Source organism: Cololabis saira, chromosome 4 (genome assembly GCF_033807715.1).
Source record: "Cololabis saira isolate AMF1-May2022 chromosome 4, fColSai1.1, whole genome shotgun sequence".
Lineage (NCBI taxonomy): Eukaryota > Metazoa > Chordata > Actinopteri > Beloniformes > Belonidae > Cololabis > Cololabis saira.
This window is the reverse complement of record NC_084590.1, coordinates 48,842,758-48,971,816: the sequence shown is the minus strand read 5'-3', so window position 1 is coordinate 48,971,816 and position 129,059 is coordinate 48,842,758. Positions and strand designations below refer to the sequence as shown.

At 41.7% G+C, this 129,059-nt stretch overlaps 8 protein-coding genes and 2 non-coding genes across 13 annotated transcripts in view; 3 read left to right on the top strand and 7 right to left on the bottom strand.

Annotated features, from left to right (window-relative positions):
* Positions 1-10,671: 10,671 nt before the first annotated feature.
* rpl35a (ribosomal protein L35a) lies at positions 10,672-20,924 on the bottom strand. The gene is made up of 5 exons (XM_061720003.1): positions 20,853-20,924; positions 17,968-18,003; positions 14,921-15,073; positions 13,546-13,690; positions 10,672-10,757 (listed from the first exon to the last, which is right to left on the bottom strand). The coding sequence occupies exons 2-5, from the start codon at positions 17,976-17,978 to the stop codon at positions 10,734-10,736; spliced, it is 333 nt and encodes a 110-aa protein (XP_061575987.1). The 5' UTR covers positions 17,979-18,003; positions 20,853-20,924; the 3' UTR covers positions 10,672-10,733.
* Positions 20,925-30,136: 9,212 nt separating this feature from the next.
* Positions 30,137-57,080, bottom strand: lrch3 (leucine-rich repeats and calponin homology (CH) domain containing 3). 3 transcript variants are annotated; one of them, XM_061719940.1, is made up of 19 exons: positions 56,817-57,080; positions 50,072-50,216; positions 49,330-49,456; positions 48,461-48,566; positions 47,704-47,840; positions 47,518-47,615; positions 47,315-47,408; positions 46,340-46,436; positions 44,841-44,998; positions 41,462-41,511; positions 41,326-41,371; positions 41,110-41,250; positions 39,578-39,622; positions 39,372-39,425; positions 36,713-36,746; positions 36,415-36,620; positions 35,555-35,692; positions 34,442-34,519; positions 30,137-31,008 (listed from the first exon to the last, which is right to left on the bottom strand). In XM_061719940.1, the coding sequence occupies exons 1-19, from the start codon at positions 57,058-57,060 to the stop codon at positions 30,859-30,861; spliced, it is 2,148 nt and encodes a 715-aa protein (XP_061575924.1). In that variant the 5' UTR covers positions 57,061-57,080; the 3' UTR covers positions 30,137-30,858. The 3 variants fall into 3 exon arrangements, with proteins under 3 accessions (XP_061575924.1, XP_061575922.1, XP_061575925.1); XM_061719938.1 differs by lacking the exon at positions 30,137-31,008 and adding an exon at positions 33,231-34,171; XM_061719941.1 differs by lacking the exons at positions 30,137-31,008; positions 39,372-39,425 and adding an exon at positions 33,231-34,171.
* A 2,884-nt stretch (positions 57,081-59,964) lies between these two features.
* Positions 59,965-78,854, top strand: abcf3 (ATP-binding cassette, sub-family F (GCN20), member 3). The gene is made up of 21 exons (XM_061719950.1): positions 59,965-60,065; positions 63,736-63,883; positions 65,384-65,460; positions 67,794-67,849; positions 68,013-68,110; positions 68,354-68,476; positions 69,297-69,563; positions 71,655-71,735; positions 71,854-71,913; positions 72,007-72,063; positions 72,206-72,228; positions 72,818-72,873; positions 72,970-73,170; positions 73,605-73,681; positions 73,782-73,826; positions 74,707-74,839; positions 74,917-75,005; positions 77,304-77,395; positions 77,568-77,700; positions 78,230-78,317; positions 78,403-78,854. The coding sequence occupies exons 1-21, from the start codon at positions 59,993-59,995 to the stop codon at positions 78,559-78,561; spliced, it is 2,136 nt and encodes a 711-aa protein (XP_061575934.1). The 5' UTR covers positions 59,965-59,992; the 3' UTR covers positions 78,562-78,854.
* Positions 78,855-89,882: 11,028 nt separating this feature from the next.
* LOC133442473 (uncharacterized) lies at positions 89,883-92,781 on the bottom strand. The gene is made up of 3 exons (XM_061720475.1): positions 92,633-92,781; positions 90,164-90,823; positions 89,883-89,991 (listed from the first exon to the last, which is right to left on the bottom strand). Exons 2-3 carry the CDS (start codon positions 90,786-90,788, stop codon positions 89,894-89,896), a joined length of 723 nt encoding a protein of 240 aa, XP_061576459.1. The 5' UTR covers positions 90,789-90,823; positions 92,633-92,781; the 3' UTR covers positions 89,883-89,893.
* LOC133442474 (dual specificity protein phosphatase 14) lies at positions 92,119-105,285 on the top strand. Its single transcript, XM_061720476.1, has 3 exons — positions 92,119-92,148; positions 97,647-97,970; positions 104,935-105,285. Exons 2-3 carry the CDS (start codon positions 97,651-97,653, stop codon positions 105,155-105,157), a joined length of 543 nt encoding a protein of 180 aa, XP_061576460.1. The 5' UTR covers positions 92,119-92,148; positions 97,647-97,650; the 3' UTR covers positions 105,158-105,285.
* Positions 105,286-109,671: 4,386 nt separating this feature from the next.
* On the bottom strand, positions 109,672-116,753 carry polr2d (RNA polymerase II subunit D). The gene is made up of 4 exons (XM_061720474.1): positions 116,533-116,753; positions 112,164-112,344; positions 111,719-111,814; positions 109,672-109,887 (listed from the first exon to the last, which is right to left on the bottom strand). The coding sequence occupies exons 1-4, from the start codon at positions 116,609-116,611 to the stop codon at positions 109,809-109,811; spliced, it is 435 nt and encodes a 144-aa protein (XP_061576458.1). The 5' UTR covers positions 116,612-116,753; the 3' UTR covers positions 109,672-109,808.
* Positions 116,754-118,478: 1,725 nt separating this feature from the next.
* trnag-ucc (transfer RNA glycine (anticodon UCC)) lies at positions 118,479-118,550 on the bottom strand. Its single transcript has one exon. It is a non-coding gene; the product is annotated as a tRNA-Gly (tRNA).
* A 1,034-nt stretch (positions 118,551-119,584) lies between these two features.
* trnag-ucc (transfer RNA glycine (anticodon UCC)) lies at positions 119,585-119,656 on the bottom strand. Its single transcript has one exon. It is a non-coding gene; the product is annotated as a tRNA-Gly (tRNA).
* A 2,851-nt stretch (positions 119,657-122,507) lies between these two features.
* LOC133442470 (tripartite motif-containing protein 16-like) lies at positions 122,508-124,589 on the bottom strand. Its single transcript, XM_061720473.1, has one exon. It carries the CDS (start codon positions 124,522-124,524, stop codon positions 122,851-122,853), a length of 1,674 nt encoding a protein of 557 aa, XP_061576457.1. The 5' UTR covers positions 124,525-124,589; the 3' UTR covers positions 122,508-122,850.
* Positions 124,590-126,948: 2,359 nt separating this feature from the next.
* LOC133442056 (segment polarity protein dishevelled homolog DVL-3-like) overlaps positions 126,949-129,059 on the top strand; it is a 21,283-nt gene continuing 19,172 nt past the window's right edge. For both annotated transcript variants that reach the window (XM_061719954.1, XM_061719953.1), the window contains exon 1: positions 126,949-127,284. In XM_061719954.1, coding sequence (XP_061575938.1) covers positions 127,091-127,284 — 194 coding nt within the window. In that variant the 5' untranslated portion in view covers positions 126,949-127,090. The remainder of the gene's footprint in view (positions 127,285-129,059) is intronic.

Sequence of the window (129,059 nt, the reverse complement as noted above, 5' to 3'; positions counted from 1 at the left end):
GCTTTAGTGTTTCTATCACTCTCTGTTTTAGGATGATATCAGTATACAAAAGCACAATGAAATAGCATTGACATTACTTGCAGCAAACAGAAAAAAAAATGACAAGAAGAAGATCGGAGGGATCCTCTCACGATCCGCGCACGAGCTCCACTGGATTCTCTTCGAAAGGGCATGCCATTTTCCAAGAGAGCTGATTGGTCAGTGGGCGGTGCTTTTATACCCGGCGATCTGTATCTGGAACATAACCTGCTCCGGAGCAGGTTAGCTGTTCAGCATAAGTTACCATGGCGATGTGCCCCGGTAAGAAGTGAACCACCGTCGTAGTCCTGAAAACCCAGGGTTAAACCTGAAGTTACCTCGCTAACCCCAAATCCCGCTTCGTAGTACAGGCCCCTGGTCTATTTGTGGGCTTAAATTTATTTACAAAAAAACAATAAAACCCACTATCGGGTAAGGAAAAGGAAAACAAAAAAAAGGAAACAACAACAACAAACAACCCTAACCCATACATCTAAACCTGATAGTGGGTTTTAAGGGCTTGAAAAATGTCATTTAAAAAAATATCATTTCCCAGAGTGGAAAAATGAACTCCATCGCGCACAAATAGACCAGGAGTTTTGAATTTAATTAGAGGGTGGCCGACAGAAAACCCACCCAACCCATGAACAAAAGCCCCGACCGCACTGTTCACCCACTTCCTGGCCTTGTTGACCCTGGCCGGCCGGGCGCACCTCCACCTGGTCCACCTCCACCTGGTCCACCTCCACCTGGTCCACCTCCAGCTGGTCCACCTTCACCTGGTCCACCTCCACCTCCACCTGGTCCACCTGGTCCACCTGGTCCACCTCCACCTGGTCCACCTCCACCTCCACCTGGTCCACCTCCACCTGGTCCACCTCCACCTGCACCTCTCCATGATGTCCGACCAGACCAGGGTCCGCGGGGATTCCCGGTGGAGGTCCTGCAGGTCCGTTTTAATCTCGGCCACCAGCTGGACCGTCTTTTTCTGGCCGAGGTGGTTGGACCCGCAGAACCACCACCAGCACGTCCGGGGCCACCCTGCCCTTCAGGCACTCATCAAAGAAGGGGCGCAGGCCATGCCACCTGAGGCCTGTTTCTTTGTTTTTTCGAACAATTTGATAATATGCTATAGGCTACTGACATTGACTAAAAACACACTGACGAGATGAGGAGGAGGACGTGGTCCAGGTTCTTCTCCTCCGGCCGGGATGGGATTTTCTGTTGCAGTACCGCGGCTGGCCACTGGGAGAAACCGGCGTGCCTTCTGAGTGCGAGATTCAGGGGCCTTGGTCAATTAATATTAAACCTAAAATACATTAATATTAAACTTAAAATACATTAATATTAAACTTAAATACATTAATATTAAACTTAAAATACATTAATATCCACTTAAAATACATTAATATTTAACTTAAAATACATTAATATTAAACTTAAATACATTAATATTAAACTTAAATACATTAATATTTAACTTACAATACATTAATATTAAACCTAAAATACATTCATATTAAACTTAAAATACATTCATATTAAACTTAAAATACATTCATATTAAACTTAAAATACATTAATATTAAACTTAAATACATTAATATTAAACTTAAAATACATTAATATTAAACTTAAAATACATTAATATTAAACTTAAATACATTAATATTAAACTTAAAATACATTAATATTAAACTTAAAATACATTCAGATTAAACTTAAATATATTAATATTAAACTTAAATACATTAATATTAAACTTAAAATACATTAATATTAAACTTAAAATACATTAATATTTAACTTAAATTAAATTAATATTAAACTTAAATACATTAATATTAAACTTAAATATATTAATATTAAACTTAAATACATTAATATTAAACTTAAATACATTAATATTAAACCTAAAATACATTCAGATTAAACTTAAAATACATTAATATTAAACTTAAAATACATTAATATTAAACTTAAATACATTAATATTAAACTTAAATACATTAAAATTAATCTTAAAATAAAATAATATTAAACTTAAAATAAAATTAATATTAAACTTGAAATACATTAATATTAAACTTAAAATACATTAATATTAATCTTAAAATAAAATATTAAACTTAAAATACATTAATATTAAACTTAAAATACATTAATATTAAACTTGAAATACATTAATATTAAACTTAAAATACATTAATATTAAACTTAATATACATTAATATCCACTTAAAATACATTAATATTTAACTTAAAATACATTAATATTAAACTTAAAATACATTAATATTAAACTTAAAATACAATTAATATTAAACTTAAAATACATTACTATTAAATTTAAATACATTAATATTAAACTTGAAATACATTAATATTAAACTTAAAATACATTAATATTAAACCTAAAATACATTAATATTAAACTTAAAATACATTAATATTAAACTTAAAATACATTAATATTAAACTTAAATACATTAATATTAAACTTAAAATACAATTAATATTAAACTTAAAATACATTAATATTAAACTTGAAATACATTAATATTAAACTTAAAATACATTAATATTAAACTTAAAATACATTACTATTAAACTTAAAATACATTAATATTAAACTTGAAATACATTAATATTAAACTTAAAATACATTAATATTAAACTTAATATACATTAATATCCACTTAAAATACATTAATATTTAACTTAAAATACATTAATATTAAACTTAAATACATTAAAATTAATCTTAAAATAAAATAATATTAAACTTAAAATAAAATTAATATTAAACTTGAAATACATTAATATTAAACTTAAAATACATTAATATTAATCTTAAAATAAAATATTAAACTTAAAATACATTACTATTAAACTTAAAATACATTAATATTAAACTTAAATACATTAATATTAATCTTAAAATAAAATAATATTAAACTTAAAATACAACTAATATTAAACTTAAAATACATTAATATTAAACTTGAAATACATTAATATTAAACTTAACATACATTAATATTAAACATCACAACTCAAAGATTAATAAGGAATTAATTAATAATATTATTACATATACAATTTATTATATTATTAGTAGGACAGTAAGACATGAGGAAAAAAGTCAAAATTTTGAGAAAAAAGTGGAAATGTCGAAAACGCACGAAAAAACGCACGAAAAAATAACAGTAGGACAGTAGGACAGTAGGACAGTAGGACAGTAGGACAGTAGGACAGTATGACAGTATGACAGTAGGACAGTAGGACAGTATGACAGTATGACAGTAGGACAGTAGGACAGTAGGACAGTAGGACAGTATGACAGTAGGACAGTAGGACAGTAGGACAGTAGGACAGTAGGACAGTAGGACAGTAGGACAGTAGGACAGTATGACAGTATGACAGTAGGACAGTATGACAGTATGACAGTAGGACAGTATGACAGTAGGACAGTAGGACAGTAGGACAGTAGGACAGTATGACAGTATGACAGTAGGACAGTAGGACAGTAGGACAGTAGGACAGTAGGACAGTAGGACAGTAGGACAGTATGACAGTATGACAGTAGGACAGTAGGACAGTAGGACAGTAGGACAGTAGGACAGTATGACAGTATGACAGTAGGACAGTAGGACAGTAGGACAGTAGGACAGTATGACAGTATGACAGTAGGACAGTAGGACAGTAGGACAGTATGACAGTAGGACAGTAGGACAGTAGGACAGTAGGACAGTATGACAGTAGGACAGTATGACAGTAGGACAGTAGGACAGTAGGACAGTAGGACAGTAGGACAGTATGACAGTAGGACAGACAGTAGGACAGTATGACAGTATGACAGTAGGACAGTAGGACAGTAGGACAGTATGACAGTAGGACAGTAGGACAGTAGGACAGTAGGACAGTATGACAGTAGGACAGTAGGACAGTAGGACAGTATGACAGTAGGACAGTAGGACAGTAGGACAGTAGGACAGTAGGACAGTATGACAGTATGACAGTAGGACAGTAGGACAGTAGGACAGTAGGACAGTAGGACAGTAGGACAGTATGACAGTAGGACAGTAGGACAGTAGGACAGTAGGACAGTAGGACAGTAGGACAGTAGGACAGTAGGACAGTATGACAGTAGGACAGTAGGACAGTAGGACAGTAGGACAGTAGGACAGTAGGACAGTAGGACAGTAGGACAGTAGGACAGTATGACAGTAGGACAGTAGGACAGTAGGACAGTAGGACAGTAGGACAGTAGGACAGTAGGACAGTAGGACAGTAGGACAGTAGGACAGTAGGACAGTAGGACAGTAGGACAGTAGGACAGACAGTAGGACAGTATGACAGTAGGACAGTATGACAGTATGACAGTAGGACAGTAGGACAGTATGACAGTAGGACAGTAGGACAGTAGGACAGTAGGACAGTAGGACAGTATGACAGTAGGACAGTAGGACAGTAGGACAGTATGACAGTAGGACAGTAGGACAGTAGGACAGTAGGACAGTATGACAGTAGGACAGTAGGACAGTAGGACAGTAGGACAGTAGGACAGTAGGACAGTAGGACAGTATGACAGTAGGACAGTATGACAGTAGGACAGTATGACAGACAGTAGGACAGTAGGACAGTAGGACAGTATGACAGTAGGACAGTAGGACAGTAGGACAGTAGGACAGTAGGACAGTAGGACAGTATGACAGTAGGACAGTAGGACAGTAGGACAGTAGGACAGTAGGACAGTATGACAGTAGGACAGTAGGACAGTATGACAGTAGGACAGTAGGACAGTAGGACAGTAGGACAGTAGGACAGTATGACAGACAGTATGACAGTAGGACAGTAGGACAGTAGGACAGTAGGACAGTATGACAGTAGGACAGTAGGACAGTAGGACAGTATGACAGTAGGACAGTAGGACAGTATGACAGTAGGACAGTAGGACAGTAGGACAGTATGACAGTAGGACAGTAGGACAGTAGGACAGTAGGACAGTAGGACAGTAGGACAGTAGGACAGTATGACAGTAGGACAGTATGACAGTAGGACAGTATGACAGTAGGACAGTATGACAGTAGGACAGTAGGACAGTATGACAGTAGGACAGTATGACAGTATGACAGTAGGACAGTAGGACAGTAGGACAGTAGGACAGTAGGACAGTAGGACAGTAGGACAGTAGGACAGTAGGACAGTAGGACAGTAGGACAGTATGACAGTAGGACAGTAGGACAGTATGACAGTATGACAGTATGACAGTAGGACAGTAGGACAGTAGGACAGTAGGACAGTATGACAGTATGACAGTATGACAGTAGGACAGTATGACAGTAGGACAGTAGGACAGTAGGACAGTAGGACAGTAGGACAGTAGGACAGTATGACAGTAGGACAGTAGGACAGTAGGACAGTATGACAGTAGGACAGTAGGACAGTAGGACAGTAGGACAGTATGACAGTAGGACAGTAGGACAGTAGGACAGTAGGACAGTAGGACAGTAGGACAGTATGACAGTAGGACAGTATGACAGTAGGACAGTAGGACAGTATGACAGTAGGACAGTAGGACAGTAGGACAGTATGACAGTAGGACAGACAGTAGGACAGTATGACAGTATGACAGTAGGACAGTAGGACAGTATGACAGTATGACAGTAGGACAGTAGGACAGTATGACAGTATGACAGTAGGACAGTATGACAGTAGGACAGTATGACAGTAGGACAGTAGGACAGACAGTATGACAGTAGGACAGTAGGACAGTATGACAGTAGGACAGTAGGACAGTAGGACAGTATGACAGTAGGACAGTAGGACAGTAGGACAGTATGACAGTAGGACAGTAGGACAGTATGACAGTATGACAGTAGGACAGTAGGACAGTAGGACAGTATGACAGTAGGACAGTAGGACAGTATGACAGTAGGACAGTAGGACAGTAGGACAGTAGGACAGTAGGACAGTAGGACAGTAGGACAGTAGGACAGTATGACAGTAGGACAGTATGACAGTAGGACAGTAGGACAGTAGGACAGTAGGACAGTAGGACAGTATGACAGTATGACAGTATGACAGTATGACAGTAGGACAGTAGGACAGTATGACAGTAGGACAGTAGGACAGTAGGACAGTAGGACAGTAGGACAGTAGGACAGTAGGACAGTATGACAGTAGGACAGTAGGACAGTAGGACAGTAGGACAGTAGGACAGTAGGACAGTATGAATTCAATTCAATTCAATTCAATTTTATTTATATAGCGTCTAATACAACAGAGTTGTCTCTAGACGCTTTACAGAGACCCATACCCAGAACATGACCCCCGAGCAGTTATTACATAAACAATGGCAGGTAAAAACTCCCCTAGTGGGAGAAAAACCTTAAGCCAAACAGTGGCAAGGAAAAACTCCCCTTTAGGAGGGAAGAAACCTTGAGCAGGACCAGGCTCATCAGGGGGGACCCTCCTGCCGAGGGCCAGACTGGTGGGTCAGGGACGGCAACAGCACAGCAGGCAGGTGGAAGCAGCAACGGGATGACCGGGGGTGGGGACCGCAGGCCAGCACGCAGCTCCCGAAGCTCCGGCCCAATCAGCAAGTCCCAGGTTGGTCTGAGAGGTCTGAGAGGTCTGAGAGGTCTGAGAGGGACCTCTCAGACCTCTCAGACCTCTCAGACCTCTCAGAGCTGCTCTGAGAGGTCTGAGAGGTCCCTCTCAGACCTCGTTTCTTCGTGCGTTTTTTCGTACGTTTCTTCATGCGTTTTTGCGTGCGTTCGTGCGTTTTTTCGTGCGTTTTTGCGTGCGTTTTTGCATGCTTTTTTGCGTGCGTTTTTTCGTGCGTTTGTGTGTTTTTTTCCTCTTTTTTCCTCTTTTTTCCTCTTTTTTCCTTCTTTCCCTCAGACCAGACCAGACCAGACCAGACCAGAGACCAGACCAGAGACCAGACCAGACCAGCCCAGACCAGAGACCAGACCAGACCAGACCAGAGACCAGACCAGACCAGACCAGACCAGACCAGACCAGACCAGACCAGACCAGACCAGACCAGACCAGACCAGACCAGACCAGACCAGACCAGACCAGACCAGAGACCAGAGACCAGACCAGACCAGAGACCAGACCAGACCAGAGACCAGACCAGACCAGACCAGACCAGACCAGACCAGAGACCAGACCAGACCAGACCAGACCAGACCAGACCAGACCAGACCAGACCAGACCAGACCAGACCAGACCAGACCAGACCAGACCAGACCAGACCAGACCAGACCAGAGACCAGACCAGACCAGACCAGACCAGACCAGACCAGACCAGAGACCAGAGACCAGACCAGACCAGAGACCAGACCAGACCAGAGACCAGACCAGACCAGACCAGACCAGACCAGACCAGACCAGACCAGACCAGACCAGACCAGACCAGACCAGACCAGACCAGACCAGAGACCAGACCAGACCAGAGACCAGACCAGACCAGACCAGACCAGACCAGACCAGACCAGACCAGACCAGACCAGAGACCAGACCAGACCAGACCAGAGACCAGACCAGACCAGAGACCAGACCAGACCAGACCAGAGACCAGACCAGACCAGACCAGAGACCAGACCAGACCAGACCAGAGACCAGACCAGACCAGACCAGACCAGACCAGACCAGACCAGACCAGAGACCAGACCAGACCAGAGACCAGACCAGAGACCAGACCAGACCAGAGACCAGACCAGACCAGACCAGACCAGACCAGACCAGACCAGACCAGACCAGACCAGACCAGACCAGACCAGACCAGACCAGACCAGACCAGACCAGAGACCAGACCAGACCAGACCAGACCAGACCAGACCAGACCAGACCAGACCAGACCAGACCAGACCAGACCAGAGACCAGACCAGACCAGAGACCAGACCAGACCAGACCAGACCAGACCAGACCAGACCAGACCAGACCAGACCAGAGACCAGACCAGACCAGACCAGACCAGACCAGAGACCAGACCAGAGACCAGACCAGACCAGAGACCAGACCAGACCAGACCAGACCAGACCAGACCAGACCAGACCAGACCAGACCAGACCAGACCAGACCAGACCAGACCAGAGACCAGACCAGAGACCAGACCAGACCAGACCAGACCAGACCAGACCAGACCAGACCAGAGACCAGACCAGACCAGACCAGACCAGACCAGACCAGAGACCAGACCAGACCAGACCAGACCAGACCAGAGACCAGACCAGACCAGACCAGACCAGACCAGAGACCAGACCAGAGACCAGACCAGACCAGACCAGACCAGAGACCAGACCAGACCAGACCAGACCAGACCAGAGACCAGACCAGACCAGAGACCAGACCAGACCAGACCAGACCAGACCAGACCAGAGACCAGACCAGACCAGACCAGACCAGACCAGACCAGAGACCAGACCAGACCAAGACCAGACCAGACCAGACCAGACCAGACCAGACCAGACCAGACCAGACCAGAGACCAGACCAGACCAGACCAGACCAGACCAGACCAGACCAGACCAGACCAGAGACCAGACCAGACCAGAGACCAGACCAGACCAGACCAGACCAGACCAGACCAGACCAGACCAGACCAGACCAGAGACCAGACCAGACCAGACCAGACCAGACCAGAGACCAGACCAGAGACCAGACCAGACCAGAGACCAGACCAGACCAGACCAGACCAGACCAGACCAGACCAGACCAGACCAGACCAGACCAGACCAGACCAGACCAGACCAGAGACCAGACCAGAGACCAGACCAGACCAGACCAGACCAGACCAGACCAGAGACCAGACCAGACCAGACCAGACCAGACCAGACCAGACCAGACCAGACCAGACCAGACCAGACCAGAGACCAGACCAGACCAGAGACCAGACCAGACCAGACCAGACCAGACCAGACCAGACCAGAGACCAGACCAGACCAGACCAGACCAGACCAGAGACCAGACCAGAGACCAGACCAGACCAGACCAGAGACCAGACCAGAGACCAGACCAGACCAGACCAGACCAGACCAGACCAGAGACCAGACCAGACCAGACCAGACCAGACCAGACCAGACCAGAGACCAGACCAGACCAGACCAGACCAGACCAGACCAGACCAGACCAGACCAGACCAGACCAGACCAGACCAGACCACTAGTTTAAGATTAAGATTCCCAGAATATTCTAATTTTTTGAGATAGGATATTTGAGTTTTCTTAAGCTGTAAACCATGATCAGCAATATTAAAATAATAAAAGGCTTGTAATATTTCAGTTGATTTGTAATGAATCCAGAATGTATGACTTTTTTTTTTTTTTTTTTTTTCTTTAAATTGCATTACAGAAAAATCACAATATTCTAACTTTCTGAGGCAGTCCTGTATACATACACACATATACATATACATATATATATGCATATACAGTGTGACTTATAGTCCAGTTTGGAGCAGCAGGTTTTGCTGGTGAAAGTTTGAAAAACATCAACTTTAATTTTTCCTTCTGAAAACAATGAATGAGTTGCCGTGTTGCTGCCAGATTTACATCTATGTCACTTATTTAAATAAACATGTTCTAATGTCAGCAGATTTTGAATAGTTTTTTTTACCCTTACAGAGTTTAACATAAATGAGTTAATACCACATTTATTTTCTAGTGAACCTGCAGTAGTTCTAAGTTTAACCAGGGAACAGCTTCTGTTCTTGTTTCAGTAAAACTAGAGCTGGTTCTGGGGTTTCTGGTCCAAACCTCCGTCCCAGAACCATCACGGTCTCCAGCAGAGCTGGGAGTAACCACTTACATTTACCCGAGTAAGTTTGGGGAAATGTTGTACTTTTAGGAGTAGTTTTGAATCACTATACTTTTTACTTTTACTTGAGTAGATTTGTGAAGAAGAAACTGTTCCTCTTCCTCCGCTACATTAGGCTACGTTGAGCTGTTACTTTTCTTTTATCCCTTTTATCCACGTACGCGTCAATCTCATGACATCACTGGGTGATTCTTTGGGAAAAATGTTTGTTTTTGCATGTTTTGTCACATTTACACAGACTCAAACACACACAGAGTTTCTATGAGTTCATGTTTGTTCTAGTTCTGCTGGTTAAAAAAGAAAAGTACAAAGGATGGAAATTTGTGCTACTTGTGCTTCATTTATTTTTTTATTCTGTGATTTTATTATTCATTAAAGTACTTGAACTTTTAATTATTTTAATTTTAGCTTTTTTATTTTTTTATTAATTTTTATTTTTATTATTTTATTGATTTAATTTGCCTGAAGATGATTATTTTGTACTTTTGTCTGTTTGAATGGTTGTGTTAAAAAAATAAATCAGACGTTACTCAACAGTTACTCAGTACTTGAGTAGTTTTTTCACCAAGTACTTTTTTACTTTTACTCAAGTAATTATTTGGATTAATACTTTTTACTTCTACTTGAGTCATATTATTCTGAAGTAACAGTACTTTTACTTGAGTACAATTTTTGACTACTCTACCAGTTCTACCAGAGTTCAGACGTGGCTCTGATCCACAGGTTAATAAAGAATAAACTTCCTCTGCTGCTCTGAGAATAAATACATCTGAGAATAAAGATTTAATATTTCCTGAATCTTTAACAAAGACACAGAAACAGTTTATATTCCAACATTTTACTGTTTATTTCTGTACAAACAAACATCCACAGACGATCCACGGTTACACTCTGGAGGGATACAGCATCTGGAACACAGGAAGGACACCGTCAGAATAAAAGCTGGGGGAGACCGTCAGAATAAAAGCACAGGGGGGAAAGATCGTCAGAATAAAAGCACAGGGGGGAGACCGTCAGAATAAAAGCATGAAAAATTATTAGGGAAAAAAAAAATGTAAGTTCAGTCTTAAGAAGAAAAAAGAGAAGAAGTCATATTCCCCAAAAAAGTTCTTAAGTATTTTCTCAACTTTCTTCTTAAGAAAAAACTTAAGAATAAATGGTATTCTTGAAATAAAAGTTTTCAAATTTGTTCTTGACTTTTTTCTTAACTTTAAGACAACCTTGACCCGTCTTAAAATTTATTCTGTGAAAAGGTGGTAATAATAATAATAATAATAATAATAATAATAAGCCTCTAATATCACCTTTTTCACACATTAATTTCATCCACCAGAACCTTGAAAAGTTCCTGCATCTTTTTCTCCTTCTCCATGTTTAGTGAGTGACGGTTAAGACCAAACTACCTGTTTATATAATATATATATATATATGCAGGGCTGCACATAATTATTTTGGTCTGGTGCTCAGAGGAGCCCCTGGATATGTGACTTGGGGCTCCAAAAACGCGGTGACTCGTCTCGCAGGATCGATAAAAGAGGGATGCAGGAATAAGTTATAGGCAAAACGATATTTATTCACTTATAAAGATGAATTAACAAATTATGGTGCGTGTTAGTCTGTAGAGTCAGTATAAAAGTTACAGTTTTTATCGGTCAGATTGGGATGCTCACGGCATATTTTGCACATAGAAATAAAGGACGCCCCGATTTCAGCAGCGCAGGAGCCAAAAAAAAGCCCCAAAACTTCTAAACTGCATAAAAATGTGTTTATTTTATATGAAAAAACGTGTTCTTTAATAGCATTGAACTTGCATGACTGTACAGACAGCCAACCATATAGCAGCTGAAATATCCTCCTATGCTCTGTATGTCCACATCAGCCCAGGTGTAGAATATTCCTACAGGTGAAGAATATGGTGTAAAAGTTAATTTATTTCAATAATTCAACTAGAATATGGTGTAAAAGTTAATTTATTTCAATAATTCAACTAGAATATGGTGTAAAAGTTAATTTATTTCAATAATTCAACTAGAATATGGTGTAAAAGTTAATTTATTTCAATAATTCAACTAGAATATGGTGTAAAAGTTAACTTATTTCAATAATTCAACTAGAATTTGGTGTAAAAGTTAACTTATTTCAATAATTCAACTAGAATATGGTGTAAAAGTTAATTTATTTCAATAATTCAACTAGAATATGGTGTAAAAGTAAATTTATTTCAATAATTCAACTAGAATATGGTGTAAAAGTTAATTTATTTCAATAATTCAACTAGAATATAGTGTAAAAGTTAATTTATTTCAATAATTCAACTAGAATATGGTGTAAAAGTTAATTTATTTCAATAATTCAACTAGAATATGGTGTAAAAGTTAATTTATTTCAATAATTCAACTAGAATATGGTGTAAAAGTTAATTTATTTCAATAATTCAACTAGAATATGGTGTAAAAGTTAATTTATTTCAATAATTCAACTAGAATATGGTGTAAAAGTTAATTTATTTCAATAATTCAACTAGAAAATGGTGTAAAAGTTAATTTATTTCAATAATTCAACTAGAATATGGTGTAAAAGTTAATTTATTTCAATAATCCAACTAGAATATGATGTAAAAGTTAATCTATTTCAATAATTCAACTTAAAAGGTGAAACTAATATATTACCTCTTATTACATGCAAAGCAAGATATATTGAACCTTTATTTGTTATAATTTTGATGATGGAATTGTTTATTGATTTCATAAAATATTCTCTAATTTATTTTTTATTTGGGGTTTTCATAAACTGTGAGCCATAATGAGAGCAGCGTCTCGCTGGTGCAGGCACGCTGCTGCTGCACGCAGCGACGGACACTGGCTGATTTATGGTTCCGCGTTGCACCAACGCAGAGCTTACGGGGTAGGATACGCGACGTACGGTACACGTCGCCGCGTAACATCATGCAGCCACTTCTCGGCGAACACACGTTTTCTGTTTCTATCCACGGGTAGTGGTTTAGTTTGGCGTCTCTTTGTAGTTGGTGGTGGTGGAACGCCAAAATAATTACTTAATGGCGCTTGCTTCTTGGACATTTTGATGAGACGTGTCGGGGTTTGTTCAGTAAAGCTGATCCTTACCTCTCTTCCTGCCCAACGAGCATGGAGGGGGAGTAAGGACGCGCTGTGATTGGCCAGTACCAACTTTGAGTGGGAGTTCTGGGGAAAAGCTCTCGCAATAGATGTTTTAATATTAGTATTCTGGTCTGGCCACAACCAATAATATGAGCCCCAGCTGTTGGTACGCAAAAGCGCTTCGCAGCACAAGATTGACAGCGCACTGTGGATTTTGACGGCGCATGCGCTCTGGCGGCCCACTTATGTGCAGCCCTGTATATATGTATATATATATATATATATATATATATATATATATATGTATATATATATAAAATGTTGTTTGTTGGCGCGTGCAATGACATATTTTAAGTAGTTCTTAAGTAGGAAAAATAAGAAATTCTTAAGAAATGACAGTTCTTAAGACGGTTCTTAAGAAAATATTGAGGAATTTCACTTAAGAACTTTCTTCTTAATTTTAGATCTTAAGACATTTCTTAAGATGGTTCTTAAGAACATATTGGTGAATCCGGCCCCTGGTCCAGACCCAGGACCCCCCCCCCTCCCCCTCAGAACCAGGACCAGAACCAGGACTCACCACTCTGACCCGGTGTCCGATGGCCTTGGCCGGCAGGTTGTGGCTGAACTTGGCCCGGACCATCCCACTGTTCCCGTGGGCGCGGGTCACTTTACCCCAGATCACCCGGGTCTTGTTGGGCTTCCCCCCGGGGGTCACCGTGTTCCTGTAGGGGGGGGGGTTAAAGGTCAGAGGTCAGTGATAAACACAAACCTTCCTAAACTCTGAATGAGGGAGCAGAAAGAAGAATCTTAGTTAAAGGGACCTATTATGGCATCTAATCCCTATTTTAAACTGGCCTTGAATGTCTTAAAAACAAGCTTTTGATTGTTTTTGCTAAATAAATTAGAAATTCAGCCTCTGAGCCATGTCTTTATCTTCCCATTCTCTAACCTCATTATCTATGCAGGATTCTGAGTGGGCGGGGCTATGATAATGAGGCTCTGTGCTGATTGGCTGCCTGAATGACGCGATACACCGCTACGGAAAAATGGAGGAAGCTCCGGCCGGTGGAGTTAGCGACAAAATCAATTCCATGTCTTTATTTTCTATTGGACTGTCCTAACTGGCCGTTTTGAGCTGAACATTTGTCGGACGACCTGCTTCTATTTTCCTCCTGTCACTCGCGTTGAAAGCCGGTTGAAAGCGCTGTAGGAAACAGTCACGATGAGGAACGGCTGATCCAGTTAGTTGAAATGAGAAGTTATCTCTATGATTCCTCCTCATTTCACTACAAAAACCTCAATAAAGTTCAGCTGCTGGAGGGAGACGGACAGAGAGACGATGTCCCAGAGCTTCAGTTATTGTAAGGCGACTATCTTTCAAACAATTAGCCGCTGAGAGAGTACTGGCTGAGATCTGTCCGACACGCTGAATCCAAAAACCGACATGAAACAGTAGTGGTTATTTATTTGTTGGCCCGCAGTTAAAGTATTTCACTTTCAAATGACAGATGGATACTTATATTATTATATTGCATATAATGCTTATATTTTGTATATTGTGGTCAACAGAAATTATCAGCTCCTCTTTCTCTGACAAACAAAACCACATGACAAGCAGGTGTGGGTGATAATGATTGCTTCACCCCGCCCAGTGACAGACACACACACACACACACACACACACACACACACACACACACTGACAGATGTGTAAACAAAAAACACTCCTTGCTCCCACAGTTACAGTAACATTAATCAGCTCTGATTCTGCCTGAGCCTTTTTCAGTCAAATGTGTCTCTTCCTTGTTGCCCTGAAAGGTAAATATGACTGAAACTAAAAGCTGCCCCCCCCCTGCACCACCTACTTCTTGGCCTTGTAGACGTATATCCCCCCCCTCTCTTACTTCTTGGCCTTGTAGACGTATAAATACCCCCCCCCCAGCGGTACGTACTTCTTGGCCTTGTAGACGTAGGCGCAGCGCTTGCCCAGGTAGAAGTCCACCTGGTCCCGGCTGTAACAGCCCTCCAGCTTCAGCAGGGCCGTGTGTTCACGCTGGTTCCTCAGGCCGCGCTTGTAGCCGGAGAACACCGCCTTGCTCCACAGTCTGGGGGGAGAGGTGAGACACAGGTGAGACACAGGTGAGACCAGGACAGGTGAGGGGACAGGTAAGAACACCAGAGGTGAGAGCTGCTGAGGTCAGAGATGCACCGATCAGGATTTTAGGGGCCGATCACTGAGTGAAATCCATAAATCCTTCACTATCGTCGTCTCATGTTCAACACTGACATCGTATTATTTAGGCCTGTGTTGAAAAAAATCGATTTTCTGATTCTAAATCAATTCTCATTAATTCCTAAAAATCGATTTGTATGTCTAAAGATCGATTTTTTTTTTTTTTATTGAAAAAATAAATAAATAAAATGTCTCCCATCATTACATTTTTGCTTGGTGAACTTTAATCTCAGTAGTTTTGAAAACTCTTTTAGAGAAAATGCTGGACATTTCAGCTTAAATTTCTAAATGTTATATTAGTTCAATGAAGTTCATATTATCTATATTTACTAGAGCTTGTTTGGTTTCTCTGTTATCGGACACAGTTTGTCATGAAATACCTGAAAAATGCCGGCGCTTCATGTCCAGCTGTGTCTGGTGACAGAATAAATCAGACAAGCTAAAATAATCTGTTTACTGCTTGAGCTGTTGCAATTTCTTTCTTTTTTTGCACTTTAAATGGATATTGAAATGCCTATTTGAGTTATTTATTTCTTAGTTATTTCACAATAATTATTGTGAAATTATTATTTCAATAGTTATTTTACAGTCATATAATCCAGGCAACACTAACCCAAATCAATATCGGATCGGATCGAATGATGATAATCGATTCTGAATCGAATTTTGACATTTGAATCGATACCCAGCCCTAGTATTATTAGGTATAAACCTTAGGAGATGGGACAGTATCATGAAGTGTCTGTTTTATTGCAGACTGATGTGCAATATTTCACTCCCTAGAGATTCTTAGAGACGATTTAGACGCAGTTACAAAGTCAGTGTAGCTACTGCTCTGCAAAAACAAAATCTTAAGAATATTTTTCTTATTTATAGTTAAAATGTCTCACTTTTAGTAAAAAATAAAATCTCATTACACTTAAAACAAGACTCATCACTGGAAAAAACAATTTTCACCTGTTTCAAGTAGATTTTCACTTGAAATAAGTAGAAAAATCTGCCAGTGGAACAAGATATTTTTGCTTGTAATGAGAAGATAAATCTTGTCCCATTGGCAGATTTTTCTACTTATTTCAAGTGAAAATTTACTTGAAACAGGTGAAAATTGTCAAACAACAAGTTATTTTTCTGGTAATGACTCTTGTTTTAAGTTTAATGAGATTTTTTGACTAAAAATGAGACATTTTAACTAGAAATAAGACAAATATTCCTGGTAAGATTTGGAGTTTTTGCAGTGTATCTTCATCTTCCTGTGGTAATAATGATGTACGACATGAACCAACACAGACATGCAGGGATTAAAGCAAACAAAGTATTTTTGACTGAAAATCGTTTTCATACTAGTTCCTTTTCCCGAGGTTCCAACTTTGTGCTGCATCAACTTTAAGAACGGCCCCTCCCAAAGGTTTCAAGTGAAAAAGTTAAATGCTGTATTAACCCTTCTGTTTTCTTTTTTTTCCCCTCTACAGTAGGACAAAAAACACAATTTCAAGACCTCACAAAAACTCTGAAATAACTTGCATGTGAAGTGTAAAGTTGTGGCTCAGGTCACTATCAAACGCCAGTCATAGGAAGGAAGTCCTCATGGTGTTAGCGAAACCCCGGCCTCTTACTCTCGCACACTTAGACACCAGAACACTCACATAAGTGCCGGCTTTAACCGTGTGCTCAGCTCAGGATCCTGCCGGGACAGGATTTTGGCCTCCCCGTGTTCCCCGACTTATTTGGGCAGATCCGGCTTTTATTTAGTGTATAAAAAATAGGGGTGTAACAATATATCGTGCCACGAAATTTCGCAATACAAAAACGTCACAATACGTGTCGTGGAGGTGACAAAGTGTATCTGATATTGGATTATTAATATTAATATTTGTGTTGACTAGAAACGAGCATCCGACCGCGCGGACCAAAATCTTACTCCGCTCAGAAGAAACTAGTCCCGTTTTGAGCTCTGAACTTTTACTGGAGTTCCAGTGTACTTTGTACTGAGGAGAGAGGAATTAAATCTTAAAATAAAAACTAATGATGAATGATTAAGGTTTGCTAAAGCGTTAGTGATGTGAGGAAACTCCACACGTCACCGGGGAAGCGACTGACGACGTCGTCCTGAGACTTTGGACCGTAATAATCTGTTTAACTCCAGACGTCACTGGTCAGTGAAGCATTAACGACGCAGCAGCTCGTACCGGGATCTGGAGTTTTAAATCCAACGTCTTCTACAACGACCAGCGGCTGAAGAGCAGAGGTTCTGAATCCATCACCTACGGTGTAGTTCTTTATGTTTCCTGCTGTCGTTTATACGTCTGTTACAGGTGAGTTAGCGCCGTTAGCTCCTGTTTCTCTACGTTAGCGGCAGAAAACTTTCAAAACTCAATATTCTCCATCGTGTGAGAAACTTTCAAATGTTTTACCAGCTTTGTTGTGTTGAAATACTTTTGAAAAATGTAAATACGTCGTCCTGTTCGGACGTTGTAAGTCATTGTGAAACTGAAACTGGTGACGCCATTTTCAGTGTTGATGTTTGGTATAGAGGCCACGCCCCCTCCAGACAGGCCACGCCCCCTCGGGTCACCTGGTCTCAGGTGAGGGAACAGACGCAGCGCTGGGGAGGGTTGGTGTTGGAAACGTCATCAGATCGGCTGATTTTAACTATTACTTTCAGATCAAAACCGATCGATCGGTGCATCTCTGGCTGAGGTGAACATGGGACAGGTGAGACACGGACAGACGAGAAACAGACAGACGAGAAACAGACAGTCTCCTCACCTTCCAGGCATCGTTGTCCTCTTCAGGTGGCGTCACCTGCAAACACAGACACAACTTTTTTGTTAATTTCTCCTAAATATTTAGTAAAAACCAGGAAAAGCAGCCCAGATTTTAATCAACCAGCCCAGTCCCATCTGGGCTGAAACTCGCCCAACCTGGCAACCCTGACCGAGGCGTCTAACAACTGATAAACAGGTTTATTTCTCCTCAAAACGATCATTTCAAATCATAAGCAAATTAATCTTCACAACACCATTAAATAGCCCCAAAAAAGCTCAGGCTCCAAACAAAAACTACGATTAAATTAAGCAGATTAAAGCAAATAAAACATCAGTGAGTTTATTGTGTAAGTTTCTATTTTCTCTGCCATAACGGAAACTTTTTTGTTAATAATGTATCCTAAATATTTAGTAAAAACCAAGAAAAGCAGCCCTGGGGTGTGATGTAAAACCCATCAAAATAATGTAAAACCAACCCGAATCAGACATCCTGTGTTAAAACCGCCAATTATTAAATGCAGAATAAATTTCAAGTCATAAGCAAATGAAGCCAAAAGAAGTTCAAGCTCCAAACAAAGACTACAATTAAACGGAGTAGAATAAAGCAAATAAAACATCTGAGTTTATTGTGTAAGTTTCTACTTTTCTCTGCCGTTGTGGAAACTTTTTAGTTAATAATTTCTGCTAAATATTTAGTAAAAACCAGGAAAAACAGCCAAAGTTTCATCAACCCGCCCAGTCCGATCCGTCTCAGCCCAACTGGGCTTAATTAAACTTTTTACCGATGACGGATAAATTCCCTCTAAAATTAAGATTCAACATTAAAGACAAATTAAGACATTTAAAAAAGGTCTTATTTTAGGAAAATTGACTTTAAGGACCTGTAGCCCAATTCTGTCATCCTCTTCATCAGATACAAGCACGAAGTTTATAAAAGTAAATCCATTTAAATTATTACATAAGAGTATCAGATGTTTGAACAGGAACTCCTGCAGATTCTATTCAATTGTATTTGTACAGCGTCTAATACAACAGAAATGTCTCCAGGATCTTTCCAGAGACCAGAACATGAACATAAATCCCCGAGCAATTACATAAAGATGCTGAAGTGGAGCCATTGATCGCTGATCACTGATCAATAAAAGGGCAGGAATCAGAGCATCAATGACCTGCTGCTGTCAGTGTTTCTGCAGCTGGAGTTAGTGAAGGTTTTAGTTTATCCAGCGCATCTACAGGTTTCACAAAGTTACATTTAAGACTTTTTAAAAACCATTTTCAAACTAAATTTACGACCAAAAAGACAGCAAAAACAGATGGCCGCGAAGTACACAGACCATAATATATATTTTACTATTGTTTCCCATGCGTTTGTATGTATAGTATTGTTTTTATGTTGCCATTGTTAAAATCAGTTTTCACAGAACTATGTCATTGTTTTTATTTGTCAATAATTCTTTTTAGCTTTCTGATCCTTGTATGTTTGTTTCTTGTTTTGATATGTTTTTATTTTTTTTATAAAGTGACTTGTCCTTGTATGTATTTTCTTTTATATGAAACTGAATTTATTTTTCTGCTGCCATCTTGACCAGGACTCCCTGGCAGAAGAGATATTGGATCTCAATGGGACTTTCCTGGATAAATAGAGAATCAATAAAGGATACAACAACCTGGCCAAAATGGCAGCATAAAAACAATACTATACAAACACATGGGAAACAATAGTAAATATATATTATTTGCAGTGGCGTCAATTCAGTCTTACTAAGGTACGGCAAGGTAACGAGTCACAGAACTTAACTAGAGTATCAATAACACGTCCAGCAAATACTCATCACAGAAGTTTATGTATCTGATCCGTGTGGTCAAGAAAACTGGAACTTTTTCAAAGGCAGTCTCGCTCACTGCAAAAACTCAAAATCTTATCAGGAATATTTGTCTTATTTCTAGTTAAAATGTCTCATTTTTAGTCAAAAAATCTCATTACTCTTAAAACAAGAGTAGTCACCAGAAAAATAACTTGTTATTTGACCATTTTCACCTGTTTCAAGTAAATTTTCACTTAAAATAGGTAGAAAATCTGCCAGTGGGACAAGATTTATCTTCTCATTACAAGCAAAACAATCTTGTTCCACTGGCAGATTTTTCTACTTATTTTAAGTGAAGATCTACTTGAAACAGGTGAAAATTGTTGTTTTTTCCAGTGATGAGTCTTGTTTTAAGTGTAATGAGCTTTTTTGGCTAAAAATGAGACATTTGAACTAGAAATAAGACAAATGTTCTTGTTAAGATTTTGAGTTTTTGCAGTGTATAATATCTAGTGAAATCTATATGTATTAAATAATAGAATAATCAATACAAATAGACAGAGTAATTACATAAATGTATTTAAAAAACAAACATTTACATTTTGACGCCCCTGATTATCTGAGAAAACCAGCAGAATCCACACGTGGTTCTGGACGTCAACAGAACAGAACCAGGCTGAACCGGACCGGTTCATTCCAGGTATCGAGCAGAAACAAACGTCCCAACAGTTGGACCGGTTCTGACCCAAACACCTGATATATTCATGATAAAAACAGCAGAATCCTGGACCAGAACCAGGTCCAAACTCTCTCTAACCCGGACCAGGACCAGAACCATCCCCCTGACCCGGTCCGGACTGTTACTCCTGCATCTCTCCCCGCTAGCCCCGCTAGCCCCGTTAGCTCCCCCAGCTCCCCAATCCGCCCCGAATCTCCACCATCCGAACCCCCGGGTCGGAACCAGACCCCGGTTCTGCTGCAGGACTCCGGTACCGAGCCCCCGGGCCGGGTCTGGGCCGGTACCGGGCACTGGTTCCGCCGGTTCGGGGGGTTTTTAGTTCCGACATGCGGGAAACCTCACCTGCTGTTGCAGAGAAATGGAGGGAAAGGAAGGAGGAGCCGCAAAGGATGCTGGGAAGTTACAGGGAGAGGGGGCCGGAGATCTGCCTGATTACAATACAGAAATAATACAATAATACCGAGCTGCCTGATTAAAATAATAAAATATTATTGATCTGCCTGATTAAAATAATACAATACTAAAATAATACCGAGCTGCCTGATTACAATAATAAAATACAGAAATAATAAAATAATACAGGGGATCTGGCCTGAATAAAATACAGAAATACTAAAATTAAGATCATTGTGTATTTTGTAAGACAGAACACGAAACACTTATTCTTTTCTTGTTCGGTCACAAAGCTTTTTTGGCAAGATGTTTGTTTGTTTTTTTAAACTTTATTCAACATTTCAAAATTACAAAATTCCTTTGAGGAAACATTAGTTTGCAACTGAAACATAAGTTCACAACACACAAGCCAATATGTAACTATACATTTTTTCCAAGATAAACTTCTAAAATTAAATAAAAAGAAAATAAATAAAATAAATATAAATAATCACAAAATAAAATAATCACAGGAGTTGACATTTCAACAAAAATGTATAAGCGTAGCAAAATTGTAACTTAAAGAGCAAGAGACTTTAACATGGGTTCACATAAATCATTTATAGACTGATTTTCTTTTGATAGTACCTTTATAGATGTTATATAACTTTTTATTTCATTTTTAAAACATACTATGGAGGGTTTGCTGTTTTTCCATGTATTTTTATGTATATGATATTTACACAAAATGAGAATTATGTTCACCATCTTGGAACCTTCTTTGGTAGACCATCCATATAAATCATGACCTGAAACTTGCTGAACATACAGTTGTTGATCCCAATATTTAACCACTGATAAACATCTTGCCAGAAAAGCATTTTGACCGAACAAGAAAAGAATAAGTGTTCATTTGTTTCGTGTTCTGTTTTACAAAATACAGAAGGCTCTACTTCCAAATTGAACCTTCTCCTTGGGGTTTCAGCAGCAGGATAAATATTGTTTATTATTTTAAACTGAATTTCTTTTGCTTTGGGTGAAATTGGCCATTTAAGATAACTGCTGTATGTCTTTGTTAACGTTACTTCAATTTCTGTTACCTTTATTTTTGTTGATTTTCTGATATCATTGAATAGCTTTTCTTTAAACACATTTCCAAGTATTTTGTTATTACATTTTCTTTCACCAAATTTCAATTCACTGACTTTTAAATCAGGCAGTTTGACAATCACCTTTGAGTATAGGTGAACATAATTCTCATTATGGGAAAATATCATATACATAAAAGTAAATGGAAAAACAGCAAACCCATAGTCTGTTTTAAAAATGAAATAAAAAATTATATAACATCTATAAAGGTACTATCAAAAGAAAATCAGTCTATAAGGGATTTATATGAAACCATGTCAAAGTCTCTTGCTCTTTAAGTTACAATCTTATGTTTTTTATACGCTTTTGTTGAAATGTCAACCCCTATGATTATTTTTATTTTATTTAATCTTAGAAGATAAATGTATAGGTTTATATATTTGCTTGTGTGTTGTGAGATTGTAATGTTTCAGATGCAGCTAATGTTTCCTCAAAGGAATTTTGAAATTGAAATGTTAAATAAAGTTTATTAAAAAAAAGATTAAAATACTGAAATATTATTGATCTCAGAAACTTCTGGTTAGAATTAAGAAAGTGGTTCCTACTAGAATAGACATACCAGTCTTTAATATCTCTCATGTTTATTTCTATATAGATAACTTGAAGTGGAATGTATCTGACATGATAATATAGTTATTCTCATGGGTAAATATCATATTCATTGTAGTAAGTGGAGGAATAGAAAACTCTCCTTTGATTGGTGTTTAAATGATTTAAAATTATTCTTCTTATCCCTCAGAAAAATAGACTCCAACAAAATGGCTAAAAAGATTTGTGATGATAAATCTCGTTTTCTGCTTTTTTGATGCCTCAGTCCTTGCTCCTCTTTTTGACACTATTGTTTGCCTGATTTTAAATACTGTGATACTTTTATAGTTTTCACTTTATAAAAAAACCCTGTTTGTCTTTTATTTCAATATATAGTTAATTGTTTTCCTATATAGCTCTATATTTGACAGCATCTCATATTATGTTATGTGCTGCATATTAAGTATTCTATCATCCTTTCGAGAAGATGTTTAATTACTGTTCTATGTTGTTTTATTGTGCTCAATAAAGAAGAAAAAATTATAATATTGATCTGCCTGATCAAAATCCCAAACTACTACAACGTTCATAAAACAAACTTTTTTTTAACAATATTTTTTATTGAATTTCAATATAAATGTACAAAAAAAAAACAATCCCCAAGTATCACATTAATTACAAAATAAAATGCCTGCAGGTCTTGCTGTTTACACACAAATAAAAACAAAAATAGACAGAACAAATAAACAAACGGAAAAAAATAAAAATAAAATTTAAAAAATAAAAAATAAATGAAATAAAAACATATATAATAAATAGAAACAAAAAAATAAAATAAAACAAAATAATAAAAAAAAAAAAAAATTATTGTCACACTCAATAGCTTCACAAACAAACAAAAATTGTCACACTTAATTGTTTTACAAAAATATATTTTCTATTGTTGCTTGAGAAAATCCATTAAAGGTGTCCAAACTTCCTGGAATTCTTCTGCTTTACCTCTAAATCCATAAATGAGTTTTTCTAATGTAACACACGTCTCTGTAATCCAGGACTAGATTAAACCTCAGTGTCTCCAGGAAGAATCAGTCCTCCTCCTCCTGCTGCAGGAGCCAGAGTTGATCAGAGTCTTAACGTAAAGTTTAAGGAGAAATTGTCTGGATATTTATCCCTAAAATACAAAGTTTTGCTGAACAAGGACCTGGAAACTTGTGATTCTACTTAGAATACAGACAACGGTTTTCCAAAAAGCTACTAACTTTCTCAGTCAAACATTTCACACACGTATCTGGAACGTCAGGGGAGCTTTTATTACGTGTTTCAGGGTTTATGTTCGTCCTCATCAGCAGCATAAAACTAACATTTAATTCCTTACAGGTTCACTAAATTATTCAGATAAAATCAAACTATTATTTTAAATAAATTAGTCTGAATTTCGGTTCTTGTCGGAACCGCGGTTAGCGGTGTTTGGGTCGTCAGCAGAGCTTTATAAAGTACTTGAAAAAAGTAACTAAGTAAAAGTAGAAAAACCACAACTGAAAAAGACTTTGGTAAAAGTTAAAGTCAATAAGAAAATGACGAGTAAAATTCTTAAAGTAGCTCACATTAAATGTACTTAAGTATCAAAAGTATATTGTGAAAAAATATATTCAAGTATTAAAAGTAAAAGTACAAGTATTTTATAGTACGCGTGAAAAGAAGCAACACAACCAAAAATGATCCTTCCCTTGTTTTTTTATTTTACTTTCAGGTGAATGAAATGTATAAAATACAACACCAAAAATAAATAAACTGTCTTTCTTGCTAAATATAATTCTTTGATTATTTTAATTTGTAACGAGTAACGAGGTGGCAAATGTCAAAGTAACGAAGTAAAAGTATATTTTTTAACTTTTAAATGTAGTGAAATAAAGGTAAAAGTCCCGATTAAAAAAAAACGCAAGTAAAGTACAAATCCTCAAAAAAACTACTTAAGTAGTGTAACGAAGATAAATGACGATAAATTATTTATACTTGCAGCTGAATTTATGACTTAATTTCTTTATAGAGACAAAAAACCTTTGAAATCATTTAAAAAACATTGAAAAGAGGCCTCATTTTTCTCCACTTACAACAGTGTAAATGATATTTCACTAGAAGAATTACATTAACCAAGAGAGACACTGATTTGTCAATTGCATGTAAAAAATAATATTAGCGATTTCTAATTTTTCGACGTCGTTCATTTTTAAAGATAGACAATTTCTAATTTCAAGCCCAAAACACAATAAAAACACGTGATCAAGTGATTCTTCAGATTCATTATAGAAAGCTACAGGAGTTAACTTCAAATTTAAATCTTTGTCTCAGAAATTCAGCGGTTGGATACATTATTCATGATTCTATTATTTATTTTAAACACATTAGTCAGAATTTTGGTTCGTAGTCAGAACCGCGGTTAGCATAAAGGCTTTATACAGGACGGTCTCAGAAAATTAGAATATTGTGATAAAGTTCTTTATTTTCTGTAATGCAATTAAAAAAAAATTCATACATTCTGGATTCATTACAAATCAACTGAAATATTGCAAGCCTTTTATTATTTTAATATTGATGATTATGGTTTACAGTTTAAGATTAAGATTAAGATATTCTAATTTTTTCAGATAGGATATTTGAGTTTTCTTAAACTGTAAACCATGATCAGCAATATTAAAATAATAAAAGGCTTGCAATATTTCAGTTGATTTGTAATGAATCCAGAATGTATGACATTTTTGTTTTTTTAAATGCATTACAGAAAATAAAGAACTTTATCACAATATTCTAATTTTCTGAGACAGTCCTGTATGTGGAACTGACTTAATGGATAATAAAGGAATTCTTCTAAATTTTACAGATTACCCCAAAAAATATAATTTCAATTGTTCTCATAGAGAATTCAACAAAATATGTAGCGTTATTCCTCTCCCATTAATTCACCTAATTCAGAACGTTTTGGTGTAAAATACACCTTTAAATATATTACCAAATTGATGAATCCAAGGGCGTAATCTGACTGATAAAAAGTGTGGTAACAAGTTTATTTGTAATGTTTTTAAATCCAGATTGTTCCATGATTTTTGCAGAAGGATAATTTGACAGGATTCTTGCCTGGTAAATATAAACACATTAAACTAAAGTTGAAGAAATACATTTTAAAATGATGAATAAGGTCTATTATCCTGTGGCAGATGTGTTATTATTATTTATTATTATTATTATTATTATTATTATTATTATTATTAATACTAATAATAATGATATAATTTGTAAATGACCGCATAATTCCTGAGACTCTTATTTTGAAATCTCTCAGCCAGCCTAACCATTAAAAACACAAATAGAAACATATCTCATTTATAAATGTTCAGTTTATTGTACAGTAAGTAAAACACTTTGTCACTGTTTTACCTACATTGTATGTGTATATATTTGTTTTTAATGACATTTGAAAAGTATATTTATATGTTTGTGAACTGTTACCCACAATGCATTGCTAGTCTGCACCCTCAGAAATACATTCTATTATTGTAATGTAAACTTTTATTGTAATATTTACAATGTTTCTTATGTTTGAGTTGATTAATGCAGACTAGCAACTTGTGAATTTAATGTAAATGTTTGCTTTATTGTCATATTCTTCATTCATCTTGAGCATGTAATTATATATTATATCTTGAATAATATTCATCTTGTCTTATTTGTATCAAACTTTTAGTTTCACGTTACTGGAAACGGCAAATAAATCTGATTTGAGACGTTTCTCTTCTTTCAGTTCCATCATTTATTATTAACATTTAAGTTAAAAGGCCCAGCTGTTAGTAATTAAACTTTCACCAGCTTTGAGGTTTTATTAATTATTAATAATATAATAATTTATCCAAATCCAGTAAATCACCATTAAAATGTTTTTCCTGTTTTTGTGATGCAGACAAACCTTTAAATATGAACATTTAACATCAAACCTTCACGTTCTTTGATCCACAATAATCTGTATTTGTCAGTAAAAACCTGAGTAGTTGAAACCCATTAATTTAATAACTAGTTATAATAATAATAATAATAAGAATAATAACTAGTAATAATAATAATTAGTAATAATAATAAGTGTTTGATTGGTGAAGGATGCTATTAATACGTTTTTAATAATAATTAATAATAAGAGCACCCCCTATAATAACTTATTTATTATTAATAATAACTAGTTATTAATAATAATAAAAGCAGCCCCCCCTAATTTAATAACTAGTAATAATTATTAATAATAATACAATCAGCCCCTCCTAATAATACGTTTTTATTAATAATAATAATAATAATAATAAAAGCACCCCCATATAAATAAGTTATTTAATAATATTTAATAATAATTATTAATAGTAATAATAACCCCCCCCCCATAATAATAAGTTATTTATTAATAATAGTATTAATAATAGTAATAATAACCCCCTATAATAAGTTATTTATTATTTATTTACCACCCCCCCCCCCCCCCCCCCGGTACCAAACACACCAACAACAGGGTGGAAGCAGCCGTTTATTGTTTTCATAAAACACCGTTTCCATGGTGACAGAAAACTGCATCGTCACGGCAACAGTTTCCTCATATACACACAACATATCTATATATGTATATATTTACAGGATATACGCCGGGGATTCCCAGCATGCAACGGGGGCCGGACCGCCGGAGGACCGGAGTCACATGACCCCAGACCGGGACCTGGTCCTGGTCCAGGACCTGGACCTGGTCCAGGTCCAGGTCCTGGTCCAGGTCCAGGTCCTGGTCCAGGTCCCGGTCCAGGTCCCGGTCCCACGCCGGTCCTGACCCGTGGTAGTGCTCTCAAATCTCCCAGCATGCACCGGGAGGGCAGTGGCCATCAGTAACGGTTCATCTGATAAAAACATTGTAGTGGAACTAACGGTTCCTGGTGCTGGTGGTTAGATCCCCCCCCCAGACCCCAGAACCCCAGACCCCCCCCTGGTCCTGGTGGTCCATCATAGACCCCCCCCCTCGTAGTGAAACCAGCTCCCATCACTTCCTGGTGGGCGTGGCTACAGTAGTGTTTCTATGGAGACCTCAGGGTCACATGACCAACCAGGAGAGCCCTGATGGGGGGGGGGGGCGTGTCCTCCGGGGACCGGGGACCCCCTTTAACCCCGACCCCGGACCGTCCCTGGACCCCGGACCCCCCCAACTCCTCGGACGCTCCGGACTACCAAACTGACTAAGGAAGGCCCAGTTCCAATAATCCCCCCTACTCCTACTTTCCAGCCCTACCCCTAAATTTTGCGCGTTCCCGTGAGGGTGGTGTCCTAATTCGGATGTAGGGATTTCAGATCCTCACTAGTTTGATCTAGGGCCAGAAAAAATTACCCAGAATGCTTTTCGTCGTCATTTGCGGATTGAATAAAAAAAAAACATGGCAGACATTTCTTATTTTTTAGTGAATAAAATCAATATTTTGAGTTAGTTTCTGCATAAAAATGCATTTTGATTACATTTCTAGAGAGAAATATATATTTTACTTTCATAATATTCACTCAGTGAATGTACATAATCACTCGCTTGCCCATTACAGACGTGATCGCCAGGTCAACCTGCGCCGTCGTCCCGGGGAGAAACCTGCAGCTCTGTGGAGAATTACCTGAAATAAATCATTTAGGAAGAAAAATGTTGGTTTAATAGATGAAATCTAACAGTTGTAGCTACGCCTGTCAGGAAATTTGCTCCAAAAATGTTGGGATTTCTGCCTGCCGGCTCGGGAGCTGATTTATGGTTCCGTGTTACACCAATGCAGAGCCTACGGCGTAGGGTACGGCGACGCGCGCCTTATGCCGTACCGTACGCCGTACCGTACGCTCTGCATCGATTTAACGCGGAACCATAGATCAGCTCCAGTGCCGGCAGGCAGAAATCCCGAAATTTTTGGAGCAAATTTCTTGACAGGCGTAGCTACAACTGTTAGATTTCATCTATTAAACCAACATTTATCTTCCTAAATGATTTATTTCAGCCAGAGGTAATTCTCCACAGAGCTGCAGGTTTTTCCCCGGGACGACAGCACAGGTTGACCCGGCGATCACGTCTGTACGTGAGCTGCTGCTGCTGCTCCGAGCCGGCGGCTCTTATCATCTCCGAAAACATCGGGTCAAATTTCTTAACAGCGTTATTTGGATAAACTGAGCCCAGGTTGGGGATCTTAACGGTTACTTTTACGCCTGAAAAAATATTAAAACTTAATAAAGTGGCATATTAACAGCACTACACCGGAAATTAAAACAGCTTTTTGCTCTCAGCTTCCTGATTTTAGGGGTGGTGCTGAAAGTAGGAGTAGGGGGAGTATTGGGACAGAAACCTGGGAAGATTTCAAGTGCCCTAAAATCTGTCCCCTCTTTTTTTAGGGGTAGTGGTAGAAAGTAGGGGGAGTTTTGGGATTGGGACTAAGTAACAGTCGTCCGTCATGCAGCCAGAGGTCATGTGACCATCAGAGCCGCATCAGCCCAGGGTCCTGTTTCCATGACAACCAGAACCCGGAGACGCAGCTCCAGGTCCTGGACTCGGACCCAGGACCTGGACCCGGACTTGGGGATCTCCCTGGTCGGGATAAGGACGCCTCACTCAGACCGGGACCCCCCACGATCCGGATCAGAACCACCAGGAAGTCCGTTTTTAAACCCAGAATACGTGGAGGAATGAAATAAATAGCAGTTAGAACAGAGTCTGTGGTCGCCGAACCTTCAACTCTTTTCTGGAAAAGAATCAGAGAAAACTCCACCTTTCAAACCTTCGTTCAGGAAATAACTGGCAGGGAATTCATGACCATCAAGTGTTTGATATTTGGCATGTTAGTTATGGACATACGGTTTTCAAAAAACACCACAAACAAATACAAATACAAATAATGGTTTCATTGTGACTTAGTTCTGAGGTTCTGTTCATCTTAAGCCTGAATGAATGAATGAATGAATGAATGAATGAATGAATGAATGAATGAAGCCAATGTTCTCACCCAATCAGATTATTGACACTACAGTGATAGTGACCTGTCCAATAAACAGAAAACTGCATTCCTTGGGGGTGAAAATAAACTTTCTATGTGACTTAATTCTAGAGATGCACTTCGAGAAAAAAGTCACAATGTCGAGAAAAAAAGTCGAAATGTTGAGAAAAAAAGTTGAAATGTTGAGAAAAAAGTCAAAATGTCGAGAAAAAAAGGTCAAAATGTCGAGAAAAAAGTAGAAATGTCGAGAAAAAAAGGTCAAAATGTCGAGAAAAAAGTCAAAATGTCGAGAAAAAAAGGTCAAAATGTCGAGAAAAAAGTAGAAATGTCGAGAAAAAAAGGTCAAAATGTCGAGAAAAAAGTAGAAATGTCGAGAAAAAAATCTAAATGTCGAGAAAAAAAGATCAAAATGTCGAGAAAAAAAAGGTCAAAATGTCGAGAAAAAAAAGGTCAAAATGTAGAGAAAAAAAAGGTCAAAATGTCGAGAAAAAAAGGTCAAAATGTTGAGAAAAAAAGGTCAAAATGTCGAGAAAAAAGTCGAAATGTTGAGAAAAAAGTCGAAATGTTGAGAAAAAAGTCGAAATGTTGAGAAAAAAGGTCAAAATGTCGAGAAAAAAGGTCAAAATGTTGAGAAAAAAGTCAAAATGTTGAGAAAAAAGTCAAAATGTTGAGTAAATAGTCAAAATTACATTGCTTGGGGGTGAAAATATTTCTCTAGATCCCTCTATAATCTTTCTATGTGACTTAATCCTAGAGATAGTTTTTTTGTGCAAACAAATGACCTTGTACATTAAATTTGACCTTCAACATGACCTTGAAATAGGAAATCTATCTCAGAATTGAATTCCTAGCACCAAAAAAGTAGAGAAAGTGACAATATCCACTAATCTAGCACTGATAGAAGCTGAGAAATGACCTTTGGTGTTGAATGTTCTGACACCGGCCACCAGGGGGCGTCCATATTAGTTTGGTTTTTTTAGAAACCTTATGTCCATAACTAACACCAAATATCAAAAACTTGTCACCAAGTGCACGATCTTTATGATTTTTTTCTCTCCCAGCTATAAATAAAAGTCCAGGAGCTCCGGGGGTTTGATTCCACCGTCCGCTTGAGTCCGTCAGACGTCCGGTTGCCGCGGCGGCGCCGTAACCACGGCGACGGCTCTGCTGACATCACAGGTCAGTCTCTGTTTGATGACATCACAGGGCCGTCAGAGCTGGGGGGGGGGGGTTCCTGCGCTCCGATTGGCCGGTGGGCGGGTCTAGATGGTCTAGATGGTGACGTGGGGGCCGGCCGTGGCCGTGGTCGTCGTGGCGACGGACTGGCGGGGCGGGGCCAGGCTCAGCAGCGCGGCGACCGTCCCGGCCACCTGGGGGAGCCCTCGCTCCTCCAGGATGTGGAGAGGGAGACACAACGCACTCTGGTGGGGGGGACGGGGACGGGGACGGGGAGGACAACGAAACAATGGATGGCAAATTAAAATTAACGAGAAAAATAACCGTAACCATGGCAACACAAGAGAAAACAACAGGGAAACAGGAAATGAAAAGAAGCTGATGGGGGAGAAGAACAGACGGGAGCAGAAAGGAAGGGAAGTGCCAGCCCCCCAGGACCCACCAGGACCAGGACCAGGACCAGGGTATGGGGGGGGGGTTAGGGGGGTTAAAGACTCACAACGGCAGCTGGACTGATTTCAGTGGATTTTATTCAAAGACCTCAGAGGAAAAACGTTCTCCGACACGAAGACAATGAGAAAGAGAGAGGGTTAGGGTTAGATGTCTTGGTTGGGGGGTCATAGTTGGGGTTGGTTCAGGGTTGGGGTTAGAGGTCATGGTTGGGGTTCAGGGTTCTAAACCACCTTCACATCCAGAACTCTCCAGTTCCAGTTCCAGTGTTCCTCCGTCTCTGGCTTGAACAAGCTTTCTGAGGTCAAAGCTGGAACCAGTCCAGAGTTGGAGGACAACCAGACGTCCTGCTGTGGACCTGGACCTGCAGGACCTGGACGTCCTCCTAAGACCTGCAGGACCTCCTGGGACCTATTAAAGGAACCAACGTAGGAACCAGTCCAGAGTACCAGAGTACCAGGACCACCCCCCCCCCCCAGATTCTGGGTTCATGAGGTCAGGAAGTCTTTTTATTGACATTTCCAACGGGGGTCCGAGTGGTTCTGGACCCGGTGCTGGACCCGGTGCTGGACCCGGTTCTGGACCTGGTGTTGGACCCAGTGCTGGACCTCACAGGCAGCTCCTGCTGAAGGGGCGGAGCCGGGTTGGACATAAGGCACAGGGGCGGAGCTTCAGACGGCAGGTAGCAGGCTGGGATTGTCAAGGTTGGTTGAGAAACCACAACGTCACGTAAACAGGTTTGTGTCCGAGTCCAGAACCACGAGTCCAGATCCCACGAGTCCAGTACCACGAGTCCAGAACCACGAGTCCAGTCCTCCAGGTCCTGGTCTGGAGAGTCCAGTCCTCCAGGTCACATGACTGATGGTCTCCATGGTCCTCTGGTTGGTTGAGAGTCTTCAGGTCCAGGTCCAGGTTCGTCCTGGGAGGGTCTGGCTGCAGGACCCGGATCTGGGACCCGGGTCCAGAACCCAGGACCAGGCTCCGGGACCGATGTGGTCTCTAACCGTGGCAGTATTCAGAAGGTCCAGGTCCAGATTGTTGCCATGGCGACTCGTCCAGCGCTTGGACAAGATCATGAAGTCATTTATGTCAATAAACAGTAAACAGTTTCTCCAGGTCCTCAGACTTCTCTTCCGGCTCTCGACGAAGGCGGACGCTTTTCTGCTCCTCTCCCTTCTCTATCTGCCCTGCTACTGCTTTTGTCCTGTCTCGTCTTCAGAGTCTCTTCTTTTTCAGTCCTCCGAAACTCTACAATCATGGAATTGATTAACTGGTCTCTCAGCACAATCGACCAAATTTTTGCAACGAGAAGTCAGGGGGTAAGGGAGCCCTCCTGCCCCGATGGGACATTTTTTTCTGGATACACAATGGATTCCTGGAAACATTGGAAGCCGTTGTGTTTGGCGATCCTGTCTGTCGAGGACGTTGAAGATGCTTCATAATTGGATTTATGATAGCAGATTTCTTCTAATTGGAGTGGGAGGATTGCTGGTCTATCGACAAACGCGTAAGTTGTTGACAGCTGTTCTGGCCCTTTCAGAGCTGCCGGACGTTGCTGAAGGAATAAGCTCGGCAACCAACACTCAGACTTTAACGCTGGGAAAGCAAAACCGCAAGCTGGATGTGATTCTTGAACAGAATCGCAGGCTAGCGGCGGTCTTTGAGCTCATTGGCAAGATGGAGAAAACCTTGGATAAGTTGGAAGCTCGGCTTGGCCGGAATTGATCACAAATTCGTCTTTTTGGAGTCACCATTGATGAACCAGAGACTGAAGGCAGATGGAAAATTACTGAGTCTGTCTGTTCTTTAATACAATTGTTGATTCTATAATCTGGCCTTGACAGGGCGGTTTTGGCCGACCGCTCCAGTCACAATCTCCCTGGTGGAATGTAAAAAAGTGGCTCTGCCCCCACTAACCCTCCCCTCTCCCAGGAACATCTGTGGACCTGTTTCAGAACTGACCGAGCCGTCTGATAACATCAAGGACATTCACTGAGGAGCAGCTCTGAGCGAAGTTCACGGACTTACCGCTCACACACACTTGCTGATAAACACACCTCCCTCAACTCAACGCCTTCCTGGCTTGATGTTGATGTTAAATTTGTCATGTTGCTTTCTGTGCTGAGGTGTTTTTTTGCACTTTCTCACTGTGTACTTATACACAGTGTGAAGATGCCTTTTTTACCCCCTCCCTCTCTCACCCCCAATGTCATCCATTCTCTGCTTTGTTCCGGTTTCGGATCGCTGTTCGTTGTGGTCGACCGGCCGGCAGCTGAGCGGATTTACTGTCTTGTATTGCTGCTTAGTTGTCCTTGAATTGCCCCTCGGGGATGAATAAAGTTTCTCTGAATCTGAATCAGGTTTTGCTCAGGTCCTGTTCAGGTCCTCAGGTCTTGCAGAGACTGTCTCCAGGTCCTCAGGTCTTGCAGAGACTGTCTCCAGGTCCACAGCGGTTTGGCCGACCGTTCCAGTCACAATCTCCCTGGTGGAATGTAAACAAGGGATAACCACACTGATAACTACACCGTCTTGCTGAGACTGTCTCCAGGTCCTCAGGTCCCCCCAGGTCTCGGCCGTCAGCGGGTCCATGAGTTTGAGAGTCTATGAAGGTTTGGACATGAGAACCAGAGACCAGGGACCAAGGAAAAGTCTCCAGCTCGTCTCCCTGGATTCATCCATCCACATACCAGAGTTCAGTTCAGTAAATGTGCTTCAACATGAGGCCCCCGGACCTCCCTGGGGGGTCCTCAGGTGTCGCGGGGGGTCCCCCATGTCCCCTCAGTCCTGGGGTCCCAGCTGGCTGTACAGGACACACAGCACAGACATGACGGACAGGTAGAAGAGGGCGAAACCGGCCAATCCCAGAGGGGGCGGAGCCAAGGACAAGAGCACGCCCACCGTCCTGTAGACCCCGCCCCCCCGGCCCTGGAGCACCTCCCCGACCGAGCACAGGCTGTCCTGGGGGGGCGGAGTTACAGGTGAGGGGGAGGGGCCACAGGTGGGGGGGAGACAGGTGAGGGGGGAGACACAGGTGAGGGGGCGGAGCCATAAAAGAGGGCGGAGATACAAAAGAGGGCGGAGACACAATGTCCAGAAAGGTGGAAGAAGAAGAAGAAAGTTGTTAGTTTCAGAAGCAGCTGAGAATCTGGTTCTCGGACCGGGACCTGGATCCAGACTGGACCAGAACCAGGACCTGGACCAGAACCAGAACCGGTTCAGGGCTGTTACCTGCGGGACTCCGATGCGTCGACACGCCTCCAGGAAGTTCTCCACGTTGCGGCGGCACTTAGCCATCGTTAGCTTGGGCTGCGGGGAGAGGGCGGAGTCAGGGCCAGGGGCGGAGCCAGGGTCAGGGGGCGGGGCTTGTACAGGACCAATCAATACTGTAGCACCCTATAATGTAACAATTTCCTGAAAATGTAATAACGCCTGAAAATGTAATAGAATTTGCACATAATCAATCGAAAATGTAATCCTCTCTTCCCTTCCTCTCTTCTCCATTTTTATTTATTATAAATATCTCATATCCATCACTTTTGTCCATCGTTCCTGTAGTTTCTTGTGCCGGTGTCGGTGCTTTTTTTTCCCACCTGCTTTTTTTTACCGGCTCCCCGTACATGATGACGTTCCGTCTTGTGATTGGCTTTTGACCGTACGTGATGACGTTCCGCACAGCAGTTACAGCAGCATTTATTTAGTAATTCCTTGTATATGTTTCTTCTCCCTTTTACCTCCACTATGATCTGCTGCTTCTGACTTTACAGAAGTGTATGTCTCTATATGTTCTCATTGTTGAATCTGTAAATGTCTAAGCAAAATAGTCATAATACATTATATAAATATAATTAAAAAAATGTAACGTCAACTAAGCGCTCACTGATTAATCCGCAATTGCCAAAAAAGACTTTTTGAATGTGAAGACATGGTGAAAAACTACCTTCCTAGCTTAACATGGCAAAAAAATACCATCGTGGGGAAAAAATGCACACATCCGGGGAAAATATTTCAGCCCGATACAATCTGGTACTCACACTGGCCCCCCTTATTTCTCTTTTGTGCATGTTTGCAGGCCGGAGCTTCGGGAGCTGCGTTCTGGCCTGCGGTCCCGCCCCCCCCCCCCCCCCCTCTGGTCATCCTGTTGCTGCTTCCCCCTGCCTGCGGTCCCCCCCATTACATTTTCAATTGAGTTAAGTGCAAATTTTAATACATTTTCAGGAAATGATTACCTTATAACGGCGCTACAACTACTCACCACGACGGGGAGGGGCGGAGTCAGGGTCAGGGGGCGGGGCTTGTACTCACCACGGCGGGGGAGGGGTCAGGGGGCGGGGCTTTACTCACCACGGCGGGGGAGGGGACGTGGATACTCGGCACCGAGCGCGGCCTCACGTGATTGGCCAGGTGACACAGCACCACGCCGTCCGTCAGCGCCGCCCCCAGGTCGCTAGGCAACGCCAGCTTGAGGCGGAGCTCGATGTTCTGGGGGAGGAGACAACGTCAGCCAATCAGGAAGCTTGTGTTTGACAGGTGAGTGTACTGTTTATATTTGGTAATTATATAATATTTTACTCTTTCCCTGCATGTGTGTGTTGAGTTTACTGCTGCTGCACAAAGAGAATTTACCCACTGAGGGAGAAATAAAGGACAATCTGATCTAATCTAATCTGTAGACCGGCCCCTGACTGGTTTAGACCGGTTCTTGACTGGTTAAGACCGGTTCCTGACTGGTTTAGACCGGTCTAAACCTGGTCCTGACTGGTTTAAACCAGTTCCTGACTGGTTTAGACTGGTCTAAACCAGTTCCTGACTGGTTTGGACCGGCTCCTGGCTGGTTTGGACCGGCTCCTGACTGGTTTAGACCAGTTCCTGACTGGTTTAGACTGGTCTGAACTGGTTCCTGACTGGTTTAAACCTGGTCCTGACTGGTTTAGACTGGTTAGAACTGGTTCCTGACTGGTCTAAACCTGGTCCTGACTGGTTTAGACCGGTTCCTGACTGGTTAAAACTGGTTCCTGACTGGTTAGAACCGGTTCCTGACTGGTTTAGACTGGTCTAAACCTGGTCCTGACTGGTCTAAACCTGGTCCTGACTGGTTTAAACCTGGTCCTGACTGGTTTAGACCGGTTCCTGACTGGTAAGAACTAGTTCCTGACTGGTTTAGACTGGTCTGAACCGGTTCCTGTAAGGGGGCGGGGCCTCACCTTCCTCAGCTGGTCCACCAGCTCGGCGTCGTGGCCCTGCAGGGGCGGGGCTACCGGAGGGGGCGGGGCCTCCCCGGCAGGTGACCGGTCGCTCCGCCTCTTCTCCTCCCGCTGGCCCAGCCGGTACAGGAAGCTCTCGGGCCGGCAGGAGGCCACGCCCCCCGGGGAGGAGGCCACGCCCCCCGGGTACGAGGGCGACTGATTGGCTGGAGGGAGAGAGACAGGGGTTTGAGTGACAGCTCGGCTGTGGGCGGAGCCACAACGATGGGCGGAGCCACAACGATGGGCGGCGTCTTACCTGTCGGAGACAGAGATGCTCTCTCCTCCCCCTGCTGAGAGAGAAGAGACCGTTAGACCTGGATCTGGACCAGAACCTGGACCAGAACCTGGACCAGGAACTGGACCTGGATTTTTTTTTTCTTTTATTTATTTATGTTTTTTTTTTTTTTTTCATCATTACAACTTTTGGTTATTTTTTTGTTTCTCCCCAAAAAAGGAATGTTTTGTTGGACACGAGAATAACTGGTGCCATGTTTTTGCCTTTAAATATGTTTAAAGGTATGAAAACATTAAAGTGTTAGGTTATAATTGCATAAATTGTCTATATTTCATTACTTTATATACTGTCTTGGAGTTACATTTGCAAAAAATGCTAAAAACCAAATTCTCAAAAATGAAAAACAAAAATAGACCGAAAATGGAACAAATAAAAACGGAATGTGGGAAAAAATAAAACTGATTTCTTTCGTCCTCTGTTTCCTCCCTGGATCTGTTTGGTAATTCTGACACACGATGTTTCTGTTTCAGTTCTATCAGCATTCTGGGAGCTGATTGGTCCTTACAGCATCATTAGCTGCAATACTTGCTGTTGAATCTCAATATAATACTAGTATTCATATGTTGCAGAACTACAGTCATATCATTCATGCAAGAGCTCAAAAAACAGTTTTATTAACACTAACCCAAATCAATATCGGAATCGAATCGAGTTGAATCAAATCTTGATAATCGATTCTGAATCTTAAGAATCGGAATCGAATCGATTCTTGACATTTGAATCGATCCCCAGCCCTAACACTGATCTGATCTAATCTGATCTAATCTCCAATGTCAGTGTTGTACAAGAGACAACAATATTGAAGAATTTATGGATTTCACGTGATCTGTGATCGGTGATCAGCAGATACTGATTTTGGTGATCGGCTCCAAGAATCCTGATCAGTGCATCTAGTTCCAGAACCAGAACCTGGACCAGAAGTCACACCGTAGCAACATGTGTCATTCACCCACAGCTCCATGCAGCTGTAGGGGCGGGGGATGCAACTGTAGGGGCGTATGCAGCTGTAGGGGCGGGGCATGCACCTGTAGGGGCGGGGCATGCAGCTGTAGGGGCGGGGCATGCAGCTGTAGGGGCGGGGCATGCACCTGTAGGGGCGGGACATGCAGCTGGAGGGGCGGGACATGCAGCTGTAGGGGCGGGACATGCACCTGTAGGGGCGGGGCATGCAGCTGTAGGGGCGATGCAGCTGTAGGGGCGGGGCATGCAGCTGTAGGGGCGGGGCATGCAGCTGTAGGGGCGGGGCATGCAGCTGTAGGGGCGATGCAGCTGTAGGGGCGATGCAGCTGTAGGGGCATGCACCTGTAGGGGCGGGGCTTAAAGACAAAACTAGGGCTGCAACAACGAATCGATAAAATCGATAAAAATCGATTATTAAAAGCGTTGGCAACAAATTCCATTATCGATTCGTTGTGTCGCGTGATTATTACGTCACTCACTAAAGCCTGATTTATGGTTCCGCGTTAAACCGACGGCGTAGGCTACGCGGCCACGCACACCGCCACGTACCCTACGCCGTAGGCTCTGTGTTGATGTAACGCGGAACCACAAATCAGCCTTAAGTCGCAGAGCTGAAGTTGAGGTAATTCTCCCGGACTACATTTAATGCAGCACCTATATGTTCCCCCTCTAACCCGGTACACACATAGGTTCCTCTAAACATCTGTTCCTGCTACAGTTTTAACTAAAAGAAAAGGCAGAAAATGTCAGAAAAATAAAAACGTCATAAAGCTAACTGGGTAGTTTTCAATTTTATCTCTGTAGTCATTGATGGATAAAACGAGTAGCACTGGTGGCTAATCTGCTCCAATACAGCAGGGATCAGAAGTTTATTTGGAACACTGCCAAAACTCAAAATCTTATGAAGACTTTAACTTAAAACTTAACTAGAACTTAAAATTTGCTTGACACAAATGAAAGTTCAATTGAAACACGTGGGAAAAACACCTAACCTTTGAAGTGATGTGTGTTATCAGGTGTAATGGCATGTTTAGGTTATAAATAAGAAAACTTCTTGGTAAGATCTTAGTTTTTTGAGTGAAGGCAGTGAGAGAACAAATTGTAATGTTCAAACAAATCCTGTTTCTGATTTGTATTTTTCTTTATTTTTTATAATTTATTTATTGTTCTGACAGCTCAGGTCCCTTTTAAACAAAGTATACCTCTTTTGTGCACTTTATTTTTATATATTTGGCAGATGTAAAGCATACATGTGTATGTTTTCTGTTAGTCCATTTAGTTTGTTTTTTTTAATCAATACTTTAAAAGCTCAGGGATGTTCAAGGAGCAACCTGTTTGTGAACTTTCTGAATATTATCTGCACTGAATTTGCACTGTCAGTTCTGTTTTCGAATGGTTGGAATTTAATGCTTTTTTTTTATCCCATTCATCGATTAGTCGAAAAAATAATTGACAGATTAATCGATTATTAAAATAATCGTTAGTTGCAGCCCTACAGGAAACAGGGCTACAGGTGAAAGAGGAGGGGGGGGATCAGGACCGGTTCTGACGTTAGGACACAGGAAGAGTGGGAGGAGTTACAGGATGTGGGCGGGGCTTGGATGCTGATGAGTGACAGGTGGACAGGTGCATGCTGGGAGGGGGCGGGGCTAATGCTTACCATGAAGAGGGCGGAGTCGTCTGTGTGGGTGGAGCGTCTGGAGGGGTAACAGCTCTGAACACAAACATTACAGACGGGGGGGGTGAGGGGGCGGGGCTAGAGGGAGGGGCGGGGCTAAACCCCGCTGGCCTATCAAACTACTGGGAGCTGAAACAGGAAGTTCCTGACAAACAAACAGCAGAGTAAAGGTCACGTGAAGGTCTCACCTCCGACTCCGGGCTGGACTTGGTTGGACTGGGAGAAGCTTTGGGCTGAAACGAGACACATCGTCATGACAACAGGAAACGAGACACATCGTCATGACAACAGGAAACGAGACACATCGTCATGACAACAGGGAAACGAGACACATCGTCATGACAACAGGGAAACGAGACACATCGTCATGACAACAGGAAACGAGACACATCGTCATGACAACGGGGAAACCAGACACATCGTCATGACAACAGGGAAACGAGACACATCGTCATGACAACGGGGAAACCAGACACATCGTCATGACAACGGGGAAACCAGACACATCGTCATGACAACGGGGAAACCAGACACATCGTCATGACAACGGGGAAAGACAACAGCTGGGAACAGAACTGGTTTCAACTGGTCTAAATCTGCCGGTTACCGGTTTGAACTTTAGACCGGTTCCTTACTGGTTTAGACCGGTTCCTGACCGGTTTAAAATGGGTCCTGACTGGTTTAGACCGGTAACTGACTGGTTTAAACTGGTTTAGACCGGTTCCTGACTGGTTTAGACCGGTTCCTGACTGGTTTAGACCGGTTCCTGACTGGTTTAGACCGGTTCCTGACTGGTTTAGACCGGTTCCTGACTGGTTTAGACCGGTTCCTGACTGGTTTAGACCGGTTCCTGACTGGTTTAGACCGGTTCCTGACTGGTTTAGACCGGTTCCTGACTGGTTTAGACCGGTTCCTGACTGGTTTAGACCGGTTCCTGACTGGTTTAGACCGGTTCCTGACTGGTTTAGACCGGTTCCTGACCGGTTTAGACCGGTTCCTGACCGGTTTAGACCGGTTACTGACCGGTTTAGACCGGTTCCTGACTGGTTTAGACCGGTTACTGACTGGTTTAGACCGGTTCCTGACTGGTTTAGACCGGTTACTGACTGGTTTAAACTGGTTTAGACCGGTTCCTGACTGGTTTAGACTGGTTCCTGACTGGTTTAAACTGGTTTAGACCGGTTCCTGACTGGTTTAAACTGGTTTAGACCGGTTCCTGACTGGTTTAGACCAGTTACTGACTGGTTTAAACTGGTTTAGACCGGTTCCTGACTGGTTTAGACCGGTTCCTGACCGGTTTAGACCGGTTCCTGACTGGTTTAGACCGGTTACTGACTGGTTTAGACCGGTTCCTGACTGGTTTAGACCGGTTACTGACTGGTTTAAACTGGTTTAGACCGGTTCCTGACTGGTTTAGACTGGTTCCTGACTGGTTTAAACTGGTTTAGACCGGTTCCTGACTGGTTTAAACTGGTTTAGACCGGTTCCTGACTGGTTTAGACCAGTCACTGACTGGTTTAAACTGGTTTAGACCGGTTCCTGACTGGTTTAGACCGGTTCCTGACTGGTTTAGACTGGTTCCTGACTGGTTTAAACCGGTTCAGACCGGTCCCTGACCTGTTTGAACCGGTTCAGACCGGTCCCTGACCTGTTTGAACCGGTTCAGACCGGTCCCTGACCTGTTTGAACCGGCTCAGACCGGTTCCTGACCCTGACCTACCTTGCCGTAGCTGCCGCTGCCGTCTCTCTGCCCAGATCGGTTCTTCTGTCTCTCCTCGTCGTACCGCAGCGCCGCCATCTGAGCCTCCCTCCTCATCCTCTCCACCCCCCCTGGACCGGGACCAGAACCAGAACCTGCTCTCTGAGGAGGACAGAGGGAAGTTTATCAGTCCTGCATCAACGGTTCCTGTCGCCTGTGGATCAGGTGGGCAGTTACCTGGCTGTGGGAGCTGGGGGGGGCGGGGACTCCGTCCACCACACTCCTGTAGGAACCAATCAGAGCGTCAGACTGGGGGGGGGGCAGAGGTTCTGGGAACCGTGAGGTTCTGGGAACCGGCAGGTTCTGTTCTTACCTGCTGTGTCTCTGTTCTGACCTGGACAAGCTGTTCTTCACAGGAGAACCCTGAGGAGACAAGAGAGGGTGAGAGGAGAGGCGGTAAAGTCGTTACATTACGAGAACAAAGTAGTAACATTACGAGAATAAAGTCGTAACATTACGAGAATAAAGTCGTAACATTACGAGAATAAAGTCGTAACATTACGAGAATAAAGTCGTAACATTACGAGAACAAAGTCGTAACGTTACGAGAATAAAGTCGTAACATTACGAGAACAAAGTCGTAACATTACGAGAACAAAGTCGTTACATTACGAGAACAAAGTCGTAACATTACGACAACATTACAAGAATAAAGTCGTTACATTACGAGAATAAAGTCGTAACATTACGAGAATAAAGTCGTAACATTACGAGAATAAAGTCGTAACACTACGAGAATAAAGTCGTAACATTAGGAGAATAAAGTCGTAACATTAGGAGAATAAAGTCGTAAGATTAGGAGAATAAAGTCGTAACATTACGAGAATAAAGTCGTAACATTAGGAGAATAAAGTCGTAACATTAGGAGAATAAAGTCGTAAGATTAGGAGAATAAAGTCGTAACATTAGGAGAATAAAGTCATAACATTACGAGAATAAAGTCGTAACATTACGAGAATAAAGTCGTAACATTAGGAGAATAAAGTCGTAACATTACGAGAATAAAGTCGTAACATTACGAGAATAAAGTCGTAACATTACGAGAATAAAGTCGTAACATTACGAGAATAAAGTCGTAACATTACGAGAATAAAGTCGTAACATTAGGAGAATAAAGTCGTAACATTAGGAGAATAAAGTCGTAACATTAGGAGAATAAAGTCGTAACATTACGAGAATAAAGTCGTAACATTAGGAGAATAAAGTCGAAACATTACGAGAATAAAGTCGTAACATTACGAGAATAAAGTCGTAACATTACGAGAATAAAGTCGTAATATTACGAGAATAAAGTCATAATATTACGAGAATAAAGTCGTAACATTACGAGAATAAAGTCTTTACATTACGAGAATAAAGTCGTAACATTAGGAGAATAAAGTCGTAATATTACGAGAATAAAGTCGTTACATTACGAGAATAAAGTCTTTACATTACGAGAATAAAGTCGTAACATTAGGAGAATAAAGTCGTAATATTACGAGAATAAAGTCGTAACATTACGAGAATAAAGTCGTAACATTACGAGAATAAAGTCGTAATAATACGAGAATAAAGTCGTAATATTACGAGAATAAAGTCGTAACATTACGAGAATAAAGTCGTAACATTACCAGAATAAAGTCGTAACATTACGAGAATAAAGTCGTAACATTACGAGAACAAAGTCGTAACATTACGAGAATAAAGTCGTAACATTACGAGAACAAAGTCGTAACATTACGAGAACAAAGTCGTAACATTAGGAGAATAAAGTCGTAACATTACGAGAATAAAGTCGTAACATTACGAGAATAAAGTCGTTACGTTAGGAGAATAAAGTCGTAACGTTACGAGAATAAAGTCGTTACGTTACGAGAATAAAGTCGTAACATTACGAGAATAAAGTCATAATATTACGAGAATAAAGTCGTAACATTACGAGAATAAAGTCTTTACATTACGAGAATAAAGTCGTAACATTAGGAGAATAAAGTCGTAATATTACGAGAATAAAGTCGTTACATTACGAGAATAAAGTCTTTACATTACGAGAATAAAGTCGTAACATTAGGAGAATAAAGTCGTAATATTACGAGAATAAAGTCGTAACATTACGTGAATAAAGTCGTAACATTACGAGAATAAAGTCGTAATAATACGAGAATAAAGTCGTAATATTACGAGAATAAAGTCGTAACATTACGAGAATAAAGTCGTAACATTACGAGAATAAAGTCGTAACATTACGAGAATAAAGTCGTAACATTACGAGAATAAAGTCGTAATATTACGAGAATAAAGTCGTAACATTACGAGAATAAAGTCGTAACATTACGAGAATAAAGTCGTAACATTACGAGAACAAAGTCGTAACATTACGAGAACAAAGTCGTAACATTAGGAGAATAAAGTCGTTACGTTAGGAGAATAAAGTCGTAACGTTACGAGAATAAAGTCGTTACGTTACGAGAATAAAGTCGTAACATTACGAGAATAAAGTCGTTACGTTAGGAGAATAAAGTCGTTACGTTAGGAGAATAAAGTCGTAACATTACGAGAATAAAGTCGTAACATTACGAGAACAAAGTCGTAATATTACGAGAATAAAGTCGTAACATTACGAGAATAAAGTCGTAACATTACGAGAATAAAGTCGTAACATTAGGAGAATAAAGTCGTAACATTAGGAGAATAAAGTCGTAACATTAGGAGAATAAAGTCGTAACATTACGAGAATAAAGTCGTAACATTACGAGAATAAAGTCGTAACATTACGAGAATAAAGTCGTAACATTACGAGAATAAAGTCGTTACGTTAGGAGAATAAAGTCGTAACATTACGAGAATAAAGTCGTTACGTTAGGAGAATAAAGTCGTAACATTACGAGAATAAAGTCGTAACATTACGAGAATAAAGTCGTAACATTACGAGAATAAAGTCGTAACATTAGGAGAATAAAGTCGTAACATTAGGAGAATAAAGTCGTAACATTAGGAGAATAAAGTCGTAACATTAGGAGAATAAAGTCGTAACACTACGAGAATAAAGTCGTAACATTACGAGAATAAAGTCGTAACATTACGAGAATAAAGTCGTAACATTACGAGAATAAAGTCGTAACATTACGAGAATAAAGTCGTTACGTTAGGAGAATAAAGTCGTAACATTACGAGAATAAAGTCGTTACGTTAGGAGAATAAAGTCGTAACATTACGAGAATAAAGTCGTAACATTACGAGAATAAAGTCGTAACATTACGAGAATAAAGTCGTAACATTAGGAGAATAAAGTCGTAACATTAGGAGAATAAAGTCGTAACATTAGGAGAATAAAGTCGTAACATTACGAGAATAAAGTCGTAACATTAGGAGAATAAAGTCGTAACATTACGAGAATAAAGTCGTAAAATTACGAGAACAAAGTCGTAACATTATGAGAATAAAGTCGTAACATTACGAGAACAAAGTCGTAACATTACGAGAATAAAGTCGTAACATTACGAGAATAAAGTCGTAATATTATGACTTTATTCTCGTGATTTTCACTTTTTTTTTTTGTCTTAGCTTGGCCCTAATACTCGTCGTACGGAAGGGAATTAGCACTAGCTATAAACTCTACATGCAACACATCAGCTGCTAGCTTGTATCTGTGTTTGACTGCATCGTCCCTGTCCCCTCCGACCCCTAACGGGGGTGGACGGGGCTCCCACCTCTCTGGTGATGCGTCTCTCGATGTAGGCCATGAACTGGGAGCTGAGGCTGTCAGCCCGTTCTCCTCGTTCCCCTCGTTCTCCTCGTCCCCGGGTCCGGCCGTCGTCCTCCTCGTCCACGCAGCTGTCGATGAAGTCGATCTGCTCCAGCTCCACACCTGGGGGAAAGGTTTAAATTAGAACTTGAGATAGTTGCTTATGGCTTACTCCAGGGGTATTCAACTAGATTAGGCCCGGGGGCCACATCTGCAAAAAGAATGTATGGAGGAGGCCGCAACAAAAAATGTGGGGGTTTTCAAAATGTATTTTGCACTCAATGACGAAGATTTATGTATATATAATACATTTGTGCACAGGGATGAGCAGGAGAATATCTGTCTAGTTTACATATGAATTATGTATTAATTGTCTCCAGATTTAGTCATTGTGAATGTTAAATATAATATTCAGATAAAGAAATATTATTTTAAATGCAAGTTCATTTTGAAACCATGCATTGTGCAAACTTAATGAAGTTGATATTGACCTAATTTTAATAAAACACGCCATAATGACAAAGCACCACTTTCCACCAAGATTTCCTTATTTGAATATTATATTAAGCATTTCAGTCCATAGTAGCCAGTTTGATGTTATAAATAAGGAACCAAAATATTAACCATAAGCTCCTTTATTTATGACACATCTGTGCATTATATCAGCAAAACAAACCATCATGAAATTATAGGAGGCTTAGAAATCCATCTGAAATGCAAAGTCCTCATTTAGAGATTCAAAGGAAAAAAGTTTCAGGCCAATCCTAGAAGCTAATGATGTAAACTAGTCCTCTATAAACGGAGGTTAATAACAAATAATGTGACAAACATTATCACTGTGCAACACTGGCAAAAAATCTGAAGTAGTAAAAAACATCTCTAGCAGAGATTAACATGTACAAACACTGTCCAATGAATCATTAACCAACTGAAAAGGCTACCGAGCATCTTAAACTTTTATTCAACAAAATGCGATATGTAAACCATGTTAGTTTCGCTTGCCGGCCGGAAGTGACGCCGATCAATCGATCGGGACAACACTACTTTCCCCCCTTTTTTTGAAATATGACCAGGGGCCACATAAAAGCTCCTGGCGGGCCGCCAGTGGCCCGCGGGCCGCCAGTTGAACATCCCCAGCTTACTCTGTCCCAGTCAATCGTTAGCAAGAAGTTACGTCCACAAAGCGGTGTTCGTTGCTAGCCTAGCGACACAGATCAAAAAATGTCACTCCAAAAACAAAAATAAGGGTCTCCGTTTTATTTCTCATTCCCAGAGTGTAACATCCACTGGCAAGAAAAGTAAGCTGGCCAAAAAACACCTTTTGTAACTAATTTCAAAAGAAGAGGTAAAAAAAACGTTTGCTTCCTGAACTGAATCTCCTTCCTCCATTACAGGAAATCAATGGCAGGTGTGAAGGTAACTCTTAAACTCTTAAACGTCGGGGGCGGGACGGCGGCGTCTCACCGGTGCCGTTGGCCAGCAGGGCTCCTGGTCCTCCTCCTCCTCGGTGTCTCTGGACCTCCGTCACCCGCAGGTGCAGCTCCGACAGCTCCTCCGAGGCCTGGAACAACGGGAAGGGTTGGCATGACAACGGGCCCTCGGGGGGGGGGGGGGGGGGGGGGCATGTAACCCAGGGTTACCAAAGAGTTTCATAATTTTTTTAATCTTATTTATTTATTTATTTCACTTAGAAAGATTGGCTGGTTACATGAAGATGTTTGATAAACCGGAGATGTTAAATGATAATTTTTAGATAGTTGTGATTTTGATAATTTTGAAAATAAGAAAAAAGACTGATTATCCTCCTGGCTGGCTCGCCAATTTGGATGGATGTTTGATGGATGGATGGATGGATGGATGGATGGATGGATGGATGGATGGATGGATGGATGGATGGATGGATGGATGGATGGATGTATGTATGTATGGATGGATGGATGTATGGATGGATGATGGATGGATAGACAGATGATGGAAGGATGATGGATGGATGGATGATGGATGGATGGACGGATGATGGATGGATGATGGATGGATGATGTATGGATGGATGGATGTATGTATGGATGGATGGATGATGGATGTATGGATGGATGGATGATGGATGTATGGATGGATGGATGATGGATGGATAGACAGATGATGGAAGGATGATGGATGGATGGATGATGGATGGATGGATGGATGATGGATGGATAGACAGATGATGGAAGGATGATGGATGATGGATGGATGGATGATGGATGCACATTTTATCATAGTTTTTATTTTGTAATCTACATTTTAGTCTCGTTCTTTTCCTCTACGATATTGCATTATATATTTAATTGTCGTTATCGTCACATGACCAGCATTTTCGTTGCGTCTCGTTTTCCTCAGGTGATAAATGTTCGTTAACGACAATATTTAGTGGTAATAATTAGTTACAGTGTGTCTGACCTCGTTGCCCAGCCAGCGTTTGTCTCCGCTGTCCACGCTGTTGAATCCGGAGTCCAGCGCTCCGTACGGCCGTCCGGGGAAAAGCTCCTCGGCGCTGCGGGAACACAAGCTCGTCAGAGAGGCTTTTATTGTGAAGGCTCGCTCAGAGAGGCTTTTATTGTGAAGGCCCGGCGGGGGGCGGGGCTACGGAGGCGGGGCCTCACCAGGACGTGTGCGGCCGGTACTCCGGCAGCTCCGTCGGCGTCTTGCTGGCCTCAGAGTTCAGGTACTTGAAGATGTGGACCTTCCCCTTGATGCAGATCTGGGGGAGAATAGGAGGGGGGCGTTAGGACCTGGGGGTCGGGGGGGGTTGGGGGGCGGAGCCTCCGGGGGGGCGGGGCCTCTCTCACCTGCGCCGGCGGCGTCTGCAGAGGGTTGTTGTCCAGGACGATGGTCTGCAGCTGCGACAGACGGCGGTAGCAGACGGGGATGGACGTCACCTTGTTGCAGGAGAAGTCCAGCCGGACGAGGGGGAGCTGGGCCAGTTCTGGGGGGGGACGCGGTAGAGGACACTTCAGACACCATGATCACGTGACCAGCCATCGGTCACCTGACCTCCTGGTGACCAGGTCAGGTGACCCCCCTCCCCACCTACCTGGCGGCAGCTGCACCAAAAGCAACGAACCACCGAACGAACGAACCACCGAACCCACCAACGTACGAACAAACGAACCCACCGACCGAACGAACCCACCAACGAATCAACGAACGAACCACCGAACCCACCAACGTACGAACAAACGAACCCACCAACGAACGAACGAATGAACGAATCCACATACGAACGAACAAACCCAACAACAAACGAACCCACCAACGAACGAACGAACCCATCAACGAACAAACGAACCCACCAACGAACCAACGAACCCACCAACGAACGAACAAACAAACTAACAAACCCACCAACGAACGAACAAACGAACGAACGAACGAACGAACGATCCCACCAACAAACGAACAAACAAACGAACCCACCAACGAACAAACGAACAAATCCACCAACGAACAAATTAACGAACGCACCAACCAACGAGTTACCGAGCTAACTAACCCACCCCCCCGCCCCCCTCTTACCTGCCCCCCCGTTCCCCACCCCCCCCTCACCTGGCGGCAGCTGCACCAGGTGGTTCCTCCGGATGTTCAGGTCCCTCAGGTTCTCCAGCTGCCCAACCTGGGGGGGCAACGACTGGATCTCGTTGCAGCTCACGTCCTGGAGGAGGAGGGGGGAGACGGTTACCATGGAAACAGGGGTAACACCAGTCAGTCACCATGGAAACAGGGGTAACACCAGTCAGTCACCATGGAAACAGGGGTAACACCAGTCAGTCACCATGGAAACGGGGGTAATATCAGTCAGTCACCATGGAAACGGGGGTAACATCAGTCAGTCACCATGGAAACGGGGGTAACACCAGTCAGTTACCATGGAAACGGGGGTAACACCAGTCAGTCACCATGGAAACGGGGGTAACACCAGTCAGTCACCACGGAAACGGGGTACCATGGAAACGGGGATAACACCAGTCAGTTACCATGGAAACGGGGGTAACATCAGTCAGTCACCATGGAAACGGGGTACCATGGAAACGGGGATAACACCAGTCAGTTACCATGGAAACGGGGGTAACATCAGTCAGTCACCATGGAAACGGGGGTAACATCAGTCAGTCACCATGGAAACGGGGATAACACCAGTCAGTCACCATGGAAACAGGGGTAACACCAGTCAGTCACCATGGAAACAGGGATAACACCAGTCAGTCACCATGGAAACAGGGATAACACCAGTCAGTCACCATGGAAACGGGGGCAACACCAGTCAGTTGCCATGGAAACGGGGGTAACACGGGGGGGTTACAATGGAAGGTCCAGAACTGAACCAGGTCCAGGACCAGGTCCAGGTCCAGGACCAGAACTGGACCAGGTCCAGGACCAGGTCCAGGTCCAGGCCCAGGACCTGGACTGGGACTCACCAGCTCCGTCAGGTTCCTCAGCAGGCCCAGCTCCTCCGGCAGAGACACCAGCTTGTTGTTGCAGGCGATCAGAACCTTGAGGGGCAACGAGCAGAGAACCGGGGGCAGCTGGGGCAGCTGGTTCCGGCTGGGGGGGCAGAAGGAACAGGTTAATACCCCCGGGGGGGCAGAAGGAACAGGTTAATACTAATGAGTTACAGGTGCGTTGCAGGTGTGTTAGGGGTGTGTTCCAGGTGAGTTACAAGTGAGTTACAAGTAGTACAAGTACAGCAGGAGCAGCTGGTTCCGGCTGGGGGGCTGAAAGACAGGTTAATACCCCCGTTCCAGGTGACTTCCAGGTGTGTTGCAGGTGTGTTCCAGGTGAGTTACAGGTGTGTTACAGGTGTGTTCCAGGTGAGTTACAAGTGAGTTCCAGGTGAGTTACAGGTGTGTTACAGGTGAGTTAGGGTGTGTGCCAGGTGAGTTCCAGGTGTGTTACAGGTGTGTTCCAGGTGAGTTACAGGTGTGTTACAGGTGAGTTAGGGGTGTGTTCCAGGTGAGTTCCAGGTGTGTTACAGGTGAGTTCCAGGTGAGTTACAGGTGAGTTACAGGTGAGTTAGGGGTGTGTTCCAGGTGAGTTAGGGGTGTGTTCCAGGTGAGTTACAGGTGAGTTTCAGGTGTGTTACAGGTGAGTTCCAGGTGTGTTCCAGGTGAGTTACGGGTGAGTTAGGGGTGAGTTACAGGTGAGTTACGGATGACTCACCTGAGGTTCAGGTAGGTGAGCGTCTGCAGGTTGACCAGGCCGTCCGGCAGAGACCGGAGACAGTTCTGGTAAAGATTCAGGGACTCCAGGGACACGAAGACGCAGACCTCCAGAGGGAGCTCCGCTAGCCGGTTCCTGGACAGGTCTGGAGACACAGGTGGGAGACAGGTGAGACAGGTCTGGAGACAGGTGAGACAGGTCTGGAGACACAGGTGGGAGACAGGTGAGACAGGTCTGGAGACACAGGTGGGAGACAGGTGAGACAGGTGAGACAAGTCTGGAAACAGGTACAGGTGAGACAGGTCTGGAGACACAGGTGGGAGACAGGTGAGACAGGTCTGGAGACACAGGTGGGAGACAGGTGAGACAGGTGAGACAAGTCTGGAAACAGGTACAGGTGAGACAGGTCTGGAGACACAGGTGGGAGACAGGTGAGACAGGTCTGGAGACAGGTGAGACAAGTCTGGAGACAGGTGAGACAGGTCTGGAGACAGGTGTGAGACAGGTGATACAAGTGTGAGACAGGTGTGAGACAGGTTTGGAGACAGGTGATACAGGTGTGAGACAGGTCTGGAGACAGGTGATACAGGTGTGAGACAGGTCTGGAGACAGGTGATACAGGTGTGAGACAGGTCTGGAGACAGGTGATACAGGTGTGAGACAGGTCTGGAGACAGGTGATACAGGTGTGAGACAGGTCTGGAGACAGGTGATACAGGTGTGAGGCAGGTCTGGAGACAGGTGATACAGGTGTGAGACAGGTCTAGAGACAGGTGATACAGGTGTGAGACAGGTGTGAGACAGGTCTGGAGACAGGTGATACAGGAGTGAGACAGGTGATACAGGTGTGAGACAGGTCTGGAGACAGGTGATACAGGTGTGAGACAGGTCTGGAGACAGGTGATACAGGTGTGAGACAGGTGTGAGACAGGTCTGGAGACAGGTGATACAGGTGTGAGACAGGTCTGGAGACAGGTGATACAGGTGTGAGACAGGTCTGGAGACAGGTGATACAGGTGTGAGACAGGTCTAGAGACAGGTGATACAGGTGTGAGACAGGTGTCCAGGTACTTTATGATTCTGTAATTGTCAGCGGCCGTCGTCCCGCCTCAGCAGGTGACGCTACGCCAGCAGGTGGCACTATGCTAGCAGGTGATGCTACGCTAGCAGGTGGTGCTATGCTAGCAGGTGATGCTATGCTAGCAGATGATGCTACGCTAGCAGGTGACACCTGTCTCACACCTGTATCACCTGTCTCCAGTACCAAAATACTAGTAAAATACAACTGATGGTACCAAAATACTACCAAAATACTACTGATGGTACCAAAATACTACCAAAATACTACTGATGGTACCAAAATACTACCAAAATACTACTGATGGTACCAAGATACTACCAAAATACCACTCATGGTACCAAGACACTACCAAAATACTACTGATGGTACCAAAAATACTACTGATGGTACCAAAATACTACCAAAATACCACAGGTGTTACCAAAATACCACTGATGGTACCAAATTACTAGCAAAATACAACTGATGGTACTAAAATACTACCAAAATACTACTGATGGTACCAAAATACTAACAAAATACCACTGAGGGTACCAAGATACTACCAAAATACTACTGAGGGTACCAACATACTACCAAAATACCACAGGTGTTACCAAAATACCACTGATGGTACCAAAATACTACCAAAATACCAGAGGTGGTACCAAAATACCAGCAATATACAACTGATGGTACCAAAATACTACCAAAATACTAATGATGGTACAAAAATACTACCAAAATACCACTGAGGGTACCAAAATACTACCAAAATACCACTGAGGGTACCAAGATACTACCAAAAAACTACTAATGGTACCAAAATACTACTGATGGTACCAAAATACTACCAAAGTACTACTGATGGTATCAAGGTACTACCAAAATACTACTGATGGTATCAAGGTACTACCAAAATACTACTGATGGTACCAAGATACTACCAAAATACTACTAATGGTACCAAAATACTACCAAAATACTACTGATGGTACCAAAATACTACCAAAGTACTACTGATGGTATCAAGGTACTACCAAAATACTATTGATGGTATCAAGGTACTACTAAAATACTACTGATGGTATCAAGGTACTACCAAAAAACTACTGATGGTACCAGAATACCAGTGATGGTACCAGAATACTACCAAAATACTAGGGCTGAAACGATTCCTCGAATAATTCGAGTAATTCGATTACAAAAAATGATCGAGGAATTTTCTCTGCCTTGAGGAATCGTTTAATTTATTTATTTATTATTTTTTTTCGTTTAATTTCACCAGCTCAAAGCTTCGTATTACGCCCGGACCACATTTAATGCGACAACGCGCTGACGCTTCGCCATACATCCATGCGCTGCGCACGTTAAAGGGGGAAGAAAGGGGTTTGGTTTTAGTAACATGCCACGCTCAGGCAGTCTGCAATGGCCCAGACGGGAGACTAATGTAGTTCAGTGCTTAACTTTTATTTTTAATCCACGCTATATTCTTCTGGTCGGTTCTCCTATGTTCCCCCTCTAAAGCCAAAATTATTGTTCCGCGTTAAATCGACGCAGAGCGTATGGTGCTCTCCGGCGAGGGTGGAGAGCGGCGGTCCGGCTGGCGTTGCCACGGCTACGCCGTAGCCTACGGCGTAGGATACGCAGCGACGCGCACCATTCTGCGTTGTTGTAACGCGGAACCATAAATCAGCATTTACCCGGTATATAAACCTCTGTTCCCACTACAGTTTTAACTAAAAGAAAAGGCAGAAAATGTCAGAAAAATAAAAATGTAATAAAGCTAACTGGGTAGTTTTCATTTCATTTTATCTCTGTAGTCAGCACTGGTGCCTAATGTGCTCCAATACAGCAGGTCTCAGAAGTTTATTTTAAACACTGCCAAAACTTAAAATCCTATACTTTAACTTAAAACTTAACTAGAACTTAAAATGTGCTTGACACAAATGAAAGTTCAATTAAAACACGTGGGAAAACACCTAACATTTTAAGTTATGTCTGATATCAGGTGTAATGGCATTTTTAGGTTAGAAATAAGAACATTTCTTGGTAAGATCCTTAGTTTTTTGAGTGAAGGCAGTGAATTTGGTCAACTGATGTAAGTTCAGGGTTTTTAAATGCACAGCCATGAACCTACTGTATTATATAATTTAGTCTTGATGTCAATTAACATCTAACATCTTATGTATATTTATAATTGCTCTTTAACTAAACAAATATATGTTTTATCCGATTACTCGATTAATCGATGGAATTTTCAGTAGAATACTCGATTACTAAAATATTCGATAGCTGCAGCCCTACAAAATACTACCAAAATACCACTGATGGTACCAAAATACTACCAAAATACTACTGATGGTACCAAGGTACTACCAAAATACCACTGATGGTACCAAAATACCACTGATGGTACCAAAATACTACTGATGGTACCAAGATACTACCAAGATACTTCTGATGGTACCAAAATACTACCAAGATACTTCTGATGGTACCAAAATACTACTGATGGTACCAAGATAATACCAAAATACCACTGATGGTACCAAGATACTTCCAAAATAGTATTGATTGTATCAAGATACTACCAAAATACTACTGATGGTACCAAGGTACTACCAAAATACTACTGATGGTACCAAGATACTTCCAAAATACCACTGATGGTACCAAGATACTTCCAAAATAGTATTGATTGTATCAAGATACTACCAAAATACTACTGATGGTACCAAGGTACTACCAAAATACTATTGATGGTACCAAGATACTACCAAAATACTACCAAAATACCACTGATTGTACCAAAATACTACCAAAATACTACTGATGGTACGAAAATACTACCAAAATACTACTGATGGTACAAAAATACTACCAAAATACTACTGATGGTACCAAAATACTACCAAAATACCACTGATTGTACCAAAATACTACCAAAATAGTATTGATGGTACCAAGATACTACCAAAATACCACTGATTGTACCAAAATACTACCAAAATACTACTGATGGTACCAAAATACTACCAAAATACTACTGATGGTACGAAAATACTACCAAAATACTACCAAGATACTACTGATGGTACCAAAATACCACTGATGGTACCAAGACACTACCAAAATACTACTGATGGTACCAAAATACTACCAAAATACTACCAAAATACTACCAAAATACTACTGATGGTACCAAAATACCACTGATGGTACCAAGACACTACCAAAATACTACTGATGGTACCAAAATACTACCAAAATACTACTGATGGTACCAAAATACTACCAAAATACTACTGATGGTACAAAAATACTACCAAAATACTACCAAGATACTACTGATGGTACCAAAATACTACCAAAATACTACTGATGGTACCAAAATACTACTGATGGTACCAAGACACTACCAAAATACTACTGATGGTACCAAAATACTACCAAAATACCACTGAGGGTACCAAAACACTACTGATGGTACCAAAATACTACTGATGGCACCAAAATACCACTGATTGTAACAAGAAGGTACCACCAAAATACTACTGATGGTACCAAAATACTACCAAAATACTACTGATGGTACGAAAATACTACCAAAATACTACCAAGATACTACTGATGATACCAAAATACTACCAAAATACTACTGATGGTACCAAAATACTACTGATGGTACCAAAATACCACTGATGGTACCAAGACACTACCAAAATACTACTGATGGTACCAAAATACTACCAAAATACTACTGATGGTACGAAAATACTACCAAAATACTACCAAGATACTACTGATGGTACCAAAATACTACCAAAATACTACTGATGGTACCAAAATACTACTGATGGTACCAAAATACCACTGATGGTACCAAGACACTACCAAAATACTACTGATGGTACCAAAATACTACCAAAATACTACTGATGGTACGAAAATACTACCAAAATACTACCAAAATACTACTGATGGTACCAAAATACTACCAAAATACCACTGAGGGTACCAAAACACTACTGATGGTACCAAAATACTACTGATGGCACCAAAATACCACTGATTGTACCAAGAAGGTACCACCAAAATACTACTGATGGTACCAAAATACTACCAAAATACTACTGATGGTACGAAAATACTACCAAAATACTACCAAGATACTACTGATGATACCAAAATACTACCAAAATACTACTGATGGTACCAAAATACTACTGATGGTACCAAAATACCACTGATGGTACCAAGACACTACCAAAATACTACTGATGGTACCAAAATACTACCAAAATACTACTGATGGTACGAAAATACTACCAAAATACTACCAAGATACTACTGATGGTACCAAAATACTACCAAAATACTACTGATGGTACCAAAATACTACTGATGGTACCAAAATACCACTGATGGTACCAAGACACTACCAAAATACTACTGATGGTACCAAAATACTACCAAAATACTACTGATGGTACGAAAATACTACCAAAATACTACCAAAATACTACTGATGGTACCAAAATACTACCAAAATACCACTGATTGTACCAAAATACTACCAAAATAGTATTGATGGTACCAAGATACTACCAAAATACCACTGATTGTACCAAAATACTACCAAAATACTACTGATGGTACCAAAATACTACCAAAATACTACTGATGGTACGAAAATACTACCAAAATACTACCAAGATACTACTGATGGTACCAAAATACCACTGATGGTACCAAGACACTACCAAAATACTACTGATGGTACCAAAATACTACCAAAATACTACCAAAATACTACCAAAATACTACTGATGGTACCAAAATACCACTGATGGTACCAAGACACTACCAAAATACTACTGATGGTACCAAAATACTACCAAAATACTACTGATGGTACCAAAATACTACCAAAATACTACTGATGGTACGAAAATACTACCAAAATACTACCAAGATACTACTGATGGTACCAAAATACTACCAAAATACTACTGATGGTACCAAAATACTACTGATGGTACCAAGACACTACCAAAATACTACTGATGGTACCAAAATACTACCAAAATACCACTGAGGGTACCAAAACACTACTGATGGTACCAAAATACTACTGATGGCACCAAAATACCACTGATTGTACCAAGAAGGTACCACCAAAATACTACTGATGGTACCAAAATACTACCAAAATACTACTGATGGTACGAAAATACTACCAAAATACTACCAAGATACTACTGATGATACCAAAATACTACCAAAATACTACTGATGGTACCAAAATACTACTGATGGTACCAAAATACCACTGATGGTACCAAGACACTACCAAAATACTACTGATGGTACCAAAATACTACCAAAATACTACTGATGGTACGAAAATACTACCAAAATACTACCAAGATACTACTGATGGTACCAAAATACTACCAAAATACTACTGATGGTACCAAAATACTACTGATGGTACCAAGACACTACCAAAATACTACCAGTAATTCCAGCTCAGTAAACCCCATGCGCCCCGCGGGATCTTCCAGGGGGATCCCGGCTCAGTAACCTCCCTGAACCGGGTCCTGGTCCCGGTCCCCGGTCCCCTGGCCCCCGGTCCCCGTGTCCCCCGGTCCCCCGGTCCCCGGGTCCCGGCTCCACTCACCGGCCCTGGTCGTGTCCGCCAGGTCGTGGTTGGCAGCGCTGCGGGGAAACTCCTTGAGTTTCCGGCCGCTGAGGTTCAGGACTCCGCTGGCCGCCGCCTCGTCCAGGGCCCGGTCCACGGAGCGGTTCCAGGGCCCGGGGGGGGCCGCGGGGCCCGGCCCGGGGCCGGTGCCGGCGCTAGAGCCTCCTCCCGCGGGGAACGGCAGCCCGGTATCCGCAGAGCCCAGCAAGGCCGAGGCCGCCATCACTGTCCCTGCTAGCTGCTGCTAACGCTACCCCGCCCCGCGCATGCGCGCCGAGGCCGCCATCGCTGTCCCTGCTAGCTGCTGCTAACGCTACCCCGCCCCGCGCATGCGCGCCGAGACCGCCATCGCTGTCCGCAGGCACGCCGGTTTCTCCCAGTGTCCAGCCGCAGTACTGCAACAGAAAATCCCATGGGGCCCAGAAAGCTTTTTTCCCATAGACCGCAATAGTAAAAGAGAAGCCTCTAAAACTGTTCACAGGAACCTCCAGCTGTAATCACCGGCAATTACTAATCTTTGTATTCTATATTTTTAAGTCATGGACTTTATATCCGTCAAAAATGTTTTATAACGGCCAGAAAAGTCAAAGAAAAGTCTCTTTCTTGGCGGCTGTGTCTGTGCACTCGGAGATGTATTATGACAGATGTATTATATTAATATATATTATATAATTATATGATATTAATACATTAATAATATATGTAATAATATACATGTAATAATATACATTAATTAATATATTATATTAATCCATATTATATTAATACTCGCGTCATTGCCCCGGGGCATGATGGGAGGTGACTCAACTGAGCATGCTCTATGGGCCCCTTAACGCGGAAGTAAACCCGGAAGTCCGGAACTTTTTTCGGCTTATGCGCTAGGTGAGCAATTTACATTGAAATGAACGGCGGCCATTTTCCTGTCTGGTATCCAGTTAAATAATACATCCATGATATATGTCTATGGTCCCTGCTAGCTGCTGCTAACGCTACCCCGCCCCGCGCATGCGCGCCGAGGCCCCGCCGGCCCCGGGGGCGCTGCAGGGACAGGATGAAGGGAGTACTACAGGAGTACTACAGGAATACTACAGGAGTACTACAGGAGTACTGGTACTACAGGAGTACTGCAGGATACTACAGGAGTACTACAGGAGTACTACAGGAGTACTACAGGGGTACTGCAGGATACTACAGGAGTACTACAGGAGTACTACAGGAGTACTGCAGGTTACTGCAGGAGTACTACAGGATACTACAGGAGTACTACAGGAGTACTGCAGGAGTACTACAGGAGTACTGCAGGTTACTACAGGAGTACTACAGGAGTACTACAGGAGTACTACAGGAGTACTACAGGAGTACTGCAGGAGTACTGCAGGAGTACTACAGGAGTACTACAGGAGTACTGCAGGAGTACTACAGGAGTACTGCAGGTTACTACAGGAGTACTACAGGAGTACTACAGGAGTACTGCAGGTTACTGCAGGAGTACTACAGGAGTACTGGTACTACAGGAGTACTACAGGATAGTACAGGAGTACTAGTACTACAGGAGTACTACAGGAGTACTGGTACTACAGGAGTACTGCAGGTTACTACAGGAGTACTACAGGATACTACAGGAGTACTGCAGGTTACTGCAGGAGTACTACAGGAGTACTGCAGGTTACTGCAGGAGTACTACAGGAGTACTACAGGAGTACTGGTACTGCAGGAGTACTACAGGAGTACTGGTACTACAGGAGTACTGCAGGTTACTACAGGAGTACTACAGGAGTACTGCAGGTTACTGCAGGAGTACTACAGGAGTACTGCAGGTTACTGCAGGAGTACTACAGGAGTACTACAGGAGTACTGGTACTGCAGGAGTACTACAGGAGTACTGGTACTACAGGAGTACTGCAGGTTACTACAGGAGTACTACAGGATACTACAGGAGTACTGCAGGTTACTGCAGGAGTACTACAGGAGTACTGCAGGTTACTGCAGGAGTACTACAGGAGTACTACAGGAGTACTGGTACTGCAGGAGTACTACAGGAGTACTGGTACTACAGGAGTACTGCAGGTTACTACAGGAGTACTACAGGAGTACTGCAGGTTACTGCAGGAGTACTACAGGAGTACTGGTACTGCAGGAGTACTACAGGAGTACTGGTACTGCAGGAGTACTACAGGAGTACTGGTACTGCAGGAGTACTAGTACTACAGGAGTACTGCAGGAGTACTACAGGAGTACTACAGGAGTACTGCAGGAGTACTACAGGAGTACTGGTACTGCAGGAGTACTAGTACTAAAGAAGTACCAGTACTATAGAAGTACTAGTACTACACAAGTACTGGTACTGCAGGAGTACTGGTACTACAGAAGTACTGCCGGAGTACTACATGAGTACTACAGAAGTACTGGTATTACAGGAGAACTGGTACTGCAGGAGTACTAGTACTACAGGAGGACTGGTACTACGTACTACCAAATAATACTGGCGGTACCAAAATACTACCAAATTACCACTGATGGTACCAAGGTACTACCAACATACTACCAAAATACTACTGGTGGTACCAAAATACTACAGATACTACAAAAGTACTATTGATGGTACCAAGATACTACCAAAATGTCAATAATGGTACCAAAATACTACTGATGGTATCAAGGTACTACCAAAATACTACAGATACTACAAAAGTACTATTGATGTTGTCCAAAATTATTACTGATGGTACCAAAATACTATCTTCAGTAGTACTGTCACTGGTGGAGGCGCACTGGGGCTTTAAGAGCAAAATATAATAATAATAATAATAATAATAATAATAATAATAATAATAATAATAATAATAATAATAATAATAATAATAATAAGATCTAATTATTACCAGATTTAGTTAAACAAGGATGGATCTGACTCCGTTTTCTTCTACAATCAAACGTTCATGGAGGAGTGACGTCACGATCATCAGAGCGGGAGTTTCATCCTTTCATCATGACTCACCGAAATAATTCTCATTCATTTGTTCTGCAGAAACATCTTTATCGCCCGGGTTTTTTTTTTCCTAACATTTCAACCTGGACTTCATCTCCCAGAAGGCCCTGCGCTGCTGCTGCATGTTGGCGCATGCGCGCTGCGGCGGTGTTCTCGGGCCGGCATCATGGCGTCGTACGTGGAGATCCTGCAGAGCGAGTTTCCGCACATCGACGCGGAGCTGTTCGACTACATCACAGGTGAGAGCGGGGATCCGGGGGGGAGTACCGGGGACCGGGGGGTCGGGGCCCCGGGGACCGACCTCCGGGCCCCCTGGGACCGGCGCCGGGAGGCCGGGAGGCCGCCGAGCCGAGCCGGTGCAGCGGCCTCCCGGCGCCGGTTCCTCCCCGGGCTCGGAGCGGAGAACCCGGGGAGGAGCTCCACGTGGGACCCGGTCCTGGTACTGGAGGAGTACTAGTACATACTAATACTACAGGAGTACTACAGGAGTACTAGTACTACAGGAGTAGTACAGGAGTACTACAGGAGTACTAGTACTACAGGAGTACTACAGGTGTAGTACAGGAGTACTACAGGAGTACTACAGGAGTACTACAGGAGTACTACAGGAGTACTACAGGAGTAGTACAGGAGTACTAGTACTACAGGAGTACTACAGGAGTTCTACAGGAGTACTAGTACTACAGGAGTACTAGTACTACAGGAGTACTAGTACTACAGGAGTACTAGTACTACAGGAGTACTACAGGAGTACTACAGGAGTAGTACAGGAGTAGTACAGGAGTAGTACAGGAGTACTACAGGAGTACTACAGGAGTACTAGTACTACAGGATAGTACAGGAGTACTACAGGATAGTACAGGAGTACTACAGGAGTACTAGTACTATAGGATACTACAGGAGTACTAGTACTACAGGAGTACTAGTACTACAGGAGTACTAGTACTACAGGAGTACTAGTACTAGAGGAGTACTGGTACTACAGGAGTACTACAGGAGTACTACAGGAGTACTAGTACTACAGGAGTACTACAGGAGTACTGGCACTACAGCAGTACTAGTACTACTCATGTAGTACTACATGAGTAGTACAGGAGTACTACAGGAGTACTAGTACTACATGAGTACTGGCACTACAGGAGTACTAGTACTACAGGAGTACTACAGGAGTACTAGTACTACAGCAGTACTACAGGAGTACTTCAGGAGTACTAGTACTACAGGAGTACTAGTACTACAGCAGTACTACGGGAGTACTAGTACTACAGGAGTACTAGTACTACAGGAGTACTAGTACTACAGGAGTACTACAGGAGTACTACAGGAGTACTAGTACTACAGGAGTACTGGTAGTACAGGAGTACTAGTACTACAGCAGTACTACAGGAGTACTTCAGGAGTACTACAGGAGTACTAGTACTACAGGAGTACTACAGGAGTACTACAGGAGTACTAGTACTACAGGAGTACTGGTAGTACAGGAGTACTAGTACTACAGGAGTACTACAGGAGTTCTACAGGAGTACTACAGGAGTACTAGTACTACAGGACTACTAGTACTACAGGAGTACTAGTACTACAGGAGTACTACAGCAGTACTACAGGAGTACTGGTACTACAGGAGTACTGGTACTACAGGAGTACTGGTACTACAGGAGTAGTACTTATGGTAGCAAGATACTACAAAAGTACCATTGATGTTGACCAAAATACTACTCATGGTACCAGAATACTACTGATGGAACCAAGGTGCTACCAAAATACTACAAAAGTACTATTGATGTGTTCCAAAATACTACTGATGGTACCAAAATACCACTGAGGGTACCAAAATACTACAAAAGTACTACTGATGGTCCCAAGATACTACAGATACTACAAAAGTACCATTGATGTTGACCAAAATACTACTGACGGTACCAAGATACTACTGATGGTAGTATTTTGGTACCATCAGTAGTATTTTGGTAGTATCTGTTGTATTTTGCTAGTACTTTAGTACCACCTGTGGTATTTTGCTAGTATTTTGGTGATATCATGGTACCATCAGTGGTATTTTTGTAGTATCTTGGTACCCTCAGTGGTATTTTGGTACCATCAGTAGTATTTTGGTAGTACTTTAGTACCACCTGTGGTATTTTTCTAGTATTTTGGTGATATCTTGGTACCATCAGATGTATCTTGGTAGTATCTTGGTACCATTAGTAGTATTTTGGTACCATCAGTAGTATTTTGGTACCATCTGTTGTATTTTGCTAGTACTTTAGTACCACCTGTGGTATTTTTCTAGTATTTTGGTGATATCTTGGTACCATCAGATGTATCTTGGTAGTGTCTTGGTACCATCAGTAGTATCTTGGTACCATCAGTAGTATTTTGGTAGTATTTTGGTACCATCAGTAGTATTTTGGTAGTATTTTGGTACCATCAGTAGTATCTTGGTAGTATTTTGGTACCATGAGTGATATCTTGGTACCATCAGTAGTATTTTGGTACCATGAGTAGTATTTTGGTACCATCAGTAGTATTTTGGTACCATCTGTTGTATTTTGCTACTACTTTAGTACCACCGGTGGTATTTTGCTAGTATTTTGGTGATATCTTGGTACCATCAGTGGTATTTTGGTACCATCAGTAGTATTTTGGTACCATCAGTAGTATTTTGGTACCATCAGTAGTATTTTGGTACCATCAGTAGTATTTTGGTACCATCAGTGGTATTTTTTGTACCATCAGTAGTATCTTGGTAGTATTTTGGTACCATCAGTGGTATTTTTGTACCATCAGTAGTATTTTGGTACCATCAGTAGTATTTTGGTACCATCAGTAGTATTTTGGTACCATCAGTGGTATTTTGGTACCATCAGTAGTATTTTGGTACCATCAGTATTATTTTGGTACCATCAGTAGTATTTTGGTACCATCAGTGATATCTTGGTACCATCAGTAGTATTTTGGTACCATCAGTGATATCTTGGTACCATCAGTAGAATTTTGGTACCATCAGTAGTATTTTGGTAGTATTTTGGTACCATCAGTAGTATTTTGGTACCATCAGTGATATCTTGGTACCATCAGCAGAATTTTGGTACCATCAGTAGTATTTTGGTACCATCAGTAGTATTTTGGTAGTATTTTGGTACCATCGGTAGTATTTTGGTACCATCAGTAGTATTTTGGTACCATCAGTTGTATCTTGGTAGTATTTTGGTACCATCAGTAGCGTCTTGGTAGTATTTTGGTCCACATCAGTGGTACTTTTGTAGTATCTGTAGTATCTACTCCTGGTGTGTTTCAGGGGTGCTGGACATTGATGGTACTTTTGTAGTATCTGTAGTATCTACTGTAGTATTTACTCCCGGTGTGTGTTTTAGGCGTGCTGGACATCGATGGTACTTTTGTAGTATCTGTAGTATCTACTGTAGTATTTACTCCCGGTGTGTGTTTTAGGCGTGCTCGACATCGATGGTACTTTTGTAGTATCTGTAGTATCTACTGTAGTATTTACTCCGGTGTGTTTTAGGCGTGCTGGACATCGATGGTACTTTTGTAGTATCTGTAGTATCCGGTGTGTTTCAGGCGTGCTGGACATCAATGGTACTTTTGTAGTATCTACTGTAGTATTTACTCCGGTGTGTTTCAGGGGTGCTGGAGATTGATGGTACTTCTGTAGTATCTGTAGTATTTACTCCCTGTGGGTGTTTCAGGTGTCCTGGACATCAGTGGTACTTTTGTAGTATCTGTAGTATTTACTCCCGGTGTGTGTTTCAGGCGTGCTGGACATCCATGGTACTTCTGTAGTATCTGTAGTATCTACTGTAGTATTTACTCCCTGTGTGTGTTTCAGGGGTGCTGGAGATTGATGGTACTTCTGTAGTATCTGTAGTATTTACTCCCGGTGTGTTTCAGGTGTCCTGGACTCCGGCGGCCCCGACTTCGAGGATGGCGAGGAAGTGTTTGACGCCGTCGGCGGCGTCTTGCAGGACGTTTCAGCCGACACCAAGAACGAGGACGACGTCAGAGACATCTGTCTCCAGATGTTCAACACGCTCAAGCTGTGAGGAGAACCGCCGTCCGGGGGGTTGGTTGGTTGGTTGGAGGGTGGGTTCGTTGGTTCGTTGGTTCGTTCGTTCGTTCGTTCGTTCGTTGGGGGGGGGGTTGGTTGGTTGGTTGGTTGGTTGGTTGGTTGGTTGGTTGGTTGGTTCGTTGGTTGGTGGGTTCGTTCGTTCGTTCGTTTGTTCGTTGGTTCGTTGGGGGGGGGTTGGTTGGTTGGTTGGTTGGTTGGTTGGTTGGTTGGTTGGTTGATTGGTGGGTTCGTTCGTTCGTTCCTTGGTTGGTGGGTTCGTTCGTTCGTTCCTTGGTGGGTTCGTTCGTTCGTTCGTTCGTTGGTGGGTTTGTTCGTTCGTTCGTTGGTGGGTTCGTTCGTTCGTTCGTTCGTTGGTGGGTTCGTTCGTTCGTTCGTTGGTGGGTTAGTTCGTTGATTCATTCGTTCGTTCGTTGGTGGGTTTGTTCGTTCGTTTGTTGGTTGGTGGGTTCGTTGGTTCGTTCGTTCGTTGGTGGGTTCGTTGGTTCGTTCGTTGGTGGGTTCGTTTGTTGGTGGGTTCGTTGGTTCGTTCGTTGGTGGGTTCGTTTGTTGGTGGGTTCGTTGGTTCGTTCGTTGGTGGGTTCGTTTGTTGGTGGGTTCGTTCGTTCGTTGGTGGGTTCGTTCGTTGGTGGGTTCGTTTGTTCGTTCGTTGGTGGGTTCGTTCGTTCGTTGGTGGGTTCGTTCGTTGGTGGGTTCGTTTGTTCGTTCGTTGGTGGGTTCGTTCGTTCGTTCGTTGGTTGGTGGGTTCGTTCGTTGGTTTGTTGGTTGGTGGGTTCGTTGGTTCGTTCGTTCGTTGGGGGGGTTGGTTGGTTGGTTGGTTGGTTGGAGGGTGGGTTCGTTCGTTCGTTGGTGGGTTCGTTCGTTCCTTCGTTGGTGGGTTTGTTTGTTTGTTCGTTCGTTTGTTCGTTAAGGCTGAATTAAGGTTCTGCGCTACACCAACGCAGAGCCTACGCCGTCACTGTGACACCGTCGTGAACCTTCGGACTTCTCCGTCACTCCATTTCTCCGCGGTGCAGTTCCCCCCGTGAACACTAGTTCGTGATCTTTTCCTGAATGGTTTATCCGACTTTTCCGGTCACAGTGAATCAAAGAGATAAGGACAACTATTGTGCAAAAAACCAAAACAAAAAAAAATCACACATACACGAAGAAAAGAGCGCTGAAAGTTCACGACTGCTTCAAACCGGAAACCGGAAATGCGTTGCTACCAAGCGAACCAATCACAGCCCTCTCGTCTGCGTTTGTTCTGCGTCGCCTCGACGCATAGTTACAATTTTTGGGAGGTGGCGTCAGTGACTGCGTCAGTGACGGCGTGGGCCTTTAGTGGGTTGGTTAGTTGGTTGGTGGGTGGGTTGGTTAGCTCGGTGTTTGGGGATCGGGGGTAAGGGTTTCTGTCTTGGTTGGTGGGTTGGTTAGCTCGTTAGCTTGGTGTTGGTGGGTCGGAGGTAACGGTCTCTCTCCTCGTCTCTGCAGCTCCAACCATCACGGCTCCCAGAAGCAGGTTCTGCTGGACGCTCCGGTCCAGCTGTCCCAGATCTCAGCGGATGCAGGTAAGAACCAGAGACCTGCGGTTCTGGGGGGGTCAGAGGTCACGGTTCCTCCGGGGCCGGAGGTCACGGTTCCTCCGGGGCCGGAGGTCGCGGTTCCTCCGGGGTCGGAGGTCGCGGTTCCTCCGGGGTCGGAGGCAGAGACGTTCCAATAAACTCTACAGCCCACTACGGTTGTGTTTCCTGTATCTGTGTCACATGACTGCCCCCGCCCCTTTAGGAGACTAACAGCAGGTCCTGAGTCTATTGAGTCCTATGGGAAAAGTGAACGTGAGCACAGATTATTACCAATTCCTTCGCCCCATAGTAACCTAAGTAAATATGGGACATATTTTTCAAAAGCCACAAACCTTCTGAACATTCTGACACCAAAATGGCAATTTTCAGACCGACAGATTAGGACAGTGATTCTTAACCATAGGGCCGCGGCCCACACTTGGGCCGCGAGCGCCATCTAGTGGGCCGCCAAAAAAAATTCAGTTTTGTACGTGTGGGCCGCGGGGGCCGCGGGACTGCATAGCAACTCCCAACCAAATGAGGAGAAGAAGACACTCAGCTAGCTCTAGGTGTAATAGTAAGAGAAATGGTGTGTCTTTACAGAGAAAATCCTTCATTTTGCACAGAGTAGGTTTAGATCCACCAGGATTAGGGATCGATTAATTGGGTCTGCGCCCAGAGCGAGCGAGCACGGCGTGTTCATTTATCCCGGCGCGTCCCCGCGGCCGGGGCGGTCGGCTCAGGCTGCCGCTCGGGCGGTGGGCTCCGTCGTTACTGCTGAAGGATGGTAGATGTAGATGCGTGGGCTGTCGTGTCTGCTGGACTGGACTGTTCGGGCTTTCGAAAAAGCATCGGAAAGTAACTGCTGCAGCGCGACCAGAGAGCTGCGGTGCGGGCTGTGCCCGTCGCAGCTGATCAGGCTCCGATGAAACCCGACACACTGAGTCCTGACAATTTATTAATGTAAATAACTTAAAGTAAAATCAAACTAAGTTTTGTCCTCGCTGTATTTTTAAATATGCAACCCGGAATGGACAAATTCATCCTGTTCAGTCTTCCCACTGGGACAAAACCAGTGTCTCATACGTTCAGAGACCGTGGCGTTCAAAGTGCGAAAGTGAAACGCCCATGAAAAAAAACACAAAGTTTTTCATCAAACATATCCACTCAAGCCTGAACTGAAGTCACAGAAAAATAAGCTGAGCATCTTAAAACATCCTGATACAGCTGTGAAGCAGCTTTCTCCACAATGAACATAATTAAAACTAAATATCGTTTCAGGCTCATCAATGAGCACCTCCACATGCATATGAGAACCTGAACCTGAACCTTAAATTGTTAAGATGTGTTTATATTAATTTAGTATAAAAATGTGTTGAGACAATTAACAAAGAAAAGGGGAAATTCAAACTGCTGGTAGAGAAATAAAATAAGATAGCATTTGAAAAATAAAATAAAATCTACTTTATTTTTAAGAGAAAAAAATAAAAAATTGGCAAATATGTACTTTTTTTAATATAACAGTCAGATGCAGATGTTGATACAACTATGAGGCTACTTGAATATATATATATATATATATATATATATATATATATATATATATATATATATATATATATATTATGATGTTCTGGACCTTCGCTTGAGTAAATTTTCTCTAAATGGACCTCTTAAAGTTGAATACCCCTGCTATACAGTGTTTATATTTAATGGGCCCCGGGCCACTCTGTACGGAAAAAATGGGCCCCAAGGTCAGAAAGGTTAAGAACCCCTGGATTAGGAGAAAATGAACTTTGTTTGAGACCTGTCTCTGTCTGAGCAACACACTCTCGCCAGATTTGGCTCTCATCGTTTTCCCATCGGATAAAATGAAGTTTAAAACTAATATAAAACTTGCTTCTTTGCTTAATAATACTGTTATTTTTTTATTATTTAAGTATTTTTGGAAGAAAGTTGTACTGTATCTAGTGTTGTATGTTCCAAAACGATGTGGGGAGAGGGGCGGCCACGCCCACTTAGGAGACAGGAAGTGAGGTCAGAGGGGCGGCCACGCCCACTTAGGAGACAGGAAGTGAGGTCAGAGGGGCGGCCACGCCCACTTAGGAGACAGGAAGTGAGGTCAGAGGGGCGGCCACGCCCACTTAGGAGACAGGAAGTGAGGTCAGAGGGGCGGCCACGCCCACTTAGGAGACAGGAAGTGTTTACCATTTCATACCATTGGCAGTAACGGCAATGCGCTATCTTCTGTATAGAGGATCTTTGTCGGAGGTCGCGGCGGTTCCTCTGGGGTCGGGGCTCACGGGTCCAGGTGTTGACGTGTCCTCTTTTGTCCTCAGTCTCCACCAACACGGACGTGACGGGGATCTGGATGATGAAACGAGCCCAGAACACGGTGAGTCCTGCTAACGGGGTCCTGGTCCTGGTTCCTGGGACCCTGGTCCTGGTCTGGGGGGTCCCCAGAGTCCTGGGGGTTCTGGGGACCCTGGTCCTGGTCTGGGGGGTCCCCAGGGTCCAGGGTTGGACCCCGTCTCACCAGGACGTCTCTGTTTCCTCAGATGGTGGACGCCAAGAAGCTGGAGAAAGCTGAGGCCAAACTGAAGGCCAAACACGAGCGGAGGAACGAGAAGGACTCGCAGAGAAGCACCGGTCCCCTGTAAGTTCCCCGTCCTCCTGTCCTAGTCTGTCCCCCCGTCCTCCTGTCCTAGTCTGTCCCCCCGTCCTCCTGTCCTAGTCTGTCCCCCCGTCCTCCTGTCCTAGTCTGTCCTCTACTGTCCTGACGTAACTGACGTTTGCAGAGACGTAACTGACTGTTTTCATGAACTGATCCCGGGTCTGTCCTCACCTGTCCCCCCGTCCTGTCTGTCCCCCCTGTCTGTTCCCCCCGTCCCCCCCCCAGGGTCCTGGAGGAGGCCTCAGCCAGCCAGGCCAGCAGCAAGAAGGACAGCCGGGTGGACCAGTCGGGGAAAAACCGCAGCTACGACATCCGCATAGAGAACTTTGACGTTTCCTTCGGAGAGAGGTGAGGGGGCGGGGCTAGTGGGGGCGGGGCCAGTGAGGGGCGGGGCCAGTGAGGGGCGGGGCCAGTGGGGGCGGGGCCAGAGGTTTGGGAAAGGGCGGGGCCAGGAGCTGCTTCATGGTTGGTCAGTCTCCCAGGTGTCTGCTGCAGGGGGCGGAGCCAGCAGCACAAGTTTGATATTGATTCTTAAGATTCAGAATCGATGATCACAATTTGATTCAATTCGATCCGATATCAATTCGATTAGATATCGATTCAATTCAATATTGATTCTTAAGATTCACAATCAATTATCACGATTGGGTTTTATTCAATCCGATATCGATTTGATTCGATTCAGATTGGTTATCACAATTTGACTCGATCCGATTTCGATTAGATTTCAATTCAATTCCGATTCGATATTAATCCTTAAGATTCAGAATCAATTATCACAATTTGATTCAATTCGATATCGATTTGATTGAGATTGATTATCACAATTTGATTTGATCTGATATCGATTCTCTTAGATTTCGATTCGATATCGATTCAATTCTTGGTCTGTCCCCCAGGTGTCTGCTGCAGGGGCGGGGCCAGGAGGGGGCGGAGCCAGCAGCTCAAATTTGAACTCGATTCTTAAGATTCAGAATCAATTATCACGATTTGATTTAATTCAGATTAATTATCACAATTTGATCCAATATCAATTTGCTTGGATTTTGATTCAATATCGATTCAATGATTGGGCGGAGCCAGCAGCTGCTGCTGCTTCATGATTGGTCCTTGTCCCCCAGGGGGCGGAGCCAGCAGCTGCTGCTTCATGATTGGTCCTTGTCCCCAGGTGTCTGCTGCAGGGGGCGGAGCTCTCGCTGGCCTACGGCCGGCGCTACGGCCTGATTGGGCGTAACGGGCTGGGGAAGACGACGCTGCTGAAGATGATGGCCAGCAGGAACCTGCGGGTGCCGGGTCACATCTCCATCCTGCACGTGGAGCAGGAGGTGGCGGGCGACGACACGGCGGCGCTGAGCAGCGTGCTGGAGAGCGACGCCCTGCGGGAGGCGCTGCTGAGCGAGGAGAAGCAGCTGAACCAACGCATCGCCAACGGAACGTAAGAATCCCGCGACACGGGGGCGGGGCCTACTGATCCGATTCGATTCCGATATCTATTTGGGTTAGTGTTATTAAAACAGTTTTTTCAGCGGTTGCATGAATGATATGACTAGTTATGCAACTTATTAATACTAGTATTATATTTAGATTAGTGCTGTCAGGCGATTAAAAAAATTATTCTAATTAATTACAGGATTTATAATTAATGAATCTAATTAATTGCATTTTAATCTCATATCTGCTAAAGGTCCCCAAATAAAGAATTTTAATTCTAGGACATTGCGAAATTGCAGTGCATGACTAATCAATTGAATACACTCAGGCCCCGTTTACACGTGGCAAAAAACACGAAAACGAAGCTCAAAGTCTCCAAAAACCATCATTTCTGAAAACTCCGGCCAAAGTGGAGATTTGCAAAACCTCCGTCTTCAGGTTTGCTTTTAAACGGAGAGAAACGGACATTTAGGCTTCAGAACGTCACATTATGAGACAGAAACGTCACCAGCGTCATGAGTGACACCTGTGTTTACAATTAGTTTGTAACCGTCAATATTTTCTTGTTTTTTACCTGTTTTATATTCTAACGTCACACTTAAAAGTAACTCCACTTCTCTGTCACTCCAAACGAAAGATTTTCCTTCATCTTGGAAGTAACTGGAAGTTACTCGTGTCATTTGTTGATGTTTTTTTCCAGGATTCTGATTGGCTAGCATGACTTTATCTTCTCGTTACACTGCCCCCTGTAGGTTTGGCTGCTCATAGCACCTTAACACATATTTATGCAGGTTCCTGGAAATGATGGGATTTTTATAAACGTAGAGGGGGAAATATCCGTTTTTGAGAAATTTTAAGAAAAAAGATGAAATGTTGAGAAGAAAGTCGAAGTTTTGAGAAAAAAGTCGGAATTTTGAGAAAAAAGTCGAGAAAAAGTCGAAATTTTGAGAAAAAAGTCGAAATGTCGAGAAAAAAGTCGAAATTTGTGAAAAAAATGAAATGTCGAGAAAAGGGGGGGATAGGTGGCCGAGAAAAAAGTCGATTTTTTTTTTTTTTTAAAGTCGAATTTTTGTGAAAAAAGTTGAAATTTTGTGAAAAAAGTCGAAATGTCGAGAAAAAGGAGGGATAGGTAGCCATGAAAAAAGTCGAAATTTTTTAGAAAAAAGTCGAAATTTTTTGAAAAAAGTCGAAATTTTTTGAAAAAAGTCAAAATGTCGAAAGTAACTCCACTTCTCTGTCACTCCAAACGAAAGACTCTCGTTCATCTTGGAAGTAACTGGAAGTTACTCGTGTCATTTGTTGATGTTTTTTTCCAGGATTCTGATTGGCTAGCATGACTTTATCTTCTCGTTACACTGCCCCCTGTAGGTTTGGCTGCTCATAGCACCTTAACAGATATTTATGCAGGTTCCTGGAAATGATGGGATTTTTCAAAATGTAGAGGGGGAAATATCCGTTTTTGTAAATACCTGGCTACGTGGAAACGTGGCCTGAGAATAGAAGATTTGAAATCCACATTTTTATTAGTGAAGTGTGTTACATAAATGCAATTCAAAAGAAAAAGCTCAAGCACTTCAGCAAACCAATTAGGCCAGGTGCATTATTCAAAAATGTAATACAAATACAGTTAAATAAATAAAATTCAGAAATGAAATAAGGCTGAGTCTGCAAATAGGCAGTTAAGCAGACTCTCAATTCAAAATTAAAACTAAAGCTGATTCAATACAGCGATTCAAGTACTAGTACCTGTAACGTTTACAGTGGAACTTGTTTAGTGTTTAAATGATAATTCAGGCTGGAGCAGCTCCGGTGAGAGGAAAATTATTTTATACAAAATGTACAAATCACCGCGTTCTTGTTAATAGTCCCGTCGTCTTTCTTTTTTTACATAAACTTGCCGTTCAAAGGCCCTAGCAAAGATTTGCTGAGTCGACTAGGTATATATATATATACATATATATATATATATATATATATATATACATATATATATTTGTATTCCGTTTTTTCACATTTTTGCTTTTTTTTTATCATGCATGTTCGAAATCAAATTATCAAATCAAAAATCTAATCAACCACCGGTGTCTGATTTCAGAGCCGACGGGCTGGAGAGTATCCGGCTGACGGAGGTTTACGCCAAACTGGAGGAGATCGAAGCTGATAAAGCACCTGCCAGGTAACCATGGCAACCAGACTCTGGTTCAGGTCTGGACCTGGACCAGAACCTGGAGTCTTTTATCATTTATTCTATTGCTGGCCTCAGTTTCTGATTGACGTGTCTCTCGTCCAATCAGGGCCTCCGTCATCCTGGCCGGTCTGGGATTCAGTCCCAAGATGCAACAGCAGGCGACCAGGTGAGTCCGGTTTGGTCCGGTTTGGTCCGGTTCCAGAGTCCCCCCTGATTGCTCGTTGGTCCGGAGCAGCTCTGAGTTCTGGTTCTGTTTCAGGGAGTTTTCTGGAGGCTGGAGGATGAGGCTGGCGCTGGCGAGAGCGCTGTTCGCCCGGTGAGTTCCTGGGGGGGGGCAGATACGCCAGAGTGTCGGTAGTAGTAGTACCGGGGGGGTGTATACGTGGTTTTGGGGGGGGGGGGGGGAGGGTCTACAGGGGTCCAGATCCGTGAACTGATCCTCTGTGTTTGTTCTTCAGGCCGGACCTGCTGCTGCTGGACGGTGAGTCTCCTCAACCAATCAGATTAGCAGCAGTAGTAGTAGTAGTAGTAGCTTTAGTAGTAGCAATAACAGCAATAGTTGTAGCATTAGTAGTAGCATTAGTAGTAGCAATAGCAGCAATAGTTGTAGCATTAGCAGCAATAGTTGTAGCAGTAGTTGTAGCATTAGTAGTAGCATTAGCAGCAATAGTTTTAGCATTAGCAGCAACATTAGCAGCAATAGTTGTAGCATTAGTAGCAATAGTTGTAGCATTAGTAGTAGCAGTAGTAGCAATAGTTGTAGCATTAGTAGTAGCATTAGTAGCAATAGTTGTAGCATTAGCAGTAGCATTAGCAGCAATAGTTGTACCAGTAGCATTAGCAGCAATATTTGTAGCATTAGCAGCATTAGTAGTAGCATTAGCAGCAATAGTTGGAGCATTAGCAGTAGCATTAGCAGCAATAGTTGTAGCGGTAGTAGTACCAGTAGCATTAGCAGCATTATCATTAGCAGTAGTAGCATTAGCAGTACCAGTAGCAGTAGTAGCATTAGCAGCATTAGCAGTAGTAGCATTAGCATTAGTCCCCTGACTCCTCCCTCTCTGTTCCAGAACCCACCAACATGTTGGACGTCAGAGCCATCCTGTGGTTGGAGAACTACCTGCAGGTCTGAGCTACGCTAATGCTAATGTTGCTCCCCGGGAGCTAGGCTACCGGCTAACCTCCCCGGGAGCTAGGCTAACGGCTAACCCCTCCCCCCCAGACGTGGCAGTCCACCATCCTGGTCGTGTCCCACGACCGGAACTTCCTGAACGCCGTGGTTACCGACATCGTGCACCTGCACTCGCAGCGGCTGGACAGTTACCGCGGCGACTACGAGAACTTCCTGAAGACCAAGGAGGACCGGCTGAAGAACCAGCACCGGGAGTACGAGGCCCAGCTGCAGTACCGGCAGCACATACAGGTAATAGTACCAGTCCGAGTCTTTTAACGTCGGATCGAAGTCTCTACGATAACGCGTTGCCGAGCAACAAGCGTCCAAAGTTCCGTTAGCATCAAAATTAGCATAGTTGTATATTTCAAAAACCGTAATTTCTGCCATGATGAAACTAAAATATGTTGTACTACAATGCGTCCCGGGTTTGTCAATGTTGAAATGTCGTCTGTACGATAAACCGTTGCCGAACAACAAGCGTCCAAAATAAAATTGAATTTTTTTTAAATTGAAAGTTAAATATCGCAAAAACTGTAATAATTTGCACATTGAGGTTTAATCACCATATAGTCCACAGCAATCCGAGTCTTTTAACGTTGGATCGAAGTCTCTATGTAGCAGAACCGAGCAGTAGAACCGGGTCCTGGTTGTGGTTCTGACGGGTCGGTACCGTGTGTCCGCAGGTCTTCATCGACCGGTTCCGGTACAACGCCAACAGAGCAGCTCAGGTCCAGAGCAAGTTGAAGCTGCTGGAGAAACTGTGAGTGGAACCAGAACCAGTACCAGAACCGGTCCTGGGGGGGGGGCGGGTGTAGTAGAACCGGAACCAGAACCGGGCCCTGACTGTGTGTCTCCTGCAGGCCTGAGCTGAAGCCGCTGGAGAAGGAGACGGAGGTGACGCTGAGGTAAGAGAACCAGAACCGGTCCAGAACCATGCTAGCAGCTAACCGGGTCGGTCCGGTCCAGAACCATGCTAGCAGCTAACCGGGTCGGTCCGGTCCAGAACCGTGCTAGCAGCATGCCAGCGGCAAGGAGGACCGCTTTAACAGGTCTGATTTGATCTTAAATGTGAGAGGGGTATAATTTTCAATAAACAATTTATCCAGATTTGGAGTAATGTGTATACCCAAATACTTAAAGCCCTTTGGTGTAGAGTTAAAAAAGCCCTTTGGTGTAGAGTTAAAACGATTTTGTATCCTGAATAGCTTCCATATTGTTTAATTGTATATTGCAGGAAAAATATAGATTGCTCAGGGTCAGTGATATATAAAAGGATGTCATCGGCATACAAGGAAATCTTATGTTCGTTGTTACCAGTCTTTAAACCTTGAATGTTAGTGCTATCTCTTACACATGCTGCCAGAGGTTCAATCACCATAGCAAAAAGCAATGGAGACAGAGGGCACCCCTGCCTTGTCCCTCTAGTTAAGGAAAATAAATCTGAACAATGGCCATTAGTTATGACTGCAGCTTTAGGCGACTTATAAATTGCTTTAATCCAATCAATAAAATTACCGTCCATCTTACATTTGTGCACAACAGAGAACAAGAAATTCCACTCAACCCTATCAAAAGCCTTTTCTGCGTCTAATGATAGCAAGAGAGAGGGCTTCTGTTGGTTCTAACCAGTTCTAACCGGTTCTCCCCAGGTTCACTGGTAACTTTGAGAAGCTCATTCTTCCCATCAGAACTGGAACTGGTTCTAACCAGGTTCACTGATAACTTTGAGAAGCTCAGTCCTCCCATCAGAACCGGTTCTAACCAGTTCTAACCGGTTCTCCCCAGGTTCACTGATAACTTTGAGAAGCTCAGTCCTCCCATCCTGCAGCTGGACGAGGTGGAGTTCTACTACGCCGCCGCGCAGCCGATCTTCTCTGGACTCAACCTGTCGGCCGACCTGGACTCCCGGATCTGCATCGTAGGAACCGCCGGAACCAGAACCGGTACCAGAACCTGGACCTGGACCCGGTTCTGACCTCCATGTTTCACCAACAGGTCGGGGAAAACGGAGCCGGGAAAACCACCGTCCTGAAGCTGCTGATGGGGGAGCTGACGCCGGTGAACGGAGTCCGGCAGTCCCACAGGTGAGGGGGAGGGGCCAAGGGGCGGGGCTACAGGTGAGGGGGCGGGGCCAATCAGGAGGGGGTGGGGCATTTTTTTTAATTATTATTTTGTTTCACACAGATACAAGGATGAAGAAAAAAATCAAAAAAAACAAGGAAAAATTCACATAAGGAAAATTTAATTTAAAAAAAAAAACGTGTGTGAGGAGGTTAGAAGTCTATATAGGTTTATATGAAAACCATACCCAAACAATATACTAAAGTTAAGATATTAACAAATATAAAAATCACAATTACATATTAAATGCACAAACTGAACATTTCCTGTAAAGGAAAAAGTCCTATTATTCTAAATGAAATGATTTAGAGAGCAGAAACAAAGATAAATCAAGTAAATACATAATTGTCCCACATGAAAACTGCCCAGTATTTAATAGAAAACTGACCACGGGATGTTTTATACGATGAAAGATGAAGTTTCTTAACCTGTCGGGTTGAATAACTATGAACTTGAGACTTATTAACAAAATAGTATCTAAAACCATCTCTTATGATTCACTTTAAGGACAAATGTACAGATTTGAAGAATGCTGATAGTCAATAATTAAAGAAGAGAGGTGAAACCTGAAACATCAGCTTTGGAAAAAGTTGCTAATCTAACAAAACGTTTCTGCAACAGTAATATTTTCTGCAAATAAGATGGAAAGGTACTTACACAATACCCACACAATATTACAGTATGTTAAATATGGATAAATCCAAGTATAATATAATGTAAGGAAACATGAAATGTGGACAAAATCTCAGATTTTTCTCAGGATCCTGAGATTTAGTGACCTTTTTGCAGACGATGCCAACCTGTTCTCTCTAGATTATCATCAATTAATATCCCCAAAAAACATGTAGTTCAAACTTTAATTATTTACTCATTATAAATATGAAGTTTAATTTGTTCACTATCATATTTCTTATTTGCAGCAAATAAGTTATTTTTTTACATTTATTGAAAGCTTGTTTGTTTGAAACCATATTGAGTAATTCACAAGATCATAATTTAAATTTTCTAATAAGAATATTTAGATTTCTATGAGAAACACAAATGCTGGCGTCATCTGCAAAAAGCAGTGGCATTGTGGTGTTAGATCCTGCAGCACGGTCATTAATAGGGGTGTAACAACACATCGTGCCACGAAATTTTGCGATACAAAAACGTCACGAAACGTGTCGTGGAGGTGACAAAGTGTATTGCGATATTGGGTTATTAATATTAATCTATTGTGTTGACTAGTAGCGTGCATCCGACCCCGGCCGCCACCGCGTGGACCAAAATCTTCCTCCGCTCAGAAGAAACTAGTCCCGTTTTGGTCCCGATCACGGGACTCTTGGGGGTTTTGAGCTCTGAACTTTTACTGATGTAAGGCTGGTGTAGAGTTAAGCCTTACCTTATTAAATTAAACCTTTTTGGGGTGGTGAGTAGGATAAACATGGAGAAACTTTTGCTGAGTTCCAGTGTACTTTAATGTCCCTCAACAGTGTAGGATTTTAGAACATCAACACAGCAGCTAGTGCCGTACTGTGGCGTATCACTCCGCCCAATCTAAAACAGACTAATCACTACAGATAAACTGACTAGTGTCATTATAGTCCCTGATTTACAGAATATAAAGAATATATTTATAAAATAATCAACCCTGAATTACCAAAATAACCTTCTTAACAAAAATAAATCTCCTCTTACACTTATAAGGTGAGCATGAATCAATCTTTTTTATGATGTAAAATTGTATGTATTTATTTACTTTTATTTATTTATTTAATTTTAGTTTTTACATTTCTGGAAAATAAAAAAGTCAAATCATACATGAGAGAAACTATTCAGTTTGTGGCAAAATATTTGTACTTGTATGAAATTGAAGATCATAATGCAAACCTGACATTTACTTTTAGTTCAGTTTGTGGAAAATGGTTGGCCTGGCTTTCTCTTTAAAACTTAAACAGTTATAAAGAATTACAAACTGTAACAATAGGGCAAACGCACAGTATTGTTTTGTATTTGTGTCTTTCAAATAAAAGAAAATGTTTTCCAGTCATATGTTCCTCAATCAAGGTTGTTAAAAAAATACTGGTATAATACCGTACCGTATCGTGACATTAGTGTATCGTTACACCCCTATTCATTAATATAAATAAGAAATGATAAAGGTCCTAATATAGAGCCTTGAGGGACACCATAAGGAACAATATTTATTTAATATAAACTATAAAAACTAACATATTGAGTTCTGTTGTAAACGTAATAACCGTCTGTTTCTCCTCCAGGAACCTGAAGATCGGATACTTCAGTCAGCACCACGTGGACCAGCTGGACCTGAACGTCTGCTCGGTGGAGCTGCTGCTCAACAAGTTCCCCGGTAACCACGGCAACCGTTAGCCCGGTGGGGGCCCGGGGGCGTCCTGGGGTCCTGGTCCTGGTCCCGGTCCTGGTCCCGGTCCCGGTCCCGGTCCCGGTCCTGGTCCTGGTCCTGGTCCTGGTCCTGGTCCCGGTCCTGGTCCCGGTCCCTGACCCGGTTCTCTGTGTTTCAGGCCGGACGGAGGAGGAGTACCGGCACCAGCTGGGCGGCTTCGGCATCACGGGGGAACTGGCCACCAGACCGGTCGCCAGTCTGTCGGGGGGGCAGAAGAGCCGGGTGGCCTTCGCCCAGATGACCATGCCCTGGTAGGGGGGGGGTGATAACGGAGGGGGGGATCAGGGGGGACAGGAGACCATGCGGGGGGGGGTGCTAATCTTCATGCTAATTGTGCTAATCTTCATGCTAACCTTCACACTAATCTTCATGCTAACCTTCATGCTAATCTTCATACTAATCGTGCTAACCTTCATGCTAATCTTCATGCTAATCGTGCTAACCTTCATGCTAATCTTCATGCTAATCGTGCTAACCTTCATGCTAACCTTCATGCTAATCGTGCTAACCTTCACTAAAAGGTATAAATGTAGTTTTGTCCCCTCAGCTATTAATGCCCTAAATAGGATTTATTTATTTATTTATCGTTTTGCTTATTCAATCAGGAGCCTTTGTTTTGTTTGTCCGTCAATGTTTAGTTTTGTTATTCTCCTGTTTGTCTCTGTTCTGTTTGGTGTTGGAAGTTTCTACTTTTTACCTGCAAACAAACCGACCTTCAGGTATCAATAAAGTTAGCATAAAGGTTAGCATGAGTGTCATGACGTCATCTCTCTTTTCCAGTCCGAACTTCTACATCCTGGACGAACCGACGAATCACCTGGACATGGAGACGATCGAGGCTCTGGCTAAAGCGCTGAACAAGTTCAGGGTGAGTTCCCGTCTTTAGTTCCCGCCTCCTCCTTCCCGTTGCCGCGGCGACCTGAGCTGTGACCTCACTGTGATGTCACCGGCAGGGCGGGGTCATCCTGGTGTCCCACGACGAGCGGCTGATCCGGTTGGTCTGCAAGGAGCTGTGGGTCTGCGAGGGCGGGAAGGTGCGACGCATCGACGGCGGCTTCGACGAGTACCGGGACATCCTGCACGAACAGTTCCGGAAGGAGGGCTACCTGTGAGGCCCCGCCCCCCCGAGCCGGGCCGCCCCCCGGGCCAGGCCACGCCCACACCGCCCCTCCCTCCCCCCCACGATGACCTCAGCAGCCACCCGGCCGTCAGGAGGACTGTCTCCCTGCTGCCTGGTGATTGGCTGCCGGCGGTCACCTGGTCCTGGGGGGAGGAGCTAACGGCGGCTAACCGGTCCGTCGTTAGCCGCCGCCGCCGCCGGAGCTTTTACCAGAATCTGAAGGACCAGAACTGTCAATCAAACATTCATTTACTTTCAGAGACTCAATAAAAGCATCAGATCACCTGCCTGTCTCTGTCCTTCCTGCTAACCGCTAACGGCTAACCGCTAGCGGCTAACGGCTAACCAACCCCGACCACCTGAGGTGCTAGTTTTTTTCCGTAGACATATTTACGTAGACGCCCCATCGAGTGGTTTTGCTGCTGCTGCGATACGTCAACGTCGCCATATTGGATGTTCAAGACTGTAAACTAATACAAGTAAATGGACTTATTTTCATAAAGCGACTTTCTACAAAGAAATTTACGTTTTACGTCTCATTTATTCATTCACACATGCACTTTTTTCCTATTTTTTCTCTTTTTTCATGTATTTCCTCTTATTTTTTCATCTTTTTTTCCCCCTTTTTTTCTATTTTTTTTCTCTTTTCTCTTTTTTCATGTTTTTCCTCTTATTTTTTCATCTTTTTTCCTCTTATTTCCCTTTTTTTTCTATTTTCTTATTTTTTTCCTTTTTCCCTTTTTTTTCTTTTTTCTCTTTTTTCATGTTTTTCCTCTTATTTTTTCCCTTTTTTTTCTTTTTCCTCTTTTTCCTCTTTTTTTTCCTCTTTTTTTCCATATTTTCATAAAGCGCCTTTCTACAAAGAAATTTACGTTTTACGTCTCATTTATTCATTCACACACGCACTAATATACTTGGGAAACAGTTAGGCACCAAATATAATATATTTAATTTTCTCAGACGGCAAAAATAAGAACTTTATTGATCCCACATAGGAGTAATTCATGTTATATCAGCTATAGAGAACAAGGTAGTGCCGAAAAACAATATATATCCCCCTCACAAAAATAAGAAAAATAGATAAACATATTTTCTCATCAACAAAATATATTTAAAATTTTTCAAATAACAAAATAACATATTTGAACTATTTTTCAGACAATAAAATAACTGAAAAAATCTGAAAAATGGTTCAATGTTATTTTGTTACTTGAACATTTTTTAAATATGTTTATGTAAAATATTTCCGTGTGTGAATGAATAAATGAGACGTAAAACGTAAATTTCTTTGTAGAAAGGCGCTTTATGAAAATAAGTCAATTTACTTGTATTAGTTTACAGCGCAGTCTTGCCACATCCAATATGGCGGAGACGTTGACGTATCGCAGCAGCTCCATGGGAGGAGGAGGAGACATGGATATGATTAAAACATCTATGTTTATGGTTTTTTCCCGCCAGTCGGATCTTTCTCAGCTCCTTCTGCCAACGTGAGTTTATAGATTTATTTATGTTTATCCAACTTCTGAATCTTCAGATGCAGATTTGCAGTTTTCAAAAAGAAATTCTCGTCTTTTATTTTATTTAATTTAAAAATCTGCCAGCGGGACCAGATTTATCTTCTCATTACAAGCAAAAAAATCTTGTTCCACTGGCAGATTTTTCTACTTATTTCTAGTGAAAATCTACTTGAAACAGGTGAAAATTGTTGTTTTTTCCAGTGATGAGTTTTGTTTTAAGTGTAATGAGATTTTTTTTACTAAAAATTAGACATTTTAACTAGAAATAAGAAAAATATTCTTGTTAAGATTTTGAGTTTTTGCAGTGCAACTTTCGGCCCAATTCAGATCCAGTTTTCCTCACAAGGACATTCATTTTTTTATGTTTATTTTTTTAATTGAAAAATATCTTTATATACAAACAAGGCATCAAACTATCAAAATGCTTCAGGGAACAGGTGCATTTGAGAGAAAACAGAAGGAAAAGAAAAGAAATATAATGAAAGGGGCTAAAGGGGCTTATCCAATAAATTATATTCAACAATTATGTTCAAACGTTGTATTATTGCATTTGTTTTTGTCATGAGTTTAAGGGCTTTAGAAAAGTGAAGGAATTTGTTATGGAAAACACAAAATTGAGGTTTCACTTTAATATACTTGGATTTGTGGATGTGGAATTTACCCAGAATTATGATATTAATCAGAAAGTCATCATTGGTTATTGTTGTCCATTGAAAGTCCAAAAATAATATCTTTTGGTGAGAAATCCTGCAGATGAAACACCTTTGGGTGAAGCCAGACATGTTTATCCTGCCAAAGATTATTAGAATATATGCATTCGAACAATAAATGATCAGTGGTTTCACATTCATCACAAAATACACACTTATTGGTTTCAATACCAAATCGCTGGTTGGGTTTACACCAGCGGTCGGCAACCCAAAATGTTAAGAGCCGTATTGGACCAAAAATACAAAAAACAAATATGTCTGGAGCCGCAAAAAATGAAAAGTCTTGTATCAGCCTTAGAATGAAGGAAACACATGCTGCATGTTTCTATATTAGTTAGAACTGGGGAGAGATTTATTAGATTTTTTTTAGAGAAGAATGTCGAAATTCTTGAGAAAAAAGTCAAAATGTCGAGAAAAAAGTCGGAATGTCGAGAAAAATGTTGAAATTTCGAGAGAAAAGTCGAAATGTCGAGAAAAAAGTCAAGATTTCGGGAAAAAAGTCGAAATGTCGAGGAAATAGTCAAAATTTCGCGAGATGTCAAGAAAAAAGTCAAAATTTTGAAGTCGAAATGTCGAGATTAATGTTGAAGTACAATCTAGAGAAAAAAGTTGAAATGTCGACATTAAAAAGGAAAGGAAAAGGGAAGAAAAAAAGAGAAAAAAGGAAAAAGAAGAAAAAAAAAGAGTAAAAAAGATCAAAAAAGAAAAACAAGGGAAAAAATAAGAAAAGAAGGAAAAAAAGAAAAAAAAAGGTCAAACATTTTTGAAAAAGCTCCAGGAGCTACTAGGGCGGCGCTAAAGAGCTGGAGCTCTAGAGCCGCGGGTTGCCGATCCCTGATTTACACCATTTAAGGTTAAAGTTATTTTGCTTTGGGAGTAATTGGAACTGTTAAGTATTTTGTTTGTATGTTTGGGACAAAACTGTATGATTGAATTTCTGTAGGACACCGAGGGGTATGAGATGAAATTAAACGTATTTCTAATTTTAACCTCGTTAAAGTCACAGCCAGCAACCAAAAGTTGTGAAAAATGAGGGTTGATGGGAGTAGGATTAGTTAAAACACCTTTTATCAAATTCTAAACAGATTTCGGGCTTTGGTGATACATTTAAATGTATTAAGGTCATATTTAAGGCCAAAAGTTGATCACAAATCACCACCGCTATCAACTAAATCAGGGGTCGGCAACCCAAAATGTTTTAGAGCCGTATTGGACCAAAAACACAAAAAACAAATATGTCTGGAGCCGCAAAAAATGAAAAGTCTTGTATCAGAATTAGAATGAAGGAAACACATGCTGCATGTTTCTATATTAGTTAGAACTGGGGGAAGATTTTTTTTCCATTATGCACTTCGAGAAAAAAGTCAAAATGTCAAGAAAAAAGTCGAAATTTCAAGAAAAAAGTTGAAATGTTGAGAAAAAAAACTGTGGTGTTTTCATGCGTTTTGTTCGTTCGTTTACACGAAAACGAAGCTCAAAGTCTCCAAAAACCATTATTTCTGAAAACTCCGGCCAAAGTGGAGATTTTTAAAACCTCCGTCTTCACGTTTGCTTGTAAACGGAGAGAAACGGATATTTAGGCTTCAGAACGTCACATTATGAGACAGAAACGTCACCAGCGTCATGTGTGTGACCTGTGTTTACAATTTGTTTGGCCACCGTCAATATTTTCTTGTATTTTACCTGTTTTATATTCTAAAGTCACACTTAAAAGTAACTCCACTTTTCTGTCACTCCAAACCAAAGACTCTGGTTCATCTTGGAAGTAATTGGAAGTTACTCGTGTCATTTGTTGAGGTTTTTTTCCAGGATTCCGATTGGCTAGCATGACTTTATCTTCTCGTTACACTGCCCCCTGTAGGGTTGGCTGCTCATAGCACCTTAACAGATATTTATGCAGGTTCCTGGAAATGATGGGATTTTTCAAAACATAGAGGGGGAAATATCCGTTTTTGAGAAATTTTGAGAAAAAAGACGAAATGTCGAGAAGAAAGTCGAAATTTTGAGAAAAAAGTCGTGAAAAGTCGGAATTTTGAGAAAAAAGTCAAAATTTTGAAAAAAAAGTCGAAATGTTGAGAAGTAACTCCACTTCTCTGTCAATCCAAACCAAAGACTTTCGTTCATCTTTTTCGTTCAAGTAACTGGAAGTTACTCGTGTCATTTGTTGATGTTTTTTTCCAGGATTGTGATTGGCTAGCATGACTTTATCTTCTCGTTACACTGCCCCCTGTAGGTTTGGCTGCTCATAGCACCTTAACAGATATTTATGCAGGTTCCTGGAAATGTCCTCACAAGGACTTGTGTCCCCACCAGGTCGGGGACGGTACTGCGGTCCCCATGAAGCACCAAAACCAACCCTCACACACACACACACACACCCATAGCCGAATTTGCTCATATTCCGGTTTTTAAAAACCTGACTATGACCCCTCCTTTTCTAACTGAATTTGGTCATGTAAACGCCAAACGGGTTTTCCCCATAAAAGGAACAGGAATCTGTTTTCTGTTCTTTTCACAAGGAATCCTGGTCTTTTGAGTCCAGGAAGTTCTTATAAACACAGAGGTTTTTTTTTTCTTCTTTCATCTTTTTTCATCTTTTTTCATCTTTTTTCCCTCTTTCTTTTTTCTTTTTTTTCATCTCTTTTTTTCCTCTTTTTTCCCTTTTTTCCAGGAAGTTCCTATAAACACGGAGAAACCAAGACCATGAGGAGACTAATCACTTCATAAATGTAATGAAGGATATGAACATTTCTGCATTTGTAGACGGTAGAAAGTACCGGGATAGAAGATTTACAAGAAGGTGAGAGAAAAGTTGAAGCAGCATTTGTTTTGAATTTGGATACAGGAAGAAGAAGCAGAAATGACGGGAATTGCGTCATCACGTTCTCCGTGCGTCGCTGGTTTGATCCAGATATCCCAAAAACGTAGAGGGGGAAATATCCGTTTTTGAGAAATTTTGAGAAAAAAGACGAAATGTCGAGAAGAAAGTCCAAATTTTGAGAAAAAAGTCGAGAAAAGAGTCAAAATTTTGAGAAAAAAAGTCGAGAAAAGAGTCAAAATTTTGAGAAAAAAGTCGAGAGAAAAATGATTAATCACCATGGAAACAGGGATAACCCTGTTAGCGCAGCATGGAAACACATTATTCTGAATGTTTCAGGAACTGGAATATTGACCTGAACCCCAATTTTGACTGCATGTAAACGTAGTCACTGTGAAATACGGAATAAACTGCGTTCCGTATTGGTCCCAATTACGTAACAATTCTGTATTTCAAGGGACGGGTGGCGACTCTGGGTGACCCGGAGTGGCAGGACTCCCGGTCCTACGGCTCCCGCGGCGCCCCCTGCTGGACGTGCAGCAGCAGGGCGTCCCGGTTACGGCTCCCGCGGCGCCCCCTGCTGGACGTGGGGCAGCACGGCGTCCCGGTTACGGCTCCCGCGGCACCCCCTGCTGGACGTGCGGCAGCACGGCGTCCCGGTAGAAGCGCTCCAGCCGCGGCAGCGTCGTCTCCCGCCACCGCGCCTCGTCGAATCGAACCGGGACGATGACGACGTCCCGCAGCGTGAAGACCACGAAGTCGGCGCTGCGCAGGCGCGTCACCGCTAGCTGCACCTGCACCTGCGTGAAGTAGCAGTGGGACGGTTTCAGCCGGAAGACGGGCTGGAAAAAAGAGGAGACAAGAGGACAAGAGGGACATTAGAGATGTTACAGATGGGCTGGACGAGAGTGACAAGAGAGGGACATAAAGCCTGGATTATGGTTCTGCGTTAAATAGGGGTGTAACGATACACTAATCTCACGATACGGTACGATACACGATATTGAGGTCACGATAACGATACGATATTATAGCAGTATTTTTTTAACAACCTTGAATGAGGAACATATGACTGGAAAAAAATTTATTTTATTTGAAAGACACAAAATACAAAACAATACTGTGCATTTGCCCTATTGTTCCAGTTTGTAATTCTTTATAACTGTTTAAGTTTTAAAGAGAAAGCCAGGCCAACCATTTTCCACAAACTGAACTAAAAGTAAATGTCAGGTTTGCATTATGATCTTCAGTTTCATACAAGTACAAATATTTAGACACAAACTGAATAGTTTCTCTCATGTATGATTTGACTTTTTTCTTTTCCAGAAATGTAACAACAAAAATTAAATAAATAAAAGTAAATAAATACATACAATTTTACATCATAAAAAGATTGATTCATGCTCACCTTATAAGTGTAAGAGGAGATTTATTTTTGTTAAGAAGGTTATTTTGGTAATTCAGGGTTGATTATTTTATAAATGTATTCTTTATATTCTGATGTAAATCAGGGACTATAATGACACTAGTCAGTTTATCTGTAGTGATTAGTCTGTTTTAGATTGGGCGGAGTGATACGCCACAGTACGGCACTAGGTGCTGTGTTGATGTTCTAAAATCCTACACTGTTGAGGGACATTAAAGTACACTGGAACTCAGCAGAAGTTGTCCCCGTGTTTATCCTACTCACCACCCCAAAAAGGTTTAATTTAATAAGGTAAGGCTTAACTCTACACCAGCCTTACATCAGTAAATGTTCAGAGCTCTAAACCCTGCAAGAGTCCCGTGATCGGGATCAAAACGGTACTAGTTTCTTCTGAGAGGAGGAAGATTTTGGTCCACGGGTCGAGGCGCGGTCGTTACTAGTCAACACAATAGATTAATATTAATAACCCAATATCGCGATACACTTTGTCACGTCCACGACACGTTTCATGACGTTTTTGTATCGCAAAATTTCGTGGCACGATATATATTGTTACACCCCTAGCGTTAAACCAACGCAGAGCCTACAGCGTTGCCGTGACGCTGTTGTGAACCTTCGTTCTTCTCCGTCTCTCCATTTCACCGCGGTGCAATCCCCCCCAGAGCGCTAGTTGATACTTTGTTTAGCTTCCAGCTTTTCCGGTCACAGTGAATCAAAGAGATAAGGACAACTATTGTGCAAAATACCTAAACAACCCAAAAAAAAAAATCACACACATGAAGAAAAGAGGCTGAAAGTTCACGACTGCTTCACGAACCGGAACTGGAAATGCGTTTCTACCAAGCGAACCAATCACAGCCCTGTCGGTCTGCGTTGGATCTGCGACCCCTTGACACGTAGTTATAATTTTTGGGAGGTTCGTCAGACACGGCGTGGTGTGCGCAAAAAAGGGACATCCAGAAAACTTCTAAACTGCATAGAAATATATTTATTTTATAGGGAAAACTAAATGCTTTGATTTAAAGTCTGTGCTTTAATAGCATTGAACTAGCATGACTGTACAGACAGCTAGCAACTCTAGCCCTAACCCCTAATAGCCGGAATTTGCTCATATTACGGTTTTTAAAACCCCAATATGAGCCCTGGGTTCCTCCTTTTCTAACTGAATATTTGGTCATGTTTAGCCTAACGGGATTACCCCATAAAAGGAACAGGAATCTGTTTTCTGTTCTTTTCTCAAGGAATCCTGGTCTTTTGAGTCCAGGAAGTTCTTAAAAACACAGAGTTTTTTTTCTCTTTTTTTCATCTTTTTTTCCTCTTACAATATTATTTCCTCTACCAATTTAATGCAGGACCAGAATCTAGGCGTTAGAGGGACATTAGAGGGACAGTAGATCAGGGGTGTCCAACCAGTCAGAGCCACAAGTGGTTACTGTGTTCCTGCAAAGAGCCACATCAACTACCCATGATCCCTCACTCCCTGCTCTCTCTGAGACATAAAAATACCATTAGAAAAAAGGGGAATCCTGCAAACTGATTGGTTGTTAACTGTGGTATAATGAGCTGATTGGTTGTTAACTGTGGTATAATGATCTGATTGGTTGTTAACTGTGGTATAATGATCTGATTGGTTGTTAACTGTGGTATAATGATCTGATTGGTTGTTAACTGTGGTATAATGATCTGATTGGCTGTTAACTGTGGTATAATGAGCTGATTGGTTGTTAACTGTGGTATAATGATCTGATTGGTTGTTAACTGTGGTATAACGATCTGATTGGTTGTTAACTGTGGTATAATGATCTGATTGGTTGTTAACTGTGGTATAATGATCTGATTGGTTGTTAACTGTGGTATAATGATCTGATTGGTTGTTAACTGTGGTATAATGATCTGATTGGTTGATAACTGTGGTATAATGATCTGATTGGTTGATAACTGTGGTATAATGATCTGATTGGTTGTTAACTGTGGTATAATGATCTGATTGGTTGTTAACTGTGGTATAATGATCTGATTGGTTGTTAACTGTGGTATAATGATCTGATTGGTTGTTAACTGTGGTATAATGATCTGATTGGTTGTTAACTGTGGTATAATGATCTGATTGGTTGTTAACTGTGGTATAATGATCTGATTGGTTGTTAACTGTGGTATAATGATCTGATTGGTTGTTAACTGTGGTATAATGAGTTTATACCACGGCTTATATTCTAAAGCTTCATCACAGCAGATCATTCCACGTCAGGGAAGCAACAATGTTTCCATGACAACCAACTGGTACAGATTTTTGGACGGTTACAGCAGGTAGCAAAAAGTAGCTGGTGTTAAAGTTTATTTTTTATTTATCGTTAACAATTAATGAGGCATGTTGAGGGTAAACGTTGATCTCCGGGGAGGAGCTAACGATGGATGAATGGATTGAGGAGTTCCTGTCTCCGACATGTGGAGCTACATCTGGAGAGATGGATTATTGTTTTCCACAGTGGGGCTATTTTTACTGGATAATATGTATTTTTGATTAATTACAAACTATTAACTAAGATTGTGTATTTCTCTTTCATATTTACGTCATTGGTAACCGTTTTATAAAAGCAATACATCACTTCCCGTCGGGCTGGAGACGCCGCTCAGCTGTGATATAATGAGCGTAAACCACGGCCTGTCATGATGTATTGCTTAAATATTAATATTTAATTTATATTATATATATATTAAACTTTCCCACTTAGAGGGACACTAGAGGGATATTAAGTCATTAAATGGGTTGGCACCAAAATATATCTCAGACCTCCTACAGGTTTAAACTCCCTCCAGGTCTTTGAGGTTTCTACTCAGTCACGTCTTGTCGTTCCCAAAACCAGACAAAAAACCAGGGGCGACCGAGCTTTTTCAGCAATAGCCCCTAAAGCTGAGGACACACCAACCCGACGTCGCCCGCTGTCGGCCGACTGCTGTGTCGCCTGTGTCGGGCTGGGTCGGGCTCAAAAAGAAGCACTTGGACACACCGCAAAGACGACACCCGACGGCCAACTAGCACGTACGTTCTGCGCAGTCTGCGTTTCAATTTGCTGCGATGTTTTCGGAGAAGAGCCGCCGGTCCGGGGAGAAACGTGCAGCTCTGTGGAGAATTACCTCTGGCTGAAATAAATCATTCAGGAAGATAAATGTTGGTTTAATAGATGAAATCTAACAGTTGTAGCTACGCCTGTTAAGAAATTTTCTCCGAAAATTTCGGGATTACTGCCTGCCGGCTCGGGAGCTGATTTGTGGTTCCGCGTTAAATCGACGCAGAGCCTACGGCGTAGGGTACGGCGTACGCCGCGCGTCGCCGCGTAACCTACGCCGTAGGCTCTGCGTTGGTGTAACGCGGAACCATAAATCAGCCTTTATTCTGGCGAGGTTTGAAAAGACTTCGCAACAACGGGCAAACGAGTGATTATGTACATTCACTGAGTGAATATTATGAAAGTAAAAATATATTTTTCGCCAGAAATGTAATCAAAACGAATTCTTATGCAGAAACTAACTCAAAATATTGATTTTATTCACTAAAAAATAAGAAATGTCCGCCATGTTTTTTTTTTTTTTTTATTCAGTCCGCAGATCTGAACAGCCAATCACAGAGGGAGCTGTTTGACCGACCGCCGACGGGAGGCCGACCTGTGGCGACGTGCGGGACACACCGGGGAAACTAGCCCGACAGACGCACCGACGATCACCAACGGCCGAAAGTCGGCTTGGTGTGTCAGGGACTTAAACTTTGGAATGAGCTTCCTCCTCTTATCTATTTTACTCTGTTTTTAGTTTTACTATTTTATTATGTCTTGCTTTACTTATTGTGCAGCACTTTGGTAACCTTGTTGTTTTTAAAATGTGCTACCATATTGGCCCGATTATAAGACGACCATGATTATAAGACGACCCTCTTTTTCACGACTCAAGTTTGAAAAAAGACTTTTTGAACACCAAATTCAATTTTCATACAGAAAATAATGACAGTACATCTGAAACAAATTATTATAACAATATATCCGAGAGAAAAAGCCTGTTATTTTGCCTCGTTTAAATCATTATCTTGAAGTTTGCATCATAACTTCTCCTCAGCTGCCGGTTCACCTGCCGATCTTCAACCAGATTTTCTCCAGATTGTTGCTACGTTTCTCAATTTTCTGTCTCTTCTCTTATTTTCTTCTCTTTTCTTTCTTGCAGCTATTTTTATTTGTCTTCTTCGTGACAGGGGTTCACTTTGGCCTGGGGAGTTCAGTTCAGCATTCGCTTTAAAGATATCTGGCGCCATCTAGCGTTGTGAATGGGTATAACGTCTAGACCCCGAATGTAAGACGAGCCCCACTTTTTCTTATTGTCTTATTTCAATGCAAAAAACACTGTCTTATATTCGGGCCAATACAGAAAATAAATAAAGTGGATTGGATATGAGAGGGACTCCAGAGACACCAGGACTTGGTGGACCTACCCGTCCGTCTCCGTCCGTCCCCTGCACCTCCAGGCAGAAGGCCGGGTCGTCCCTGCAGGCGTCCTCCACCCGACTGTGCCGGTGCTTGTAGGGACACTTGACCTCCAGGACGAGTCTCTCCGTCCCTCCGTCCGTCCCTCCGTCCGTCCCTCCGTCCGTCCCTCCGTCCGTCCCCCCGCTCCGTCCCTCCGTCGTCACGATGCCGTCAGGACTAGCGGCCAACCAGGGACTCCGGGGGTCGATGAAGAGACCGCAGTCCTGGACCCGGACCGGGCGGCCCAGCGCCGCGGATTTCAGCTCCTGGGGGGGGTCAGAGGTCAGAGGTGAGGTCAGCAGTGACATCAGCTGTGATGTCATCAATGACCCTCTGAGACCACTACGGGGTCTGGACTCTCACCTGGTACCGTTGGACGGCCCGGGCCTCCATGTGGACCCCCCAGCTCATGGCTCTGGTCTGGACTCGGGGCCCCGAACCTGTGGAGGAGGACGGGGTTAAAACTCTGGTTCCTGGTCCTGGACCCCCAACCAATGTGGTTCTGGTTCTTACTAGTCCTGGTCCTGGTCTCAGTCTACTAGTCCTACAACTGTCATTTAGCAGATGCTTCTTCCATGCAGAGGGCCTACCTGTATTTGGGGGCGGAGTTACCTGTGACAGTGGCCAGGTAGGAGGCGGGCGGGGCTCCGCCCCCCCCGGTGACGTAGCGGCAGTTCGCGATGCGATGAGCCACCGACGCCGTGATCCGGTTCTTCCTCCACAGGAACCAGTCCGGGTTGGTGCTCTGGCCCCGGGTCTGGACCTCCACCCGGTCCACCAGGCCCGGGTCCAGCGGGGCCTGGTGGTCCAGGTGTGGTTCTGGTGGGGGCGGGGCTCCGGGGCTGGGCGGGGCTCCGTCTCCGCCGGCCCGGTTCGGGGCAGGTTTCTGCTTCAGGTCCTGGTCCTGACCCTCCGGGTCGGGTCTGGTTCCGTCGGGGTCGGTTCTGGTCCCAGCAGGTCTGGTTTTCTGGGTCTGGTTGGTCCTGGTTCTGATTCTGGACGGGGGTTTAGATGGAGTCTGGATAGAGGGATGGTATCGGACCTCCGGGACCACCGGGACCACCGGGACCACTGGGTTCTGGTTCTGGATGGTCCTGGTCCTGGTTCTGGAGGCAGGTTTGGAGGAAGCGCCGCCCCCTGAGTTCTGGATAGAAGGGTGGTATCGGACCACCGGGACCACCGGGAGGACCGGGTTCTGGTCCGGCCCGGTCAGCGTGCAGGTCTTCTGGTTCCGCATATTCAGGAGGTCCAGAACCAGAATCCTGGTTCAGACTGAAGATAAAAAAAAAACACGAGTCAAAATGTTGAGAAAAAAAAGTAGAAAGTTACAAGACCTGATAGTGCCTTATGTTCCTGGCAGAGCTCTCCGCTCCCAGGGTGCAGGTTTACTCGTAGTTCCTAGAGTATCTAAATGTAGATTTGGAGGGCGGGCGTTCTGCTATCAGGCACCATTACTATGGAACCAACTTCCAATCTGGGTTAAGGGGGCTGACACCACCTCCACCTTTAAAACTAAACTTAAAACCTTTCTGTTTAGTAAAGCCTATAGTTAGTGTTTAGTAAACCTCTAGCTGGTGTTGGTAAATCTCTAGGTAGTGTAAACTCTAGTGTGTTAGAGTCAGTAGTCATAGTTGCAGCTATAGAACAAAACTATAATAGTTAGTCTCAAATATAGCTTGGTGGTAGATATGCTGCTATAGGCCTATGCTGCAGGGGGGACGACATGATCCGCTGGGCGGTGCCTCTCACCCTTCTTCTCCTCTCCTTTTCCCTTACTCTCTTCTCCATTACCATTTTTATTTATTATAAATATCTCATAGCTATCATTTTTGTCCATCGTTCCTGTAGTTTCTTGTGCTGGCCCCCCTTTTTTCTCTTTTGTGCATGTTTGCAGGCCGGAGCTTCGGAAGCTGCGTTCTGGCCTGCGGTCCCGGCCCTCTCCCCCCACCTCTGGTCATCCTGCTGCTGCTTCCACCTGCCTGCTGTGCTGCTGACGTCCCCGACCCCCCACTCTGGCCTTGGGCAGGAGGGTCCCCCCTTATGATCCAGGTCCTGGTCCAGGTTTCTTCCCTCTTAAAGGGGAGTTTTTCTTGCCACTGTTTGGCTTAAGGCTTTTCTCCCACTAGGGGAGTTTTTACCTGCCATTGTTTATGTAATAATTGCTCGGGGGTTTATGTTTATGTTTATGTTTATGTTCATGTTCAGGATCTCTGGAAAGCGTCTAGAGACAACATCTGTTGTATTAGACGCTATATAAATAAAGTTGAAGTTGAAGTTGAAATGTCGAGAAAAAAGTCAAAATTTCGTGAATAAAGATGAAATGTTGATAAAAAAGGCGAAATTTCTTTTTCTTTTTCCCCGAAGCGCACAATAAAAAAAAATCTTCCTCCTCTCCCTCATACTCTTCCACACACAACTGATAAACGACCATGATTATAAAGATTCATAACATTTACAAAAATAAGTAAGTATGAAACATTTAAGATGTCAAAACGATACTTTAACAAGTTTAAATTAGTTGGAATCTGATTTTATTGCCGGCATTTTATTTTGAAAGGCCGTGTTTCGGCAGCTTCCGGCTGTTTCCAGTTAAACAGGTGAGAGCAGAAGACGCCAGATCCTTCCAGGATTAATAAAAACAATATTTCAGTATTTTAATTAATAAACCAGCTCGACTCCCGAGGGTTAAACGAGACTCTGATGACTTCCGGTTCGCTGATCGTGTTCGGCGTTAATCTCAGTTTAATCTCAGGTGGTTTAAACGTGGACCCTGAACGCACCACCACAATAACCCCCTCAGAATTAACATTTACCCCCCGGAATTAACATTTACAGCCCCGGAATTAAGTCCAGATTAATCCTGCTGTTCCTCCCCCAGGTTGAAATAAAGGATTTAACGCCGTAAAAAACGGCGATCCGCTAAATTGTAATAAAGTTTAATGAAGTTAAACCCGGTGGTGCGTTTGCGGACGCGGAAAACCGTCCCGGAATAAAGCGCTTCAGCAGCTCGAGTTAGTTAATGTTTAATATAGAAGTGTTTTAATGTGTTTTAAGTGAGTTTTAACCTTAAAAACAACTTACCGACGGCCTTGAAACTCGGTTCGTGGCGGATCCGCGGGTGTGAAAGCAGAAGTGATTCAGATCTGACTCATCCGGGCGGCCCTGAACGCGTCTCCGTTACGCAACTGCGGTTTTCCCTTTGTAATAATAGAAACACACACACACACACACACACACACACACACACACACACACACACACACACACACACACAAAGAACAGAAAGACAGAAACAGAAAGAAACACCCCCCTCAACACACACACGCACAAAAAGATACAAAACAAAGAAAAAAACGAAACAAAAACGACGACAATTATTACAATTAATAACATTAATTCTTAAAATTAATTAATAACATTATTATGACGTGTATGTGGCGGGGTGGACCCTGTTTTAACTGTTTAAATTAATTAAAACAATTGTTAGACATGTAAGCCCCTTTCTACTTCATATAATGTATGCAAGTGCTTTATAAATAAAGTTTGATTGAAAAAAACCATAACAAAAACACATTTCGTAAGTTAAAATATTTTTACATCAAAACGATATAGTTACAGACCGTAACTATATCGTTTTGATGTAAAAATGTTTTTATTTTTTTTTTATGTAAAAATTTTTTTTTTTATAAGTTCAGTAAGATTTTCTTTCTTTATTTATAAGATTTTTCAATATTTTTTCAGACAAACAAGCCCACATATTTCCCCTCCTCCCGGGTTCCCACACACAAAGATAATAGCAATAAAACAGAATATATAAACAAGGAAATAACGATAAAATAAAATAAATACATAGATAAAATAATAATAATAATAATAATAACAACAATAATGATAATAAAATAAATAAATAGATGAGTAACACAGGGACGGTTAAGGGTACAATTAAAGGTTTCCATTAGGAATGGGTGATATTTTACCGTTCACGATAAACCGTCAAAATAATTCTCCACGGTAAGAATTTGTATCTCACTGTAAAAACGATAAATTCCCGTTGATGACGTTTTTGTGTAAAACTGATTTATGGAAGGAAGGAAGGAAGGAAGGAAGGAAGGAAGGAAGGAAGGAAGGAAGGAAGGAAGGAAGGAAGGAAGGAAGGAAGGAAGGAAGGAAGGAAGGAAGGAAGGAAGGAAGGAAGGAAGGAAGGAAGGAAGGAAGGAAGGAAGGAAGTGAGCGAGCAAGAAAGATATGAGCCTAAAAGAAAGAAAGAAAGAAAGAAAGAAAGAAAGAAAGAAAGAAAGAAAGAAAGAAAGAAAGAAAGAAAGAAAGAAAGAAAGAAAGAAAGAAAGAAAGAAAGAAAGAAAGAAAGAAAGAAAGAAAGAGATAAATTCCCATTGATGACGTTTTTGTATTGGTATTTTTTTTATTGTTATCAGGATAAATGACAGAAATTATCGTGATACATTTTTTTGTCCACACCGCCCATCCCTAGTTTCCACACATGCCAGTAACACTGTAAACATCATGGAAAGACAGCGTAAGGATGAATTCTAAGAAAGGGGACCAGGCCTTTATACATTTTTGGCCAGATTTTAATCTGTTGTTTCTGAGCTTTTCTAAAGGTATAAAAGATATCACATCTTTGACTCGTTCTGTGAATGTTGGGGGTTTGTCAGATTCCCAATTGCGGAGGATAAAAGTCTCAAGGGTACGAGAGAAGAAAATGCAATAAAATTGGCTAGAGGAGGAAACTGGTGCATCATCCGTGGGAACTCCAAATATAGCAGTCAGAGGGTTGGGTTCAATAATTATATGATAAATGGTCGAAACGGCATCGAAAATATTCTTCCAGAATGTTGTCAGAGATGAGAATCAGAACAAATGTCTAGCAGAGGCTGCAGGTGAATCTGATACCAGTAGAGTCAAAACCAGGATGAATTTAGATCGTTTTTATTTTGAGAAATGTAAATGATGAATTATTTTGAATTGAATCAAACAATGTCTAAGACCAGCTCTTTAGCGCCACCCTAGTGGCTCCTAGAGCTTTTTCAAAAATGTTTGACCTTTTTTTTTCCTTTTTTTCTTCTTTTTTTCTCTTTTTTTCTTCTTTTTTTCTTTTTTGCTTCTTTTTTTTTAGTTTTTCTTCTTTTTTTCTCTTTTTTCTTCCTTTGACTTTTTTCTCGAAATTTTGACTTTTTTCTCAACATTTCGACTTTTTTCTCTAAATTTTGACTTTTTTCTCTAAATTTTGACTTTTTTCTCGACATTTCGACTTTTTCTCACGATTGTACTTCAACATTAATCGCGACATTTCGACTTTTTTCTCAAAATTTTGACTTTTTTCTCAACATTTCGACTTTTTTCTCGACATTTCGACTTTTTTCTTGACATTTCGACTTTTTTCTCCAAGTGCATAATGAAAAAAAAAAATATTTCCCCAGTTCTAACTAATATAGAAACATGCAGCATGTGTTGCCTTCATTCTAAGGTTTATACAAGACTTTTCATTTTTTGCTCCAGACATTAGTTTTTTATGTTTTTGGTCCAATATGGCTGTAAAACATGTTGGGTTGCCGACCGCTGGTCTAAGACATAAAGAAGTGGAGGGTTTCAACATCCACTCTTCCAGCTCTAATGTTTACGTTTTTGAACAAAGTTTTTGCTGGAAACAAGTTTCCCGGAGTTTAGTCCGAGATAAGTATTTTATTTTGAGTAAAGAGGCTGGTTGCAGGAGTTTTACTGTGAAACTCAACAACTTCCGGTTTTTGTTTACCTTTCTGCTAGTTTTTTTTTTAAACTTTATTGAACAAGAACAAAGACAAACTCATGTAAACACAAGTACATCAGATTGAGAACAATCACACTTATTAAATTGAGATTGTATAAAGGGAAAGGAAGAAAATAGATAAATGAATATAAAAATAAATAAATAAAAAAGGAATGAGGAAAAAATGAATAAATGAATGAATGAAAAATGAGAACTTAAAGGTGACCTATTATGGCATTTAATGTATATTTTAAACAGGCCTTGAATGTCTTAAAAACAATCTAAAGCTTGTTTTTTCTACATAAATCATAAATCCAGCCTGTGGGCCCTGTCACTAGTTTTACCGCTTCTAACCTCTTTTTCTGCGCCTCATTTTTAGGGAAGGGGGGGGTATGATAATGAGGCTCTGTGCTGATTGGCTCCCTGAATGAGTGTAGCAGGGGAGGAGAATAAACCTGCTCCGCCAGAGCAGCCCGAGCCTGTAAATTATCACAACACTGAATTTTCACAAATGGAAACTTTATTGTTAAACAAATAAAATATGAGTTGTATATAAATAACATGTATGCACTATTTAAGCCGGATCTACCCGGCGGATGCTGAACGCTGCAGCAGCGCGCATCACCGCGCGCATCACCGCGGCTTTAACGGGGGAATCTGACCGGTTCCGACCAGCCGGGACCGCAGGAACCGGCCTGCACTGGTAGCAGGGACTCCCGGGGACCGACCAGCGGAATTTCAGCCGGATCTACGCGGCGGATGCTGCGCGACGGGCGCTGCAACCCCACGGCCGGCGCACAGATTGGCTCCGGAGCGCATCCGCGGCGCATCGTCGGTTACCGGTGATCAAACCGACAGATTTGCCTGAAAATCTCGGAGGGTGAAGCTGGTCCAGCCTGGGACAGACCCCCGAGGACCCAGCTCCCAAACCACCTGGGAACCTGGACGATTTAACCCGGATCCGCTCCGCCGCGGCGCCGCGTCCGACTGGCTGAAGGATGGACCGCTCCAGCAGCGGAGAGAGCTGGTTGTGGGCGTGGTTTCAGCAGTGGAGGCTGAACCTCTGGAAATCTGCTCCTGTCGTTACGTAACGACAGGAGCAGATTCTAATCGGCTCAAAAAAAACCACGTGACACTGGGGGACTCTGTCCGGCGGGGGTCAGAGAGCTTGCAGAAATTCATGGTATTTTGTCTCCCCTGTGCTGGCAGGGTGAGGGGAGACCACTTTATATATGTTAAAACAAGAAAAAACGTGTTTTTCATAATAGGTCCCCTTTAAATAATAAATAAGGAAGGAAAAGTACAAGGGTTCAGAGTAAATCTAAGCAGACGATACTCCGTTATATGAACTAAAGTAGGCGGGTCGACCTACCGGACTACCGGTCTGTATCTCCTTCACTGGCACTATGTAACTTTGAGGAGCATGGTAGGAACCCTGCCACACTAAAAAACTACAAATCTTTACGGCTTTGACTGCTTTATGGCATACGTCACTTCCCCCCCCTTCCCGATTCGTAGTCGAGACGAAAATGGGCGGGGCTTGGAGCGCAGCTCCACAGAAGCTGGTAACCCGTTGCTGTGTTGTGGCTGCAGCAGCTCCACACAACAGACGTGGGGAAAAGATCCTAATGGTTTAACTTTTCACCGCTTTCCTGCTCGGAGGCAGAACCACAGAGGCCAAGTATCTGAGATAACAGAGTAAAAGAGTAAAAGAGTCGTCGGCTCGGTTGGATCGCGGCTGTAACGAGTCCGACCAAACATAACGTTCCTCAGTAAACAAACAAACACGCACACAGACGGGCGTCGGATCAAAACACGGGTTTATTAAACCACAAACAAACACTCACAGACCGGGGTCGGATCATTCAAACGGGTTTTATTCCCCACTTCTCCAGCTAAACGCAGTTGCTGGCCAGCTCTCTGCGGTGCAATTTATTTTGTTGAGGAAAAAATATTAACTCTATTTGTAGCTGCAGAGGAAAAAAATAATCTCACGAGGAAAAAAAAATATTGCTCACGCCTCGGAGCCTCTTCAAAGCAGTCCAAAAAAAAAGAAAAGAAAAGTAAGAGGGATACAAAACATGTACTGTATGTTGTACTATTATACTAATTTATTGAAACACATGGCGAGTCAAACATTTACCAAAGCAGCTGCCAAACACTCCTAAACAAGGTAGTAAGACGTGGGTTCTGCAGAACTGCGGCAGTAAATCCCTTATATATAATCTCATGGTTCTGTCTGGTTCTGGTTCTGGTTCTGCAGGTCCATGCGGGTGTCCCAGGTCCGGCCCGGTTCCCCCCTCATGGTTCTGTCTGGTTCTGGTTCTGCAGGTCCATGCCGGTCTCCCGGGTCTCCCAGGTCCGGCCCGGGCTCCTCCTCAGCGACCTGGACTCGGCTCTGGACCCGTCGGTTCTGACCAGCAGGAACGTGACTCTGGTGGTGAACGCCAGCGGGCTGGACCCGCCCTACCCGGTCCTGGACCCGGTCCTGCAGGTCCTGCCGGTCCCGGTCCAGGACCGGCCTCACGCCCCGCTCAGCCTCTACTTCCTCCCGGTGGCCCGGCGGATCCAGCAGAACCGGACCGGGTCCACGCTGGTCCACTGCAGCGCCGGCCGGAGCCGGAGCCCGGCCCTGGTGATGGCCTACCTGATGAGGTGGGTCCGGTTCTGGTTCTGGTCCTGGTGATGGCCTACCTGATGAGGTGGGTCCGGTTCTGGTTCTGGTCCTGGTTCTGGTTCTGGTGATGGCCTACCTGATGAGGTGGGTCCGGTTCTGGTTCTGGTCCTGGTTCTGGTTCTGGCCCTGGTGATGGCCTACCTGATGAGGTGGGTCCGGTTCTGGTTCTGGTTCTGGTCCTGGTTCTGGTTCTGGTTCTGGTGATGGCCTACCTGATGAGGTGGGTCCGGTTTCCCTCGGACTCCAAAAAGTTGATATCCAAATTTGTAAGTTGCTTTACTCATCCAGTTTCTTTTGATTCTATCAGGGAAGCTTGGGCCAAAGATTTGGGCCCAATCCCAATTCTCCTTCACTCGCCCTTCTTTTCTTCCCTACCCCCTAAAAAAGAAGAGGGAGATTTTAGGGCACTTGAGATCTAGGGCACTTGGCCCAGGTGCCTGTCCCAATTCCCCCCCTACCCCTCGTTTTCGACGTAGCCTACAGTGTAACCTAACAGCCTTTACTCCGGCGCAATTCTTCGCGAACAACGGACAAAAAAGGGATTATGTACATTCACTGAGTGAATATTATGAAAGTAAAATATTGGTTTGCAACTAGAAATGTAATCAAAACGCATTTTTATGCAGAAACTAACTCAAAATATTGATTTTATTCACAAAGAAATAAGAAATGTCCGCCATGTTTTATTTTTGGATTCAGTCCGCAAATGACGACGAAAAGCATTCTGGGAAATTTTTATAACCCCTCACTCGCAAAGTACCAGTAGCAATGTTAGTGTATGACAACTTCTTCATAATTTACAGTATTGTCAGCTTCATAGCTAAAGTTGCTGAACTTACCCTGAGATTCAAGTGTTTGTTTCTCCGGGGGAGGCAGCAGTTGGCCGGGTGAGTTTACTCCTCTCTGGCTGGGGAGAGCGATTATAACCCAACCACAACTCAGGGATTATCCTTTGTTGGTTTTTTGTCAACAAAGTGATGTGAACAGACAAAAATGTTGCGCGGTGGGTTTTTTTTAGATTTAATGCCTTCAGCCAGGTCCTTGATTCCGAGTCGGTATGAGGCTTGGACGTTGCCTCTTTGTAGCTGGTTTGTGGTCGTAGCACTCTCTATCTGACCACTCGTTCAGGAGCTTTCTCCAGTTCTTACAACCAACCACCACACACGTCGTTCCCCAACCACTTTTCTTCTGCGAAATATCCCTTTAGTCCCTCTTTGTCAGAGCTATGTCAGCACTGTGCACAACGGTAATCCGCCAGAACGGAAGTGGATTTCATCGACGGGAGGACTTCAGGAAGTATGGATGGAAATGGATGGAAATGAATGGAAATTGATGGAAATTGTTGGAAATGGTTGGAAATGGATGGAAATGGTTGGAAATGGATGGAAATGGATGGAAATGGATGGAAACAGATGGAAATGGTTGGAAATGGATGGAAATTGATGAAAATGGATGGAAATTGATGAAAATTGATGGAAATGGATGGAAATGAGTGGAAATCAATGGAAATGGGTGGAAATGGTTGGAAATGGATGGAAATGGATGGAAATTGTTGGAAATGGTTGGAAATGGATGGAAATGGTTGGAAATTGATGGAAATGGATGGAAATGGATGGAAACAGATGGAAATGGTTGGAAATGGATGGAAATTGATGAAAATGGATGGAAATTGATGAAAATGGATGGAAATGGATGGAAATGAGTGGAAATCGATGGAAATGGGTGGAAATGGTTGGAAATGGATGGAAATTGATGAAAATGGATAGAAATGGATGGAAATGAGTGGAAATGGATGGAAATTAGTGGAATAGGTTGGAAATTGATGAAATGGTTGGAAATGGATGGAAATGGACGGAAATGGATGGAAATGTTGGAAATGGATGGAAATGGATGAAATTGTTGGAAATGGATGGAAATGGACGGAAATGGTTGGAAATGGTTGGAAACGGTTGGAAATGGATGGAAATGGTTGGAAACGGTTGGAAACGGTTGGAAATGGATGGAAATGGTTGGAAACGGTTGGAAATGGATGGAAATGGTTGGAAATGTATGGAAATGGTTGGAAATGGATGGAAATGGTTGGAAATGGTTGGAAATGGATGGAAATGGTTGGAAATGGTTGGAAACGGTTGGAAATGGATGGAAATGGTTGGAAATGTATGGAAATGGTTGGAAATGGATGGAAATGGTTGGAAATGGTTGGAAATGGATGGAAATGGTTGGAAATGGTTGGAAATGGTTGGAAATGGATGGAAATGGTTGGAAACGGTTGGAAATGGTTGGAAACGGTTGGAAATGGTTGGAAACGGTTGGAAATGGATGGAAATGGTTGGAAATGTATGGAAATGGTTGGAAATGGATGGAAATGGTTGGAAATGGATGGAAATGGATGAAAATGGTTGGAAATGGATGGAAATGGTTGGAAATGGTTGGAAATGGGTGGAAATGGGTGGGAATGAATGGAAATGGATGGAAATGGTTGGAAATGGTTGGGAATGAATGGAAATGGATGGAAATGGTTGGAAATGGATGGAAATTAGTGGAAATGGATGGAAATGGTTGGAAATGGATGGAAATTAGTGGAAATGGATGGAAATGGACGGAAATTAGTGGAAATTGATGGAAATGGATGGAAATGGATGGAAATGGATGGCAATGGATGGAAATGGATGGAAATTAGTGGAAATTGATGGAAATTGATGGAAATGGATGGAAATGGTTGGAAATGGATGGAAATGGATGGAAATTAGTGGAAATTGATGGAAATGGATGGAAATTAGTGGAAATGGATGGAAATGGATGGAAATTAGTGGAAATGGATGGAAATGGATGGAAATGGATGGAAATGGATGGAAATTAGTGGAAATTAGTGGAAATTGATGGAAATTAGTGGAAATGGATGGAAATGGATGGAAATTAGTGGAAATGGATGGAAATGGACGGAAATTAGTGGAAATGGTTGGAAATGGATGGAAATGGATGGAAATTAGTGGAAATGGATGGAAATGATTGGAAATGGATGGCAATGGATGGAAATGAATGGAAATTAGTGGAAATTGATGGAAATGGATGGAAATGATTGGAAATGGATGGCAATGGATGGAAATGGATGGAAATTAGTGGAAATTGATGGAAATGGTTGGAAATGGATGGAATGGATGGAAATGGATGGAAATTAGTGGAAATGGATGGAAATGGATGGAAATGGATGGAAAATGATGGAACTGGTTGGAAATGGATGGAAATGGTTGGAAATGGATGGAAATGAGTGGAAATTGGTGGAATAGATTGGAAATGGATGGAAATGGTTGGAAATGGATGGAAATGGATGGACATTAGTGGAAATGGATGGAAATTAGTGGAAATGGATGGAAATGGATGGAAATTAGTGGAAATGGATGGAAATGGATGGAAATGGTTGGAAATGGATGGAAATGGATGGAAATTAGTGGAAATTGATGGAAATGGATGGAAATTAGTGGAAATGGATGGAAATTAGTGGAAATGGATGGAAATGGATGGAAATTAGTGGAAATGGATGGAAATGGACGGGAATTAGTGGAAATGGTTGGAAATGGATGGAAATGGATGGAAATTAGTGGAAATTAGTGGAAATGGATGGAAATGATTGGAAATGGATGGCAATGGATGGCAATGGATGGAAATGGATGGAAATTAGTGGAAATTGATGTAAATGGATGGAAATGATTGGAAATGGATGGCAATGGATGGAAATGGATGGAAATTAGTGGAAATTAGTGGAAATGGATGGAAATGGATGGAAATGGATGGAAATGGTTGGAAATGGATGGAAATTAGTGGAAATGGATGGAAATGGACGGAAATTAGTGGAAATGGATGAAATGGTTGGAAATGGATGGAAATTAGTGGAAATTATTGTAAATTGATGGAAATGGATGGAAATGGATGGAAATTAGTGGAAATTGATGGAAATGGATGGAAATGGTTGGAAATAGGTGGCAATGGATGGAAATGGATGGAAATTAGTGGAAATTGATGGAAATGGTTAAAAATGGATGGAAATGGATGGAAATGGATGGAAATGGTTGGAAATGGATGGAAATGGTTGGAAATGGATGGAAATGGTTGGAAATGGTTGGAAATGGATGGAAAATGATGGAACTGGTTGGAAATGGATGGAAATGGTTGGAAATGGATGGAAATGGTTGGAAATGGATGGAAATGAGTGGAAATTGGTGGAATAGATTGGAAATGGATGGAAATGGATGGAAATGGTTGGAAATGGATGGAAAATGATGGAACTGGTTGGAAATGGATGGAAATGGTTGGAAATTAGTGGAAATGGATGGAAATGGTTGGAAATGGATGAAAATGGTTGGAAATGGATGGAAAATGATGGAACTGGTTGGAAATGGTTGGAAATGGATGGAAATGGTTGGAAATGGATGGAAATGGTTGGAAATGGATGGAAATGAGTGGAAATTGGTGGAATATATTGGAAATGAATGGAAATGGATGGAAATGGTTGGAAATGGATGGAAAATGATGGAACTGGTTGGAAATGGATGGAAATGGTTGGAAATTAGTGGAAATGGATGGAAATGGTTGGAAATGGATGAAAATGGACGGAAATGGATGGAAATGGGTGGAAATGGTTGGAAATGGATGGAAATGGTTGGAAATGGATGGAAATGGATGGAAATTAGTGGAAATGGACGGAAATTAGTGGAAATGGATGGAAATGGTTGGAAATGGATGGAAATTAGTGGAAATTAGTGGAAATTAGTGGAAATTGATGGAAATGGATGGAAATGGTTGGAAATGGATGGAAATGGTTGGAAATGGGTGGAAATGGATGGAAATTAGTGGAAATGGATGGAAATTAGTGGAAATGGATGGAAATGGACGGAAATTAGTGGAAATGGATGAAATGGATGGAAATGGTTGGAAATGGGTGGCAATGGATGGAAATTAGTGGAAATTGATGGAAATGGTTAGAAATGGATGGAAGTTGATAGAAATGGTTGGAAATGGATGGAAATGGTTGGAAATGGATGGAAAATGATGGAACTGGTTGGAAATGGATGGAAATGGTTGGAAATGGATGGAAAATGATGGAACCGGTTGGAAATGGATGGAAATGGTTGGAAATTAGTGGAAATGGTTGGAAATGGACGAAAATGGATGGAAAGGGTTGGAAATGGATGGAAATGGTTGGAAATGGATGGAAAATGATGGAACTGGTTGGAAATGGGTGGAAATGGTTGGAAATGGATGGAAATGGTTGGAAATGGATGGAAATGAGTGGAAATTGGTGGAATAGACTGGAAATGGTTTGAAATGGATGGAAATGGATGGAAATGGTTGGAAATTAGTGGAAATGGATGGATTGGCAATTCATGGATAGAGAGTTATCTTGCTGACAGATTTCAATATGTTGAGTTAAACAATGATAAATCAGAACTAGAAAGAGTCACCTTCGGTGTCCCACAAGGTTCAGTGCTAGGTCCTAAATTGTTCATATTATATATAAATGATATTTGTAAAGTGTCTAAAATAATACATTATGTCTTGTTTGCTGATGATACAAACCTTTATTGTTCAGGGAAGAATTTGGAACAGCTGCTGAATGTGGTGGAAGGAGAACTGAAAAATGTGAAGGCATGGTTTGATATCAATAAGTTATCATTAAACCTAACTAAAACTAAGTTCATAATTTTTGGCACTAGAAAAAAAAATAATCATATAACAATTAAAATTAGTGTTATGGAAATAGAAAGAGTATATGAAAATAAGTTCCTGGGGGTAATAATCGATGATAAACTTAGCTGGAAATCACACATAAATAGTGTAAAATCAAGAATGTCTAAAACCCTAGCAATAGTAAATATAACAAATTATTTTTTCTGTCAAAGAGCACAGTTTTTAATGTATAACTCACTCATAGTTCCATACATGACTTATTGTGTGGAGATATGGGGTAACACCTATAAAACAAATACAAACCCTATTTTTCTATTACAGAAAAGAGCGTTAAGGATAATTAATAAAACCGACTATTATGAACCAACAAATAATCTTTTTATTAAATATAATATCTTAAAATTCCATGATATAGTAGAGCAGAAAACTGTTTTAATTGCCTTTAAAGCCCAGCAGAAACTGCTTCCAAACTGCATTCAGGACCTGTTCCAGATAAAAGAAACCCGCTATGACCTGAGGGGGAAACTCATGTTTGAGATGACTACAGCAAGAACCAATATTAAAAAGAAATGTACATCAGTTAAGGCTAGAGAAATTTGGAATAGTTGTAATAACAACCTAAAAATGTGTCGCTCTATCGTCAAGTTTAAAAAATTGTTTAAAGAAAATATTGTAAATAAATATAATACACTATAATTATAAAGTATACAATCAAAAACATTCTAGGATGTGAAATGTCAATTTTATATTTTGTCTTACTTATTTTTTTCTTCTTTATGTATTGTTTGTTTTCACTGAGTTAAAGCTAATGTCTCATATTTTTTGCTGATCAAAAGAAAAAAGGGTAGGCACTATAAGCTACGGCTTCAGCCTACACCTTTTCGGCAATAGAAATGTTGATTTTTTTTCTTCCTTTTCATCTTGTTCTGTACAAGCCGAAATAAAGATTAATTCAATTCAATTCAATTCAATTCAATTCAAATGGTTGGAAATGGATGAAAATGGACGGAAATGGATGGAAATGGTTGGAAATTGGTGGAATAGGTTGGAAATGGTTGGAAATGGATGGAAATGGTTGGAAATGGTTGGAAATGGTTAGAAATGGTTGGAAATGGTTGGAAATGGATGGAAATGGATGGAAATGGATGGAAATGGTTCTGGTCCCGTGTGACGGTTCTGGTTCTGATCCTGGTTCTGGTCCTGGTTCTGGTTCTGGTCCTGGTTCTGATCCCGGTTCTGATCCCGGTTCTGTTGCAGGTCTGAGGGTCTCAGCCTCCGCCGGGCCCACGAGCTGGTTCTGGAGGCCCGTCCGTTCATCCGGCCCAACGCCGGGTTCTGGCGGCAACTGCTGGTTCTGGAGCGGGAACTTCTGGGTCAGAACTCCGTCAGGATGACCCAGACCGAGGCGGGGGTTCTACCGGAGGCCCTGCCGGACCCGGACCGGGGCGGTACCGACACCGGCTACTGCATCAACGTGTGACCCGGTTCAAACCCGGGTCAGAGGACACGAGCCAGAACATTCAACTTTTTTCTTGGAATTGTACTTCAACATTAATCTCGACATTTCAACTTTTTTCTCGACATTTCAACTTTTTTCACAAAATTTTGACTTTTCACGACATTTTGAATTTTTTCTCGACATTTTGACTTTTTTCTCGACATTTCAACTTTTTTCACAAAATTTTGACTTTTTTTTTTTTACAAAAGTTTGACTTTTTTCTCGACATTTCAACTTTTTCCACAAAATTTCGACTTTTTTCTCGACATTTCTACTTTTTTCTCCAAATTGTACTTCATTTAATTTAATTTATTTATTAAAAAGGGACAACGGACAAAAGTGGACATTTTATCTAGCGAAAGCATAAGGATGCAGACCTTTTTTTTTTCCTTTCTCTCTTTCTTTTTTTGGATATATTATTAATGTTCTTACCCACAAGTTTATGTTCATGCTCCTCTACGTTTTTTTTTTTGTTTGTTTATTTATTGTACAGTGAATATACAGATGATCTTTGTAATCTGGTAAAAAATGTGCAGTTGTAATAACCTGAAAATCCAATAGAGACAGAGTAACAAAATAAAAAAGCCTGTTTAGTTTTCCCCCTGATTGTGATGCGGTCCTGCGATTATTCTTAATGTGTTTAAAATTTTGCCAGATTAAATTTAATTCTATTCACAACTTTTTTAACTTGTGTTTTAAATGTGCTACAAAAACATCCGTATCTGGATCTCTATTTGCAGACTTTGAAAAAAACACATACAGTTTTATCAACGTTGAGGAGTAAATAGTGAGGGAAATTAAGTCAGGTTTTTAGGAGAATCGTTCACTTTGTGAGACAAGCACCAAATTTTACATGAACATTGCCGAATACCTACTTATGCAGAAAAGCCCGTTAGCCACCTGAAAATCAAAGATGGCGGCCGTTTTTCAAGATTGGCTGTCTTATGAAAGCTAAAACAAGGTTGTCCGTGTAGAACTTGAATTGCTGAACATATTTTATCCATCCATCCATCCATCCATCCATCCATCCATCCATTCATCCATCGTCCGCTACTTATACGTTCCCGGGTCGCGGGGGCAGCAGTCTCAACAGAGATGCCCAGACTTCCTTCACCCCAGACACTTCCTCCAGCTCTTCCTCCAGCTCTTCCGGGGGGAGTCCGAGGCGTTCCCACGCCAGCCGAGAGACATAGTCTCTCCAGCGTGTCCTGGGTCTTCCCCGGGGTCTCCTCCCGGTGGGACATGCCTGGAACACCTCCCTAGGGAGGAGGGACATGCCTGGAACACCTCCCTAGGGAGGAGGGACATGCCTGGAACACCTCCCTAGGGAGGAGGGACATGCCTGGAACACCTCCCTAGGGAGGCGTCCAGGAGGATCCGGTACAGATGCCCAAGCCACCTCAGCTGACTCTTCTCAATGTGAAGGAGCAGCGGCTCGACTCCGAGCTCCTCCCGGGTGACTGAACTCCTCACCCTATCTCTAAGGGAGCGTCCAGCCACCCTGCGGAGGAAACTCATCTCTAAGGGAGCGTCCAGCCGCCCTGCGGAGGAAACTCATCTCTAAGGGAGCGTCCAGCCACCCTGAGGAGGAAACTCATCTCGGCCGCTTGTATCCGCGATCTTGTCCTTTCGGTCACTACCCAAAGTTCATGACCATAGGTGAGGGTAGGTGCGTAGATTGACCGGTAAATCGAGAGCTTCTTCTTTCGACTCAGCTCCTTCTTCACCACGACGGTCCGGTACATCGACCGCATAACTGCGGACGCTGCACCGATCCGTCTGTCAATCTCCCGCTCCATCGTTCCCTAACTCGTGAACAAGACCCCGAGATACTTGAACTCCTCCACCTGAGGCAGGACTTCCCCACCCACCCAGAGAAGGCATGCCACCCTTTCCTGGTGGAGAACCATGGCCTCGGTTTTGGAGGTGCTGATTCTCATCCTGGCCGCGTCGCACTCGGCCTCAAACCGCCCCAGCACATGCTGGAGGTCCCGGTCTGATGAAGCCAACAGGACAACATCATCCGCAAAAAACAGAGATGATATCCTGCCCCCCCCCTCTGGGCATCCCTCTGCTGCTTCCACATGCCTGCTGTGTGCTGCTGACGTCGCCGACCCTCCCAGTCTGGCCTTCGGCAGGAGGGCCCCACCTTATGAGCCTGGTCCTGCTCAAGGTTTTTTCCCTCCTAAAGGCCATTGTTTATGTAATAAATGCTCGGGGGTCATGTTCTGGGTCTCTGGAAAGCGTCTAGAGACAACATCTGTTGTATTCGACGCTATACAAATAAAATTTAATTAGATGACACTCCAACCAGTTGCCCAGAGCTGTGAACAACTCACGAAGTGCAAGTGCAAAAAGGAATGTTGCGGAAGATGCAAGTGCTACCGTTTTGGCCTCCAGTGCACACAGCTGTGTACCTAGGGTTGCCACCCGTCCCGTAAAATACGGAATTGTCCTTTATTTGAGAAAAAAATTTTGCGTCCCGTATTGAACTAATACGGGACTCGATTTGTACCGTATTTTCATTAACTTTTACACCATATTCTAGTTGAATTATTGAAATAAATTAACCTTTACACCATATTCTAGTTGAATTATTGAAATAAATTAACCTTTACACCATATTCTAGTTGAATTATTGAAATAAATTAACCTTTACACCATATTCTAGTTGAACTATTGAAATAAATTAACTTTTACACCATATTCTAGTTGAATTATTGAAATAAATTAACTTTTACACCATATTCTAGTTGAATTATTGAAATAAATTAACCTTTACACCATATTCTAGTTGAATTATTTAAATAAATTAACCTTTACACCATATTCTAGTTGAATTATTGAAATAAATTAACTTTTACACCATATTCTTCACCTGTAGGCCTATGCTATATTACATCTGGGCGGATGTGGACATACAGTAGCATAGGAGGATATTTCAGTTGCTAGTATGGTTGTCTGTCTGTACAGTCATGCAAGTTCAATGCTATTAAAGCACTTTAAACTTTAAATCAAAGCATTTTGTTTTTTTATATAAACATTTTATACAAAAATAAACACATTTTGATTCAGTTTAGAAGTTTGGGGGCTTTTTTCTTTTGGCTCCTGCGCTGCTGAAATCAGGGCGTCCCTTATTTCTATTTCTGAAAGGTGGCAACCCTATGTGTACCTGCAATTGTGATGATTAGAAAACATGTGATACAGAAATGGGAGGAGGGGGGGACTATAATTTGATGCCAAAACAATCAATATCTAATTATATAATCACAATCCAGGTCAAAAACCATATAAACTGTATTTTGCCTGCAGCCATTTTGGAAAATGGCAGCCATATTGTTGTTTTATTTGCATGGCTAAGGGGGGGTCCCAAGATTATAGTCTGATGTCAGAATAATCAAAATTGGATTTTCCAATCACATTCCAGGTCAAAAAACATATAAAAACGGCTTTTGTGTTAGCCATTTTGGAAAGCGGCAGCCATATTGTTTTTTTTTTGCGTGGCTAACGGGCTTTTTTGAAAAAGTATACGTAGAACATACTTTGTGCAAAATTTGGCGCTTGTCTCACAAAGTGAACGATCGTTTCACTAATGTGCCTGGCTAAAAGAAGAATGTATCAACCAATTAGAGATATTGATCATTGCGGCTGTTAGTTCCTCTGCAGCTTCCTTCTTTTTTTTAGCATGTAGATAAATGACTAAATAAACTTCAGGTAAGCCATTAAAATACAGACTAAATAACAGAGGACCCAGAGTTGAACCCTGAGGTTCCAACGTTATTATCAGCCATTTGTGAAGTTTTATTGTCTATGTCATGGGTCGGCAACCCTCTTTAGTGCCGCCCTAGTGGCTCCTGGAGCTTTTTCAAAAACTTTTGACCTTTTTTTTACCTTTTTTCTTCCTTTTTTTTTTCTTTTTTCTTCTTTTTTTTGTTCGTTTTTCTTTTTTTTTCTTCTTTTTTCCTTTCCTTTTTAATCTCGACATTATCCATTTTCCTTTCGAAATTTTGACTATTTCCTCAACATTTCGACTTTTTTCCCAAAATCTTGACTTTTTTCTCAACATTTCAACTTTTTTCTCAAGATTGTACTTCAACATTAATCTTGACATTTAGACTTTTTTCCTCAAAATCTCTACATTTTTCTCGACATTTCGACTTTTTTCTCTAAGTGCATAATGAAAACAAAATCTTCCCCAGTTCTAACTAATATAGAAACATGCAGCATGTGTTCCTTCATTCTAATTCTGATACAAGACTTTTCATTTTTTGCGGCTCCAGACATATGTGTTTTTTATGTTTTTGGTCCAATATGGATCTAAAACATGTTGGGTTGCCGACCCCTGGTCTACGTGAACAAATGGCTTTCTATCTGTTAAATATGATTTTATCCATTTAATTACATCGGATGAAAAATTTAACTTTGACAACTTGGTAATTAATAGCTCATGATCGATTATGTCAAAGGTTTTTAAATCCAGGAAGACGCGCCGACCAAACCTCCCTCGGAACGACCCGGTTCAGACGACACGAGCCACAATCTTTTCACATCTTTATTTAAAAACTGTAAAACTGTAAAACACAAAAAACTGAACGACCCGGACCGCCACGGCCCCCTGGTCCTGGTCCTGGTCTCAGTACTGGAAGCTCCTCTTGGTCTGGATGTCGTCCAGAATCTGCTGCAGCTCCTCGTCCTCGAACCGTCCCTCCAAACTGGAACAGAACATGATGTTTTTTAATTCTGAATTAATTATTCCAAATCAAATAATTCAGAATTAAACTATTTTCCTTGGAGTTTACATGGAAATAGTAATTCTGAATGGAGGTTTCCATGGAAACACGTTTGATGGTCTTTCTCCAATTCCTCTCCAGGTCTGGGGGTTGGGAAGGTTCTGATTGGATAGGGGGGGGACCGGAAGTTAAACTACCGGAACAAAAACTAACTTAGCCGCTACAACTTTGAAAAGCTCACAATTTTGATGTTTCCTGTTTCCATCTGTTCTTTTAATGATTTCTATTTATTAAATAAATGTTCTCTGCTCTTGACCAGCGTTTACTGCTGCTGCATCTTGAAACTTTGTTTGGAAAACCAGCCCAGTGGAATATAAGATCATGGAGACAGACGGGTGAGGGAACGAGCAGAAAGAAAGACCGGCATTAATTTAAAGAGGAATGAGGGGATACATTTTTTTTATGTTTTTCTTTTTAATTTTTTTTTAATGTATAATTTAAAAAAAAATGTTTTTAAATGTTTTTTAATTAATTTATTCTTTTTATTTATTTAAAAAAAAAAGTATTCTATTTTTTTTTATATTCAAATTTTTTTTTAATTTATTTTATTAAAAACATTTTTTTTCTTTTATTGTATTTTTTTAAATTTCTTCTTCTTTCTTATTTTTTTTAATTTATAATTCTTTTTAAAAACATTTTTCTTTTTTTTTTATTTATTTATTTTTTTTATTTTTGAATGAGCGGAATAATTAGGGCCCTATTGTATCTGTAGGTAGTTTTTATTTTCCTCGTTTTTCTTCCGATGAAATGAGGGCCTTTTTTCCCCCTAAACGTGTCCCAAAAGTCACCAAATTTTGCACTAACCCAGGCCTAAAAAATGTGATATTTAATGGTTTGCATTAATGGGCGTGGCCTAATGGCTCAACAGCGCCCCCTAGAAAACTTTGTGCCTCAAGCCCCACAATACGGTTTGACGTACATGCACGAAGATCGGTACACACCTGTATCATGTCACAACTTAAAGAAAAGTCTCTTGGCGCCATGGCCGAAACTAAACAGGAAGTCAGCCATTTTTAATTAATCGTGTAATTTTGCCGCAATTTATGCCATTTCTTCGGCAGTTAATACGGCCCGAACCGTAACGTGCACCCAGGTGTGTTATACATCAAAATGTGCGTCTCCATCGACGACGGGCATTACTTTTCTCAGTGAAAAGCGTTACCGTGGCGACGCTAGACGCCAAAAAGCGCGCCCACCCTTCATCTGATTGGTCCATATCTGATAGTTCCTACTTTCTGCAATAACTTCTGAATGGTTTGACATGGTTTTGTGAGAATTGCATGTGCAATGCCCATTCATCGCTGCTTGCAGCTTTAATTCTATTCAGATTTAAATTTGTAATAAACCAGCCACTTACTTGGGAATTAAGTTTAATTCAGAATGGCCATTTTCATTGGGAATTAGGTGTTTACATGGTCATTTTTAATCATTTTAAATCTGATTTAATTTTAATTCTGAATTAAAGAGGAATCAAACTTCCCATGTAAATGCACTGATTGTTATTTTACTTAGATGATAAATGTGTTTTTATGTTTTCTGCAGGAGCAAATAAGTGCAGGAAAACAAGCCGTGACTCAGCGTTATTCACCCCTGATCCAAACCTGTTACACGTGAACGATATATAGAAATAGAACCCTCCGGGGGTCCTGGACCGGTCTGGGGTCCGGGTCCAGGTCCGGGTCCGGGTCCTGGACCGATCCAGGGTCCCAGGTCTCACCTGGGTCCCAGGGCTCACCTGGGGATCAGGGCTCACCTGGGGATCAGGGCTTTAGCCTCCTCTGCAGCTTCAGGACACAGGTTAGCCAGACTGGCCAGTTCAAACTTGTGCAGTTTCTTCTGGAGGAGGAGACTGTGGAGAGAAGGGGGTCAGGACTAGAACTGGACCAGGACCAGAACTGGACCAGGACCTGGACTAGAACTGGACCAGGACCAGAACTGGACCAGGACCTGGACTAGAACTGGACCAGGACCAGAACACGTAAATATTTATATATTAAAAATGCATCATATATATATATATATATATATATATATATATATATATATATATATATATATATATATATATATATGTATATATATGAAAATAAAATATATATATAAATATATATGAAAAAAAATAAAATATAAATATATATATATATATATATATTTATATATATTTATTTATTTATTTATGTATTTCTAGGAGCAGGTACCTGCGTACGGCCGTGATGGTCTCCCGGTTCTTGAAGCGGCTGAACCGGGCCGTGTAGTTCAGCGTCTTCATGAAAACCTCCGACAGTTCCTGCTCGTCCTCGGCCGACTCGTTCTGCTGCTTCCGGTGCTCCAGCAGCATGTGCACCTCCGAGTTCAGCAGCGTCTCCGAGTTCTCAAACTCTGCAGAACCAGAGAACCGGGTCACCAGGACCACCAGGACCAGCAGAACCCCTGACCCGGGTCACCAGGACTGAGGTTCTGCTGGTGCTCCAGCAGCATGTGCACCTCCGAGTTCAGCAGCGTCTCCGAGTTCTCAAACTCTGGTGGACCAGAGAGACCCGTTACTGACTACAGATGCACCGATCGATCGGACACTGATCAATAAAAAGCCCCTATCGGTTCTGATCGGAGTTCTCAAAATAGTTCAAAGCCGATCCGATGATGTTTACAACCAGGGCTGCAACGATTCTTTGACGACAAATAAAATGGATAATCAAAATGGTCTATAATTGTCCCCAGACGTGTTTTTCCACCGGAGTGAGGCGTCTCACCTCAAACCGTCTCTGCTAGCGGAAACTAAAACAACGGCGTCCTGTAGCAGCTGCACGTAATAAAACTGTAAAAGTTTGGGAGCATTTTAGCCCCGATACGGAGAATAAAAAGATAACGTGAAAAGGTTTGCAAAGCCGACCTTGCTTTTCACGGGAGCACGTTGGTGACGCATTTGAAGAGAAAGATGAACTCAGCTGGGTAAGATGTTAAGCCTATTTTGGCTTTAAAAGAGAGATTTAATGTTACGCCTGCATTAGATAAGTATTTTAAATTAAATGCATGCAGTTCGAAGAATAAAATATCTATTTTTCATTGAACTTTATCATCATTTATCACATAATTAAAGCAACCTCGTACTAAATTTAAGAAAAAATTACTAATTATCCGATTAGTGGACTAATGGTTTCAATAGTCGGAGACTAGTCGACTGTTAAAATAGTGGTTAGTTGCAGCCGTGGCAACCCACGTTGTCTCTGGGGAACTCTGGGGAACCACAAGAACCTCAGGCCGTTACTGACTAGAGATGCACCGATCGGTACCGATCAATACCCCCCCTATCGGTTTGATTGGAGTTCCAGAATAATAGTTCAGAGCTGATCTGGTGATAAACTGCCAGAACCGCCTTCCCACACCTGAGACCCAGGTGTGCTGGGGGGCGTGGCCGACTCTAGAGGGGGTTTCAGTTATTTTATTGTCTGAAAAATGGTTCAAATGTTATTTTATTGTCTGAAAAATGGTTCAAATATGTTATTTTGTTATTTGAAAAAATTTAAATTAGTTTTGTTGATGAGAAAATATGTTTCTCTATTTTTCTTATTTTTGTGAGGGGGATATATATTGTTTTTCGGCACTACCTTGTTCTCTATAGCTGATATAACATGAATTACTCCTATGTGGGATCAATAAAGTTCTTATTTTTGCCATCTGAGAAAATTAAATATATTATATTTGGTGTCTAACTGTTTCCCAAGTATATTAGTGCGTGTGTGAATGAATAAATGAGACGTAAAACGTACATTTCTTGGTAGAAAGGCGCTTTATGAAAATAAGTCCATTTACTTGTATTAGTTTCCAGCGCAGTCTTGAACATCCAATATGGCGGCGACGTTGACGTATCAGCAGCAGCGGGAAAAACCACTCGATGTGGCGTCTACGTATATGTCTATGCGTGGTCAGCTCTAGAGGGCGTGGTCAACTCTAGAGGGGCGTGGTCAACTCTAGAGGGGCGTGGTCAGCTCTACAAGGGGCGTGGTCAACTCTAGAGGGGCGTGGTCAGCTCTACAAGGGGCGTGGTCAACTCTAGAGGGGCGTGGTCAGCTCTACAAGGGGCGTGGTCAACTCTAGAGGGGCGTGGTCAGCTCTACAAGGGGCGTGGCCGACTCAAACATCAACACTGAAAATGGCGTCGCCATTATGGGAGCTTTACAATGTCACGGTGTTTGCAATAGGCGTGGGTTAAAAATATAGATATTTTATCGATATACATGTGTAGGAATGATTATCGATACATAAATACAAGTATCGATTTAAAAAAAAAAAAAGATCCCCCTCAGAAAGTTGGTATTGTAACTGGAATATGGAATCGTATCGGGGGATCAGTGATGACACTCAGCTCTAAAAACCCCGGAGGACGAATGTTACTAAATAATATCAGCTCTAAAAACCCCGGAGGACGAATGTTACTAAATAAGTTCAACAACGAAGCTGAAAGTTTCTCACATCAAGGAGGATATTAAGTTTATAAAGTTGCCGCTAAAGCAGAGAAAGAAAAGTAGGTGCAGCAACTAGGGGTGGGCAAAAATATCGATACGGCAATATATCGCGATACTTTTCCAGCTGATTCAATATCGATATTCAAAATTTGAATATCGATTTTTTTTTATTTATTTAAATATTTTTTATCCCCGATTTTTTTCCCATTTTATCACCCAGTGCTCCTACCTAAGTGACAGTCCTGGGCATTGCCACTCTCTACCAACCCTGGGAGGGCCCTGCACTGAGCTCAGGGTTTATTTCACGTTTTATTTCATTTTATAATTTATTTTTTATATAACACAATTGCCTGTCCTTAAAAAATTGAAAAATAATGGACAGAGGTTTATTTATTTATGGATTTATATCTATACTGACTGATCACTGTGCCTGTCCTTGGTTTTAGATTTAGGACATTTTATTTACTTTTTGTATGAACAGCGGCAAAGTTGAATAAAATATCTATTTTTCATTGAAGTACCGGTACCCATCTTTCTTGTGTTTATTATCATTAGCCACATAATTAAAGCAACCTCATACTAAATTTAATGTTATATTTCATATGATGTAAATAATACGAAAAACATATACAAATATGTTGTAACTTTAGCTTGTATAGTTATAATAAAACATTGTTTTGACTCAGTTTGTCCCATGAATTGTCACTATAATCTGATGAACGTGCAACTCGGATTTTAAGATCCATCACTATCATCTGATGTACATTTATACAACTTGGATTTTAAGATGTGTAATGCATTTTTACATTTTCGGTGAACTATGTAGAATATAATAATCGGGATATCGCAATGTGTATCGTATCGTGGCTCAAGTATCGTGATGCGTATCGTAACGTGAGGTCCTTCCCAATACCCACCCCTATTTATTATAAAATCATATATATGGGCTGATTTAATGTGGTTTAATAAATTCAACACCCATAAAACGTGTGATACATAACACTGATTTTGGTCATATTGCTTGTGATGTGTTCATGGTCATCTAGACTATATATCACAAGAGAGTAATTATTATAAAATCATACTATGGGCTGATGTATACCCAGAGGTGGGTAGTAACGAGTTACATTTACTCCGTTACATTTACTTGAGTAAGTTTTGGGAAATGTTGTACTTTTAGGAGTAGTTTTGAATCACTATACTTTTTACTTTTACTTGAGTAGATTTATGAAGAAGAAACTGTTCCTCTTCCTCCGCTACATTAGGCTACGTTGAGCTGTTACTTTTCTTTTATCCCTTTTATCCGCGTACGCGTCAATCTCATGACATCACTGGGTGATTCTTTGGGAAAAATGTTAGTTTTTGCATGTTTTGTCACATTTACACAGACTCAAACACACACAGAGTTTCTATGAGTTCATGTTTGTTCTAGTTCTGCTGGTTAAAAAAGAAAAGTACAAAGGCTTGACATTTTGTGCTACTTGTTCTTAATTTATTTTTTATTCTGTTATTCTTTTATTTATTTTATTTTTTATTAAAGTACTTAAATTTACTTTAAGATTATTTTAATTTAAGTTATTTTTTATTTTTTATTCATTTTATTTTTTTTAATTATTTTATTGATTTAATTTGCCTGAAGATGATTATTTTGTACTGTTGTCTGTTTGAATGGTTGAGTTAAAAAAAATTAAATCAGACGTTACTCAACAGTTACTCAGTACTTGAGTAGTTTTTTCACCAAGTACTTTTTTACTTTTACTCAAGTAATTATTTGGATGGCTACTTTTTACTTCTACTTGAGTCATATTATTCTGTAGTAACAGTACTTTTACTTGAGTACAGTTTTTGGCTACTCTACCCACCTCTGTGTATACCATGAACACATCACAAGTGGTTTGACCAAAATCAGTGGTATGTATCACAAGTTAAATGGATGTCTGAATGTCGAATATCCAATATCAAACCAATTCAACCGCGGTAATCCAGGTCCTGGTCCAGGATCCTGGTCTGGATCCTGGACCAGGACTAGATCCAGATCCAGATCCAGGTCCAGTTCCAGGACCAGGTCCAGGATCCTAGTCCAGGTCCAGGTCCAGTTTCTCACCTTTAGGGAACAGCAGCTGGGAAGCGTCTTCTTCTACGTCTCCTACAGTCGCAGGAGCCGAGCCGCCTCCGGTCGCCATGGCAACCAGGAGAAGAGGGGGGTTAAAGTCCTGGTCCTGGTCCTGGTTCCTGGTCCCGGTCCTGGTCCTAGAACTGGTTTATCTGGATCAGAACCGCGAGGATGAGGCTGAAAGAACCGCCACCGACTCTTCTTCTTCTGCTGCTACTCTCGTGTTCCGCTCAGCTCTTCTTCTCTGCTCTTAATGCAGGGGAACCGCGGAGCTGCAGCGCCGCCGCGGCCGCGGGGGTAACTGCAGCTCAGAGCGGTTCCTTTTTATTCACCAAGCTTTATTGAACAAAGTTCTGTAGTGGATTACAATAAAGGAGTATCTCGGTTTTAGCAAAGGCAAAACAACGCACTGGTTTCACCGTGTTTAAATGACTGTTGGGAGGACTAATAATACGACGGAGTATTAGGGCCAAACTAAGACAAAAAAAATGGAAATTACGAGAATAAAGTCGTAAAATTACGAGAAAAAAGTCGTAAAATTACGAGAATAAAGTCATAGACTAATGTTACGAGAATTAATTCGTAATATTACGACTTTATTTTCGCAACAATATGACTTTATTCTTGTAATTTGTCGGCTTTATTCTCGTAATATTAAGAGTTTATTCTCATAATATTACGACTTTATTCTCGTAATATTAAGACTTTATTCTCGTAATATTAGGTTTTGACTTTATTCTCGTAATATTAAGACTTTATTCTCATAATATTACGACTTAATTCTCATAATATTAAGACTTTATTCTCGTAATATTACGACTTTATTCTCGTAATATTAAGACTTTATTCTCATAATATTACGACTTAATTCTCATAATATTACGACTTTATTCTCATAATATTACGACTTTATTCTCGCAACATTAGGTTTTGACTTTATTCTGGTAATATTACGACTTTATTCTCATAATATTACAACTTTATTCTCGCAACATTAGGTTTTGACTTTATTCTGGTAATATTACGACTTTATTCTCATAATATTACGACTTTATTTTCGCAACATTAGGCTATGACTTTGTTCTCGTAATATTACGACTTTATTCTCGCAACAATATTACTTTATTCTTGTAATTTCACGACTTTATTCTCGTAATATTACAACTTTATTCTCATAACATTATGACTATATTCTCGCAACATTAGGCTATGACTTTATTCTCGTAATATTACGACTTTATTCTCATAATATTACGACTTTATTCTCGCAACATTAGGTTTTGACTTCATTCTCGTAATATTACGACTTTATTCTCACAACAATATGACTTTATTCTTGTAATATTACAACTTTATTATCGTAATATTACGACTTTATTCTCGCAACAGTAGATTTTGACTTTATTCTCGTAGTTTTATGACTTTATTCTCGTAATTTTCATTTTTTTTATCTTAGTTTGGCCCTAATACTCCGTCGTATATTATTATTATTATTATTATTATTATTATTATTATTATTATTATTATTATTATTATTATTACTATTATTATTACTATTATTATTATTATTATTATTATTATTATTATTATTATTATTATTATTATTATTATTATTATGCCCCACAGCGTCTCAATGCAACATCTATCCAGGGTTTACTGCTTGTGCAGTGGCGCCCCCCCGCGGCCACTATGTGACATGACTGCACGGAAACACGTTTAAATAAAGATTTCAGCAGAAATCGAGACGGTGGAAAACGATCTTTTATTTAGTTTGTGTTTGTGTAAAAGTGGTGACTTCATTGAAAAGCGCTCGCTAAAGACAATAAATATCCACGAAATAGGTGTCACCTCAGTGATTTAAATTAGTTTTTACTCAACATAAAACAACATTCCCGTTAGCAGGGAAGCAAATTTTAGGAAAAAACGGGAAAAACATCTGCGTTGGCCGGGAATCGAACCCGGGTCAACTGCTTGGAAGGCAGCTATGCTCACCACTATACCACCAACGCGGGACGATTCACACACACCGAACTGCTGGTTTTGAACGGTAGTGAATAGTCAAATAGAAACTGAACTGATTTCAGGAACAGAAGTTCTAGTAAGAGATTTTTGGACATTGTAAAGCCTAAATAATGAATTAAAAAACTGTAGTTCAATAAATACATTTAAAAAGATGTATACATTCAATATGATCGAAAGATACAGAACATTAGTGTGACACAAAACTATATATATACATAAATACATACATACAATAAATACATTATATTTAATAATTAATATATATATGATTAATATATTAATATATATATATATTATTTTCTGTAATGCAAAAAAAAAATGTCATACATTTTGGATTCATTACAAATCAACTGAATTATTGCAAGCCTTTTATTATTTTATTATTGCTGATTATGGCTTACAGTTTAAGATTAAGATTCCCAGAATATTCACATTCTTTGAGATAGGATATTTGAGTTTTCTTAAGCTGTAGGCCATGATCAGCAATATTAAAATAATAAAAGGCTTGCAATATTTCAGTTGATTTGTAATGAATCCAGAATGGATGACATTTTTGTATTTGTAATTGCATTACAGAAAATCACAATATTCTAATTTTCTGAGACAGTCCTGTAAGAATAAATGTTGTTGTAATATAATAATATTTATATATTTGTTAGTTGATTTCTGGGATCCGTCTTCAGTTTGTTTTTTACTTGATTTTTCTGTCATATTTACGTTTGTCTTCTTCTTGTTTTGCACGTGTTTACTTTGCTGTTTTTTTGTTGTTTGTCCTTGTTGTATTAGTATCAACTATGAAGTAAACAAAGTTAAAAGTTAAAAAAGGGAAGGCACAATAAGCTCAGGCTTCAACCTACACCTTTTTTTTACTTCTTTTTTTTATTATTTCTTTCCTACGAAAGGAAATTAAATGTAATGTATTGTATCAATTGAAACTGATCGACCAAATAAACTACCCAATAAAAAATAAGCCGATTATTCAGCCTCAATTTCCGTGAATTGCAGGCAAAACGAAAAGGTTTGCGTTGGCCGGGAATCGAACCCGGGTCAACTGCTTGGAAGGCAGCTATGCTCACCACTATACCACCAACGCCTGGTGGAGGAGGAACCGTCCCGGGTAAAGGTCCTGGGGAAACCCCGGTAGCTGCTGGAGCTGATGTGGGACCGAAGAGGAACCCGGTCTAAGGAGGTTCTGGGTTCTGGGGTGGGAACTGGGAACCCATATTAACCTCCTTAAGCTGTCGCTCTGGAAACATTAGAAGCTTAGGGTGCTTTCAGACCTACGGTACAAACTTCTCCTTCTCACCTAGAGATCCCCCCATTCTCTGGCCCCCCTTGTCCGACCTCAATTCAATTCAATTCAATTTTATTTGTATAGCGTCTATTACAACAGAAGTTGTCTCTTGACGCTTTCCAGAGACCCAGAACATAAACATAAACCCCCGAGCAGAGCCGCCTGGGAGATTTGCGAGGCCCTGTGCGAAATGGCTGGGGGGGCCATTTTTTTCGAAATTTTTTGTGTTTTTCGGGTCGGATCGGGTGTCTATATGCGCAATTTTAACTCTCCAATTAGCAAAATACTGGATACCTTCCCCTGCCTCATCATCATCTCTTGCCTGGACGCGGGGCCCCACGGCTGCTTGAGACCCGGTCGGATCGGTGATTTTTGTAACAAATTTATCAAACAAGCCTTTCAGAGAGGCATTAAACTCTTCCATTTTCTTTATTTTTTTTCTTTTTTCATCCCCTGATGGAAATGTCCTGAATCTGTCTCGTTCTCTCGACATTGTGTGACAGTTTGTTCCAACTCCACCGTCTGGATCAGAGCAGCTTGTGTCTGCGCTTGGTCTGATCAGTTGTATTGAACAACAGACACGCGCATCATTGCACATATATTCATTAATATGCAGAGACTAGTACACATTTAGGTCTGTAATGGAACGTGACTGTTGATATTTATAAGGGAAAAAACGAAGAAAAAAACAAAACAAAAAAAAAACGGCCCATAGCGCGAGGCCCCGTGCGGTCGCCAGTTCGCACACTCCTTGCGACGGCCCTGCCCCCGAGCAATTATTACATAAACAATGGCAGGTAAAAACTCCCCTAGTGGGAGAAAAACCAGCTCGCAGCTCGTCACTGCCACCAAACCGCAATCTTGTGCTTTTATTGTGAAGGCACAGCTATATATTTCCGGTACATGAAGGCTTTAAAACCATAGACATCATATAGAACAAGAAGAATATGATGTCTATGTTTAAAACCCCAGAGCGAACCTGCTTACATCATAGATAGCCTATATATAAAGGCTAGATGACTCAAGGCGGAGTCTCCAGCGTCGTTCACCGGCGGTCATCTTACCACAGGAGAGCTCGCTCACTCATAACATTGTGTTTAATGGTGCATGTTCTGCTTCCGCCGGTGAACGACGCTGGAGACTCCGCCTTGAGTCATCTAGCCTTTATATATGTCTATGTGCTGATATCAAAGGACTTCAAACAGATCCGACTTTACATTTCCGGTCTGACCAGAGGGGGCGGAAGCTGGAAATCCAGGTCCCTTCAAAATAAAGTAGATCGTCTGAAACAGGAAATAAAAGTTTCTCTAAACATAAATAAATCAAGACTTAATTTTGAAGACAAAAACGTAGTTTCTGAGTACTTCTGGTTCCGAGTGGTTATGAATATATATTTTTATTTGATCACCACCTTCTCTGTCTTTTAATTTTCTTTTTTAAGCGTAGTAAAAACTTACAGTTTTTCACAATTGTTTAAACACATTTATTGGAACATCAGACACAATGTGCACAACCTGAAACTCATGTTTCAGGTGTCTGAACCAATCCTGCTGAACTCCAAGCACATTTACTGCTCTAGACTCAAATTCCCATTCCATACCACACATTTCTCACAACACTACATGAATCCCTGAAGAGCCATGTGTTTCAATACATTTGTAGAATAGTACAACATACAGTACATGTTCTGTATCCCTCTTACTTCTCTTTTCTTTTTTTTTTTGACTGCTATATTATGTTGAAGAGGCGTGAGCAATATTTTTGTTTTCCTCGTGAGATTATCTTTTTCCTCTGCAGCTACAAATAGAGTTAATATTTTTTCCTCAACAAACTAGTTTTATCTGAAGATTGGGGTTAATTGCACCGCAGAGAGCTGGTCAGCAACTGCGTTTAGCTGGAGAAGTGGGGAATAAAACCCGTGTTTTGATCCGACCCGTCTGTGTGAGTGTTTGTGGTTTAAGGCTGTTTATGGTTCTGCGTTAAATCGACGCAGTGCCTACGGCGTAGGGTACGTGGCGACACGTACGGTGCGTGTCGCCACGTACCCTACGCCGTAGGCACTGCGTCGATTTAACGCAGAACCATAAATCATGCTTTACTGTGTGTTTGGTCTCTACAGCCGCGATCCAAAGCGAGCCGACGGCTCTTTCACTCTTTTACTCTGTTATATCAGATACTTGGCCTGCGTGGTTCTGCCTCCGAGCAGGAAACCGTTGAAAAGTTAAACCATTAGGATCTTTTCCCCACGTCTGTTGTGTGGAGCTGCTGCAGCCATAACGCAGCAACAGCTTCTGCGGAGCTCTGAGCTCCACGCCCCGCCCATTTTCGTCTCGACTGCGAATCGGGAAGGAGGGGGAAGTGACGTATGCCGTAAAGCAGTCAAAGTCGTAACGATTTGTAGTTTTTTAGTGTGGCAGGGTTCCTACCATGCTCCTCAAAGTTACATAGTGCCAGTGAAGGCGATACAGACCCCTCAGACCATGACAGAGGTGTCATTAAACCTGTTGGAAGTTGATGTACCATCACAATGACTCTGGAAATATGATATTAAGGTGGAAAAGTTACGTAGTGTCGCTTTAAACAATTGTGAAAAACTGTAACAAGAAAAATGGAATGAAGACTGAAGAAAACACTTTGTTGAAACATCACCAGTTTTATTTCTTACTAAATATTCAGGTTGTTAAACATGAAACTTCCTCAACAGATTTAGACATCAACATCATCTGATCCGCAGATCTGCTCCTTTTTCTGTTCAGGTTCATTAAGCTGAAGAAGAATAATGTGATTAAAACATAAAGACACATTTAGAGTTTCAGGTTGATGAAATAAAACAGGCTAAAACATCCCATAAATGAGCAGAAATAAGAGTGAAACCTGAAAAACACCTGAAGAACAAAGTTCCTCTACAATCATAGTGAGACGTGGATCTCTGAACGGTGAAGAAACATCACAACAATCAACTCTGACTTATAAACACGGAGAAGGAAACGCGTCTATCTGAGTTTACGGAACTCAGCTGAGTCTCCAGTATTGCCGTAAACCTGAACTCCAGCGTGGAGCGGCTGGGTGAAGGAGGTCTGGACTCTGTGGAGGAGGGTCATGGTTCCAGAGACGCTGTAGAAGGACAGAACTCCTGCTCTGTGATCCAGGTAAACTCCTATTCTGGAGGAAGGAGGTTCTGAGATGGAGGTTTGGATGTTGTTGTACCTGAATTCATATCTGTCTGAGGAACAATCTAGTGACCAAGATTTGTCATTATATCCAAATACACTTTTCCACCCTGATCTGCTGATATTCTTGTATGAAACTGCTACACGAACTAGACCTGCTTTCTTCTCCACCTCCCAGTAATGACGTCCAGTCAGACTCTCTCTACTCAGAACCTGCCAAACATAAGTGAATCTGTCTGGATGATAAGAATAGGACCGATGTTTCTCCGTCAAAGTCACCTTTCTGTTCTGCTCTGACAGTAACAGTTGTGTGTTTACTGTGTATGGATCCAGAGTGATATCACATGAATATTTCAAGAATCCAGCTCTGCTCTTTGGTCCTGGTTCTGGTTGTGACAGTAAAACATCCACCTCAGCGACGGCCAGTGAGACGTTTGTCCACGTGTCTCTCAGGATGTCCTGTAGTCGACCTCTGACCTCTGACACAGCTGCTGTCACGCCCTGAAAGTACCTGAGAGGACGGATGCTGATGCTGGAGGAGTGTGTGGACTCACTGAGTGGTGCCAGTGAGGGCCAGTTGTGGAGGAACTGGTTGTGATCCTCGGTGTCTGAGAGCTGCTTCATCTCAGCATCTCTCCTCTTCAGGTCAGTGATCTCCTGCTGTAGCTTCTCCTCCAGCTCTCTGACTCTCCTCACTTCAGTTTCCTGCTGGGATCTGATCTGCTGCTTCACATCAGAGCTCCTCTTCTGGAGGAGAGAGATCAGCTCAGTGAAGATCTCCTCGCTGTCCTCCACTGTTTTATCAGCAGACTGATTGACGGCCTCTACCTCCTGCTGAAGCAGCTTCACATCTTCCTCTCTGTCCTGGATCTCCTGCTGGATTTGTTGTCGACTCTCCTCCATCTCTCTCTGCCTCTCCGTCCTTTCTGCTGCAGCTGAGACCGTGTCGTGGCCTTTATGTTCCTCCACAGAGCAGAGATAACAGATACACTTCTGATCAGTACGACAGAACATCTTCCTCACCTCAGCGTGACGGGGGCAGATGTTGTCCTGCAGGTTCTTGGAGGGATCCACCAGCTTGTGGTTCTTGAATGTAGATGAATCACGATGAGGTTGAAGGTGTGTCTGGCAGTAAGAGGCCAGACAGACCAAACAGGACTTGACAGCTTTCAGTTTTCTCCCAGAGCAGAAATCACAGGCCACATCTTCAGGTCCAGCATAGCAGTGATCAGCAGGAGCAGCTTGGAGTCCCGTCTTCTTCAGCTGCTCCACTAAAGCTGCTAACATGGTGCTTTTCACCAGCGCAGGCCTCGTGGTGAACGTTTCTCTACACTGAGGACAGCTGGGGAGTTTCTTCTCTCCTTTATCCCAGTAGGATTTAATACAGTTCATACAGTAACTGTGTCCACAGGGAATAGTCACCGGATCCTTTAAAACCTCCAAACAGATGGAACAAGAAAAGGTTTCCTGGTCCAGCTGATCTCCTTTCTGCGCCATTTCTCCCCTCGATAACTGAGACTGAGACAGTTTCACTTCCTCAAACACGAAACTCGTCTGAGAACCAGGAAACACGTGATCAGACTGAACCGGCTGGTTTGAGAGCGGGAAGAAGGGGGAGGTTCACCAGTATCAGATTACAGGAAGAGGACCAACTCTGGATTTAACCCTTTTATAATAATAATAACTTGTACTTATATAGCGCCTTTCAAGGTACCCAAGGTCGCTTTAAAAAGGGAGGGCAAACAAACAAAACAAAACCAGGGAGGGACCTTAGTCTGTTCAGGGAAGGCCAAGGAGAAGAGGTTTGTTTGGAGGTTTGAAACTGTGGAGAGTGGGGGAGTGAGTGGAGGAGTGGGTGGGGGAGTGAGTGGAGGAGTGGGTGGGGGAGTGGGTGGGGGAGTGGGTGGGGGAGTGAGTGGAGGAGTGGGTGGGGGAGTGAGTGGAGGAGTGGGTGGGGGAGTGGGTGGGGGAGTGGGTGGGGAAGTGAGTGGAGGAGTGGGTGTGGAGGAGGCACCAAAGTGCCTTGCTTAGCTGAACCACTTTTTCTTTTCTTTTATGCTTTTCTTTTGAAGTTGTGTGAAATGAAGAAACGGTAAAAACAGAACATTAGAAGGGGTAGGACTAGAAAAGTTTTTTGAAACTTCATCCTACACCCTTTCAAACAGGAAATATTTATTTACATATAGATTTGTCTCTTTAATTTGCTTTGTTTTGCTTATGGTTTTCTTTGTTGTTCTTTGTTTTTTTTAGTTTTTTAGTTTTTTTCGGTATATACATTTTATGCATTCTGACTATTTTGTTTTTGTTTTAACCTGTTTGAATAAATAAATAAATGAAATGAATGAAATGAAAATGTGTGGGAGTGGGTGATCAGGTAGTGGTGATCAGGGTGGAAAAGTGTATTTGGATATAATGACAAATCTTGGTCATTACATTGTGACTCAAACTGTTATGTATTCAGGTACAACAACATCCAAACCTCCATCTCAGGTCCCCAGACCTCCAGAATAGGAGTTTACCTGGATCACGGAGCAGGAGTTCTGTCCTTCTACAGCGTCTCTGGAACCATGACCCTCCTCCACAGAGTCCAGACCTCCTTCACTCAGCCGCTCCACGCTGCAACAAGTTTAGTTTTAGTTTAGTTTAGTTTATTGGTCCTTTCAACCTTTCAATTTCCACAACACAAGTAACCCAAAGTACAGGTGTAAATCATCAGTGTTATATATATATATATATATATATATATATACAATTTTAACTAAAAACCAAGGACCAAAAGGTGTAGAGCAGGTGTCTTCAACTGGGGGAGGTACTGCAGGGGATCCTCCAACTTGAAAAGAAATAAAGGCAATTTTAATCAAAATAATTTGTTAAAAAAAAAAATAATAATAATAATAAAAAAAAATCTTTTTCTTTTCTTTTTATCTTTTCTTTTTCTTTTCATTTATATATTTTCTTTTTCTTTTTATCTTTTCCTTTTCCTTTTTATATTTTCTTTTCAATTATATATTTTCTTTTTATCTTTTCTTTTCTTTTTATCTTTTCTTTTTCTTTTCATTTATATATTTTCTTTTTCTTTATATCTTTTCTTATTCTTTTCAATTTTCTTTTTCCTTTGATCTTTTTTTCTTTTTCTTTTCATTTTTCTTTTTATCTTTTCTTTTTCTTTTCAATTATATATTTTATTTTTATATTTTTTTTCTTTTTATCGTTTCTTTTTCTTTTCATTTATATATTTTCTTTTTCTTTTTATCTTTTCTTATTCTTTTCAATTTTCCTTTTCCTTTGATCTTTTTTCTTTTTCTTTTCATTTTTCTTTTTATCTTTTCTTTTTATTTTCATTTTTCTTTTTATCTTTTCTTTTTATTTTCATTTTTATATTTTCTTTTCATTTATATATTTTCTTTTTATCTTTTCTTTTTCTTTTCATCTTTATTTTTTATTTTCATTTATATATTTTCTTTTTATCTTTTTTTATTCTTTTCATTTTTCTTTTTATCTTTTCTTTTTCTTTTCATTTTTCTTTTTACCTCTTTATTTTTATTTTTATCTTTGTTCCTTTTCTTTTTCTTTTCATTTTTCTTTTTCTTTTGATCTTTTTTTTTACATTTTTCTTTTTATCTTTTCTTTTTCTTTTCATTTTTCTTTTTACCTTTTAATTTTTATCTTTGTTCTTTTTCTTTTCATTTTTCTTTTTCTTTTGATCTTTTTTTCTTTTTCTTTTCATTTTTCTTTTTATCTTTTCTTTTTCTTTTCATTTTTCTTTTGATCTTTTCTTTTTCTTTTCATTTTTCTTTTTACCTCTTTATTTTTATCTTTATCTTTGTTCTTTTTCTTTTTCTTTTTATCTTTATATGGGTGTTAGATTTTTCGGGGTTATTTTGAAAGGTCCAACCGGAAGTACTGCGTCATCGCCGGGTTGTGACGTCGTCTGGGAGGAAGATGCTGCGCTGCAGCTGATCCGCAGCTGGAACATCAACCGGGCCGGAACCCCCGGAACCTGCGGTCCCGTGGTCCCGGACAGGTGTTCCCGGTGACCCCGGTACCGGGCCGGTGACCCGCCATGGCCGCGGAGACCCGCGTCATCTACCACCTGCAGGACCAGGAAACCCCCTACCTGGTCCGCCTCGCCGTGCCCGCGCAGCGCGCGACCCTGGCGCACTTCCGGCAGGTGCTGAGCCCGAACCTGCACCTGAACCCGAACCTGCACCCGAACCGGGTCCGGTTCTTCTTCAAGGCCGTGGACGAGGACGTGGGGTAAGCAGTCACGTGACCGGCCCGGGGGTGGGGGGGTCGGCATTGTTCTGGGTCACGTGATCGATCCCCATCAATACTGTCGTCAGGGAGGTTTCCCCTCATCAGTGACGTCACCAGCTGCACCTGACTCAGCAGGTTGTCATGGTTACCTCCTCACTGTGACGTCACTGACTGGACTGGAAACAGGGACAAACCCAGACCTGGTCCTGAATGAATGAAATGAATGAATGAATGAATGAATGAATGAATGAAGATATATTTATTTCGGTCAGGTCATTCTTAATGTAGACACCAACAGAAAGCATTATATTAGTTCACATAATAAAGAGACCTAACCGAAAAGGAATAGGCTGAAGCTATTGCTTATTTACGCCTACCCTTCTCACATGATCAACTTATTCAGATCGCAACATACAAAACATCATACAAGAAAATCATCTTGTTTACACAATCCCGAACATAATTCCGTAATAGTATAATCTACTGGATCCCTCATATTTTTCAAACACATTAAACTTAAAAAAACGTTTGAATGCATGAATCGACTGGCACATCTTCAATTTTTCATCAAGTGCATTCCATATATTTACACCCCTTACAGTAACACATTGATCTTTAATTTTAGTCCTAGACTTTGGTTTTTCAATCATATGTTTCCCTCGAAGCTCATATCTACTTACACTTATTTTAAACATGCTTACAATTTTACTAGGTAACAATCTGTTGAACACTTTGTACATTATCAATGCTATTTTGTATTCCACTAAATCCATGAATTTAAATGCCCTTAATTTAATAAATAATTCATTTGATGGTTCTCTATAATTTGATTTTGTGATAATCCTTAACGCTCTTTTTTAAAGAATAAAGATCGGTTTAGTATGGGTAAAATATGCACTCCCCCATATTTCTAAACAGTATGTAATGTAGGGAATAAACATAGTACAATACAAAACATATAAAGCACGCTGGTTAAACATATCTTTTACCTTGTATAATATGGCTATCGATTTAGCTAATTTAGATTTGACATGGTTAATATGCATCTTCCAATTTAATTTATGGTCCATGATGACACCTAAAAATTTTGTCTCAAACACCCTTTCTATTTCTGGATCTTCTATTCTCAATTTAACTACCTTATCTATTTTACGGTTCCCAAAAATCATAAACTTTGTTTTACTTATATTTAAAGATAACTTATTTACATCAAACCATTTCTTTACAAGTTTCATCTCATTTTCAACAGTAGCTATAATTTCAGTTAACTGGTCCCCAAAACCTGCAGGTCCAGACCAGGTCCTGCAGGTCCAGACCAGGTCCAGACCAGGTCCTGGAGGTCCAGACCAGGTCCAGACCAGGTCCAGACCAGGTCCTGCAGGTCCAGACCAGAGATGGAGAACAGTGAGATGGAGAACAGAGAGATGGAGGACACTGCCCCTCTCACTCCCACGCTGCAGGATCTGGTGTTGTGCATTCAGAGATGCTCTTCGCCACCGGCAGAGGATGCTGCACCATGGAAAAGAGAAAAAAGAGAAGAAAAGGGGGGGGCAGCACAAGAAACTACAGGAGCGACTCTAACACACTAGAGTTTACACTACCTAGAGATTTACCAACACCAGCTAGAGGTTTACTAAACACTAACTATAGGCTTTACTAAACAGAAAGGTTTTAAGTTTAGTTTTAAAGGTGGAGGTGGTGTCAGCCTCCTTAACCCAGATTGGAAGTTGGTTCCATAGTAATGGTGCCTGATAGCAGAACGCCCGCCCTCCAAA

Excerpts from the sequence above, each read along its gene's own strand:
- LOC133442470 (XM_061720473.1), bottom strand. The coding sequence starts at position 124,524 with ATGGCGCAGAAAGGAGATCAGCTGGACCAGGAAACCTTTTCTTGTTCC.
- polr2d (XM_061720474.1), bottom strand. The coding sequence starts at position 116,611 with ATGGCGACCGGAGGCGGCTCGGCTCCTGCGACTGTAGGAGACGTAGAA. Across the intron at positions 111,815-112,163 it reads ACCATCACGGCCGTACGCAG|TCTCCTCCTCCAGAAGAAAC; the intron begins GTACCTGCTCCT and ends TTCTCTCCACAG. Across the intron at positions 109,888-111,718 it reads GCTAAAGCCCTGATCCCCAG|TTTGGAGGGACGGTTCGAGG; the intron begins GTGAGCCCTGAT and ends GTTCTGTTCCAG.
- lrch3 (XM_061719938.1), bottom strand. The coding sequence starts at position 57,060 with ATGGCGGCCTCGGCCTTGCTGGGCTCTGCGGATACCGGGCTGCCGTTC. Across the intron at positions 49,457-50,071 it reads CTCACCTACCTGAACCTCAG|CCGGAACCAGCTGCCCCAGC; the intron begins GTGAGTCATCCG and ends CTGCCCCCCCAG. Across the intron at positions 39,426-39,577 it reads AGTCCAGCCCGGAGTCGGAG|AGCTGTTACCCCTCCAGACG; the intron begins GTGAGACCTTCA and ends GTTTGTGTTCAG.
- abcf3 (XM_061719950.1), top strand. The coding sequence starts at position 59,993 with ATGGCGTCGTACGTGGAGATCCTGCAGAGCGAGTTTCCGCACATCGAC. Across the intron at positions 72,229-72,817 it reads GGACCTGCTGCTGCTGGACG|AACCCACCAACATGTTGGAC; the intron begins GTGAGTCTCCTC and ends TCTCTGTTCCAG. Across the intron at positions 74,840-74,916 it reads TGGACTCCCGGATCTGCATC|GTCGGGGAAAACGGAGCCGG; the intron begins GTAGGAACCGCC and ends TTTCACCAACAG.
- LOC133442474 (XM_061720476.1), top strand. The coding sequence starts at position 97,651 with ATGCCGGTCTCCCGGGTCTCCCAGGTCCGGCCCGGGCTCCTCCTCAGC. Across the intron at positions 97,971-104,934 it reads GTGATGGCCTACCTGATGAG|GTCTGAGGGTCTCAGCCTCC; the intron begins GTGGGTCCGGTT and ends GTTCTGTTGCAG.
- LOC133442473 (XM_061720475.1), bottom strand. The coding sequence starts at position 90,788 with ATGCGGAACCAGAAGACCTGCACGCTGACCGGGCCGGACCAGAACCCG. Across the intron at positions 89,992-90,163 it reads CTACCTGGCCACTGTCACAG|GTTCGGGGCCCCGAGTCCAG; the intron begins GTAACTCCGCCC and ends CCTCCTCCACAG.
- rpl35a (XM_061720003.1), bottom strand. Across the intron at positions 13,691-14,920 it reads TACGTCTACAAGGCCAAGAA|GAACACGGTGACCCCCGGGG; the intron begins GTACGTACCGCT and ends CCCCCCCTACAG. Across the intron at positions 10,758-13,545 it reads TCGGACACCGGGTCAGAGTG|ATGCTGTATCCCTCCAGAGT; the intron begins GTGAGTCCTGGT and ends CCTGTGTTCCAG.